At 46.2% G+C, this 138,584-nt stretch overlaps 1 protein-coding gene across 1 annotated transcript; it reads right to left on the bottom strand.

The window, feature by feature from the left end:
- Nucleotides 1-42,725: 42,725 nt before the first annotated feature.
- Nucleotides 42,726-137,127, bottom strand: RNF19B (ring finger protein 19B). The gene is made up of 9 exons (XM_085648368.1): nt 136,300-137,127; nt 123,045-123,250; nt 110,585-110,729; nt 109,332-109,494; nt 108,612-108,726; nt 87,397-87,537; nt 73,330-73,537; nt 44,543-44,674; nt 42,726-43,872 (listed from the first exon to the last, which is right to left on the bottom strand). The coding sequence occupies exons 1-9, from the start codon at nt 136,743-136,745 to the stop codon at nt 43,467-43,469; spliced, it is 1,962 nt and encodes a 653-aa protein (XP_085504494.1). The 5' UTR covers nt 136,746-137,127; the 3' UTR covers nt 42,726-43,466.
- Nucleotides 137,128-138,584: the final 1,457 nt, after the last annotated feature.

The raw sequence follows: 138,584 nt of genomic DNA, 5'->3' as shown, positions 1-138,584 counted from the left end.
TTCTGTGAGGACCATAATGTCTAAGTCATTCTCCAAAATGAGATTGAATATATCAGTGGCATGTTTGCTAGCATATCTGCAATTAATGAGCCCACACTTCAACTTGTTAATAGAGTGGTTTAGTGCAATCTGTTCTAAATTGATATTTGTGAGGTTATCTCTATTTACGGATCTGTTGTTGAAAGTCGGTTTTCGGAGGGGATTGGTAACAATGGATTGAATAGTGCCACATTGCGACTTACTGTTGTCTGAGGCTCGGGCATATGATGTAAGGAGGTCGTCTATGTCTCTGTCTGATAGTTCAACGCTTGACCTGCTAGGCCACAATGGTGAGGGTAAACTACCCAGATTAGTGTTTTTGGGGTGTGTGGACTTGGATATGTGTTGACTAGGTTGGACGTTGATTTGGTTATAATGACTAGTGTTCTCGGTGTGAGCATTCGTGGGGATGCAATTTCTCATATGGAGACTGATTTGGTTCACGGTGTCATTGGTGGCTCTGTGTATGTTAAGAAGTTCTTTAGTGATAATAGATAGTTTATGCATTTCGTCTTTGAGATGGCATACACCAGTAGCTAACTCATTAAGTTGAGTGATCCAGATGGAACTGGGAAAGTAGGAAGTAGTTGGGGGTGTATGATCAGTTATGGAGGTTGTGGCAGTTTTCTGACCCCGGGGAGCAGATCAACTGTATTTTTAGGCAGATCGGTCCCCAAGGGTGGCAGAAAACCACTAGACACCAAGGATTGACATAGACATGTTGGGGAGCGGCCCCTTGGGTAAGGGTCGCTGCTTAATATATTAATACAGGTTATGTATGTTTTCCAGCATCTTTGGGACAGATCAGCCATTTTCTAGGCTGATCTGCCCCCAAGTGGGGTGGAAAACAACTAAGCAATTGGGGGGTGGAGAGAGAAAGAAACAGAGAGCGAGAAAGTGTGTGTGTGTATATGTATATATATATTCACAGAAAAAAACATAGGTTTCAGGCACGTTATAGTTAGGAATTAGCATTTAAAAAACCTCAGAAATTCACTGAAAAAAACATAGGTTTCAGGGGTGTTATAGTTAGCTGGACTCTTCACTTGTACAAAACCATTGAAATTCCCCCGTTATAGTTAGTTCAGCTAACTATAACTCGGGCGCCCGCAATGCACTGCTGATGACGTCACATATTACATCACTCATGACATGGTCAGTGACATCACTCATGACATCACTGATGACATCTCAAATGACATCACTGATGACATCACTCATGACATCATCCAGTGAATGTGTGTTTTTCTGAAAATTAAATGTTTTATATATGTATATCTCAAGGTCGATGGAAGAATAAATGGGTATATAAGTGTCTAAATGGATGATTTGTTTTTGAAAAATTGATTGTGTAACTGACTGATTAAGTGTATCATAGTGAATACATGGCTTAGTGAGTAATGTTTAAATATGTAAATATCTGTATCAGTCTCTCACTTTGTGTATAAGTGGCTGCATGGGTTGGTGAGTAGCTACATGGGTGTCTATATAGGTTATTAGTTGGTTTTTTGAGTATCAGTCTGAGTGTCTGCATGGTTCGGTGGGGGGTATTACGTAGTGCATAGGTGCATGAATGAGTGACTCACTGTTTGTATGTGTTGAACACAGCATGTGTGCAGGACTGTATGGGTGGATGAGTGTGTGTATGGGTGTGTTAGTGAGTGAATGACTGTCTCAATAGTGTCTTTATGAGTAACTACATATGTTTTAAACTAGTATATGTGACTATTGGTGTATATATGTGAGTATATGTGAGAGTGAGAGATTGAAAGAGTTCCTGTATGAATAAGTATGTGTTTCTATAAGTGATTGTTTAAAAGACTAAGTATGTGTAAGTTTCCGTAGAAGTAAGTATGGTGGTGTGTGTATAACTGTATATGCAAGTAAATGTATGTTTGATTCTTTATTAGCATGAGTGACTATGTGTGTGAGTAACTCTATGGATGAGTGGCATTGTGTAACAGGATGTATAGGTGTATGAGTACATATGATGAGTGAGTACATGTATGAGTGACTGTATAGGACTGTTGGTGAATGAGTGGATGTGTATGTGGATCTTAGAATTACTGAAGAGGTTGTTGTAACTGGTATTGGTATGTCCATTGTTTTGAAAATTTTAGTCTCTATTTTTGAATGTGTGTATCAAAGGTTATATTAGGGTGAGAGGAGGTCTGCCACTCTATCACAAGGATGATGTCATCAGTGATGTCATCAGTGATGTCATTTGAGATGTCATCAGTGATGTCATGAGTGATGTCACTCATGACATGAGCTTTGTCGCTATTTGAAAACTCAGAAAATATGTCCTTATTTTACCCTTTTAGAGCACTAACCATAATTTTGCTGCCAATAAGACCCTCTCATATATGTAATTTCTAAAGGAAATGCTCTAGGTATTACAGTTTTGATTACATCAAGATGATGTCTCTCTCTCTCTGTCAGTACATTAATTGAGATACAGAGAATATCATGACAGCTGTATGATTATCTGGATTCTGTATTTTGTACTTTATGTCTCTATTCTGCGGTTTCTTTGAAGTTGCATCTTCTCATTAAACTGCCATTGTATTCTGCCTCCAATTCCATGTCTCATATGTCTGTTTTCTTCATTTTTGGAGCAAGCGTTCCTAGGCACCCCGGCTCAAATTAAGGTGCCCCTTTTGTCCCTGACTCACTCTCCTGCTCAGTTCTGTGGTGGCTCCCGGGGATCTGGGGACCGCCCCTAGCTTCCTTGACCCGTAATAGATCTTGCCTCCAACAGCCTCTCTTGCAAGTCCTGTATTGTTGGTTTGTTGCCCCTGCCCCCCTTTCCACTGCCCCCCATAGTCTGTTGTGCTTCCACGGCCCTTCCTGCCTGCTCAGTGTGGTTAAATTGTTGCCTTTGCACCCTCCTACCTGCCTTCAATTTTCAGAGTCCGTGCCCCTGTCCTCTGCCTCTCAACAGTATCCTAATGAACAACTAGATTGCTAACATTCTATATTTATTACAAAAGTGTGGAACGCCTGACATCATCTTGATGTAATCAAAACTGTAATACCTAGAGCATTTCCTTTAGAAATTACATATATGAGAGGGTCTTATTGGCAGCAAAATTATGGTTAGTGCTCTAAAAGGGTAAAATAAGGACATATTTTCTGAGTTTTCAAATAGCGACAAAGCACTTTTAAATTATTTGTTATCTTTATGTTTTTTTATCCAGTTGACCACTTGATTAAATGTTGCACTTAGGGGAGATGATGTGGTGTTACTTCCAGAACTGCAGACTTTGCAACTGGGGAACCAGGTTGAAGTTTCTGCTTCAGCTCGACATTCTGTGATTCTGGTCAAATCACTTAGTCTCCCCATGTCTACAACCAAAATGAATGTGTTCTTGTGTGATGTAACCAATGCTCATGTAAAGCACTCCAATACCTGACAAGTCTGCACTATATAACACTGCAAAAACACAAAATAATAAGTGTTTTGCACACTTCTGTCATTGGGCTATATTTGGGCTACATCTGGGTGATTTTGGGCTACATTTGGGCTCTTTTGTCTCCGGTGGCCATCTTGGGAGATTTATTTGTTATGAAGTTTCCTAATTTCCTCATGTACTGCAGTCTCCTCAGTAGGAAATGCTTTCAGTTTTTTACTTTGATTCCATCATGAAGGTATTCAGATATGTCACACATTTGCCATAAATTCTGAATGTTAGCACTCTAGTTGCTCATTAGATCATTGTAGTAAAACTACTGCACCATGGAAGTCTGCTCCTGGTATTAAAAGTGCATGTTTCAGTCTGCATGTCAGAATTTTTTTAATGAAATAGAAGAGGATTTGAGAAGTCACTCAAAATGTGCCCTCATTTTCTTTCTTCAGCATTAATCATAATTTCTATGGCAAAATGAACCTCCTCATTGTGTTCCTTTTTAAATTAAATGTTTTAAGTGTTACCAGTTTATTCTAATCAAGATGGCTTCAGGTGTGCCATACTTTTGTCATAATGAAGACAGTAAGCGCTCTAGTTGTTTTTAAGAACATTCTGGGACATTCTGTCATTGGGCTATACTTGGGCTACATCTGGGTGATATTTGGGCTACATTTGGGCTCTTTTGTCTCTGGTGGCCATCTTGGGAGACTTATTTGTTATGAAGTTTCCTAATTTCCTCATTTACTGCAGTCTCCTCAGTAGGAAATACTTTCAGTTTTATACTTTGATTCCATCAAGAAGGCATTCAGATGTGTCACACATTTGCCATAAATTCAGAATGTTAGCACTCTTTTTGCTCATTAGATCACTGTAGTAAAGCTACTGCTCACCAGGGAAAACTGCTGCTGGTATTGAAAGTGCATGTTTCAGTCTGCATGTCAGAATTTTTTAATGAAATAGAAGAGGATTTGAGAAGTCACTCAAAATGTGCCCTAATTTTTCTTTCTGCAGCACTAATCATACTTTTTATTGAAAAATGAACCCCCTCATTGTGTTCCTTTTTAAATTAAATGTTTTAAGAGTTACCACTTTAATCCAAGCAAGATGGCTTCAGGTGTGCCATACGTTTATCATAAGTAGGACTGTTAGCGCTCTAGTAGTTCTTTGGAACACTCTGGGAAGCTGCAGTAGAACACAAAGGAATCAACTGACAGTCTCTGCCCTTGTTGGATGTACATGTTTTACTGAGAATGTCAGACTTCATTCTCACATGACTGAGAAAGATAATGTGAATTTACAGAAAATAAGCTCTCAGTTTAGCCTATAGATCACCTTCCAAACCTCTGTGGTAAAAGCATGAGAAAATATTTTTCTCTCAATCATGATATCCCAGCAGAAGGCTTTTTCACATGGTGAAATCACCTTAGAACATACCACAATTCCTAAAATGAGTATGGTACCATCAACAAATGATTTATAATGTAACTAAAGTCTTAAAACCTTCTATTAACTGCAATGCTTTTTAATGAGGTGCTATCATGTATATTGGTCCCAAGATGGCTGCCAACACTTCTTGGATGAAGTGCTGACAGCCAATCTGATCTCAGGATGAGATGTGTGGTTAGGCTCCGCCCACATATATATATGCTTTTAAATGCTATTTTCTCAGGATCTACTGAACAGATTTACACCAAACCTACAAAAGGCACTTCCTTGACCTGAGGACTACCTCTCTGCCAAATTTCAAGTAATTCTGTTCAGCCGTTCGGGCTGTAGCTGTGTCTAAAGGTCCTATGGAAAAATGCATGGGAAAAACGCGTTTTGGGACCCCCCTTTTATCTCAGCCCCCGCTTGACGAATCCCCCCGAGACTTTCAGGGTAGGAGCGGAGCGGAGCGCCCCACCTATTTTGAAAAATTTGCGAGGATTCGTCAACCGGCGCCAAAGTTATTCAAAATAGAATGTTGCGGATTTCCTATGGAAACGTGGTCCTAACTATAACTATCTACTGGCGACCGCCAGTAGATAATATGTATATATATATTTTTTTTTTTCCAAACAAATGCCCGTGAGCTCCGAGAAGGCACTCGACAGTTTGCTCACCATCCAGTGTTCCCAATCAGATCACCTCGACCTTCCGGTAAGAATTCAATAGCCTGACGCATTTCGAGACATGACCCCTCTTCCTCAAAGGCTTGGCTTCTTTCACATATGGAGCAATGACGACTCTCTTTGAATCAATTGTTGGGCGTGCTTTGATTTGCTGATGGCCCCCAGTGGGCTGCGCTGAGTGCGCTTACATCTGTGGTGCACGCTGGGACATGTGGTCCTGCAGAGAAAACACAAATAATTCCCCTTAGTGGGTTCAATGAGCCATAATTTTATTAAAAGCAATTTAAATGTCCTTAGTAGGAACCAGACTGTCAGGGCAAGACAATCTTCATTTACGGCTCACTGTGCTGCATAGTGGCTCGGATACAGTTCCAACCGCAGTCCCTCTTGATTTAGAGATGGTGCACTCCTCCATGGCAGGGCCGCCGTGTCCATATTTCTTCAAAAAATGCCTGTGAGCTCCGATGAGGCACTCAACAGCTTGCCCACCATCCAGTGTTCCCAATCAGATCGCCTCAACCTTCCCGTAAGAATTCAATAACCTGACGCGTTTCGAGGCATGACGCCTCTTCCTCAAAGGCTTGGCTTTTTTCACATATCGCGCAATGACGCCTCTCATTAAATCAATTGTTGGGCATGCTTTGATTCGCTGATGGCCCCTAGTGGGCTGCGCTGAGTGTGCTTACATCTGTGGTGCTCGCTGGGACATGTGGTCCTGCAGAGAAAACATAAATAATAACCCTTAGTGTGTTCAATGCTCCATAATTTTATTAAAATCAATTTAAATGTCCTTAGTAGGAACCAGACTGTAATGGCAGCACAATCTTCATTTACGGCTCAAAGAAACGTTTCTCTGCATTTAAAGTCCTACGAAGGAAAAGACATGCATTTTAATATTAATTACCGACAAGAGCCCACTTAGGGGAAACTTTTGCTCATCATGGAACTACTTGTCCTACCATGCCACTAAACTGCACTATGCAAAGCCTATTAAGGCAAACAAATGATGATGCATGCCGAAATAAACATAAAAGAGAGCCTTTCCTGTGGTAATTTTTGCAAGCCTATGAGGAAGATGCTTTCTGCATCGAAACGTGCCAGGCTACAAACTTTCTTTTTTGTTGTGCACAGGAGAGTTAAGAATGAAAGCCGGATGGCTGGATTGCCGCCGAGTGCCCTCCCGAAGCTCCAGGGTATTTATTTGAACAAAATTATCCACACGGCGGTCCGGTCGTGGGTAGGTGCACCATCTCAAGTAAAGGCAACAGAGAGGCTGTGATGGGAAACCATTCCTTGACTGCGCAGCGCAGCGATCCGAAAAACAAAGAAACTTTTCTCTGCATTCAAAGTCCTACAAAGGAAAAGAATGCATTTTAATATTAATTACTGACAGGAGCCCACTTTGGGGAAACTTTTGCTCGTCATGGAACTACTTGTCCCAGCATGCCACTAAACTGCACCATGCAAAGCCTATTAAGGAAAACAAATGATGATGCATGTGGAAATAAACATAAAAGAGAGCCTTTCCTGTGGTAATTTTTGCAAGCCTATGAGGAAGATGCTTTCTGCATCGAAACGCGTCAGGCTATAAACTTTCTTTTTTGTTGTGCAGAGGAGAGTTAAGAATGAAAGCCGGATGGCTGGATTGCTGCTGAGTGCCCTCCCAAAGCAGGCATTTGTTTGAAATATATGTATATATACGTTTGGCTGAGTGTACTGGCTTTTGGCAAGCAGTGTGTGGACTAGAGTGTGGCTAGTATTTTGGCTGATGGCTTTTGACTGGAGATTTTGCTGCCGGTGTGTGTGGACTGGTGTAGGAAGCTGGCTCTGTATATACTATACCAAAGTGAGGTATAGTGTGCACAGAGTCCAGTGGAGCCCCAAAGGTAGGCAGAGGTAAAGTTGGATAGAACTTTACTCTCTATTTGCGGTAGTGTGGTCAAGCAGTAAGGCAGTATCAGAGGACAGTATTAAGCATTTGTTGTACACACTCAGTCAGCAAATGAATTCACACACTCAAAGACTGAACTTCAGACCAATTGTTTTTGTATAAAAATATTCTTTTAGTTATTTTATTTTCTAGAACCAAGCACAGGTAAGCAATAAATACTTTACAGTAGTAATGCAATTGAAATACAGTTTGAATGATACTTGTATATGCACTTTGGTTTGATTTACAGTATGGATACAGATAAATGCAATACTTTGTAAATACAGTACATAGACTTGAATGTGCTTTTTAGTAAAATAGCAGGTAAGTAACTTTTGAGATTCGGATTACACAGAGTAGTATACCTAGATATTACTCTGGGACATTTCCTGAAAACAGGTAAGTAAAATCGTTTTTGTTAGATTATACAATTTTAAAGAATCTCTTTAGTTTCTCAAACTCCACACTTTTCACAGAAAAACAGTCAATGTTATCCCATGGAGGAAAATAGTGTTATAGGTTTTGAGGTAAGTATTTGGTAGTGGAAGCTGAGGTTCTGGGGGTAGACTCAGGGGTCCCCCAGGGTCAAGGATGCACTCTAGTGACACCCTCAGCAGCACTAGGCGGCCGGGTGCAGAGTGCTCAGGCCCAATGTTATCCAATGGGGGATAGGGGCCTTCGGTTGGCAGCTGCTGACTAGCAAGCCACTTGGCTGTGGGAGGAAAGCTCCTGGACTTTAACTCAGGGCAAATGGGGAAACAAAGTAGCACAAAAGGTGCACCCTCAGCGGCACTAGGGCGACCTGGTGCAGGGTGCTGTTTCGACGTCGGACGCCCTGTTGTTTTCAATGGAGAACCTTCGGTTTGGAGAGACCCTGCAGGCTTGGGGACGAAGGTCGTCTGGGTGCGACCACCACTTCGAGAGGTAAGTTGGGAAGTTAGGGGTTGGTTAGGCACTGTCGGTTTGGGCACACAAGGCCGTGGTGCGTCGTAGGGCAGGGGTGCCTTTTGGGGTCGGATCTTCTCACCAGCTCGAGTTCGCGGTTGGGGGGCCTTCTGGATTTAGGCTGCAGGCATCGGCTGGAGACTTGATGCAGGTCAGGGGTCGCCGAGTCTTGGATCAGGATCGCCGGGGTGACCCCCTCGTAGTGTTTGCCCACTCGAGCTCAGGCCGTGGACGGCAGGAGCAGAGTAGGGCTGATTTGCAGTGTCCGGCCAGAGGTTGCAGGTGAACAAATCAAGTGTTCACGGGAGACAAAGTCTTTGTAGTTGAAGGCAGGCAGGTCCTCCAGGGTTTTTAAGGTTGCCGGCTGCAGGACACACCAGGATTTCACAGGAGCAGGTTTGAGGGGGAGACAGGCCGGTAGGGCTGGGGCCAAGTCAGTTGGCGTCTTCCTGTTGTTAGCTGCTGCACGGCTGTTCATTACTTCTTCTTCGTCTTGTTGCAGGTTCTTGTCTGAGGAAGCAAGATTCAGGGGGTGCCCCAAAATACTAGATTTAGGGGTGTTACAGGTAGGTAAAAGGCAGGGACCAATGGGTCCCTTCCCTGGGGGTGCATACACCCCCTATTATGCTACCCTCCAGTGGGAGGGGGGCAAGAGCCTGTCCCTGATTGGCTGAGTCCCCCCATCTTCAAGATGGCGTGGACTGAGAGTTGTGCTTCACCTCGCTTCCCACACCTGAGGGGAGGAGTTGGCGGAGGTGGGCACACCTCTCTTCCTCACTTGTTTTTCCCACCGGTGCTCCTTCCCAAAGTGGGGGTCAAAACCAATGGGGATCAGTTGCTGAGAGCTTCCCCTTCATGAACCCTGCCCATCCTGGGTGAGGAGGCTTGGCACCTCGTCCCAGGATGTGCATTGCTTCAGGCCCCAGGGAGCAGCAGGCTCTTGACCGAGAGGTCCAGGAACATGTCTGGTGGAGGCAGCTGAAAGAAGCCACTCAGCCTGGACACTAGTGAGGGGCTAGTTTTCAGGGGGCATCTCTAAGATGCCATCTGTGTGCATTTTTCTATTAAATCCCACACTGGCATTAGTGTGGGTTTAATGTGCTGAGAAGTTTGATACCAAACTTCTCAGTTTTCAGTGTAGCTATTATGGTACTGTGGAGTTCGTAATGACGAACTCCCAGCACCATATATTCTTAATTGCAGCACTGCACTTACAATGTCGAAGAATGGACTTAGACACTGTAGGGGTACAGGGCTCAGGCACCGGTACCCTCACAACTGGTATAGGACACCCAGCTAGAGGGGTGACTGACCTATGCCAGGGCAGTGGGTTGTAGGCATGGCACACAGAGATGTGCCATGTTGACTCTTCACTTTGTTCTGCACCAAAACATGCAGCCTGCAAGGGCTGTGTGTGAGTGTAATGGTACAGGGCCTCTAAGGGTGGCACAATAAGTGCTACAGCCCTTAGAGGTCTTCCCTGGTCACAGTGCCCTGGGTACCTATGGTACCATTTACCAGGAGCTGACCTGTGGCTAGAGATGCCAATTGGGTTAGTTTGGGGGAAAGAACACAGGACCTGGGAACCTGATTGGCAGGGACTCAGGGCACATGAAGTCAAAATGCATCAGTAGTCTGGCAAAAAAGTGGGGGGTTACTGCAACAGAAACCCACTTTCCTACAACTGGCTTCTGACTGGCGATATGTATGGCTGGAGTTTGGATGGTGGTGTGTGTGAACTGATATTTAGCTGAGGTATGGGTCACTTTCCTCTAGGGTGTCAACTTATTACCTTTGCTTAGTGCCCCCCTTGGGGGCAGATTGGAAGATGGTGATGCTGATCTGCCCCAGGGGCAAACTTCATAGTATTTTATAATGTTAACTGTTTTTTTCTTATCATTTGTATTTTTGATCTTATTGTTGTAGTTCTCTTTTTTTCTAATGTAAAGCTTTTGATTTCCATGGAAATTACTCCTGCTTGCGGTTTCAGCACTGATAGACCTGCATGCTGTGTAGTTGCATGTTTGGTAAGAAAACATTTTTGCAATATTTACTTCAAGTGAGTGTCATTGCCCTGCTTGAATGCATTTTTAATGGTTATAATATTTGTAGCATATTTACCTCAGGATTTTTTTACTTCAAATTCAAGTTTGGATTTGTTCAAGATCTAGATTGCGTAATCTTGTGTGCAATTTTTATATTTTTTCTAGTGCAATATTGTTTGTAGTTGCTGTGTCTATGCAGAGTAGGTGCAGTTAATTCTCAGCGTAGCCGTCTATGGCAAGAGACAGGTTTTTTTTTTATAGTATCAAGTTCATTGTGTTTTTTCAGGATCATTATGTCAATAGCTATATTTAGCAAACACAAGGAGATGATGGATGGAGAGCTGAATCTTTTCAGACACACACGCCCAGTCACAGATCTGGGTTGAATCCATTATCGTTCTTTAGATCACTTCGGCACCTCAGTTCAGACCAAGCTATATGCAAATCAGTCTTGACCCTGTGCCTTATGGGAACAGTCCAGTCCAAACTGCCAAGCCAGGTCTTCCCTGAACCGGAAACAAGCATCCTGGGACCGGTTTACTCTTTGATACAGCTGAGTTTGTTGCGTTATAATTTGACAGTGTTGTTTAGTGCTATCTTGTTTGTTGTGTTAGTTTCATAAGCAAGAATTATGGCTGTACAACCAGCAGGTTGTAGGTTTGCTTTTTGAGTATACCTCTGAACATGGCCTAGAGACTGACTGCATCCGAGTCAGAGGACCAAGTTGCAGATTCTGGAAGTACATTTTCTGTTTGAGGGGAATAATCTGATGATGAATCCACTATTAGTGCAGGTGAAGTGCCTCTTTTAGAGGACAGTTATAACCTAGGGTGAGCTGAACTGCAGCCACAGCCTGGAAGGCTTCCCATCGGAAGTGCTGAACCCTGTTTTGCCTGCCTTTAGTGTCGTGTCAGGGTGTAGAGTCAATACAGAGAACTTTTTGCCCATAAATTTCTTTCCGCTGTTTATTGACTGTTTTGGATGATATTGTGGAGAAGACTAATTTGTATGAAGAATAGTTTTGAGGGACAACAGTGCCACACCCAAGACCCACTCTAGAGCCACCCAGTGGACTCCCACAAATCTCCATGAGATTAAGCAGTTCTGGGGTTTATCTTTACTGATGGAATTGCTAAGGAAGCCATCATTGTCTTTATATTGGTCTACTAGTCCCTTGATAGCAACTGCTATATTTCCAGCAACTATGAGTCAAGATTGATATTTGCTTCCGCAGCGGAAGCTGCATTTTATGCATACAGCGTTGGCACAAGATCACCTTTTGATTGTCCGTCCCTTCAAGATTTGGCCTGTCCTTTATTATACAGTAGATAGTTTCTCAGAGAACTATGTTCCAGTGAAAGATATATTTATGGATGAGTCTCTGGTCTTGTGCAAGAGGCATTTGGTTTTCAGACAATACATTCCTAACAAGACAGCACGTTATGGTATTAAGCTGAATATGCTGTACAACAGTGGGACTGTATAAACATATAATTTCAGGGAGTACAGTGGTAGAGATTCTTCAGTTGACCACCCTTAGTTGTCCTTCCATTTTTGGAGGCAGTGAATAAATTGTGTGGGAACATGCCAGAGCAATTTTTCACAAACGTCACCATTTATTCCTGGATAATTCCTATACATGTGTGCAATTATTTAAAGAATTGTTTAGAGTGGGCACTGTGGCATGTGGCACAATACACTTTAACCATAAAGGTCACCTTAAAGAGCTTGTGCAAAAAAAAAAAACTTTTAAAAGGGACAGAGCAGTGCTTTGTGTAGTAATGAACTGCTTGCTGTGAAATTTTCAGACAGAAGATATGTCCACATACTGAAAACTATTTCTGATGAAAGTACTGCGCCTGTGACTGTTTGGGGTCAGTTTGCAAAAGTGCGCAAAACAGTGTGCATTCCAGATTACAACAATCACATGGGAGGTGTAGATAAAAAAAAAATGTTTAAAAAAGATCAAAGGTTGGAAGCTTACAATGCAGCTCAAACGACCTATATCTAGTACAAGACGTTGTAGCATCCTTCAATACTTCTGTTTTCAAAGATTGTTCTCCACAATCCAGGCTGACCTTTGTACAGTTTCAGCAATCTAGAATAGGCAGCCATGTTGCAGTTGAGCAGGCAAGTGTTCCTAGAATTGGAGTGGTAGAGGATGTGGCTATATTGAAAGATTGCCACTTTCCTAAATACATTCCTTTAACACCCAACAAAGACTTTCCTTGTCAGAGATGTAGAGCCTGTGCCCTAAGAGAAGTACGAAAGGAGAGTTGTATGTACTGCCAGAGTGTCCTAATCCTGGCCTGTGTACCCACATATTTTACATTGTACCATACACAACTAATGTATTTGGAGCAACCAGGACAGTAAAAGGGTATCGGCTGTAGTCTGTGGTGCTATATATTTTCTGTTTTAGATGGCTGGGTGGCAGTAGGTTGATGTGCTTAGTTACACCGGTTGTGTATGCAGTCATAGTTTGTATTTCCTATTCTACCAATAGGTTGGTTCTTTCTAGTCTTTTATTATTTGTTTTCTCCTCCATCTGTGGTGTGTTGTAATCTGTTCATTGTGGGAGTATTTTAGAAATGAAAGCTTCATGTGTTAAGCTTCATTGGTGGGTGGGTGTGTAATGACCAGCAGCAAATCATTACACACACAGTCACTGAAACGCCAGACCATACATGCTGCCAAGCGTTGTGATTGCTATCTGAACTGGCCAGTGGCTGGCAGGGTGTGTGTAGCTGGCAGGATAAGGTGAACTGGCGCTTGGTTGGTGGTGTGGGTGTAGTGACTTGCTGCTGTTCACTACACACACTGACAGCCAAACACCAGTCCACACACTCCAGAGCTGCCAGGCAATGTAATTGCTGTGTCAGTGCTGTGGAGTTATGAAAGTGATGGACCCTTGAATGGTGCGGTTTGTAATCCGCTGGGCCCACAGCTGGCAGTTTGAATGGTTGTGTGTTTGTAAAGCATGAAAGGTGTGTGATAGGCCTATAAAGCGGTAGGTGCCTTTTCATGGCTTTACAACTCACGAGCTGGGAGCCACTGGTTCAGTATTAAATAATTATGTTACCAGTGATTTCCACATTTTGATTTTTGTAAAATCTTTTGGAATAAAAACGTACATGCACTTTTCACTCACCCTCGTGCCAAATCCACCCAGTATTGGGGTAAACTTGAGTAGTAGATGGTGGTGCAGTGATATGTCTTTTCTTTGTTTGCCAGGGTGTACATTGTTTCTGGGGGAAATCTATCAGCCCCAGATATTTTCATAAACTAGACACTGGGGGATCTCCAGGGTGGTGTATCCTGCGTGGATCCTACAAGTTGTTCTTACCCAAACGCCCTTGCCATCCTATAAACACACCTTTTCTTCATATTTCTGTAACTCAAAGTACTGAATTCTGCAGAGAGCTGCAAATTTCCTGCCACCACGTCTTGATTAAAGACGCACCAAGATGCAGCATACTCCCGCCCTGCCTTCACTTGCACACTGGGATAACTCACTTTCGCCTCCTTTCAATTCGGCTCCTGATTTTCTATACTGTTCTCACTTTCTGATTTGGTACGGCTTTGGTACTAGCATTATATAATAGGAGCCAGCAGCGGCGGCGCACAGGCTGCCATTTGTTTTGGGTCAGGTTTCATTTCTAGACCTTGCCGCTTTCATTAGAAGGCACGTCCCCTCTACCCCACCTCCATAAAAGTGCGCTTTCATTTTCTCTAAAACACAAAGGAACAGAAACGAAATCAATTACGGTGATATCTTACTTTTCAGCAGAATCGTCAGCACAGTCTAATGAGCGGGCCTTGGCCAACAAGCCTACCCTGGAAGGCAACAAGCAGCTGCTACAGTAGTTAAGCTCCTTAAAGACCACTCATGTCTTGGGGAGGAAGGGAACGATACTTGTGGGGTTTCAGTAAATATCTAAATTGTGATGCTTAACCATTTGTTGACCGGATGATCATGCTTCTGGTTAAAAAAAAAAAAAAAAAAACAGAAGAACGTTAGCAATCAGTTTTTTACCATAACTGTTGTGGAGAAAAACCCAAACATCTACAGCAGGTAGGCACAGAGTAACTATACAGAGTGCATCTTTTCGCTCCCCCACCTCAGAAATCTGCAAGCACTTCTCCTTTCATTCCTTTTTATTTTTTGCATTATGTAGCACGAATGAAGGTATCAAAGCACTTTACATAAGTACTAGTTCCATTACAGAAATCTGCCCGGTGGGTGATAATGTGCTGCATGGCTAAACACTTATAAGGTCCCAAAGGCAAGAACTATTGGCTATGCCAATGCTTGTTTAAATTCGGGGCAGGGTTTTAGGCCTCAGGGGAGGGAGGGGAAGGTGTAGTTTAAAGGCCGGGCAGGTACTAGGCCTAAGGGCGGGTGGGAAGAGAAAGAGTAGTGCTGACCTTACCGAACATATCCCCTAACCATTCATGTCTTTACAACGAAAATGCATGGCAAAGATGCATTTGTGGTTCGGGCCGCATGGTAGATGCACACGAGGTTTAGCCATGCGTGCCTTTGTCATACAACTGTAGATTGCATTGTGCAGCTCCGCACCAACATCGTTTCGCTCCGGAAGTGACAAGCATATACACACCACCCAGGCAGGCTTTTGTCAGTTGCTTTCAAAGGCTAGTCTGTGTCCTCAGACACAGAGCCCATTGTCTGACTGGCTTGACCAATGTGCCGATATCTAGTATGCACATTTTATAGATGGAAATTAGTCCATTCTACAAAATGGAGAGGTGGAGGGCTGTGAGAAATCTGTAGTTAGAGTATCCACCAGAAAGGGTGTTACCGAAGGTAAGTAACATGTTCTTCTGATGGATACTTCTAACCAGAACTTCCACCTTGTGAATAGATGCCAGAGCAGTACCTTCTGAAGACTGAGGGTCTGTGAAATGGCCGATACCAAAAAGTCAGGCAGTACTCAAAGGGCAAAATACCCATCCCGACAAACATGACTGTTACATAGTGATTCGTGTGGGTGTCCTGATGGCCCAGTAGCAGCCTGACTGATAGAGGGTAGGCACCCCATGTGCTGGCACAGCAGTAGCAGCCTTGGTGCAATTGAAACAAGCCTATAATCCTTCAGGTGGCTGCTTCAAAGCTAGTTCGTAGCAGATTTTAATGCAAAGGACTATCCACATAGAGGTGGTTCTTTTCGCACTTCATTACTCTGCTTTGCCACTGAGAAACCCACAAACAATTGATTGTCCACTCAATAGCCCCAGGTACGATGAATGTAGAAACAGAGGGCTTTCTTAGGATCCAAGTTGGAGAGTCAGTCTCCTCTTTTGAGAAGTGAGGTTGGGCAAAGAAAGTTGGTAAAGTGAAAGCCTAACTCCCGCATTTAAAAAAAAAAAAGTTACCACTTTTGGTAGGAATGCAGCTTGAGCTCTCAGCACCCGTTTGTTTGGAATTTGTTTGTGTGCAAGGCAGCTGGACTGAGCCACTCGTGACAAGATGATGTTATTTTGACCAGTAAGACTCTTTTCAGGGTCAAGAGGTGTAGTGGACAACTTTTCACTGTCTCAAATGGGGGCACTATAGAAAAGGGAGAATCAAATTGAAATCCTACTGCAGAATGACAAAGTGCTAAGGCAGAAGCTTATGTGGTAAACCTTTAAGAAACCTCATCACAACAGGTGATTTAAATGAAGAAAGCCGATCTGGCAACCAAAAAAAAAAAAGAAAAAAAGAGCTAACGGTTCTTAAACAGCGTCCACCATAAAGGCTTGCTGGGCCCACGACAAAAACAACCTAGTTTGTAGCATGTCAATCTGACAGATGCCATACCAAGCCACAAACTAGTCCCAGTGGTTAGCATAAACCAATTTTGTAGATGGGTACCTGACTGCAAGAATAGCATTGACAACCTCCGGAGGAATATTACTGAGACTAGCTTCTGCCCCTTGATCTCCAAGCATGGAGGTGCATGTTGCGGAGGCCCGGGTCCAGAACCCTACCCTTTTGCTGAGACAGTAGATCCTACTAAAGCTTTTTGGAGGACTGATGCTCATGCCCAGAAACTCTAGATACTACACCCTTGTGATGCAAGTCAGAGCCACTAGGATGACTTGGGTAGTCTTATCTTCTTCAGAACTTGATCCAAGACTGGAGTAGAGCTGCAGAAGCAATTTAGGAGTCTGAGCTTCACTCTTGAATGAAGTGAAATGGTTATAAATAAAATGTATTTAATACAAATAAAAAAAAACACACCCAGGATGGCTCAAAGTAACAAATGTCTGCGGAGTCAGGTGTGACATGGACACATTGATATTGAATATGTAAATAAGTGTCTTGCAGGTCCAATGATATCAATTCAGTCTCCAGGGTAGACAAAACCAGGGCCACAGTGAGCAGCTTTAATTTATCCTTCCATAGAAAGACATTGTGTCTCCGTCCGTCTTCAGCACAAGGAAGTAGTAGAACTCATGTCCAGTCCTTACTTCCAAGGCTACAACACATTCTACAGCTCCTTTGGGTAAAAGAGCATGTACTTCCTTGTGCAAAATAACCAATTGTTCCTCTATCAGCCACGCTTATGGGTGTGGAAGCTGCAGCGGGTTAGGAATATGAAAGGGCATAGTCCATGGGGCAATTTGGGGGATCCATATGTCCAAAGCAATGCCTCTCCACCCTTGGAGGAATTGTTTGATCCTACCTCCAATAGGGTGGGATTATGTTGAAAAGGACACACTAAAGTGGTTTTGCAATTGTGATAGCTGGGGGACGGAGATGTAAGTTGTCCCTAATGCCCAGGATATAGTCTTTGGGAGCCTCAGCCACTAAGTGTATGAAGCAGGGTTTCTGTTGGAGTAACCCCCTCACTTTTTGCCGGACTACTGATGAACTTTGACTGTATGTGCCCTGGGTCCCTGCCAATCAGGTTCCTAGGGCCTGTGTTCTTTCCCAAAACTGTACCTTGTACCCCCAGTTGGCATCTCTGGCCACATCAGTCCCTTGTAAAAGGTACCATGGGTACCAAGGGCACTGCGGCCAGGGAAGGCCTCTACGGCACCCTTAGATGCCCTGTACCTTTACACATTGCCATTGCAGACTGCGTGTTTTGGTGCAGAACAAAGTGAAGTCGACATGGTACACATCCCTGTGTGCCTTGCCTATAATCCACTGCCCTGGCATAGGTCAGCCACCCCTCTAGCTGGGTGCACTTTACCAGTGGTGAGGGTACAGATGCATAAGCCCTGTACCCCTACAGTGTCTACACCAATTCTTAGACATTGTAAGTGCAGTAATGCCATTAAGAGTATATGGTGCTGGGAGTTTGTCATTACGAACTCCACAGCACCATTATGCCTTTATTGAAAACTGGCCAGTTTGGTATCAAACTTCTCGGCACATTAAACCCCCACTGATGCCAGTGTGGGATTTAATGAAAAATGCACTCAAAAGGCATCTTAGAGATGCACCCTGAAAAATGAACAGCCTCTGGTGGGTTCCCTGAGTGGTACACACCATCCTGCCACCACAAGACACGTTTCGGGACCCCTGGGGTGGGAGCCTTCCCTCCTAGAGCCCAGAAACAAAGGCTTTCCAGAGCAAAGGTGTTCACACCTCTCCCAGGTCAGGAAGAGCCATCTGTGGCAGGGGAGCTTCAAAGGCCTTGCCGCCCATGTAATGCGACCCCAGCCTCTTCTGCTATCAGGAGCAGGCACCCCCTTCCTATCTCCCCTCCTTTTCAGCAGGAAGACAGGTGGAAAAATTAGCCACCCCAGAAGATGTGCCCACCTCTGCCAACCGCACCCCTCAGTTGGGGAGGCGAGGTGAAGCCCACTCTTCAGTGCCCACCATCTTGCAGATGGCAAGCACCCCCCAATCAGAATTCGGGCTTGTGTCCACTCCCCCACGTGGAGTGAGCATACAAAATGTGTAGTCACCCTAAGGTCAGTAGCCCATTGGCTACTGACCTCAAGACACCTAAAACGCCCCCTAAATGGAATATGCTACTTACCAGTATGCATCTGTTCTTGGCATGTAGAGCTGCAGATCTATACACTGTGCATAGATCGCCATCTGGTGTTGGGCCCGGATGTTTGCAGTTTGTTTTTCTTCTTGGACAATGTTTGGAAGTCACAAGTTCGGTGACTCCTCCTTCGGTCCGTACTGCGTATGGGCTTCGGCTCCATCCTCAGATTGTTTTTCGCCAGCAGGGAAAAGATGGAGAGCAGTGATAATAGTAAAGAAACCTATGTGTGTTGTATCTAAATAAGATAGAATGGAAGAATGGAACGGATACAGGTAGCCGGGTGGGCGTGTATAGATCTGCAGCTCTACATGCCAAGAACAGATGCATACTGGTAAGTAGCATATTCCGTTCGAGGCATATGAGCTGCAGATTATACACTTTGCATAGATTATAAAGCAGTACTCAACCCTAGCGGCGACCACCGGTATCCGTTGCAGTGGTTTGAAACAGTGTCTTTAGTACAGCCTGGCCCACACTAGCTTGTTGTTTGGCTTGCACATCTACACAGTAATGTTTTGTGAAGGTGTGCGGTGTTGACCATGTGGCTGCTTTGCAGATGTCATCTAAGGGTATGTTCCCTAGAAACGCCATAGAAGCCCCTATCTTTCTCGTAGAGTGGGCTTTAGGTGGAACAGATAATGTTCTTTTTGCTTTGTGATAGCAAATTTGTATGCACTTTACAATCCACCTAGCTATACCTGATTTTGAGATGGGGTTGCCTTTATGTGGTGGAGAGAACGAGACAAACAGCTGTTTAATCTTTCTAAAAGATTGCGTTCTTTGTATATAGTAAAGTAAAGCCCTTTTAACATCAAGTGTATGTAGAGCCCTTTCCGCAACAGATTGAGGTTGCGAGAAAAAAACCGGTAATTCCACCGATTGATTGAGATGGAAGGGGTAAATGACCTTGGGCAGGAATTTTGGATTTGTGCAAAGTATCACCTTATTGTGATGCATCTGTAGAAAAGGTTCTTGTGTAGTGAACGCTTGTATTTCACTAACCCTTCTAAGGGAAGTGATAGCTACGAAGAAAGCTGTTTTCCAAGTAAGGAACTGTAGTTCACATTTATGCATTGGTTCGAAAGGCGGTCCCATCAGCCTTGTAAGAACTACGTTTAGATTCCACACGGGTGAAGGTGGTGCTCTGGGTGGAATTACTCTTTTAAGGCCTTCCATGAAAGCTTTGATAGCAGGCACTCTGAAAAGTGATAAATGCTGTCTGTTTTGCAGGTAAGCAGCAATTGCTGCTAGGTGTAAACGGATGGATGTGTATGCCAGGTTACACCTTTGTAGATGGAGTAGGTAACATATGATGTGCTGTATGGATACATCTAAAGGGTTGATTGTATTGTTCCGGCAGTAAACAACAAATCTTTTCCACTTTGCGGCATAGCATGCTCGAGTGGTAGGACGTCTGGCTTCCCTGATAATGTTCATGCAATCAGGGGGAAGGTTAAGGTATCCAAATTCTAAGATTTCAGGAGCCAGATCGCAAGGTTGAGCTGAGCTGGGTCCGGGTGCCTGATTTCTCCATGGGTCTGGGTTAGGAGGCATGGGGACAGGTGTAGTTTTTGGTGTGGTACCACTGAGAGCTGTAGTAGTGTGGTGTACCACGGCTGCCTGGCCCATGTTGGAGCTACCAGAATGAGTGTGAGGGAGTGCTGTTGTAGCTTCCTTACCACTAATGGAATTAGCGGGAGAAGTGGAAAGGCGTATGCAAATTTGCCTGACCAGTTCATCCATATCGCATTGCCTTTGGACAATGGGTGTGGGTATCTGGCGGCGAAGCTTGGGCATTTTTTGTTTTCGTGGGTGGCTAAGAGGTCCATCTGAGGATGCCCCCACTTGTGAAAGAATGGGTGAAGAACTTGTGGGTGCAGTTCCCATTCGTACATTTGCTGCGTTTGTCTGCTGAGCAGATCTGCCATGGTGTTTTGTATCCCTGGGACGTGTTGTGCCAGGAGAAAGACTTTTTGCGGGATTGCCCATCTCCAGATGCTCTGTGCTAACCGAGAGAGCTGTGGAGAGTGTGTCCCCCCCCCCCCCCTGTTTTTGAATGTAGTACATTGCAGTCATATTGTCTGTGCGAATGAGGACTGCTTTGGCTGAGACTTGTTTCTGAAATGATTTCAGGGCTAGAAAGATCGCCAATAAATCCAGATGGTTTATGTGGAGTAACTTTTGTTGTGGCGTCCATATACCTTGCACTGTGAGGTGTAATCGATGCGCTCCCCAGCCGGAGAGCGATGCGTCCGTTGTTAGAATTACCTGAGGAACCGGGTCCAGGAACGGTCGCCCTTTGGAAAGGTTTGTGGTGTTCCACCACTGCAGAGAGCGATGGGTGCGACCGTCCAACACCATATCCCTCAGTTGCCCCTGGGCCTGGTTCCACTGGCGTGCTAGGCACTCTTGGAGTGGACGCATGTGGAGTCTTGCATGAGGCCCTATGAAGATGCAAGATGCCATCATCCCTATTAGCTTCATAAACACTCTTGCTGGGAGAGAGTGCTGAAGAATGAATCTTTGGCGCAAGGCTTGTATGCTTGCGATTCTGGCTGAATTGGGATAGGCTATAGCTTTTGAGGGGTCTATAGTGGCACCGAGGTATTGCTTTGTATGAGACGGTATCAGCTGGGACTTTTGGTGGTTCACCGTGAAGCCTAGCTGGTGAAGCAGTTGGATGGTAGTGTTTGTATGTTGCACACATTGGTTGTAGGACGTGGCTTTTATTAGCCAGTCGTCCAAGTAAGGGAAGACGTGAATGTGTTGTCTTCTGAGGTGTGCCGCCACTACTGCTTGGCATTTGGTGAACACTCTTGGCGCGGTTGTGACCCCGAAGGGGAGAACCTTGAACTGATAATGTTGGCCGTCCACTACAAATCTGAGGTACTTTCTGTGAGAAGGGCGTATTGGAATATGAAAGTATGCGTCTTTCAAGTCCAGTGTGGTGAGAAAGTGGTTCTGGCAGAGGAGTGGGAGAACTTGTTGGAGAGTTACCATGTGAAAATGGTCTGAATGTATGTAAACATTTAGAGGCCGGAGGTCTAGAATGGGCCGTAGAGTCTCGTCTCTTTTTGGTATCAGAAAGTACAGAGTAGACCCCTAAATTTTGTTGATTGATGGGGACCTGCTCTATAGCTTGTTTTTGCAGAAGGGAGATTACCTCTTGTTTCAGCAGTGTGGTATGTTCTTGTAACATTGTAAGGTGCCTGGGTGGAATATTTGGGGGGGTGGATGTTAGTTCGAGACAGTACCCTGACCGAATAATTTGGGTCACCCATTTGTCGGATGTTATGGTCTCCCAGGTTTGAAAGAAGTCTTGTAGTCTGCCCCCGACTGGAGTGGAATGGTCTGGGGGGAGCGGGGGAAGTCATTGTGTGGGCGGTGTGGCAGAACGGGCGGTGTTGGTTTTGCCCCTGCCTTTATTATGGTTTCCTCTATATCCACCTCTTTGATAGCCCTTTGTGAAGGTAGTCTGAGGAGGGGACTTGTAGGACGTAGAGGCGTTATCGGCAGAGTAACCCCTGCCAGTGCCTCGAAAGGAGGAGCGGCAAAAGGAGCGTCGAGGAGTGTGGGATTGTAATGCTCCCATAGACTTCGCCATATCTGTATCCTTCATTTTTTCCAGGGCATTGTCTACTTTTGGGCCAAATAAGTGTTGTTGGTCAAAAGGGTGGTTCAATATAGATGCTTGGACCTCCGGCTTAAAGCCTGAGATTCTGAGCCAGGCGTGGCGGCGAAGCAGAACACTGGTGTTTATAGCCCTGGAAGCTGTGTCTGCTGCGTCAAGTGCACATTTAATAGAGGTGTTAGTAATGATCTTTCCCTCTTGTATTAATTTATGAGCCCTATTTTTATATTTTTCTGGGAGATGTTGCATGATAGTCTCCAGCTCATCATAGTGCGCTCTGTCGTACCGTGCCAGCAGCACTTGCGTGTTGGCGATGCGCCACATATTGGCAGCTTGCGAGGCAGTGCGTTTGCCTGACGCATCTAGGAGCTTGGACTCCTTATCGGATGGTGGAGCCTCACCCGATGACTGAGAATTGGACCGCTTCCTAGCTGTGGATACCACTAATGAGTCTAAGGGCGCAGGTCCTTTAATATAGGCAGGATCTGTGGAGGCTGCCTTATATTTTCTCTCTATTCTGGGGTTTAAGACCCTAGCCCTGACTGGGTCTTTGAAAACCTCTGCCGCATGTTTGGTCACCCCTTTAAGCATGGGTAATATGGCAGTAGATTTATCTGCGATGTCAAAAGTGTCAAGTAGGAAGTCTTCCTCAACTGGATCACTGTGTAACTCCACCCCATGATAATGTGCCGCCCGTTGTAACAAGTGGTGGAACCCCAGGGAGTCCTCTGGTGGAGATGGCCTGGATGGATAAAGATCATCCTGAGGCACATCTGGGACGTATGGATTATGATAATCCTCCCATGGGTCTGGTGTTCCCGGAGGGGTGGGGTCCTGTGGGGCATCTGTTGGATCATAGTATGGATCCCCTTGGTCATCAGGGTCTGGAGACGGGGTTGGAGAGCGATGAGGCAAGGGTGGAGATGGGGGAGGCGGAGATGGGGGAGGTGGAGGCGGTGGGGAGGGTACTCTGAAAGGGGATGTGGCAGAGTCCTTCCGTTTTGGCGGTGGAGGAGGAGCTGGCTTGTCTAAATGTCTTTTCTTTGAAGACAAAGTCAAATGTCCAGTCTTTGAATCCTTTGTTAAAGTCTTTTGTCGAGGATCTGGCGTGAATAGCTCCTCCGGCACCGATTGATCTGTCGGTGCCGACGGCTTCTTTGGTTTATCTGTGCCATGCTTTTTCGGGGCCTCCGATTTTTTGTTCGGTGCCGAGGCAGGCTTCGGCATGGGAGCGTCGGTGCAGAGGGATTTATGTTTGGTCGGCACCGAGAGGCCAGGTTTCGACACCGATGGCTTCGGAACGGAGCTTGGTGTGGTTTTCTTCGGTGCCGAAGGGTGTTTTTCGGCGCCGCTAGTAGGCTGGCTCGAGCCCGAGCCGCCGGGAGACTTATGATGCCTCTTCACCGGGCCCGAAGGTGGGGTGATGGAAGCGGTATGTTTGGTTTTGCCTAGGCCCGGAGGCGAAGGTGTAACCGGAGTCTCTTTCGGTATGGGCGCGGGAGTGGGAGGGGGTAGAGTACTCACGACCCTCTGCGCCGGTGTGATCTCCTCCACGTCGGAGTCGTCGGCCTCGGAAGCGCTGACGAGGTCGTCTTCTGTTCGGTGTGCTGCTGTCCCGAAGCTCCGATGTCTTCTCCGAAGATGTCAGGTGGAGCTGAGGTCGAGGAGTGCACCATGGTGCGTCGAGCTCGTCGATCCCGAATAGTCTTTTTCGATCGAAAAGACTTGCAGGCGGGGCAGTCTCGGGCCTCGTGTTCGGGAGAGAGGCAGAGGTTGCACACCTGATGTAGATCAGTGTGGGGAAATTTAGACCCACATTTAGGGCACTTCTTAAAGGGAGTCCTTTCCATCGGCCGAGACCGGAGTCGAGATAGGCCCGAAGGCCGCTGCCGATGCCTGGAATCGAGGAAGTGCCGAAGAGAGAGATAAAGAAGATGATTTTGTCTGAAGAATCGCGATGGACGACGATTTTTCGTCGAAGGTCGAACTGGAGAAGTTCGAAGCCGGAGCACGAAGTATTACATCCGAGCCCGATGGCGGAAAAAAACAATCTGAGGATGGAGCCGAAGCCCATGAGCAGTACGGACCGAAGGAGGAGTCACCGAACTCGTGACTTCCAAACATTGTCCAAGAAGAAAAACAAACTGCAAACATCCAGGCCCAACACCAGATGGCTATCTATGCACAGTGTATAATCTGCAGCTCATATGCCTCGAACACAGTATTTAGGGGACAGCCCTGAACCAAGAAGACAGATTCCCACAACCTACAAAGAAGGACAAAAGAAGACACCCAGCAGAGGAGACAGCAGAGAACTGACTTGACCCCAGGCCTACCAGCCTGTCTGCAGTTTCCAGAGATCCTGCGCCAGAAGTCGCGCTTTCCTGCAGTCAGCAACTTCCACAATCCTGGGAGAACTGACTGCCTTCAATAAAGGCCGGATCCCCTGTGAACAGCAGCTCTGTTCAACAGAAACAGCCAAGAAAGACTGCAAGCCTGCTGAGGACAAAGAAACCAGATGCCTGGAACCACCACTGCGCCCGAAGCCTACTGCCAGAGTCAGAGTGGCCCACCAGTCCAAGCGAGGTCCCCCAGCGCTCCAGAGTCCAAGTCCACCGTGGGTTGACCCCTCCAGGATTCCCCAATGTATCCTACAGCCTCTGCATGGAGACCCCCTCACTCCCCACCCCCTCAACTGAGTGGCCCGGTAAGGTGAAATCCGACCTCAAATGACACCCCTGCATCCAGCCGCACTTTGCCTGGGAGAAAAGAACCTGAGGTGTACCTACATACCAGAGCCTTCCAACTTACCTGCCCAGCTGTTGGTTCCTCCCGGAAGTCTTCCTGGACCGTGCCTGCAGCTAAAAACCAAAACCAAGAACCCCCATTGAAAACAGGGCACCCAATGCAAAAAACAGCACCCAGCCGCCCCTGCGGGTGCACTTTGAGTGCTAAACTGGATCTCCCCCGCCCCCCTTTACCCTGAGGCTAACACCAGGAGCTTTGCTCCCACAACCCAGAAGCCTGCTCGTAAGCAGCCACCAACCGGAGGCCCCTTATCCCCTATTGGATAACATTGGGCCTCAGTACTCTGCACCCGGCCGCCCTCGTGTTCTAACCCCAGAAACTCAACCCAAAACGCCGAGTACTTACCTGGTAACCGATAACTTAATTTCTCTCCATAGGAATACATTGCCTGTTTTTCTCTGAAAAATGTTTTAAGTGTGGCGTTGATTTGTATGGAAACCTAAAAAATTAAAACTGCAACACTGATTTCACTTACCTTTTCTCTAGGAAATGTACCAGTGTGATATCTAGGCATATCACACAGAGTAGAAAAAGTAACTTACAAAAGTGATCTAGAAAGTAACTGAAAAGTAATCTGTACATTAATTTCAATACCTTGACTTACCTGCATTTCAAACAACTGCATTTGAACTTGCATTCACTTGTAAACCCAGCATAATATTTTGCAAAGCATTTATTTCACTTACCTGTGCCAGGCACGGCTTGGTTCTAGAAATCCATTAACTTAATATTTTCCTACACACAAAATTGGTCCGAGTTCAGTCTGAGTGTGTGACATTTGCTGACTGAGTGTGTACAACAAATGCTTAACACTACACTCGGCTAAAACCTTACTGCTCGCCCACACTACCACAAATAGAGTAAGGTACTATCTACTTTTATTTACCTCTGCCTACCTTTGGGGTTCCACTGGACTCTGTACATCCTATACCAAAATGAAGTATAGTGTGCACAGAGCCAGCTTCCTACACTTAGTGGCTGAGAAGGTCTTTGTGTAAATGGCAAGTTCAGGTGCTGAAGATATTGGATGCCCCTGGTATAACCAGAAGGACTAAACCATTGGGGAAATTGCCAAGTAGGGGCAAACAGTCCCAGTGAATGTTCTATGGCACCGACTTTCCTTAAAGCGTTCCAGGACAGAGTACGCTTTCGTCCCTAAGAGGTGAGAGCCATCTAAGTGCAGGTTTACTAATGGTACCTGGATATCCCCGGAAAAGCCCTTAAACCTCAGCCAGGAGGCACACCAAAGCACCATGCTTGTGCCCATTGCCCGGCTCAAGCAATCTGTTCTGTCTCGGGCAAAGAGGATAACCATTTTTGCTGCATCCCGGCCGACCAGTTTGGGCTAAAGACGCCTGCAGGACTTTTGAACTGCGGGCAGGTCTTCATGCACTATATCCCATAAAGCATGGTTATAGCATCCCAGGAGGCAACTTGCAGTTGCCAAAAGCCTTCATACATTTGGAACCGCAGTCAGGATTGCTTGCAGGAAAGGCGTTGGTCTTCCACCAGACTCTCCAGCATCTAGTGTCTGACAACCTACCTATTCACTGGCAGTCCAGAGCTTAGTTTTGCCCAAGAGGGTATCTGGAAGGGTTTGGTTTGTTAAGTAGGCACCTGGCCAGGATGAAGAACCTCTATGAGGACATTAGTTTTGGCACACATGGTAGGGAGCTGTAGGTCAAGACCCTGCGCAGACGGTTGCATAACCGTGGCAACAAACACTTTCTTCTAGGACCTGGAGGAAATACAAGTCTATTGTCTGGGGAGGTGTCCAGAACACTGGCATCCTGTAAGGTCTGCATACCAATTGCCATCATACTCTGGGACAAATTTGTTCTCATCATAAGTGTTGTCAGAATCAGAACCAAAGAGCAGATGTGAAGAATGAGCACTGTGCGTGGTAAAAGCAATGTATTGGAGTCAGGAGAGAGATAGCTGTAGGCTGCTCTCCAGTGGGATAAGAACACTGCCTCATTTGAGGTTCGACTGGGCTAACTCGAATTTTGACCACCAGAATCGAAGCTAGAGAAACACACATAGGGAGTGGCACTGAAGCTGGTGCAGCATCTGTAGCAGATTCAAGAGGCACAGACAGCACTGTATCAGCCAATGGGACCCCCAACTGGAGGCCTCTGTTGATGCTTGGGACCCAAAAGCGAGCCAGAGAGACCTGAAAGCATGCCATAAATGGGCAGCAAGGCCACCCTAAAGGCCTCCATTTGCTGTGATGATGCCAATGGATGAAGAAATTTGGGCTGTATCGGGATTAAATCAGAATCAGCTCTTGAGAAGTAAAATAGAGTGGCACATTTAAGCACCTTCTCTGGAGTTCGAGAATATGGGAAGGGACCGATTCCCATTTGGACTCGTGTTTTTTCAACTTGCATATTGCTCGAGTTCAGGGGCGTGGCCTAACTGCGGAACATGGCGTACGTGTGAGCCCAGAGCCCCGCATCAGCCAGTCATTTTCACTGAAAAGGTTTGAGCCTGGGACGATTCGGAAAGCCACGAGAAGTTCCTTGGCTCCGGTGAGGTGCCAGCAAACTGCAGGAGTGTGCTTTTGCTCGCAGTGATCTCTGGTGCCAGTGAAGTCAAGGCATACTCTCGAGACCCGGATGGGGAGGAGGCTGAGAAGCGAATCGACCACTACACCCCGCTGACTGAGAGAACCCCAGAGCCGCGGAACAGTGATCTGGCCTGCGGTGTGGTAGCTGTTAGAAAGTGGCTCTGTATATACTGTTCCTTAATAGGTACAGGGTGTACACAGTCCCCCAGGGTTTGACAGAGGTTAAAGTTAGGTATAACCTTACTCTCTAAAGTGGTAGCTTGGTCGAGCAGTAAGGCAGTACCAGAGGACAGTGTAAAGCATTTGTTGTACACACTCAGTCAGCAAATGGTTTCACACACTCAATAACTGAACTCTAGGCCAATGGTTTATATATAAAAAATATATGCTTGTTTTATTTTAGAACCAACACTTGGAGTCAAAATATACTTTCTCAACAGTAGATGTTTCATATAAATACTTTTGCAATATGCAATAGACTTTAGTAAACAGTTACAAGTGGTTGCAGCAGGCAACTCTATTTTTAAACACAACAATACATTGAGCTCAATGATATTCAAGTTATTTGCAACAGATTACTTTCTAGATTACTTTTGGAATTCCAGGACTGGATCCTAGATTCAGTCCTGGGTCAGTTCTCAGAATCAAGTGATGAAAGTCGACTTAAGTACTGTAATGATTTTTAACTAATATTTAGCTATTTTAAAAGTTGACACTTAGAAAATATTTCAGAGAAAACAGTCAATGATTCCCTATGGAAGAAAATGCAGGTTATAGGTACAGTATGTTCTCGTTACTTTTGTAATCCAGTACTGGGTGCCTAGACTCAGTACTGGGACCTTTATCCAAAACAGGTAAGCAATTACGTTTTCAGATATTATACGATTTTTGAAGAATATTTAAAGATTGCAGAAATCGACACTTAGAAGAAATTTCACAGAAAAACAGTCAATGATTTCCTATGGAAGAAAATGGAGTTAAGGGTAAGTACAGTTGTAGAGATTTTTCACAGTCAGTGCTGGGCACCAAGATCCAGCACTGGGAGCTCCCAAAGAACAGGTGAGTAAATTAGTTTGTCACTCGGCTGATTTTTGGTGAATATTTGAAAATTCCACACTTAGAAGAAATTTCAGGAAAAAGCCAGTCAATGTTACCCTATGAGGAAAATAGAGTTTGCGGTTTAAGGGTAAGTACTCGACTGGCAGAGTTGAGGTTCTGGGCACAGACTCAGGGGTCTCCCAGGGTCAGGTAAGTACAGTTGGTTCACCCTCAGCGGCTCTAGAGTGGCCGGGTGCAGAGAGAGTTTAGGCCCAATGTTATCCTATGAGGGATAGGGGGCCTTGTTTGGTGGCTGCTGACTGGCAAGCCACGCGACTGTGGGAGCTGGGCTCCTGGTCACTTACTCAGGGCAAGTGGGGAAGTAGGAAGGAGTAGAGTTTTCACTGCCAGGGCCACTCGGGCGGCTGGGTGCAGAGTGCTTTTGAGCCTTCGGGCGCTCAATGGATTTCAATGGGAAATCTCCGGTTAGGAAAAAGACTGCAAGCTCGGGGACGAGGATTCTTCAGGTGCCACCACCACTTCGAGAGGTAAGTTGGGTAGTTGGAGGATAGGTAGGTACCCCGGGATTGGGCACAGGGGGCCGTGGGGCGCCGCGTGCAGGGGTGCCTTTAGGTGTCGGGAAATCTTACCCTCTGTTGATCGCGGTTTGGGGGGCACCTGGTTCTGAGGCTGCAGGCTTCTTCAGGAATGTCGAGGGAGGTCCTTGGGTGCCGGACTCGGGGTCACAGTCGCAGTGGGGTCGTCCTCAGGGTCTTTGTTCACTCCGGCACTGGCCAGGCTCGGCTGGTGCAGAGTGTGCTGGGTTCGCGTTCCGGGCTGCTGCCAGGGGTTAGAGATAGGTTTCGAGTAGAGCCTCTACTCATGGGAATCCCAGGGGCTTAGAGCCAAAAGGTAGCCAGGTCCTCCGGGGTTGGTGAGGTTGCTAGCCACAAGAGATGCCGGGCTGGAGCAGGAGCAGGTTCGAGGGTCGACAGGCCGGTAGGGCTGGGGCCAAAGCAGTTGGTGTCTTCCTCTTTTCAGCAGCTGCAAGGCAGGTCTTCTTTCTTCTTGCTCTTCGTAGTTTGGAATCTGGAATCTGGGGAGGGAAGGTTTAGGGTGCCCCTAAATACTAGATTTAGGGGCGTTACGGTAGGAGAAGGGCAGGGACCAATGGGTTCCCGTCCTGGGGTGGGTACACCCCCTATCCTGCCTCTCCCCTGTGGGAGGGGGGCAGTAGCCTATTCCGGATAGGGTAGGACTCCCCATCTTCAAGATGGCGAGAGCCCGGAGATGTGCTTCACCTCGCCTTCCCCACCTGAGGGGTGGGGTTGGCAGGCTGGCACATCCCCGGTCCTTATTTGGGGTTTCCGGCCAAAGCTTCCAGCCAGAGTGGGGGGTTGCAGGGGCCTGGGGAAACTCACAGAAGCGGCATGCCTTTGAAGCTTCCCCCTGCCCATCCTGGGGGAGGAGATTTAGCACCTCGCCCAGGATGTGCATTGTTGCTGGACCAGGAGCTCTCCTACCCAGGGGTCCAGCAACATGTCTGCTGGGTGGCAGCCTAGGCAGCCTCAGAGCAGACGTGGATTTGTAGGTTAGGTTCGAGGGGGCACCTCTAAGATGCCCTCTGGGGTGCTGGGTACATTAAATCCCACACTGGCATCAGTGTGGGTTTAATGTGCTGAGAAGTTTGATACCAAACTTCCCAGTCTTTAGTGTTGCCATTATGGTGCTGTGGAGCTCGTGTTTGACGAGCTCCCAGCACCATGTACTCTTTAAATGGCAGCACTGCACTTACAGGGCTCAGGAATGGACCTGGGCACTGTAGGGGCACAGGGCTCTTGCTCCTGTGCCCACACCATTGGCATAAGGCACCCAGCTGGAGGGGTGACTGATGTATGCCATGGCAGTGTATGTGATGGGCATGGCACACAGGGATGTGTGCCATGTCGACTTTGTTTTTGTCTTGCACCCAAACACTCAGCCTGCAAAGGCAGTGTGTGTGTGTGTAAGGGTACAGGGCCTCTAAGAGTGGCACAAGGAGTGCTGCAGCTCTTAGAGGCCTGCCTGGGTCACAAAGCCCTGGGTACTTAGGGTACCATTTACCAGGGGCTGACATGTGGCCAAGGTTTGCCAATTTGGGTTTGGTTTGTTTTAGGGAAGGAACATAGGCCCTGGGCACCTGATTGGTAGGAGTCCAGGGCACACTCAGTCAAAGTACATTCAGCAATTCAGCAAAAAGTGGGGGCATACCATGCAAGAAAGATGGCACTTTCTCACAGTAGCCCGCTGCTCGTGTAGCGTGAGGGGGGACCTGGGACACCGGTGGAGACCCTGGATCCTGAATGGGTCTGAGGATCCATGTGAGCAGTGGTGACGGGTGCGCCTGCCCGGCCTGAGAGACGGAGAGAGGGGCTGTAAGGGGCACCCTGTGAGGGGAAAGCGGCAGTTCCAGTGGAAGATTGGGAAGACGCGTAGGGCCAGCTGCTGCTGGTGAGACTGAGACGGAGGGTGCGGCCTGTAGGAAAGTAGGATCTGCTTCTTATGGTTACCCCCACTTTTTGCTTGATGTTGCACTGTTTTTGACTAGTCTGACTGGGATCCTGCTAATCAGGACCCCAGTCTATCTGCTTTATGTACCCAGAGCATAGGTACCCCAGAGGCCTCCTATGGGCTGAAGCATGTATTATGCCACCCATGAGAGGCCTTGCAAAATGGAACTTCAGGTCTGCTACTGCAACCTGTGTAAGTTGGTGCTTGCACCACTTACTTTAGATATTTTAGGTTTAGATATAGGTTTACTATATCTATAGGTCACTACACTTACCACTTGTTAGTCACCCCTATAGCAGGCCTTAATCCGGAAGGCAGGGTGCTGGGTTTTACGTGAGTGGGTGCCCGTGCATGAGTAGAGCCCCTCTGCAGCCTTCGGGGACCATTATCCCGGGTTGTCTGCGACTCAGCCAGACATATAGGTAGAGGTGCATTATAACCTCGTGGTAAATGCCATCTCGAAAACGGCTGCATAGAAACATATCGGGTTAGGTATCAAACACCTTGAAATCATACCTCCACACCAGTAACCGAGTATATGATTCCACCCTTCTGAAGTGAGCTTTGTGGGGTCACTGGTCTATCCGGTGCCATCCGCCTCAACCCAGTCAACACAAAAGGGATGCAGCCGACCAGAGACATTTCTGCCCTCCTGCAGCTGAGTCAAGCTCAAGCAGAGGAAGGCAGCACAATAGGCATCCTGTCACAGCGAGGTCTGACCTCCTCCCAGACAGGATTTAGTGTATTGGGGCTGGGTGGGCGCACTCCGAGAGTGCCTGAAAGTCTGCACCTGGGGCACATTTGGTGTCCCTGTGCATAGTTCAGCTCAAACCAGTTCTAGGAGCCGTTGGCTCCTGCTCTGGCGCGAAACTGACCAAAGGACATGGGTGTGACCACCCCTCTGTCCGGACCCATTCCTAGGAGGGTTCCCCGAATCTGTTTAACGCTCTCCTGTGGGTACAAAAGAGCTAACCTGACCGTACCTCTTTAGATTTTACGTGGACAAGATTCTACAAGAGGAAACGACTGACCTTCGACCGTCTGGACACTCTGGACTTCGACTGGGCCAGACTTAGTTTCCCTCTCCGTCCAAAGCTTTGTCTGTACCCTTGCTCCATACAGGCTCCATGCAGGACCTGTGGAACACTAAGGACAACTGAAAAATCTCCCTTGGGGTGAAGAAGTCACTTCTCTGCATTTGCAGATACCACCTCAACGCAACTGACCGATCTGCTGCTCTGGAGAACCTGCGGACTCTGAAGACTCCAGCAACACAGGAGGTGTGTTTCGAAGGTCCCTGAGGTCAATCTGCCTTCTCAGCAAGTTTGAGGCCAGTATCTCTCGTGGGGACTGCATAACCCGAACCCCTATGCACTGCGTCTATTTGCAAGTGCATATGCTGGTTGGCGATTAACGAGCTTATGCATTGGACTCCGTGTAGTCCTGACCCAGAGTAGTATTTCCACCAAATAACTCTGGCCTCCTCGCACCAAGTGCTCCGTGGGCTGATACTTTGTGATCTCGCTCGAGGTACCCTCACGGCTCCTGGTCATTCAGCCTGCGAGGCCTCCAGAGGGTCAAATTGAATCCTGTTGGGCTTTCCTGGTTGCTCCAGACGTGCCATGACTCCCCATTGCTTGGTGAATCTCCTGGACCTTTCTGGTTCACACTGTAAACTGCTTGACCTTCCTGCGTGGGTTGCTTTTGCCAAGGCTTGTTGGTGTTCCAGTCAGACACCGACCTCTAAGCACTCTACATCCTTCGTGGGACAGCTCACATCTGGCTCCTGGTCGGCGTCAACGTCTCCTGACTGCAGAGTCAAGCATCCCTTCTTCGCACCTGAAGCACCCGACATCGGTAGGCATTCGTCTTCCGAGCCCCTGGTAACTCTGAAGTGACCCAGACACTGTCCCCTCTGCTTTCAGGTTGCTTTCTTCCAGAATCCCAGCTGGGATTCCATCGGACCCTTTTCACCTTCACGGCAGCAGTACTTCTTCACAGCCCTCCATTGAGAATGACGGCAGTTTCCGGCACCACTCCAGACCTATGCACCTGGCTCCTCTGGAATAGGTAACTCAGGTACCACGGGATCCACGGGTGGGGTGGCTCTCAAACCTCTTAAGTTCCAAAGGGTTTCCTCGAAGTCCTCCTGTAAAATTGCAACCACAACTCCCCCATAGAATCGTACGGAGCACGCGGTCGTGTTAGCACACTGCACCCGTCCTCCATGGAGTTTCCATCTACTCACTTTGGGTGGTTCCGTGGGGTCCCGATTCTATGTGCTCCAGACCGGGTCTCGAACCAAGTTGTAATCGTTTTACCACTATTTTAGTATATGGTTTGGTCTCCCCCCTGGTGCCCACTGTGTATTGTGCTACTTACAAATGTTCCTATTGATCTCGTATTGTGTACTTTGTGTCCTATCCTCGGGTAGAGGATTCTGGAGAGTGTTAAATTAATAAATACATATTTTTATTTAACTACTGTGTGGTTCTCCTTTAATTTAATTGATTCAGGAGGTGATATTCTGGTAAAACAAGCTGCTTTACAGTCCTTTAAGATTAAGCCTGCTCTCCACAGCTACCATTAGGATAGCTTCCTAAAGGTTATCTTTGACCTCTAATTAGTGGACAGCATATACCAGGCCAACTTCTCACATGGCCTACTGGGTGTGACGCGCCAGGCTGGGCAGCAGAGAGCAGAGTGGAGAAAACCTGTCGAGCCCTGACAGGCAATATCCAAGGTGAGGAGGAGCCTGGCAGAAGGGTGCATTTGGGGCCCTGTGGTGGAGATGGAGGCAGCGTGGCACTGAGAGACCGGATGTCGGGCTTGGAGTGCCCAAGTTAGTCAGAGGAGGGCAGGCCTGGCCCTGGAAAGGAAGAACAATCATTACCCCAGTGATGCCCCTCCGCTGGCTGGCTGGCCTCCTGAGGCTTGTTCAGCCCTCCACAGCTGGTGTGGAGAAGGTGCGGAGGCCTGGACTTCTCGATGGACCTGGACGATGAGTAAAGGGGACGGAGGCCCAGGCTCCACGGTGGGCCGGAACTATGTGAAGTGTGAGCGCCACAAGCTGAGAGTTGGCCAGATGGATGGCCCATGGTGCAGCTTCCCTTGAGGGTCAAGGTGTGCCTGAGGCGCGACGATCGCGCTCTGTCTTAGCTGGAGGAGGGGCGACATACACTGCAAACAGATACCTGAAGGAACGCTGTGCAGAGTGGGAGACTAGAGGCATATGGGAAGAAGCTAGGTATCTGGGGGAATTCTACACGAGACCCCTGAACTGCAGAGACACCAGACGGGAAGACGAGTGCCACCATGGGCAAGACTAGTGCAAAGTCAGTAGGTGCTCTGTTGCTGCAAGAGGGGACACTGGAGCCCAAAATACCGAGCAGGTTATCTCAGCTGCCAGTGGACCCAGTGCAGCAGCAGTTGGCCAAAATCTTGGGAGGCCATAGCGTATACTAAAGCCACACTGCACCAAGACATTAGAATGGTCTTGGTGGGCCTGGGGCTCCTTCGGGCCGAGCACTACAAGTTATCTGAAAGGGTGAAGACAGTGGAGCTGCCAATTGTGGACCTAATCCCAGCACAGGCGACGCTGTCAAACCAGGTGTTGGACCTCTCGTCCAGGGTGGACACACTCGAGCGAAGAGTGGAGGACGCAGAGGGCCGCAATAGAAGAAACAATATCCGCGTGGTGGGTCTGCCGGGGAACAGGAAGATGGAGACATGATCGGCTACCTTTAAACATGGCTTAAAAATGGTAGTCGCACCGGAGGGGCCGTCCACATACTACACATTGGAAAAAGCGCATCGGGTCCCGGGTAGACCTCCGGCCCCGGGCCACCCCCTGATGACAAGGCTGTTGCACTACAAAGACAGATCTGCTCCTGCGGCAAGCACGCACAGATGGCCCTTTTTTGGTGAACAATTGCAAGGTCTCCATCTTTCCAGATTATACATTGGAGGGTCAAAGAAAGAGGGCGACATATTTAGAGGTGAAGAAAGCTTTGCATGACAAGGGGCTTCAGTATTAGTTGATGTTCACGGTCTGCTTCTGTATCCTATTGGATGGTCAATCCCACTTTTGCGAAGACCTAAAAATGGCATGGGATTGGATAGAGACATACAAATCTGGTAAACCGAGGGGTGGTGAAAGACCATCCCAGTGGCAAGCCGGCGGAGACAATAGAAAAAGGTCCAGGAGAAGACACCAGCGAGAAAAACTGAAGAAGCCCAGCCCGTCACAGAGAGCAGCAGCATTGTGAGCAGTGGTCAAGTCGGTGCAAAGTGCTGGGACACCTTTGGAGGTTGGCTCAGGCTCGGCTAAAGGAACTGAGGTCTCAGAGTCCGAGACCTCTTGAGCCAGTAGTTTGGTGCTGCCAACAGTAACCCCTGGGACTGCAGATAACATCATATGATCAATACCTGAAAAGTTGATGGTGCACAGCGGGACAAGAGGAGTTCTACTACATTTGAACTTTTTGGGCGGCTGGCCTGGCTAAGACTGTGTGCTCTGGGCTGATGCAGCAGGGCGAAATGCCCTGTTTGCTGTACTGGCTGACTCCCCCTACCCCCCCCCCAGACGGATGGGTACCACAATGTTTCCCGCCCTACATTCTACATTGGTAGTCAGTGACTTTGGCATGGTTTGGTTAGCCAACAGTTGTAAATTTGGGGAAGTTGTGTTTTGCGTTTGTGTTTTCTACACTAAATAGGAGTGGTCAGCAAGACATGTAGGTTGCTTGGGGAGTGGTGTGGGGAACTGTTTTATTTCATGCCATCATAGACCATGGTGGCTGCTCCAGGGACGATTCAATTCCTCACCTGAATGTCAGGGGTCAATGAATAAAAGATGTGTATAGTTACCCGATGAGGAGGGGGGTACAAATTGCTTTAATACAAGAAACACAGCATATAAGGGAGGGAAATTAAGAAATTGCATAGACAACGGAGAGTATAAATATATGCAACAAGCTATTCAGCCTTTGCTAGAGAGGTCCTGATATGGATACGGCTAGGGATCCCCATGGATGTCACCAGTGCCAAGATTGACGGAGTGGTGAGATATGTTACTTTCTGGGAAACTGTGTGACAGGGACATCACCATTAGCAGTATCTATGCCCCAAACCATGACCAGTTAACTTTCTTGCGTGAACTCTCGGCCCTATTAACAGAACAGATGGCGGGAGCTGCAATAATAGGGGGAGATTGTAATGGTTTGAAGGATGTAGGGTTGGATCACTCACACCCCCGCCACATGACAAGTCAGCGGGGTTCCAGGAATTGAGTAACCACTGGAGAATGGTTGATTATTGGAGGCTACAACATGACACAGATAGGGATACTCCTTTTCCCCCTCCATCAGTTACATACCAGGATAGATGCATTCCTCTGCTCTGCAGACATTGTCTCACACACTGACAGGCATACCTTTTTGGACTATAGTCCATTGCTGCGGCTCAATCGACCCCCAAGTGTTCGACCCCCAATTCCTATGAGGAGGTACAGACCTGAGATAATAGAAGACGGCCCATTTAAGGAGTCATTGGGCTCCTGTATCAAAACTTATATCGCTATAAATGCACTCTGCCTTCACGGAATTATTGGAATGGGAAGCTTTTAAAGTGGTTGTACGTGGACACTGTCTGAGTCAGCCAGAGGGGGGTGCGTAGAGTCTTATGCAGGAAGCTAGATGAGCTTGAGAAACTACTACATACACTTCACAACATTCAGGGGATGGATGCGAATGAGTCGGCGGCTCTTAGATGCCAGATCCCTGCACAATGAGGTATTGGAACGCTTACGAAAATTAGATTATAATAATGACCTGACTAGAGTACATGACGAAGAAGGTAAATCGGGCAGATTACTTACTAGATTGATCAAGCCAGAAACGAGAAGTTCACACATCACACAGATCAGTAATACGGCGGGCCCCATCTTGCATGAGCCTGATGAGGTTAATACTCTCTTCTGGGAATATTACGAAAGGTTATATATTGCCCCAACCCGACCCTCCCAAGTTGCAGTTAGGGAATTTCTGATGCCCTTGCAACTAACAACCCTAGACAGGGTAGACTGGGAAGCATTGGGAGGGCCGGTGATGCTGGCAGAGACAAGCGATGCCATCAATGGCCAAAGGGAAGACACCAGGCCGAGACAGCCTCCCAGCTCAGTTTTATTCTACCGTTGCCTCTAAACTGGCACCCCGATTACAAGCCCTGTATGCTAAATCACTAAGTCTAGGAAGGCTCCCGGACTCCACACAAAGCGCCATAGAGGTCCCACTCCCCAAGTCAACTACCCCAGGGACCCAAGTAGAAGACTATAGACAGTTAACCATGCTCAACATGGATTTTAAAATCTTGAGCAAAGAGCTGGCACTGAGACTGCTCTCACATATGCTGACACAGGTTCATACAGATCAGAATGGGTTCATCCCTGCACGAAACACCTCATACAACCAGAGAATCTACTCACTTCTCTATCACCTTGAGAACCAAGCACATGAGCAGGCAACGATACGGTCAATAGACCTTGAAAAGGCTTTCGATAGCTGGAACTATTTATTTGAATCCATGGAGAGAACGTGACTGGGAGAGGGCTGGATTAAGTGGGTTAAAATATTATAAGACTGCCCAACTGCGAGCGTCATAACAGGTGGAACAGTTTCGGCCCAATATGGAATCTTCTGTGGTACGAGATAGGGTTGCCCGTTGTCCCCCGTATTGTTTGCATTGACGATGGAACCACTGCTGCTCTGTTTCGCCAGGGGGGTGGGAGGGGCTGGAATGGGATCAGTATGGTGCGGACAGCAACACATTATCTCCCTATATGCAGATGGTCTCCTAGTCTATTTGAGTGAGGCAGTGGCCAGATCGGCTACAGATCTGGGTCACTTGGATAGATTTGCCAACCTGACAGGACTGCGGGTTAGCAGAACTCAGACCTATCTCTTCCAGGTGCCATTGACGAGACCACCGGCGTTCCTGGAGGACATTAATTGGACACAAACCACATTTAAATAGTTGGGAATACATATCTATCACTCGGACTGATATGAGTGAGGGCAACCTGGATAGAGCACTCCGATCGCTCAGATCCTGTTGAGTATTCTGGAGCTCTCTGAAACGGACAGTAATAGCACGTATATAATTGACTTAAGTGGTTGTTGCCCAGGCAGCTATATTACTTAGTGAATTTACCGCTGGTGATACCCAGAAGCTGGTTCACCCCCCCCCCCTCCCCCACCACCACCCCTGGACTCGCTACTGCGAGACTTAATTTGAGGTGAAGGCCGTCAAGAGAGTCTTGCCGACTATACTGCGGCGGCCACATTGGAGGTTTGGGGGTACCAAACTTTAAATTGTATTACCTAGCCTCCCAGATTCAACAGCTGGCCCAGTGGCTGGAGGGATCCAACATAAAGGGAACGTTTGTGAGTAAGCCAAGATGACATTCTACCCTTCTACTGGCTAAGGTATTAGACCATAAGGTGGTGACCCCATACAGACTGACGCTGCAAACCACAGCTTTACACTGCTGGAAGAGCAGTGTAGACCGGCTGCCTGCGGCCCCCAGGTATTCGCCCCGGCTCTTTGGTAGGCCATCCGCATGGAACCCCACACCAGATATTTGCCACTGAGCAACTGACTGAGTGGCCCTCAGGACTGTGGGAGACTGCTACCAAGAAAAGACGCGGATCATTTTTTGTGGAACTAGTGGAGCAATATGGTTTGCCAGTGTGCCAATTCTTGCAATATGAACCCCTGATTTGTACATTCAGGGAATTGTGGGGCAGTGGCAGGGAGGAGCCGGACTCGCACCCTCTGCTGCAAGCATTGCTCTCCCTGGGGGCGCTAAACATCAGATAAAGTGGTTCTATACGACCCTAGTAGAGGCATCGTTGCCACCATTACTGAAGACCAGAGAAAGGTGGGAACAGGCCCTATATAGACAACTGATTGGTAATGGGAGAAAGTCCTGGCCTCCCCCAAGTCAATATCCCGCGACAGAAGACTGAAATGCATCCAGGTCAACTATATACACATCTTACTCCACACAGGCTCAGGAAAATTCAAAGGGGGAGATGAGTGCGTGCCAGAGGTGCGACCAACAAGATGTAGAATTCATTCTTATGGTGTGGAACTGCCCACCACTGAATCCCTTTTGCTCTGAGGTAGTGCAATTGAAAGGGAGACACTCGCAACTGGAGGTGTGCCTGTTGGGGCTGTTCCCCCAGCCCCCAAAGTGGAAAGTGGGAAATACATCTATAGACCTAGCTATGGTGCTGGCCAAAAGACGGGTGGAAATGGCCTGGAAGTCCAAAAACGGAGTACAGAGAGTTGGAAGCAAGACCTTACGAGCTGTGCTGAAGCAGAGGAAAGAGCACTTTCCAAGGAGTGAGTGGGGTGCGCAGGTGCCCCAGAGCAGTGGAGGGAACTGGTGAGGACTTGTGAGGGCCTAGTACTAGGAATCGGGAAAAAGTGACAGAGCTGAAATCGCAAGGATCCCATCCAGAACACGAGACCCCTGAGGGGAAAATAAACAATTAACACAGCCAACAAACTCAAACTAAGAGGAGATGCACAATAATTTAATAAGCATGAGTTAGGGCTCCACCCGGCTGCCGTTGGTAGACCTAGAAACAACACCTCACCTAGCGCGGACCTTGCACACCCACCTGCACACCCAAATAAATATACCAGCAATAAGATCCTTACAAGCGGAGATAAGTTAAGATGCAGTTATGAAGTTAAAAAGTTCTCCGTTAAGTTTATGACTGATTCCCTCATAATATTAGGGATGTAAGACTAAAGCTACGGGGTAGACAAAGTATGCAACTGCGAGCCCGGTCGAAATGGAGGACAGCAATCCCTGTTGCAACAGACAAAATGTATAACTATGAAAGAAACGCAGAAACGTTTATAATGTTGACTGTAAAGCATTGAATACCTAAGTATCACCAGCATAGCTGTATTATGATGTCAAAATTGATCTATATTCATCCTGCAGTGCAATGATTTTATTTGGGGAAATGCCAACAAACAAATGTTTATAAAAAAAAACATACTGCTGGAGTTCGAAATCCCGAAATTTTTTTTTTTTTAAAAAACCACTCACAAGACAAGAGGAGTTTGGCAAAACAGGAACGGTTTCGTTTAAACATTACAGCCGGAAGTATAGTTACAGGCATGAGGTCCTAGGACTGCTTGACTACATATTTGTGAGTGGAGGTTGATGTGGCGTTCACAAAAGGTGATTCTATTAATAAGGACGAGATTTCATTTTCATTGATTACCATATCAAGACTGTCTGCCACAAGAATCTGCTGTGCGAAGAAAACCTTTCTTTCGACTTTGACCAGTCGCGATGCGGAGCCTTTCGATGTTTGGCACTGTAGAGTTTTACCTTACGGTCCTGTATGGCCTTTGGAGTCATCTCAGCGCAATTGTGGCAGGCCCTGAAGTCGTACTGACACTAGGCATCCCAAGTATACTTGGGGGGTGGGGGGAGGGTGGGAGGGATGGATGGGTACAAGTGTGACTCACTACAAGATTAAACCCTGTTCTTTTGGGAGGTGTTTTATTTCCTTTTCACACTAGTACAAAGACGAAATTTGGAAAAAAAGACTTGTTAAAAATGAGGGGAGTAGAGTGCCGGATCTACATCTGTAGGCACAGAAAGAAATAAGTCAGTGTGATGGGCGACACTTTAATTGAGGCCCCACTCATCATTTCGGGAGTGAAACTACATTGGTGATACCAGCTTCCAGCATGCTGCAGTACTGGTTTTCAGGATCTTATATGACTCTTGTGCAGGGGGTCGGTGGGTGGCGGCATTATTCACAAGGTGAGAAATCGGGGGTTAGAACTATCCATCAAAAAGGGGACTGTTGATTATGAAACTTGTTAACATTGTGTTCTTGCACACCAAGCAGGTCATTGTAGCAAAATGGGGCACGGCACTGCCAGCACAAGTGGCATCACTGTCTATGGACATTCTTGGGAATGGAAAAAAAAGGTAATCAAGCATTTCATCAGAGGTACAGAAGAATCCTTCTCGAAAAGCTGTTCCTCATGGCTGGACAATTTTGCTAATAATGGCATGCAAGTAACTTGCCCAAGAACACAGCATTGCAAATCCTACATATGACAGAAGACTTGAGCCATATATACTAGGTAGCAACCCCCTTTGAGACGAGCAACTAAACAAACTTCGCCTTCCTGTGAACATAATGCTGCAGCAGTTGGTGTAGTGCAGGGGAACAAAGCGTGTGTGGGGTAAAGGTGCAGGTTTACTGTCCATTTTTAGGTCTCGCCTGACCCAGCGCATGCGCTTGTCTGGCGAGACTTATTGAGAGGGCTCCAAAAAGTGCTACCAGGCCAGCCTGGAGCTACAGTGCATGTGCGCGGGCGCAGCGCTTTACCGAGATTACTTTCACTTTAGTGGCTGCACGGCCGCTTTGATGTTTGATCGTGATCGCGGCCGCACGGCCGCTTTGCATAGCCAATAGGTCTCGCTTTTGGGACCTTATAAGTATTTAGTTATGCAACTGTTGCATGGCTAAACACTTATAAGGTCCCAAAGGCGAGACCTATTGGCTATGCCAATGCTTGTTTTCTTGGAAGTCTCAATTTTGATAGGGACCAAAAAAAAAAACAACTTGAACACTTAAATAGCTTCAATTGAACAGCAATCTTAAGGCTATACCAGTTCTTAATAACTGGAACACATCAGATGACTGCTTAAAACTCTTGTATGCGAGGCAACCCTAGAACATTTTAGTGAGACATACTAGACGCCCAACAGCCTTATAAGGCACTTGTGCACTGTACAAAAGCATGTAATAACACATGTACTCCACACCACATTGCACCAACTATTACTACATCTCACACACAAAAGGTACAACCACCTCATGATACTACACCATATCTACCATCAAATAAACCCATTCCACACCTCACAGCATAGCAATTACTTTGCTGCATTAGATGATACTTAAAGTGGGCGAGCATCTTGCGTATTCAGGCTTTGGCAAAATGATCATAGCCCTAAATCTTTACCATGACATTTCCTTGTTTCCACCACTCCCAAGATTAACTGAAATACCTACATCAGCCAATGTAGCCCTCCAGTAATGAGACAATGAAATGCATTTTCAAAGGAGGGTTCTTTCATAGCCTTTGCCATTCAACGTTAACATGTTAGGACCCCTAGATCTAGCACTACTTACCATCTACATCACCTCTCAGTTTGGGAGACACCTAGCCACTATGACCTCTAGTGGTTCAGAAGAAAACATGACCACATGTCGAGAGGCAAAGCTTACATGTCCAACATGGTGCTTCCCACTATGCAAGGCTGCAAAAGCCGATGGTAACAATTTTCTTTCCGAAAGAACTGAAAACGTGGTTAGCAGTATGTGTTCAGAAATCACACACCTGTAGGTATTGTGTGTTGATTATCGGAGAACCCGTGACCAAGAATAATACTCACAGAGGCTACTTTACCATTTAAGCTCAATACTATAGCCCCACAAGCCCCCCCCCCCCCCAAAAGAAACGGAACGTCTGAGTTAGCTAGAAACTCACTTTACATCTTAATGACACATTGGGCTCCACATATTCAGACAATAAAATCTTTATTGAAATGTGCCCTCAATATGGTTTTCATACACACAATTTACACATGTATGTACATAACACAAACATATGTACACTCATACATACACTGTACACACATATACACTGTACCCAGACAACCCTACATAGAGGTTGCTCCTGCCAATCACTGAACTAACAAGGCTGTGCGTGCCCAGATTCTGCAGGTATTAGGCAGGGTAGAAAGTCCACCTCCATTGAGCAAGCGATTTCAGAAGTGGGTAAAAATCACAGCAGCCCACCGAATCAGGCAAAAGGATAAAGGATAAGAATACCCCAGAGCTACAATTGTAATTTTGTCTCATTGGCAATTTAGCACGATTACATAATCATTTACATTCAAGGGAGAGACTGCCCCTCCCGGTTCACTAACAATTACATGTGCCCAGCCCCTTAGAGGCTACCCTCAGTGGCCCCATACCCCCGCACACAATAGCTGCCCAAGCTGTATTTAGTCATGGAGCACCATTTTAGTTTGTGTCACTCCAAGTAGTGGAATGGCCAAGCTTCCGAATGCCAATCTGTCCAGCTGGGGTAGTGTCAGCTCCTCCCATTATTCAAGGGAGGATTAGCAAAAACAGGACCATCTTGAACTGTTGAAGCAATGAACTTAGATTTCGGAACGTATTAAAGAAATTAGGGAAAAAAACTGAGAAATAAGTGTTCGATAAGTGTGCTTCATTGTACAGACAAGTGTATACCATGCTATACTTCGATTTCCACTTGCTCGAGGCCGACCACCACCTCCTCGCACAAGTCCTCCCCCTGGAGTTCCATGTCTCCAGCTGTTGGCGGCCGAGGCTCAGGCCCTTTTTGAATATATGGGGAGTCACACTCATCCATTGTGAGGTCTGGCACATCTTCAGACTGTGTGTCTGAGCTTTCCAGGTCACTGCGTAAGCTTTCTGGCTGAGCTAGGGTAATGTTGCATGTTTGGCTGACTACACAATCCAGTCCACCATAGCTGGAGAATATGTGATGGTGCTCCTCCTCCTTCTCGCTCATCTGGGGGTGAGTGTGCAAAGAGTCTTCTGTGCTACTACCACTAACCAGAGGATAATGGCTAGGCTTGGCCTCGATGTCCACTTGAATCTCCATGTTATTGCAATCCCTGCAACAAAAATATTGTATAAATTCAGCACAGACAAGTGGCAAAACACAAGGCTGGAGGAAGTACATGCATGAATGCAGCAAACAGAGAATGCAAAACTTTATAGGTTCTTCGTAGCATATGCATATAAGGCGATCAAGGCATAGGAATGAACAGGTCAGCAGCACTTCCATAAAAACAGTCTATAGACACAATAGCTTACAACCAAAGCTCTGCTGAAAGGTCAGAAGCCACTGCCCAATTACAATTAAAGCAAGGTTCATGCTATCTAGCAATTCTACCCCACCTATCAAGCTATACTAGCCACTGGGCTCCCATGTCCTGCAGACACTGCTAGGTCCCCATGAAGCCTGTCCCTCAATATGTTCCAAAAATGCCCCGTGCATAAATGTTGCTATTCATGTTACCACTGGTCTTGCCTACAGATCTGCTGCAGTCTCTTTACCAGGTTCAACCAGTCTACCGCAGCTCACTACAACATTCCCTTATTTCACCAACCCGTATACCAGCTCATGCCAACCATGCCTTGCACCAATGCAGGCTGTTTCCCCAGTTATTCTGTCTCATCTCTTGATTTTGTGACCTATGACACAAAGTTAAACTAGCGCCCTACTGCACGCCTGCCCCATGTGAAGCATTGCAAACCCTCTAGCTACCAGCCCACACTCACCTGTCCTGCGGGTTGTAGGAGCTAATGATGGAGCCTGCCATCGCACGTGTGCTGGCGCTGTCACTCACAGCACCAAGGCTGACTGAATCCTTGTGAAAAGTCTCTTTTTGCACATCAGCCTGGACTTCTAACCTGTAATGAAGATGAAGGTACAAACATTAAATCGGGTGAATCCTGTAATGGTCACTCTCTTTTGCAATTGGTGACTAACACTAGAAACAGTTTGCAAGAGAGACACGGAAAAGGGGTTTTGGAGGGCCAGCAGTAAAAGAATAGGCCTGGAGAGACAGTAGGAGCAGAGAGAGAGACTGAGACAGAGAGAAGACCGAGTGGGGGGGGGGAAGGGGAAGGGGAGAGCAGGGCAGTGAGACAGACATGTGTCGCGGTAGCAAGACAGACTTGTGGAGAAGAGGGGGCAAAACAGTGGCTATTCTGCACCACTTCAAAGGCTGAAGGAACACATTTAGAAATGCAGATGGTGAAGCATGGAGGCAGCCAGATGTGCAGTTACCATGCTGCACTAGGAAGGAACAATGGATCACTACACAGTAGCAGCTGCTGGAGACCGTTGGCCTTAAAGGAAGATTAAATGTTTTGGCATTTGCTGGCATGCTGTTACAATGGGTCAGCTTAGCCCTGGAACCGAAAGAGAATTACATTGAAGTAACCTACAAAGACGCCAGCAAGGGTCCAACATCTAACTGAAGCAGCACCCATAGTACATCTGCTGTAGATCTGGGACATATATGTATTGTCAAAAGAAATACAGGAAAAGACTGAAGGTGGTGACTAATCTGCAGGAGATGCAGTATTCACAAGAAATATTGTTACCAAAAGTTACTTTGTTTTTAAGGATACTTCTTACTGCAAAATAATCATCTTATAAAGGAGTCCCAAAGGAATACCGCTCCACCCACAGGTGGGATGGATTAGTGCCAGCCAACCATGAAAGTCGTGAATAGGAGCCCTGTGGAAATAACAGTCACTACGTGCCTTAGGTAGGTGTGTAATGCTTTGCAAAAGCCTGCAGAGATGAAGTAGGGGCTGCCTGACAAATCTCATTCCCCAACATTCCCTGGGTAAGAGCAGTAAAAGTTGCCATGGCCTTCATGGAGTGTGCTCGAATACCTGTGGGAAGGGAGGGAGGAATGAATGAATGAGGTCTTTTATATCTAAGTTAATGGTAACCCAGCAGGAAATGGTGCACTTGGTCACTGCTTTGTCTTTCATGTCTCCGGTAACGGCCATAGAGAGCAGATAGTCCGCTTTGTTCCTTCTTGTAGGTTGAACATAGTGAGGGAAAGTCTGCTGCATTCAACCCTTCCTCCTCCTGGGTAGGATCAAAAGGAGGAAAAAACGATGAAAGTGACAGACTGACCCAGTGTAAGACACACACACTTATAGTTAGGATCTAGTTTCCATAGGAAGAGTTTTTCCTTAATTTGTCAATTACTGTAGTGCAGTTTGACGAATGCAAACAAAATGTTCAAAACTAATAGGATGTACACGTCAGCTGCTGTCTTGAAAGTTGCGGGGGGAGAAAGGATTGGGGGCCCAAAACATTCCCCCCCTCCCCCCCTCCCCCTATGTTAAATTGCATAGGACCTTTAGACATGGCTACAGCCCATACTGCAGAAGAGAATTAGACAAAATTTGGCAGGTAGGTAGATGTGGTTCAGGGAATTGCCTTTTTGTTAATTGGTGTAAATCTGTTCAGTAGATTTAGAGATATTAACAGAAATCCATATTTGTATATATAGGGACACTAAGGATTCACGACCTCACAATCTAGTGCAGAGATCTGATTGGCAGGCATAGCTTCTAACTAGGAAGTGTTGGCAGCCATCTTAATAAAAAAAAATAAAAAAACGCTGGCTATTGCGCTTCTTTACTAATCATATCCCAGTTAATAAAGGGGCTAGGATTACAGATAAACGTGGGGGGAGGCCTGTACGTCCTCCATCACTGTCCCGGGGAAATGTAATATGTGAGGTCATAAGCAGTGCATTGCAGGGGCATAAGTTATAGTTCGCTCAGGAACTCTAACTACTGAATTTTACTGGTTTTGCACAAGTGAAATCTGAGCATAACTAGAACGTCCCTGTAACCTTTGATGTATCAGACTGACTGGGCATGTAATTCGCTAAGCCTATGGACAAAAGCGATAGCCACTAAGCATATGGTCTTCAGAGTGAGCAATTGTGCATCTGCTGGAAGTTGGAGGCCAAAAGAAAGGTTAACACCAAATTTAAATCCCACAGAGGATGCGGGAGGAAACAAGCACAACAGATCTTTCAGAAATAGCAACACTAAGAGTGACTTTAACAAAGGTTTGACCAGGAAGATACATAAAGGCAGACAGAGCAGCCAAATAACTTTCAACATTGCAACGGCTAAACACCCCTCTACATCATCTGCCCAAGACGAGTGTCCCAGCCCATCATGGTTGCATCTGTAACAATGGGGGATCTGCGACTGTAGGCAAGACGCATCAACAGACTGATGAGATACCTCCTCCAATGAAAGTCAGGGAGGACAAAATCTCTAGGCAAGCTGACAGACTCTTTTCAGTAACTCTTGGCGTGGTAATGGGACCAGGACCGAACCATGGACTTACAGCAGTATGGTCAAAAAGTCGTCTTATGGTTAATGATTTAAAGTTTCACCTTACGGTTTCATATAATATTTGGGCTCAACACGCAGTCACTGCAGATGTTGGAGTTGCAACTCAACCCCTAGAGACAACAGGCTCACCTGTTGGGGATCGGTAGCAAACATTTGCTTAGGACAGTCCGTACAGGGCTTAAACCCTGTCTTTTTAGGGGTCGACATCCTTTGCACACTGTAAAAAAACTTGGTGAATTATCAAGGTAAAGTGTCTCTGAGAGACAAAAGAGATGGCTCTGGATCTACGTAAAGTGACGTGGAAAGAAATGGAACGAAAGTCAATGCGTGCAGCCTATATAGGCTCCACACGACATTACCGGAGTGGAACTGCTTTTGTGCATAGTCGCTTGCCACCACCTACCGGTGCTCAGAGGATTCAGCTGAAGAGTTTCCAGTCTGATGCTTGGGAAATATTCAAAAGGTGAGCAAATTGCAGCTGGAAGTCTCTATCAGAAAATTATGGCAATAGTGTTGGTAGTAATGATGTTGATGATATAATGGTGGTACAAGTTAGGTGATCTAGTATCTGGAGTGAAACCTAATTTCAGCCAAATTATCAAATGGATAATGTTACTTACCCAGTAAGCATCTGTTCTTGGCATGTAGAGCTGTAGATTCACATGATTTGCATACTCCTGCCATCTAGTGTTGGTCCGAATGTTTAGAAGTTGTTTTTCTTCGAATAAATCTTTCCAGTCACGAGGTAAGGGGACTCCTCCTTTCGTAACACGCATGGGCATGGACTCCATTGTTCGATTGTTTCACCAAAAAGGGTGAGAATGGAGTAAGTGAGTGTAGAATAGAGATATCCAGGAGTATGTATATAAAGTGAGAACTACAACAGCTAAAAGTGACTGGGGAGGCGGGTGGGCACATGTGAATCTACAGCTCTACATGCCAAGAACAGATGCTTACTGGGTAAGTAACATTATCCGTTTGAGGCATGTGTGCTGTAGATCACATGCTTTGCACAAACTATAAAGCAGTATGCTCCCAAAGCGGTGGATAACTAGTTGCTGTTGCAGTCATTTGAAACGGTGTTTAGAGTATGGCCCGGCCTACATTAGCCTGCTGCCTTGCTAACACATCTACAAAATAGTGTTTGGTGAATGTGTGCGGTGTAGACCATGTTGCTGCCTTACATATGTCGGCTAGGGGAATATTTCCCAAGAAGGCCATAGTAGCCCCTATTTTGCGAGTGGAATGTGCTCTAGGGAGTTAAAGTTCCTTGCTTTCGCATAGCATGTTTGCATACATTTGACAATCCATCTAGAAATGCATGTTTTAGATATGGAATTTCCTTTTGTGTGGTGGTGCAAAAGCAACAAAGAGTTGATTTGTTTTGCAAAAGTCCTTTGATCTTTGTATATACTAAAGAAAAGATGGAGTAGTTTCTTTTCTGTAACTCCAGTTCTGTAGTAGGGGTATCTCTGTTATAGTCATAATCTAGTGAATAGTCCCGCCCATGTGCGTGGACCCCGGAGCAATACAAAATAATCTCTTAAGTTGTCAAGCCATGCAGGCCTGCATCTACACTTGAGAGAGAATTTCAAAGACAGATAATGCAGCCTATATCCACAGGCTACACTGTCCAGTACTTCAACTAGAAAAAATTCCACCAACAAACACCAACAGCACTGCCCGCCCAGCTTTTTCCACAGAGAAAAACCTGCCTCTTACAGCAAAAGCCTCTGGAATGATAGAGAGGAAGGAATGGACAGACAAGCCCCATAGGCTGCCATTATGTGGCTCAGAACAGGATACTGTGCCTTTAAGAAAACTTTCCAGAACTTTTCCAGTATCCCAGAATGCACAGCAGGTCCCTTTTACTTTCAGTTCTTTTTTCCGGCTCCTGCTAGCAGGACCCTGGAGCATTGAGCTCTCCCTTTTCAAGGGTTTATTGGTGATTTTTGTCATTTTTCCAAGTGTTTTAGTGTTGGGGAACTTCCTTCTGGTGTTGTCAACATGCCTGGCTTGTTTGACGAGTGCCCAGAGTGCGATAGGAAGAAGGCTAAGTCAGACCCACACAGGGTGTGTATCATCTGCCTTCCCCAGTCCAATGTGCCGGAAAAGTGTGAGATCTGCCACTCGTTCTCAGCCAGGACCCTGAGAGAAAGAATGAAGATCAGGCTCAAAGTCCTGGAGGACAGAAGGCTGAAGGCACAAGGTGGGTCAGGAGGGGCTGATTCTGCCCATGCTGAGGCCTCTGGGGTGCTCCCCAGGGGTAGGAAGACCGGCAAACGCCCCCACTCTCCACCGCCAATGACGTCGACTAAGGCGTCGAGAGGGATGACTACGGTCTGTTCACCTTCTCCCCAGGGCTCTGGGGAGAAGCAACGTCGACGTTCAACTAAAGAAAAGGTCTTCCAATACCGAGGATGTGTAGAGCTCGTTCTGCCACTGAATCAGGTTGAGGAAAGAACACAGGCAACTCAATTGATTGATTGATGTGAAAGGCAGACACCACTTTAGGTAGGAACTTCGGGTTAGTACGTATAACTACTTTGTCTCTGTGAAGTTGAAAGAAGGGTTCTTCTAAGGTTAATGCCTAGTTCACCAACTCTTCTTAATGAAGTAATTGCGAGTAGGAAAGCAACTTTCCATGATAGAAATTGCAGTTGACACCTATGCATTGGCTCAAAGGGTGGTCTCATTAACTGTGCAATTACTTTGTTTAGATTCCACACGGGTGCTGGTGGAAGTCTGGGTGGCATTACTCTAGTTTATCCTTCCATAAAGGCTTTAATAACTGGTACTCTGAATAGAGACAAGTGTTGTCTATTTTGTAAGTACGCAGCTAGATGTAAGCAGATGGAATGTAGGTTAGTCCAGATTGCTGCAAGAGTAACGAATAGTTTACCTGTCGGTGTAGTTTTGCAGCTTGAAGATCTTTCTGGATTCACTATGCTGTGCATTATTCCGCGATCTTGTGGTTGGGTCCGGATTCGTAGTCTTTTCTTTGTTTTTTTTTTGTTTTTTGTAGCCCAGGTGGGCGGCGACGACCACCATTTGGTGCACCTTCCGTGACGTCGTCGTGCTTCCTGCGGAAGTCCCAACTTTGGGGCGTCATCTTCGGGTTCATTTTTCCCTTTTTTTTTTTTTTTTTTAAAACCCTAGGCGATTGCTTAATCCTTCTTGTCCATTTTTCTGTACGTTTTCATTTCTTTGATCTTTTCCATTTCACCCCCTCTTCCTCCAGCCTCATCTTCCTGGCGGAGGTGGGTGGGTTCGCTAGTGAATCCAGAAAGATCTTCAAGCTGCAAAACTACACCGACAGGTAAGAAACTATTCGTTTTGCAGCGTGAATCTTTCTGGATTCACTATGCTGTGCATAGACTTTGTAGCGGTTTTCCTAATTTTGTGGTGGCTGGGTGGAAGATGAGCGTTGGTCGTTGAAAATGTGTTGAAGCACCTTCTGTCCGACCTGTGCTTCCTTATTCATCTGAATGTCCACGCAGTAGTGTTTCGTGAACGTGTGCACAGATGCCCAAGTTGCCGCGAGACAAATGTCCTGGATGGGCGTGTTCGCCAGGAAGGCAACGGTGGCCCCCTTCTTCCTTGTGGAGTGAGCCTGGGGCCCCTCCGCTAGCTCCTGTCCAGCCTGTTTGTGGCAGAATTGAATAGTGAGGGCAATCCACCTAGCGATGGTGCCCTTAGTCACTGGCCTACCCATGAAGCTAGTAGCAAAGGACACAAACAGCTGCTTCGACTTCCTGAGTTCCTTGGTTCTCTCAATGTAGTGCATCACCGCTCTTCTGGCATCGAGGGTGTGCAAGGCCTTTTCTGCGTTCGTAGTCGGGTTTTGGAAGAAACTTGGTATCTGAATACTCTGATTCATGTGGAACGCCGACACCACCTTGGGCATGAAGTGTGGGTCCGTCCTCAGGACTACCCTGTCTTTGTGAATCTGAATGTAGGGTTCTTGTAGCGTTAGCGCTTGAAGCTCGCTCACCCTGCGTAGTGAGGTTATGGCCACTAGAAAGGCCGTTTTCATCGTCAACATTTGCAGAGTGGCCTTGTGAATGGGTTCAAACGGCGCCTTCATGAGCTCTGTCAGAACCACGTTTAGATTTCATGCCGGCGGCGGCAACCTTTTCGGAGGGGCCATTCTTTTGGCTCCCTCCATGAATCTCTTCACCACCTGCGAGGTGAAGAAACTTCCACCCTTTTCACCTCTGGTGTAGGCAACGATCGCCGCTAGGTGTACCCTTAGGGAGCTCGAGCAGAGGTTACTCTTTAGAAGGTGTGTGAGGTACCTCAGCACTGTTGAGTCTCTTGTCATTCTGTTTTGCAGGCCTTTTTTCCTGCACCACACCGTGAATCTCTTCCATTTTGCGCTGTAGCATTTTCGTGTAGTTGGTTTCCTTGCCTCCCGTAGCACTCGCATAGTGCTCTGAGGCAATCTTAGGTGTGCGAACTCTAGGTCTTCAGGAGCCATGCCGCCAGGTTGAGGGTCTCTGGCTCTGGGTGCAGGACCTCTCCGTTTTGCATTGAGAGCAGGTCTTTTCTCCTCTCGAACCTGTACGGATTGCCTTGTGCCATTTCTTGAATTTGTGAGAACCATGTCTGCCTCGCCCACTGCGGAGCCACTAGGATCAGAGTCATGTTGCTGGTTCTGCACTTGTCGAGCACTCTGTGCAACAGGGGTATCGGTGGAAAGGCATAGGCAAATGTCCTCGACCAGCTTATCCATAGGGCATTTCCCTGGGATTGCTGATCTGGTTGCCTGGACGCGAAGCTGTGGCATTTTGGCGTGTTGCAAATAGGTCTATTGTGGGAGTTCCCCATCTCTGGAAAAGCTTCTCCGTTTCCTGGCCATTGAGCTCCCACTCGTGCGATGCCGAGGTCTGCCTGCTTAGCCAGTCTGCCTCCACATTGTCCTTCCTCGGTAGGTGAATTGCTAGTAGATCTATCCTGAGAGGTATGGCCCATCTCCAAATCTCCTGAGCCAGAGAGGAGAGAGGGAACGACTGTGTCCCCCCCCTGTTTGTTGATGTAGAACATTGCCGTGGTGTTGTCTGTTTGAACCAACACCCTCTGGTTGTACAGGTGCCTCTGGAATGCCTTCAGGGCTAGCAGGATTGGCTTCAACTCGAGGTAATTGATATGGCGAACCGCATCTGCTGGAGCCCACAGACCCCTCACTCTGAGGTTGTCCATGTGCGCTCCCCATCCCTTTTGCGATGCGTCCGTGGTAATGGTCATTGTTGGGTTTGGTGGCGTCAGGCTTTTCCCTGCTGTCATGTTGTCTCTGTTCCACCAAGTTATCTCCTCCTGCACTGCGTGCGTAACAACCACTAGATCCTCCCAACTTCCGTTTGCTTGTGACCATTGCTGTTGTAGCCATTCCTGGAATGGTCTCATGTGCAGGCGTACATTCGGCACCAGCTGGATACACAACGCCATCATCCCCATCATCTTGCTCACTGACCTCACTGTCAGAGCTCGCCCCTTCTGGTAGAGCCGCGTCTCCTTCAGTAGGGCATCTGTCCTCCTGTCGCTGGGCACCACTGTACTGTTCAGGGAGTTGATTTTTGCCCCTAGGAAAATCTTCACCTGCTCTGGTTCCATCAACGACTTCCCCCAGTGAATCGAGAACCCCAGGTTCGTGAGAGTGTCTGTTACGCGTTTTGCGTGCCTCTCGCACTTTCCGCGAGAGTTTGCCTTGACCAGCCAGTCGTCTAAGTAGGGGTAGACGTGTATCCCCTGCCTTCGTAGGTGGGCCGCGACCGCCGACAGGCATTTTGTAAAAACCCTTGGCGCCGATTTTAATCCGAATGCCAGGGTTGTGAACTGGTAGTGTTCCTGGTCGATGTTGAACCTTAGAAGTCCCTTGTGTCTTCTGTTTATTGGGATGTGCAGGTAGGCATCCTTGAGGTCCATGGTGACCATGAAGTCTCCGTGTCTTATTTGGGGCAGAACCTCCTGCAGCGAAGTCATCTTGAACCTTTGCGTTCTGATGAACTGGTTTAGGTATCGCAGGTCCAGGATGGGTCTGAGGCTCCCGTCTACCTTCGGGACCACGAAGTAGTTTGAGTAGACCCCCTTGTTGCGTTCTCTGAACGGCACTGGCTCTATGGCTCTCTTTTCTAGAAGCTTCCGTGTTTCTTCTCTGAGTAGGGTCAGTTCTTGAGCCGATCTTTGCCTTCCCTTTGGCTTCCTGTTTGGCGGTTTCTTTTCCAAATCTACGCAGTATCCGTACTGCATGATGTTCAGTATCCACTTGTCTGTGGTTATACGCCGCCACTCGTGAAGGTAGAACCTCAGCCTTCCGCCTACTGGTGTTGTATGCTCGTAGGCTTTTGATCCTTCTCTCCCCCTCAATGTTACTGTTTCGCGCCTCACCCCTGGGGGCATGTCGAGGGTAGGCGTCCTCCTGCGTGCTGAGTCACTTTGATGAGGGCTGGTCCCCCCCCTCTCCTTCTCTGGCCACGTCCGTTCCCTCTCCCGCGAAAGGACTGGCCCAGAGGCTGGTACTGCCAGTTTTGCTTCTGTTGACCCTGTCCGTGACCTTCACCCTGCTGGAACGTCTGGTGCGACAGCCCCTGCTGGTTTCCTCCCTTACCGTAGGGTCTCCTTGAGGGGTTGCCTCGCCTCATTCCCCTCAGCTGAAGGGCCCCCATGGACCTCGCCGTTTCGTTTTCTTTTTTCAGCTGGGTGAGCTTCTCGTCAACTGTTGCTCCGAACAGTGTCTCTCCGTTGAAGGGGGTGCTAAGGATGTTGTTCTGCACCTCCGGTTTGAATCCCGAGATTCTTAACCATGCATGCCTTCTCTCGGTGACCCCTATGGCCATGAGTCTTGCTGAAGTCTCTGCCCCATCCAACGCCGTCTTTATGCAGGAGTTGGCGATGTTTTTGCCTTCATCTACTAGGTGTGAGGCTCTCTGGCGGTATTCTTCAGGGAGGTGCTTTACTAGCTCCCCCATCTCGTCCCAGTGCTGGTACTGGTGTCTATTGAGGAGAGCATTGGAATTCGCCATGCGCCAGTGCATAGCGGCGTTCCTCTCGACCTTTCTTCCTGTGAGGTCTATCCTCCTGCTCTCTTTATCAGGTGGTGGGCCCGAGGTTGCTGGTACGTTGGCCCTTCTCCTGGCCGTGGAAGCTATGATGGAGTCGGCGGTCACGCTACCTTTGATGTAAGGGGGGTCCAGGGAAGAGTGCTTATACTTCTTCTCAGTCCTGGGCGTGATCGACCGGCAGGTCGCTGGTTCCTTGAAGGCTTCTCTCCCCTGATTCATCACGCTTTGTAGCATGGGGAGGAACTGGCTCCTCGTCTGGATGGGGAGCAGGGTCTCGATGAGAAAATCGGCTTTCGGCTTCTCTTCGTCGAGTTTGACGCCGAAGGCTGTCGCTGCGCTCCTGACCACCATATTGTACACCCCGATGTCGTCGGGTGGCGAAGGCCTCGAAGGGTACGTGTCCACGGTCTCCTCCGGGTTTTCGGTGTCGAGATCCTGCCATTCGATCTCGTGGCTGGTAGATGGTGCCGAGCCATAGACCGACTGTTGGTCTTCTTCCTCGGCTTCCTCGTCATAATAGGTCTCATCTTCCTCTTCGAGATCCCTCATCAGTCCCTCGGTGTCGAATTCGTCCTCGACCTCGATGACGTCCGCCGATGAAACCGTTGGAATCTTGAATTCCTTCATCTTGGCGTCGAACTCCTTCCTTTGAAGGATGTTCTCCATTTCGGCCTCGAGCCGCCTCTTCTTTTTCTCCATCTCGGAGATGCTTTCGGCGTCGACCGCGGGTCTTTTCGTCGAAACCTGCGTCGACGTCGACCGCTCTTTCAGCGTCGATTGGCCCGTTTCCTGGGTTGTCTTCGAAGACCCTTGCTTTTCGGCGTCTTTCGGCACCAGGGAGTCCTTCTCTAAGGATCCGCTCGGCCTCTTGTCCATTGTTCCCCCTTTGGTCGTCGAAGTTTTCGGCGCCGGGGCTCCCTTCGTGGACTTAGACTCAGATTTTCGCGAGTCAACCTCGTGTTTGAGGTACTTTCTGTTTTGCACTCGACGATTCTCTTACCTAGTCTTCTTTTTTCTTGTCAGACTCTAAGACCGTGAAGTTTTCGGCTGTCTCGGCGACGTTGTCCTCGTCGTCCGTGGAGAGGCCCAGATCGTAGAGCGATGGGGCCTTACCCTTGCCATCCATGCTGGCGTTGGCTCTTCTCTGCCGATCTCTCACCCTGCGCGTCTTCGGCGCGAAGGCTGAGCAGGCGTTGCAGTCCTTACTCTGGTGTTCGACCGGTAGGCAGAGGTTGCAGACCGGATGCTGGTCCTTCTGCGCGAACTTGTGGTGGCAGTTTGGGCAGAACTTGAATGGCGTCTTGTCCATTGCGCTCAGGGCCTCTGAGTGCGCATTCTCCAAGGTCGAAGAAAAGGGCGCTGAACTTCCTTTCTTCGCGCTCCTGATGAAATATCTTCCTTTCCTGTGATATCTCCAATGTATTTGTCGACGAAACTCGCTTTTCTTTCTTCGGTTGTAACTCTGGAGCTTCTCGATGACGATCCAGACCCAACGGCGGAAAAAATAATCTGAAGATGGCGCCCCAAAGGTGGGACTTCCGCAGGAAGCACGACGACGTCACGGAAGGTGCACCAAATGGTGGTAGTCGCCGCCCACCTGGGCTACAAAAAAAAAAAAACAAAAAAAAAAAACAAAGAAAAGACTACGAATCCGGACCCAACCACAAGATCGCGGAATAATGCACAGCATAGTGAATCCAGAAAGATTCACGCTGCAAAACAGATTTTCTATATGGAAACATCTAATGGGTTGATATTCTTATTATTACAGTAAATAACAAATTGTTTCCATTTAGCCGCATAACAAGCTCTTGTAGTAGGTTTTCTGGCTTCTTTCAGGATATTCATACAGTTTGGTGGAAGATTTAAATAACCAAACTATAACTTCAGGAGCCTGATCACCAGGTTGAGTTGTTTGGGGTCTGGGAGCCTGATTTCTCCATGGCCCTGTGTGAGGAGGATGGAGGTGAGATGCAGCTTTTGTTGTGGAACTACTGAGCTCCAATAGGGTTGTGAACCAGGGTAGACGGGCCCAAGTGGGAGCTGTTAGGATTAGTGTGAGGGATGTTTGCCTGAGCTTCTGAACTACTAGTGGAATGAGTGGGAGAGGTGGAAAAGAGTAGGCAAATATCCCGGGCCAGTTCATCCATAGGGCACTGCCCTTGGATAGAGGGTGTGGGAAACTGGAGACGAAGTCTTGGCATTTCGCGTTTTCCGCCGTTTAAGGTAGGTCTATGTGAGGAAATCACCACTGTCGGCAATACGGTAGGAGAACCTGGGAATGGAGTTCCCACTCATGGATTTGCGGTCTCTGTCTGCTTAGGCGATCAGCAATCTAATTGTTCACTCTGGATAGGTTTTCTGCTAGGAGATGAATTGTGGTGTATTGCCCATTTCCAAATGCTCTAAGCTAGATGGAGAGAATGAGTCCCCCCCCGTCTTTTGTATGTAATACATTGCTGTCATGTTGTCTGTGTGAACTAGGACGGCTTTGCCTATTAGGTGAATTTTGAAGGCCTTGAGCACTAAGCCTGCTAGAAGTTCCAATTGGTTTATTTAGAGCGGTTACTGATGTGGACTCCACAAGCCTTGTATTGTGTGATATTGTAGGTGAGCACCACAACCAGTCATTGATGCGCCTGTTAGCATGGTCTGTGGAACTGGGTTGACAAAATGCCGCCCTTGGGACAGATTTTGTGGGTTCCACCACTGCAAAGAGCGATGGGTGCAGCCATCCTCCAACACTAGATCGGTTAGACGACCCTGCGATTGTTTCCACAAACTTGCTAAACATTGTTGAAGGGAACGCATGTGAAGCCTTACATGAGGTACAATTGCTGTGCAAGACACCATCATTCCTACCAGTTGCATGAAAACTCTGGCTGGTAATGAGTGGTTGATCTGAAACAGAGTGAGAAGAGATTGAATGTTGCGAATTCCGGCTGTATTGGGAGATGCTAGAACTTTGTTAGTAACTATACTGGCTCTCAGATAGGATTGAGTGTTTGAAGGTTGAAGATGAGATTTTAACACATTCACTGTAAACCCCTGCTAATGGAGCAGGTGAATTGTAGCTTGAGTGTGTTGGAGACACTTCTGGTAATAGTTGGCTTTAATGAGCCAATCGGCATGGATTTGCGGTCTTCTCAGATGGGCTGCGATTACTGCCAGGCATTTTGTAAATACTCTGGGAGCAGTATTGACTCCAAAGGGAAGTACTTTGAATTGGTAGTGTTGTCCCACTATCACAAACCTGAGATACAGGTGATAAGCGGGGTGAATTGGACTATAGAAATACGCATCCTTTAAGCCTAGAGTAGACAAAGTCGCTTTCTTGTAGAAGTGGGAGCACTTGCTGAAGAGCCACCATGTGGAACTGATCTGATAGTATGTACTGATTGAGTTCTCCGAGGTCTAGGATAGGGGGAGGTGATGAGTAAGTCACTGCTTACTGGGGGGTGGGGAGTTGTGGAGTGGAACCTCTGCCCTTACCGTTATTTCCTCTATATCCTCCCCTAAAGAAACATCTTGCAGAGGATGGAATATGCTACTTACCAGTATGCATCTGTTCTTGGCATGTAGAGCTGCAGGGCCTCACACTTAGGATAAGATCGCCATCTGGTGTTGGGCTCGGATGATTGCAGGTTGTTGTCGTCTTCGGAAGAAGCCTTTTGGTAACGAGATAGGTGACTTCTCCTCTGGACAACAGTGCACATGGGCATCCACTCCATCCTCAGATTGTTTTTTCGCCATGATGGGAAATGGAGTGTATAAGAATAAAGAGAAAGGATGTCCATGTGTAATGTCTAATTAAGACAATGCTGGAACAGATACAGGTCCCGGGGAGGTGGGTGGGCGTGTGTGGCTCTGCAGCTCTACATGCCAAGAACAGATGCATACTGGTAAGTAGCATATTCCGTTCGAGGAATATGAGCTACAGATCACACACTTAAGATAGACTATATAGCAGTGTCTCCCCTAGCGGTGGTCACCTGTATATGTTGCAGCAGTTTGGAAGAGTTTTTAGGACAGCTTGGCCTACGGAAGCCTGTTTGGATTGCACATCAACACAGTAATGTTTAGTGAAGGTGTGTGTGGTAGACCATGTGGCTGCTTTGCAAATATCTTCTAAGGGAATGTTCCCTAAGAATGCCATGGAAGCCTCTATTTTACGTGTGGAGTGCGCTCCAGGGGGAACTGTAAGAGTGCGTTTAGCTTTTTGGTAACATATTTGGATACATTTCCCTATCCACCTGGCTATACCCGATTTTGAAATGGTGTTGCCTTTATGTGGTGGAGGGAAAGCAACAAACAGTTGTTTGGTTTTGCGAAAAGGTTTGGTTCTGTCGATGTAATAAAGCAAGGCTCTTTTAACATCTAAGGTATGAAGGGCTCTCTCAGCTACTGAGTCTGGATTAGGGAAGAAGACTGGCAGCTCGACTGATTGGTTAAGATGGAAAGGGGAAATTACTTTTGGTAGGAATTTTGGGTTTGTCCTAAGAACCACTTTGTTACAATGTAGTTGTAGGAATGGTTCTTCAATAGTTAAGGCCTGTATCTCACTTACCCTTCGCAGGGATGTGATTGCAATAAGGAAAGCCACTTTCCATGTAAGGAATTGCAGTTCGCATTTATGCATAGGTTCAAATGGAGGGCCCATGAGCCTTGTTAGAACAATATTTAGATTCCACACTGGAGAAGGTGGTAATCTGGGAGGAATAATTCTTTTAAGACCTTCCATGAAGGCTCTGATGGCTGGTACCTTAAATAGTGACAAGTGTTGTCGATTTTGTAAGTAGGCTGCTAACGCTGCTAGGTGTAGACGTATGGAGGAATACGCTAGATTGCATCTTTGCAAGTGTAGTAAATAGCAAATAATGTTTTGGATGGAAGCATCCAGTGGACGTATATTATTGTTAGTGCAGTAAATGGCAAATCTTTTCCATTTTGCAGCATAACATTCCCTAGTAATAGGTCTTGTAGCTTCTTTTATGATATTCATATAGTCTGGTGGGAGATTGAGGTAACCGAACTCTAAGACTTCAGGAGCCAGATCGCCAAGTTCAGTTGCTGTGGATCTGGGTGTCTGATTTCTCCATGGTTCTGGGTTAATAAGGCCGGGGAAAGGCGTAGTTTTTGATGTGGAACTAGTGAGAGTTCCAGAAGTGTTGTGAACCAGTGTTGAAGTGCCCAAGTAGGAGCTACTAGAATCAGTTTTAGAGACTGTTGTTTGAGCTTGCGTACCACAAATGGAATGAGTGGGAGAGGCGAAAAAGCGTACGCAAATCTGCCTGACCAGATCCATATTGCATTGCCCTTCGACTGTGGGTGTGGAAACCTGGCGGCGAAGGTTGGGCATTTTGTGTTTTCGTTTGTGGCGAACAGGTCTATGTCTGGTTGGCCCCATTTTTGGAAGAATGGAAGTAGGACTTTGGGGTGTAATTCCCATTGGTGGATTTGTTGTGTCTGTCGACTTAAGAGATCGACAATCTGGTTGTGAACCCCTGGAAGGTGTTCCGCTAGCAGGTAGATGTTTTGGGGAATTGCCCATCTCCAAATGTTCTGTGCGAGTTGGGACAGTTGGAAAGAATGTGTCCCCCCCTGTTTTTGAATGTAATACATGGTCGTCATGTTGTCTGTGCGGATGAGGACAGTTTTGTTCCTTAGATGTACTTGAGAGATGCGTCGGTTGTCAGCACTATTTGTGGAAGAGGCTCTAAGAACGGTCGCCCTTTGGACAGGTTGATGGTGTTCCACCATTTCAGTGAGCGAAGTGAGCGACTGTCCACCAACACCAGATCGGTAAGTTGTCCGTGAGCCTGGTTCCACTGTTGTGCTAGACATTATTGCAAGGGACGCATTTGAAGTCGTGCGTGAGGCACAATGGAGATGCATGACGCCATCATGCCTAATAGTTGCATAAACACTCTTCCTGGAAGAGAGTGTTGAGTTTGAAATTTTAAGATGAGGTTTTGTATGTTGGCTATCCTGGCTGTGCTGGGATAAGCTATGGCCTTGGGAGTATTTATGGTGGCTCCCAGATATTGATGTATGTGGGAGGGTTGCAGTTGAGATTTGGGAAAGATGAAGGTAAATCCCAAGTTGTGTAAGGTTTGAATAGTGCGGTGAGTGTGGAGAACGCATTTGTCGAAAGTATTGGCTTTTATGAGCCAATCGTCGAGATACGGGAAGACATGGATTTGTTGTCTCCTGAGGTGCGCTGCCACTACTGCTAGGCATTTGGTGAATACCCTGGGTGCAGCTGTTACTCCGAATGGGAGGACCGTAAACTGATAGTGCTGTCTGTCTACCACAAATCTTAGGTACTTCCTGTGAGCAGGATGCATGGGGATGTGAAAGTATGCGTCCTTGAGGTCTAATGTGGCAAGGAAGTCGTCGTGTTGAAGTAGTGAGAGCACTTGTTGAAGAGTGATCATATGGAAGTGATCTGAGTGCATGCACTGATTTAGGAGTCTGAGGTCGAGTATGGGTCTTAGCGTCTCGTCCTTTTTGGGGATTAGGAAGTATAGAGAATATACTCCTGTACCCGATGTTGGAGTGGAACTGGTTCTATTGCGTGTTTTTGAAGCAAGGACCGAATTTCCTGTTTGAGGAGTGTAAGATGGTGTGGTGACATTGGACGGTGTTTGGGTCGCAAGTGGGGGGGGGGGGGGGTATTTGTGAGTTCGAGGCAGTAACCAAACTGGATAATTTGTCTTACCCACTTGTCTGTTGTAATGGAATTCCAGACAGGTAGGAACTGTTGGAGTCTTCCCCCGACCGGAGTGGAATGGTCTGGGGGAGTGGAGGCAAGTCACTGTTTAGTGGCTGGAGAGGTGCGGGTGTTGGTATTGCCCCGACCTCGGCCCTTGGTGTTGTTTCCTCTATATCCTCCTCTAAAATATCCTCTGTTGGGGGATGTTTGCGCGGAGGTTTTGAAAGTGGAAGAGGTGTCTGTCCCAACATTTTTGGAGGCTCCCCTATAGAAGGAGCGTCGAAAGGAGCCTCGTGGTTGTGGAGACTGTAATGCTACCATTGATTTAGCAGTCTTGTTATCTTTTTTCATCTTCTCAAGTGCAGTATCTACTGTGGGCCCAAATAGTTGCTCTTGGTTGAATGGTTGACCAAGTATTGTTGTTTGTACTTCCGGCTTAAAGCCTGAAATACGTAGCCATGCATGGCGTCTAAGAAGTATGCTTGTGTTGACCGCCCTAGAAGCAGTATCCGCGGCATCTAGTGCACATTTGATTGATGCGTTAGATATGAGTTTCCCCTCTTGGAGGAGGTCATTGGCCTGGGATTTGTACTGATCCGGTAGGTGTTGTAAAAGATCTAACTGATCATAATGAGCCCTATCATATCGGGCTAATAGGTCTTGTGTGTTGGCAATGCGCCAGTGGTTAGCAGCTTGTGCTGCAACTCTTTTGCCCGAGGCCTCTAAGAGCTTGGACTCTTTGTCTGGGGGCGGTGTTTCTCCTGTTGTTTGGGAGTTAGCCCACTTTCTTGCGTTTGAAAGTACTAAAGAGTCTAGAGGGAGCTGTGCTTTAATGTAAGCGGGATCTTGTGGGGCAGGTCTATATTTTTTTTTCAATTCGGGGGTTAAGAAGCCTAGCTCTGACAGGGTCTTTAAAAAGCTCTTTATGACTCCCTTAATCATGGGCAAGATTTGAACTGATTTTTGAGACTGTTCGAATGTGTCTAGAAGAAAGTCTTCTTCGGGTGTATCTGAATGCATGGTGACGCCATGAAAAAGTGCCGCCCTGTTTATCAGCTGCCCAAACCCTAGGTGGTCATCTGGAGGGTTTGGAGGGGTATGTAGTGGGATCAGGAATATCAGGTAAAGGGTAAGCCCAGTCATCTAAGGGTGCCGTATCCGGGAGTGTGAAAGGATCATTAAGGTCATCCGGATCACCCCCTCCCCCTAAGCCATCATCATCATCCTGTGGAGGTGGTGTATGTGGAGAAGGAGGTGGGGGCAGGGGGGGGGGGGGGGGGGTGAGAGGTGATATAGGAGAGGAAGGACGAATGGGTGAGGTGGCGGAGTCCTTCTTCTTTATGGGAGCTGGAGAAGGTGTGTCCAGCTTCCTTTTCTTGTATGGCACAGTGGTGACATGTCCAGTTTTTGGATTGATATAAATCCTTTTTTGCGTGGGATCAGGGTGAAAAAGTTCTTCATTGTCCGAAAGTGGCTTTGGTGCCGAGGTCTTGAGTCTACTATAACATGTGGTTTGCTCGAGCCCGAGCAGGCTTATATTTCTTCGGAGCCGAGCCCGAGGGCGGGGCTTCTGAAGACTGTTTTCGGTCGCGACTGGGGCCAGCTGGCGGAGTCTTGACCAATGCCTTTTTTTGGGGGGGGGAGGGGGGGGGGGGGTTGAGGTAGGGGCACTGGTACTCACTCGTTGCCCCGGAGTGATGAGGTCATCGGAATCGTCCGCTTCGGATATGATTTGGAGTTCTTCGGAATCTTCTTCCAGGACATCCTGAGCAAAGATGTCCTCTGGTTCTGGAGCTGGTCTGGCCATGATATGGCGTCGAGCTGGATTAGTTATGTTCCGGCGAGAGGCACAGGTTGCAGACCTCGTGGTGGTCAATGTGGGGGAACTTTGCTCCACATTGGGGGCATTTTTTAAAAGGTGTCCTTTCCATGAGCCGTGTCCAGAACCGGTCCGATTGAATTTCGACGTCGAGTTGTAAAGGTTTTTCGCTTCGAAAGCTGGATTTTCAGAAGTTTTCAGCCGGAGTGGAAAAGTTCATCCGAACACAATGGCGGAAAAAAACAATCCGAGGATGGAGTGGATGCCCATGCGCACGGTTGTCCAGAGGATGAGTCACCTATCTCGTGACCAAAAGGCTTCTTCCGAAGACAACAACAACCTGCAATCATCCGAGCCCAACACCAGATGGCGATCTTAACCTAATTGGGTGATCTGCAGCTCATATGCCTCGAACCGATTGTTTCCTTTGTACGAGGAAGTATTGGCGACCGAAGTGGTCTTTTTGGAGCCACCACAGTAAAAGGAGTGACGAAAAGAACCACAGTTAGGAGACCAACGCTCCCATAGATTTAGCTACCTCTGTATCTTTTTTCATTTTTTCTAATGCCTGATCTGCTTTAGGCCCAAAAAGGTGTTGTTTATCAAATGGAGTATTTAGAATAAACTGTTGCACTTCTAGTTTGAAACCAGAAATTCTAAAGCAACCATGTCTCCCAAGTAACACACTGGTATTAATTTATCTGGCTGCCGTGTCAGCCGCATCCAATTGATGTATTAGAGACGAGCTTCCCTTCCTGAACTAAATCTTGTGCTTTAGCCTTGTGTTCATCTGGGAGATATTGGAGCAGCTGCTCCATTTCGTCCCAGTGAGCTATGCATACCTTGCTAAAAGGGCTTTGTTGTTAGCAATACACCAATGATTTGCAGCCTGGGTAGCTACTCTCTTATCAGAAGCATCTAGTAGCTTAGATTCTTTGCCTGGAGGGGGGAGCGTCTCCAGAGGTTGGTGAATTAGCCCTTTTACCTCTGGCAAGTCAAAAGGCAATTGCCCTTTAATGTATATTGGATCAGATGGAGACGGATTGTACTTTTTGTCTATTGTAGGAGTGCAGTATCTAAAGTCGACGATGATTTTCTTTTTGCAGCATGACTACCCCTGGACTCCTCACCTCTCAGCGACGATCCCGCCGCTGGAGTCTTCGACGCCGAGCCTGACGCCGATGGGGAGCAAACAGGGACCAGCTGCCTCGACGTCGACCATTCTGATAAGCCGTAGAGTCTAATCCTCTCTCTCTCCTTTAAAGTCCTTTTGGAAAGGTCTTTACAATGATGACATGTAGCTGGAGAGTGAGAATCCGGCAGGCAGACAATACACACCTCATGTGTGTCTGAAGAGGCCTTCTTTTTTCCACAAGATGGACATGGAATAAATAAAGGCATATTTCTGACAAAAATTGCAGAAAATCAGTCAGAAAAATACAGGATACTAACTTCCTCCCAGATATTAATAAGAGGAAGTCCAAAAAATTACTATAATGCAAATAATACTGGACTAAAAAGTCAAAAAAGAAGAGAGCTCAATTCCAGGGTCCTGACTGAAGGAGCCGGAAAGAACTGACCTAACTGTCACCCCTGAGGCATGATGAGATATGGAAGCCAGGGCTGCCTTAAAGGCACGGTGCCAGTTTTTACCTATACAGGGCTTTTCAGTCTCTATGGTATTGTATTGCAATGCAGCCTGCAGGCTAGCAATGTGTTGTAGATCTGTGTTTCCCAGAGTTTTCTCTTTTTTGCTTTCTCATGAGTGTTTACCTCAAAAAAAAAAAAAAAAAAAAAAAAAAAAATATATAGGTGTTTTATTATACCTATATGTATTATTGGATGTGTATTTATACATTGCCTAGCCTTTTTTTTTTATAGGGGCTGCATTTGCTTGGAAAAAATGATACATGTTTATACATATACAGAGCTGTATATATGTATGTTTTTTACATATATAATTTTATTATTTCCGGGGTCCCCGCACATGGGCGGGAATATTCAGTGCTTATGACTTTGATGAGGATCCCCTGGAAGAGAACTGTTGTTGCAGCTTGCGTACCACTAATGGAATGAGCGGGAGAGGCGGAAAAGCGTACGCAAATCTGCCTGACCAATTCATCCATACCGCATTGCCTTTGGACAATGGGTGTGGATATCTGGCGGCGAAGCTTGGGCATTTTGTGTTATAATGTGTGGCAAAGAGATCTATCTCTGGCTGCCCCCACATTTGGAAGAACGGTTGGAGAACTTGTGGGTGAAGTTCCCACTCGTGAATCTGTTGTGTCTGTCGACTTAACAGATCTGCCATATGATTTTGAGTTCCTGGGAGATGTTGTGCGAATAGGAAAATGTTCTGAGGTATGGCCCATCTCCACATGCTCTGTGCTAGTTGAGAGAGCTGGAGCGAGTGCGGCCCCCCCTCCCCCCTGTTTTTGTAAATAGTACATTGCTGTCATATTGTCCGTACGGACTAAAACAGCTTTGCCTTATATCGGTTTTAATGCTAGAAAGATTGCCAGTAACTCCAAACGATTGATGTGGAGTAGCCATCACTGAGGTGTCCATGTACCCTGTATGGTGCGATGAAGTAGATGAGCTCCCCATCCGGTGAGCGATGAGTCTGCTGTTAGCACAATCTGTGGAACCGGCTGCATGAACGGTCGCCCTTTGGAAAGGTATCGGGTGTTCCACCACTGTAGAGAGCGATGTGTGCGGCCGTCCACCAACACCAGATCTGTCAGCTGACCTTGAGCTTGGTTCCACTGACGTGCTAAGCATTCCTGTAAAGGGAGCATCTGGAGTCTTGCATGAGGTACTATCAATATGCAAGAGGCCATCATCCCTATTAGTTGCATGAACACTCGAGCTGGAAGGGAGTGTTGCGGTTGGAATCTTGCTATAAGAGCTTGCATGCTTGGTATCCTGGCTGTACAGGGATATGCAAGGCTTTTTGAGGTGTCTATTGTTGCACCCAGATATTGTTGGATGTGGGATGGTTGGAGTTGAGACTTTGGGAGGTTTATGTTAAACCCCAAGTCGTGAAGTAGCTGTATTGTGGCGGGTGTGTGATTTACGCACTGGATATGTGACTTTGCTTTTATGAGCCAGCCGTCTAAATATGGGAAGACGTTAATCTGTTGTCTTAAGTGGGGTGCTACCACTGCCAGATATTTTGTGAAGACCCTGGGTGCCGTGGTGACCCCGAACGGGAGGACCTTGAACTGGTAATGCTGGCCGTCTACTACAAACCGAAGGTATTTCCTGTGAGCAGGGTGAATGGAAATGTAGAAGTAGGCGTCCTTGAGATCTAATGTGGCAAGGAAGTCGCCTTGTTTGAGTAACGGGAGGACCTATGGAAATGGTCTGATTGCATGTATAGGTTTAACCCCTTCTGTGCCCATGACGTGCTGGACACGTCATGGAGCACAGTCGCGCTGTGCCCATGACGTGTCCAGCACGTCATGAGGCATTCCCTGGGGAATCCCTCTGGTGCGGGCACCAGAGGGATTCCCTTTCATTCAAAATAGCCTCGGGAGCTGGGGAAGAGTTTCCCCAGCTCCCGAGGCCCCCCCCCCCACTTTCACTGTAATGACGATCGGCGCGCACGTCGCGCCGACGTCATTACAGTGAAAGTGAAACTGAAATGAGCCAAGAGGCTTTCTACGTGCTCAGGGGGCTATCTCAGCCCCCTGAGCACGTAGAAAGACGGGAGAGGTATCGTTGGAAAGGGGAGAATCTCCCCTTTCCAATGATACCCCTCCCCAGTGGATCCCTGCTTGGGGATCACCACAGGAGGGCGATTCCCAAGCAGGGATCCACCCACTAGACACCAGGGAGGGGGGAGCGGCCCCTTGGGCAAGGGCCTTTGCTCCCCCCAATTAATTTTGGCAACATTTAGTCTTTTTGCCCCCCCTGGGGGGGCAGATGGGGGTAGTAGCCCCCAATCTGCCCCCCCCCCGGGGGGGTTGGGGGGGGGGCAAAAAGCCCACTAGACACCAGTCTAAATGGGCCCATGCACCCACCCCACATTACTACAGTCATTCTGCCCCCCCCCCCCCCCTCCGGGGGGCATTGGCCCCTAATCTGCCCCTTCGGGGGGGGGGGCGGAAAGCCCACTAAAAACCAGGGATTAGTTTTTAGTTTTTCATTAAGGTGGGGGCTGCCCGCAACGGGCACACCAATGCCCCCACCCACCCGCCCGCCCCCATTACAGCCTTTCTGCCCCCCCTGAGGGGCAGATGGGGCACTGGCCCTAATCTGCCCCTTCGGTGGGATTGATTGGATTTTGAGTGCATTAAATTACAAATTGTTTCCATTTTGCTGCATAGCATGCTCTTGTGGTAGGGCGTCTAGCCTCTAATGATATTCATGCAGTCTGGCGGGAGATTAAGGTAGCCAAACTAGGATTTCAGGTGCCAGATCGCAAGGTTGAGTTGACGGGGATCTGGATGCCTTATCTCTTCATGGTTCTGAGTGAGAAGTTTGGGGGAGAGATATAACTTTTGATGAGGAACTACTGATCGTTCCAAAAGGGTTGTGAACCATGGTTGTCGAGCCCATGTGGGAGCAACTAGAATCATTGTGAGGGAATGTTGTTTGAGCTTCCGAACTAATGGAATTAGGGGGGAGAGGTGGAAAAGCGTAAGCAAATTTCCCTGACCAATTCATCCATAGGGCATTGCCTTTGGACAATGGGTGTGGATACCTGGAAGCAAAGTTTGGGCATTTTGGGTTGAGGTGTGTGGCGAACAGGTCTATTTCTGGGTAGCCCAACATTTGAAAGAATGGCAGGAGAACTTGAGAATGTAGTTCCCATTGGTGGATCTGCTGTCTTTGCTGACTGCAGATCTGCTCAATCTGATTGTTTACCCCTGGGAGATGTTCTGCAAGGAGATATATCTTTTAAGGTAAGGGCCATTTCCATATGCTTTGAGCTAGGTGTGAAAGCTGTAGAGTGTGTCCCTCCCTGTTTTTGTATGAAGTACATTGCTGTCATGTTGTCAGTACGAACTAGGAGATCTTTGCCTATTAGATGTAGTTGAAAAGCTTTCAATGCCCAAAAAATAGCTAACAGCCCCAGATGGTTTATGTAGAGTTGTTTTTGTCGTCAGGTCCATATATTCTAAATGGTGTGTTTTTGAAGATGCGCTCCCCAACCAGTGAGCGATGAGTCTGCTGTTAGCACTATCTGTGGAACCTGATCGATGAATGGCCGCGCATTGGAAAGGTTTTGAGTGTTCGGCCACTGCAGAGTGATGTGTGCGGCCGTCTACCAACAGATCGGTTAACTGACCTGGAGCCTGGTTCCACTGACATGCCAAGCATTCTTGTAGGGGACGCATTTGGAGTCTTGCGTAAGGAACGGGTAGAATGCAAGATGCCATCATTCCGATGAGTTTCATGAACACTCAGGCTGGTAATGAGTGTTGAAGCTGAAATTGTGAAATCAGGGTTTGCATGTTGCGTATCCTGACAGGGTTGTGGTATGCTATAGCCTTGCAAGTGTCTATTGTTGCTCCCAGGTATGCTTGCATGCTGGAAGGTTGGAGATGAGACTTGGTGAGGTTTACAGTGAATCCCAAGTCGTGGAGCAGCCGAATTGTTTTGCGAGTGTGTTGTATGCAGCTGTGTAGTGACTTGGCTTTTATTAGCCAGTCGTCCAAGTAAGGGAATACATGAATGTGTGGTCTTCAAGTGTGCTGCAACTACTGCCAAACATTTGGTGAACACTCTGGGTGCTGTAGTTACACCGAACGGAAGAACTTTGAATTGGTAGTGTTGTCCGTCTACCACGAACCTGAGATATTTCCTGTGAGCCAGGTGAATGGGAATATGGAAGTAGGAGTCCTTTAAATCTAGTGTAGAAAGGATGTCACCTTGTTGAAGCAGTGGGAGCACCTGTTGTAGTGTGACCATGTGGAATTGATGTAATTGAATATAGAGGTTTAGCTGTCTGGGGTCTAATATAGGCTTGAGAGAGCCGTCCTTGTTTGGAATCAAAAAGTAGAGGGGGTACACCCCATACCCTGATGGTGTAATAGTATGGTTCTATTGCACGTTTTTGTAACAGGGAGAGAACCTCTTGTTTTAAGAGTGTGAGATATTCTGGTGACATTGCACGCTCTTTTGGAAGGAGAGTTGGGGGGGGAGTGCATCTAAGGTCCAGGCAATAACCATACTGGATAATCTGTAATACCCAACTGTCTGTGGTGAAGGAATTCCAGACAGGTAGGAACTGTGAGAGACGTCCCGACAGGTGTTTAATGATCGTGGGTAGTAGATGGAAGTCATTGCTTATTGGCAGGGGAAGTGCAGGTGGAGTTACCTCTGCCTCTTCCCTTGTTATTTCCGCTGTAGCCTCCTCGAAAATAACCTCTGGAGGAGGTGGATTGGTTGGTTTTTTTTTTTTGAAGAGGAGGGAGGGAGTTACTGACAACACTTTTTGAGCCACCTCTATAAAAGGAGAAGCGAAAGGAACCCCTGCTGGAAGGTAACTTTAAGGCCCCCATGGATTTAGCAGTTGCAGTGTCCTTTTTCACCTTTTCAAGTGAAGTTTCGACTGTTGGCCCAAAAAGATGCTCTTTATCAAAGGGCTGATTGAGTATAAAGGATTGGACCTACTGCTTGAACCCAGAGAATCGAAGTGTGCCTGCGTAATAGTATGCTGGTGTTGATGGCACGAGATGCTGTATCTGCTGCCTCCAGTGCACATTTTTTGGAAGTATTGGTATAAGCTTCCCATATAAATGAGGTAGTTAGCCTTTGTCTTATATTCATCAGGCAAGTGTTGGATGAGTTTTTCTAACTCATCAAAATGAGCTCTGTCGTAGCATGCTAACAGGGCCTGAGCATTGGCGATTCGCCAATGATTAGCTGCCTGTGAGGCAACTCGTTTGCCTGATGCATCTTTTAATTTAGACTCCTTATCAGGAGGAGGGGCGTCGCCTGTAGTTTGAGAATTAGCTCTCTTACGGGAGTTAAATACGACGACAAGAGAGTCCAAAGGCCATTGTCCCCTAATATATGCAGGGTCTGTAGGAGTGGGCTTGTACTTTTTATCCACTCTCGGGGTCAGTATTCTGGCTCTGACTGGGTCCTTAAATACCTAGTCTACATGCTTTATAATGCCCTTGAGTATGGACACAGTATTAGCGGACATTTGTGAATGAGTGAATGTCTCCACAAGAAAATCCTCCTCTAGAGGGTCTAGGTGTAGCTCCACCCCGTGGTATTGAGGAGCCCTGTTAATAAGCTGTGCAAAGCCTAGAATGTCATCAGGTGGGGAGGGTCTTGAGGGGTACAGGTCTGGATCATTATTGTGATCTGGGTCCTTATTGTAATCTTCACATGGATCCATGTCATGTGGAATGTCTGGGTCTTGTGGTATTGTCCTGATCCTCGTCCTCATCCCAGTCCCCATAATTATCATCCTGAGGTTGAGGTGAAAATGTGGGTGGTGGCGAATTTGATGGTGTGGTTATCAAATGTGGGTTAGGTGGAGGAGGTATGTAAGGGGGAGGAGGGTTAGTACCCATGTCCTTCTTCAGAGGTTTAGGATAATCTTCAGAGAAATCCATCTTCCGTTTCTTTGGAAGAGTGGCTGTAAGGTTTACAGTATTGGGATCGATACAGAGTCTCGTCTGTTTTGGGTCCAAAACGGTCTTCGGATGGAAGAACCTTGGAAGGAGTATCTTTCTCCTTAGGAGTGGGTTTTGGAGGGGAAGCTTTATGAAGGTCCTTATACTCTGAATGTTCCGAGTACAAATGCTTACATTTGGTCTGTTAGAATCTAAATCTTTCGGAGCGCGATGTTTCGGCTGCGAACGTTTCGGGGCGGAGGGTATCGGCTCAGAGCTTTTAGGAGCCGAAGATTTCAGTGTGGATGATTCCGGCTCTGATGCAGGCTTTCGGCTCCGAGGTCTTCGGTGTCGAAGGTGTTTTCTGTGCCGGTGGTTTAGGGAGCGGCACATGTGGCGGCTTATGTTTCGGTGCCGAATGTGTTGTTTCAGTACCGGAATGGGGCCGGCTCGAGCCGGAAGGCTTGTCCTTATGTTTCTTAGCTGGGCCAAAGGGCGGGGCATTAGAAACTTGGTCTGTGTCGACCCGAGCCCGGGGGCGATGCCAGAGCCTTAGGTTTTTCGGGATGCGTGGTCACATGGAGATCTGTACTCGCGGTACGTTGACCCGGGGTGATGTTCAGGTCTTCCTCCATGTTGGAGTCGGCTTCAGAGACTGAGACCGGCTCTTCTTCCTTAACCTCTACTTCTGTACAGGGAACCTGTGAATCTTCACTGAAGATGTCCAGTACTTTGCATTTTGTGGCGTCGAGCCAGACGGTCACGAAGGGTCTTTGTCGATTGGAACGATCTACACGCTTCGCAGTCCTTTTCGTCGTGTTCCGGGGATAAGCACAGGTTGCAAACCTGGTGCAGGTCAGTGCGCGGGAACTTAGCTCGACACCCAGGGCATAGTTTAAATTGAGTCCGTTCCATCGACTGCTGGCGTGTAAGCATGGGTAGGCCCGACAGTCCGCCTCGAAGTTCCAGATCAACGGTTTTCACAAATTTACGATTTGCATCGAATAGGAAATTGCAATCGAAAGACAATACTGTTGAGGGTAGATGACTGTGTGTCAAAGTGGTTCGAAAAAGATACCGAACCGGAGTGCAGCAATACACATCCGAACCCGATGGCGGAGAAAAACAATCTAAGGATGGAGTCGATGCCCATGCGCACTATCACCAAAAGGAGGAGTCACCTATCTCGTGACTACAAAGACTTCTTCGAAGAAAAACTAAGTGTAAACATCCAAGCCCAACACCAGATGGTGATCTATGCTAAAACATATGATCTACAGCTCATATGCCCCAAACACATTTTTTCTGTGTTAGTTATGTGCTTCTTAAAATTGCCAAAAAAAAAAACCTTAGAACGGTCCATATCAGCTTATTTTCTGTGAGATTCTGGTGCATGCAATGGCATGCCAGAGGGCTTTGATTTATATTGAACGAGTTAATTTTGACTCTTAAGGTCTTTCCAATGTACAGAATGTTTGCAGGGTAACAATGCCATAAAATCCATTTGTTCAATTAGTTATTAAAGAAACTGTGGATTATGTTCTAATTTCTATATGAAATCCAGTCACCTCTGACTGTTTGGTAGACTGAACAGTTTCTACATTTATAATACCTTTGTACTGAATGTATATTAAGTTTTTATTTTCCTTTAATGCAAAGGGCATTTTTGGACTGAGCATTTGATGGTATTTAAAGGGTGCAAACTATTGGCACAATTTTCTCCTTTTTATTAGTGTGAGGAACTAGTGAGAGTTTAACCGGGTCTGATAATTTCCACTAGTCTGTCTCAGTGTATAACAGACTGGTTTCTTGATTTTCAGCTTTTTCTTTTCCAAAAGTCTCTTTCTAGAAAGTTTATCCTACTATGATGTCGGTATATTTAAAGTGGTCTTTCTCCGTGTTAAGTCTTTTGATTAACAAAAATAGACCGAAATGCAAGCTATATCTATATTATCTTGAATGGGCAATTTTACAACACAAGGTAGTGTTTTGTTGGGCCATCCTGTTCGTGGATCCAAATATCTTGCAGTGTATCCCTTACCTCCTGCTGTTGATGCCGGATTATTCGGTTATCTGATGCTCATTCATTCATGAAACTTATCTTGTGGAATTTCCTCTACTGAGAAGATGTCTACTTACTGATTCCAGATTTTAACATTATCTATAGACCTGTTGGATTACATTTTTTTTTTTTTTTTAAATAAAAAAATTATATACATCTATTATATATTGATTTAAAAAGGTTTTCTATTCAGCCATATAAAATGTGGATATTTCTGGGTTAAAGGAAATTCCCTCTGCTGCTCCTTTAATTTAAAAATAGTATTTATCTTCCAATTTGGGAGGGGGAAATCAGTGTCAGCATTTTCAACCATAGAATAAAAGATGTTGGAACTCTAGGTGTTCTGTTCCTCTTTTTCCAATCAACTCTAGCACTTTTCTCCTGTAGAACATGTCAACAGATGGGCTTTATATTCAAGGTGACTTGGACTTGTATTCGTTTGGTCCTCAAATGTGAGCACAAAGCTTTCTACCATTACTATATTTATAGTTTTTTTTCTTATATATTGTGATGAAAGGGACAAATTAAATTATATAAACATGTCAACATTTTTAGACTGGGACAAATATCGATCCACAACAAATCAAAGCAGCGGGTCGACTTCTTCCTAGTGATATCCACAGTATTCTCTAGGCCAATTGGAACCAAGCATGAAAGGCCCCCTTCCCTACCTCACAATATAAAAGACTTTATTGCCTCACTGAGCAGGGGCTTCATCGTAAAGTCAAATTGTAGCAATGGTGGAAAGAACCTCGTGGATCACAAAAGATGCATCAACGTGGGCTACTGTGTGCTACAAACAGGGGATTTCTAGTAGACAAAGGGTTAATTTGGAGGTGGGATTGTCTAAAGATGGCAAAGACTGCTAAACCCTTTCTTGTCCAGACTATGCTTACAGCTTGATCGTGAGATGGAGTTAACTTACTTGCTATATTTCCCTTTTCCACCAGCTAAGGCTCCCCCAGAAAGGGCACCTCCGGAGAGTGCAGCAAAGCTGGCCGTCTCAAGGTAGTTTCCATGCACCACACTCAGGCCATCCGTAGGGCTCCCACTAGCACTCAGCACGCTAGTCAGCCCCTCAATGCTGCTCTCACCAATGCTAGGGTTCTTCAGGGCACGCCAGGCATCTGCCACTGTAAGTAGAAAAGGGGACATTAGTCTACAGACTTATGGCAAACAAATGACACGCATGGCACTCATATTAAGACACGCAAGAAATACTTGGGAGGAACAACTTCACTAGTAATGGATAAGTTCCTCTTCATCTTAAGTACAATGAAAGCAGGTCACCAGTGCATTTGTTTAAGGTATCGAAAGAGCAGGATGTTCAGAGGAATGGCAGTATGTGAAGTGTATACGAGCATCAATTGAGAACAGATAAGGAGGCGTGAAAGAGTGGTCACTATAAGAGCTTGGCAGCTATCTGGCAACAGCATGCAGAGCTCCCTGGTGTGATGAGTCTTGGCTAACTCAGACACAAAATTTTCCCCTTAACCAAAGGCCACCTCCAGGGGAGAAAATCGGTTTAAACTTAGCAAGAACATCGAAGGGTAAACAGGATAGGCATGAAGCACACAATAGTTTTAATCTATCATTAGGCAACAGACTTTTTCAGCCAAGTCTTTCTTCCTCATGATTTTTTCCATTTTAAAGTTTAAACACGTGGTCCCTATAGAGAAGGGTTCGGAGACTAAAGTCTAGAATATTCCGTAAATGAAACCTCTATAAAATCAATGAGTTGCATTGGTTTTCGGCGTGAACAAGACTATACGGTTTTTAAAAGATGGAGGGCGTAACTAACCTGAAAATCTCCCTCATAGCAAATATGCCCTTTTGGCATTTGATGAAATAAACCACAACATTTTAAGGAACCAATTTCAGGTGTTTAGCTGGAATGGAAGGGGATGTTAAAAGAAGGAGTGCTTTTCTAATTATTTCACCTGAAGGAAACAATTCCCAATACAAGTAGTTACCATTGTTTTGCAGCACTAGCAAGTGAAGAAGGGTCTAGAAGGGACATTCTGGTGCAGTCAGCGGCCAACATGCTGAATGTGCGTGAATGAAAGGAATAATGAAGACCTGTCCTGGTGGTACCAAGGAGAACTCAAAACTGGTTCAGGAACTGGAGTCTAAATACAAGCCCTTCAGCAGCAATAGATCTGTGTACAAATATCCTTATTTGTTGCTGCGGAGGCTGTAAAAGATTCCTTAGGATGACTGTACTCCACAATTATCAATATCTGGGATGCACATTAAAACAAGCAGCTTTACCTGTGGGCCCTTAGAGAAGACAGACCCTAGTACTGCAGCCCTGGTATATCCCCAATAAAAAGGCATCTCCGTCCCACAGGGTGGCTCAGTGGGTTGAAAGTTGGTATCCTGGCAAGGCAGGCTCAGCCTTCTATCCATAAGAGGTCTATAGATTAAATACTATAATTTCTGCAACAGTAACATCTTTTCTTTGACCCACAATACACCAGGAAACAGACTTCATTTGTGATTGCATCCACCCTAAAAATCAAGGGTATGCATAGAGGTGCAGAGCATTAGGAAATCTGTCTACAAAAGTATTACCAAAACGTAGATGGAAACATTAAGCAATTTACAGGAGACATCTTCCAGTCTACTCTTATCTGGGGACACACGTAGGAAGCATATGAATCAACAACACTACTAGCTGCAAACTGTTAAACAACTATTTCTGTTTGCAGCTGTAGATCACATGCAGAGTACAGATTGAAAAACAGTATCCCGAACTAGAAAGCATTAGCTTTCAAGCAGAGGGCGAAGAAGTTTGGAACAAAGTTAAGTATAGTTTGTCCAACCTGTGATTCCTTCCAAGCTTGAATAGTCAAGCAAGGTGTGTGGTGACGGACGATAAATGAATGATAATAAAGATTTAAGGCAAACCTGCTTTTTGAAAATTGAGCAGATGGTAGATGTGCTGAGCAATGACCGCAAGAGTGTCAATTGTTTTGAGTAGTATAGTAAGGAATATGCTACTTACCAGTATGCATCTGTTCTTGGCATGTAGAGCTGCAGAGTTGTACACTTAGCATAGGTCGCCATCTGGTGTTGGGCCCGGATGTTTGCAGTTTGTTTTTCTTCTTGGACAGTCTTTGGAAGTCACGAGTTTGGTGACTCCTCCTTCGGTCCGTACTGCGCATGGGCTTCGGCTCCATCCTCAGATTGTTTTTCGCCAACAGGGAAATGATGGAGCGTAGTAATAACAGTGAGAAACCCATGTGTTGTATCTAAATAAGATGTACTGGAACGGATACAGGTAGCCGGGGAGGCGGGTGGGCGTGTACAACTCTGCAGCTCTACATGCCAAGAACAGATGCATACTGGTAAGTAGCATATTCCGTTCGAGGCATATGAGCTGCAGATTGTACACTTAGCATAGATTATATAGCAGTACCCAACCTTAGCGGCGACCACCGGTATCCGTTGCAGCTGTTTGAAAAAGTGCCTTTAGTACAGCCTGGCCCACCCTAGCTTGCTGCTTGGAATGCACATCTACGCAGTAGTGTTTTGTGAAGGTGTGCGGTGTAGACCATGTGGCTGCCTTGCAGATGTCATCTAAGGGTATATTCCCTAGAAAAGCCATAGAAGCCCCTAACTTTCTTGTAGAGTGGGCTTTAGGGGGAACAGATAATGTTCTCTTTGCCTTTTGATAGCAAATTTGTATGCATTTTACAATCCACCTAGCTATCCCTGATTTTGAAATGGGGTTGCCTTTATGTGGTGGAGAGAAGGAAACGAACAATTGTTTAGTCTTCCTGAAGGGTTGCGTTCTTTGTATGTAGTATAGTAACGCCCTTTTTACATCAAGTGTGTGTAAGGCCCTTTCTGCAACAGATTGGGGTTGCGAAAAGAAGACAGGTAATTCCACTGATTGATTGAGGTGGAAGGGGGAAATGACTTTGGGCAGAAACTTCGGATTTGTGCGAAGTATGACCTTGCTGTGATGCATTTGTATGTAGGGTTCCTGTATGGTGAACGCTTGTATTTCACCAACCCTTCTAAGTGAAGTGATAGCTACAAGGAAAGCTGTTTTCCAGGTGAGAAACTGTAGCTCACATTTGTGCATTGGTTCGAAGGGCGGACCCATTAGTCGTGTAAGAACTAAATTTAGATTCCATACAGGGGAAGGTGGTGCCCTGGGAGGAATTACTCGTTTAAGGCCTTCCATGAAGGCTTTAATAGCGGGCACTCTGAAGAGTGACAAATGCTGTCTGTTTTGTAGATAAGCAGTGATCGCTGCTAGGTGTAGGCGTATGGATGAATATGCCAGGTTACACCTGTGAAGATGGAGCAGATAGCATATGATGTGCTGTATGGATGCATCTAGGGGGTTGATTGTATTGTTACGGCAGTAAATTACAAATCTTTTCCACTTTGCGGCATAGCATGCTCTAGTGGTAGGACGTCTGGCTTCCATGATGATGTTCATGCAATCAGGGGGAAGGTTAAGGTATCCGAATTCTAAGATTTCAGGAGCCAGATCGCCAGGTTGAGCTGAGCTGGGTCCGGGTGCCTGATTTCTCCATGGTTCTGGGTTAGGAGGCATGGGGATAGATGCAGTTTTTGATGTGGTACCACTGATAGTTGTAGTAGCGTGGTGTACCACGGCTGCCTGGCCCACGTTGGAGCTACCAGAATGAGTGTGAGGGAGTGCTGTTGTAGCTTCCTGACCACTAATGGAATTAGTGGGAGAGGTGGAAAGGCGTATGCAAATCTGCCTGACCAGTTCATCCATATCGCATTGCCCTTGGACAATGGGTGTGGGTATCTGGCGGCGAAGCTTGGGCATTTTTTGTTTTCGTGGGTGGCGAAGGTCTATTTGAGGATGCCCCCACTGTTTGAAGAATGGGTGAAGAACTTGTGGATGCAGTTCCCATTCGTGTAGTTGTTGCGTTTGTCTGCTGAGCAGATCTGCTATGGTGTTTTGTACTCCTGGAACGTGCTGTGCCAGGAGAAAGATGTTTTGGGGAATTGCCCATCTCCATATGCTCTGGGCTAAGCGGGAGAGCTGGGGAGAGTGTGTCCCCCCCTGTTTTTGTATATAATACATCGCAGTCATGTTGTCTGTGCGAATGAGGACTGCTTTGCCCGAAATTTGTTTTTGGAAAGATTTTAGGGCTAGAAAGATCGCCAAGAGCTCCAGATGGTTGATGTGGAGCGATTTTTGCTGTGGCGTCCATAGACCTTGCATTGTGAGGTGTAGGAGGTGCGCTCCCCAGCCGGAGAGCGATGCGTCCGCTGTTAGAATCACCTGAGGAACCGGGTCCAGGAACGGCCGTCCTTTGGAAAGGTTTGTGGTGTTCCACCACTGCAGAGAGTGATGTGTGCGGCCGTCCACCAACACCAGATCCGTCAGCTGACCCTGGGCCTGGTTCCACTGTTGTGCTAGGCACTCTTGAAGTGGACGCATGTGGAGTCTTGCATGGGGCACTATAAATATGCAAGACGCCATCATTCCTATGAGCTTCATGAACACTCTTGCTGGAAGAGGGTGTTGGGGAAGGAATGTTTTGCATAAGGCTTGAATGCTTGTGATTCTGGCTGAGTTTGGATAGGCAATACCTTTGGAGGTGTCTATAGTGGCCCCGAGATATTGCTTTGTGTGAGATGGTATGAGGTGGGACTTTTGGTAGTTCACCGTGAAGCCTAGCTGGTGGAGCAGTTGGATGGTGCTGTTTGTATGTTGCACACATTGGTGGTAGGACGTGGCTTTTATCAGCCAGTCGTCTAAGTAAGGGAAGACGTGAATGTGTTGACGTCTGAGGTGTGCTGCTACTACTGCTAGGCATTTGGTAAACACTCGTGGTGCAGTGGTGACCCCGAAGGGGAGAACCGTGAATTGGTAATGTTGCCCGTCCACCACGAACCTGAGGTATTTCCTGTGAGAGGGGTGTATTGGAATGTGAAAGTATGCGTCTTTCAGATCCAAGGTTGTGAGAAAGTCTCCCTGGCAGAGGAGTGGGAGGACTTGTTGTAGAGTGACCATGTGAAAATGGTCTGAATGTATGTAGGCATTTAGAGGCCGGAGGTCCAGAATGGGTCTGAGGGTCTCGTCTTTCTTTGGTATTAAGAAATATAGAGAGTAGACCCCTAGCTTTCGTTGATTGACGGGGACCTGCTCTATAGCGTGTTTTTGCAGGAGTGAGAGTACCTCTTGTTTGAGCAGTGTGGAATGTTCTTGAGACATTGGACGGTGCCTTGGTCTGATATTGGGTGGGGTAGATGTTAGCTCTAGACAGTACCCTGACCGAATGATTTGGGTCACCCATTTGTCCGATGTTATGGACTCCCATACGTGGATAAAGTTTTGTAGTCTGCCCCCGACCGGAGTGGAATGGTCTGGGGGGAGCGGAGGGGAGTCATTGTGCGGGGGGGGGTGGCAGAACGGGTGTTGTTGGTTTTGCCCCTGCCCTTATTGTTGTTACCCCTGTAACCACCTCTCTGATTGCCCTTTGAAAAGGTATTTTGAGGAGGGGACTTGTAGGAGGTAGAGGCGTTATCGGTGGAGGAGCCTCTGCCTGTGCCACGAAAGGACGAGCGTCGAAAGGAACGTTTGGAGGCTTGTGTTTGGAGTGCCCCCATAGACTTTGCTGTGTCTGTGTCTTTCTTCATCTTTTCGAGCGCTTCGTCTACCTTTGGCCCAAAGAGTGTTTCCTGGTCAAAGGGGTGATTGAGTATGGATACCTGGACTTCAGGTTTGAACCCTGAGATCCTGAGCCAGGCGTGGCGGCGAAGCAGGACACTGGTATTTATGGCCCTAGAAGCAGTGTCGGCTGCATCGAGGGCACACTTAATGGAGGTGTTTGTGATTAGTTTACCCTCCTGTATAAGGTCATGAGCCTTGTGCTTGTATTTTTCTGGAAGGTGCTGCATAAGAGCCTCTAGTTCGTCATAGTGTGCTCTATCATATCGCGCAAGCAGTGCTTGTGTGTTTGCAATGCGCCACATGTTTGCAGCTTGGGAGGCGGTGCGTTTACCAGACGCGTCCAGAAGTTTAGATTCTTTGTCTGGCGGTGGGGCATCTCCTGAGGATTGGGAGTTAGCCCGCTTTCTAGCTGTGGAGACAACTAGGGAATCTAGGGGAGCAGGGCCCTTGATGTAAGCAGGGTCTGTGGGTGCCGCCTTGTACTTCTTCTCTATTCTAGGGTTCAGTACTCTGGCTCTGACAGGGTCTTTGAACACCTCTGTAGCGTGCTTGGTGACACCCTTAAGCATGGGTAAAATGGAAGTAGATTTGTCTTGTATATCAAATGTATCCAGTAGGAAGTCTTCTTCTACTGGTTCACTGTGCATGTCCACCCCATGGTAGTGTGCTGCTCTCTGCACTAAATGATGAAACCCTAAGGAGTCCTCTGGAGGAGACGGCCTTGATGGGTATAGGTCGTCCTGAGGTACATTGGGTATATCAGGGTTATTGTAATCCTCCCATGGATCTGGGGTCCCTGGTGGAGTGGGATCCATTGGGGCGTCCGCCGGGTAATTGTCCGGATCCCCATCATCCGGATCTGGGGATGGGGCCGGATCGTAGTGAGGTAAAGGTGGCGGAGACCTGTGAGGTGGAGGCGGTGGAGGAGGTGGAGGGGGTAGGGGAGGCGGTGGTGGGGAGGGCACTCTGAGGGGAGAAGTAGCAGAGTCCTTCCTTTTGGGTGGAGGAGGAGGAGCCGGAGCATCAAGGCGTCTTTTCTTGGTAGTTAAAGTCAAAAGCCCAGTCTTTGGATCTTTGGACAAAGTCTTTTGTAAAGGGTCTGGTGTAAACAGAGCCAATGGTGTCGAGTCGTCTGTCGGCACCGGTGATTTCGGAACCGGGGGTTTCGATGGTCTGTGTGCGCGATGCTTTTTTGAGGTCTCCGGGTGTTTCGGCGTCGAATGATGTTTCGGCGCCGGAGCGTCGGTGCCGACAGATTTGTGTTTGGTCGGCACCGAGTGTCCAGGCTTCGGCACCGGTGGTTTCGGAGTCGAGCTGGATTTTGCAGTCTTCGGTGCCGGATGCTGTTTTTCGGCACCGGGTGTCGGCTGGCTCGATCCCGAGCTGCCATGAGACTTTGGGGGCTTCGACACCGGGCCCGAAGGTGGGGTGATCGAAGTTTTGGTTTTGCCCAGGCCGGCAGGCGAGGGATAACCTGAGTCTCTTTGGTTTTCGGCGCGGGGGTGGGAGGGGGCATAGTACTCGCGGCCCGCTGCGCTGGTGTAACGTCCTCCACGTCGGAGTCGTCGGCCTCGGAAGCGCTGACGACGTCTTCCTCCTGCTCGGTGTGTGTTTGCCCCGAAGCTTCGGCGTCGTCTCCGAAGATGTCCGGTGGAGCTGCAGAGGATGAGTGCGCCATGGTGCGTCGAGCTCTTCGATCTCGGATGGTCTTCTTCGATCGAAAAGACTTGCAGGCGGGGCAGTCTCTAGCCTCGTGTTCCGGAGAGAGGCAAAGGTTACACACCTGATGGAGGTCGGTGTGGGGAAATTTAGACCCACATTTTGGGCACTTTTTGAACGGAGTCCTTTCCATCGGCCGGGACCGGAGTCGCGGAGGGCCCGAAGGCCGGTGTCGATGTACGGGATGGAGAAAGTGCCGCTTCGAGAGATGAAGAAACTGAAAGAATCGAGGATTTTCCGTCGAGGCTGGAACCGTAGAAGTTCGAAGCCGGAGCACGAAGTATCACATCCGAGCCCGATGGCGGAAAAAAACAATCTGAGGATGGAGCCGAAGCCCATGCGCAGTACGGACCGAAGGAGGAGTCACCAAACTCGTGACTTCCAAAGACTGTCCAAGAAGAAAAACAAACTGCAAACATCCGGGCCCAACACCAGATGGCGACCTATGCTAAGTGTACAATCTGCAGCTCATATGCCTCGAACATTACTTTCCATTTAGTAGCACAACATGCATTTCCTAGATTCCTCAAGAATGTGCTTACGTTTTTTAGGCTGGCTGCAGATACCCAAATACTAGAACCATAGGAACCCTACTGCTGAACTGAGTAAATGGGGGTTGGAATGCAGCAGATGAACTTGGTGTGGATTGAGTAAGTTTGGACACAAGTACAGTTTCTTTGTGGACAAATTGATATTTCTAATAGAAGAGTACCATTGTTGGCAGGCCCATGCTGGTGTGATAAGAATATGTCATTAGTGGCCACTGCATTTTATGTACCACTAAGAGGATTCTTGGAAGTGGTGGAAAAACAAATACCCCAGAAATATTTCCTTAGAGGGCGTTTCCTAGACACTGTAGGTATGGGCATCCGGATGTGAAGTTTTGACATTTTGTACTTGTGAGTGGCAGACATATCAACTGCTTGGGCTTCACCATTAGGGAACATACTTGTTAAGAGCTTGGGGTCTGATCTTGTGAGTTGCTTGATAACTTTGGCTAAGGAGACAGGCAAAGTTGTTGACTACCCCTGGTGTGTGTACAGCCAAAAGGTATAAAGGTGATGGCGGAGTGACCAATGCCACATTGCCTGAGCCATATCAGCTAGCTTGTATGGATATGTGCCGTTTCTTTTTTTAAATGTAATACATGGTTGTCATGTTGTGACTTAGTAGCACCTAGTTGTGAATTTTGGTTTGGAACACTTGCAGAGCAAATTGAACTGCCATGAACTCAACAATGTATAAGAGGTGCTCCTGGCGGGACCACTGACCCTGAATGGCAAGGTTGTTCATATGGGCTACCTTGCTTTGCATCCCTGGTGACGGTCAACAGTAGTAGGGGTACATAAATTATTGGCCCAGTTTCAAGTTTACTTTGTTCTACCATTGCAGTTTGTGGTAATTACTCCACCACTGGATCCCGCCAGTCCCTTGTGACCATTGGCTGGTAAGACATGACTGGAACAGATACACGCACAAGTGGGTATTTGGGTGATGAGTGCATGATGGTATAATTCCTGGCAGTTTTATGATCATTCCCGAAAGGAAAGACTTTGAATTAGGCATGAACTCCAATTACCACAAACCTTACTGGCAATGTGCTGGAGCTATATGAATGAGGAAGGAGTCACCCTTAAGGTTGAGGGTCGCAATGTAGGCAAGTTGGCACAGAAGTGGAAGGAAATCTGCTATGGTTGTCATTCTAAATCAGTTAGATGTGATTTAGCAAGTGCTCATAGATCTAGTATGGGACAAAACGTACTCCCCCTTTACGATGAGGAAATACAGAGGGTACACCCCTTGTGCTTGCTGCATAGTGAAGCACTGCTTCTATTGCGTCCGAGAAGCAAAGCCTTTACCTATTCCAAAAAGTATGGAATGTTCCTTGTTCAGGCAATAACTATGGGGAATGGTGGACAGGACCAACTGATGTAAAGTTACGCTCTGGTGTTGCAACTGCCCCTCCAAATCCTCCCATTGAGGCTCCTCAAAGAACTAAATGGACTGGTGAATTTGTGATACACCACTACATTGTCGCCCTGACTGCTGCCAGTTTCCTTGCTGTGTCAATTTACTTTCCCTATTAGTGGTGGGTATCTTGTGTCCCACAAGAATGCTCTTTCTGTTGAACAAGTTACTTACCTTTGGTAACGCATTATCACGTAGAGACAATATTTAGCTGCAGATTCCTTACCTGTGAATTCCCCAGGCGTAATGCTGGATCTGGAAACTTTTGCATGAACAGTACCCCTGCGAGCGGACAGGCATTTCCCCAAAATGTCCATCCTACACTCTTCCTTATCCTGAAGAGTGGTAATCGGGGTAGCAGGATTTTTTTAATCTTTGTACATGACAGTCTGGCTTGGGGTGACCAATGAGAAGATGAGACAAGATGGAGTCCTCAGGAGACTCATACTTGTTCTCAATACGGGGCAACACTGGTAGTATGGACACTGGTGTCTTCATTATTATGATGCCTTCCTGCCATATATAATCTAGAATTGGTATGGAGCGTACCAACTGGTGTGTGTCTTCTTTGAAAACATTCGGTCTTTTTGACCGCAATAGGTAGATGAAACCTGTTAGCTGCCCTCTGCATTAAATTATGAAATCCTACAAAGTCCTCCAGAGGAGAATCTGATGGGAGATGAGAAGGGAGTTGGCATAACAATCATCCGAAAGATCAGGAACAGAGATTTGATCCGGCAACTCACCTTACTCTATCCTGGTCCGAAGGAGGCATCTGGTACTCCAGGGTCGGTTGGCTCGGGGTCCAGAAGATTCACAGGTGTTTTTGGCAGTTGAGCGGCTGGCGTACCTGAAGGATCTGTCTGAGGTATCGGCCTGTTTGGCTGATTCTGTTGTGGCGGGAACCTCTGCCGATACTCTGCCAACATAGCCTGCAAATCCTGACTCAGTGATGGTGGTAGATGGGCCATGTCCCTGGGGCGCGGCTTTCGCTGAAAACCATATGAATGATAACTGTGATGCAGATCCATATACTCCTGCTGGTAATATTGCGTCTCATCAGGATAGTCCTCATCCTCTGGACACTTTACGTGGAGCTCAGATGGGCTGTGAGCCACCCCATAAAGACCCTTATAGTTATCTTCTGCATAGCCCTCAAGAAGATGTGACAGAAGTAAGGGCGAAACCCAACTAAAATCTTGCCTGGGTGGCCGTAGGAAAGTCTTAGTTACTCTGATGACTTGAGTAATCCTAGTCGACGGCGACAGTGCAAAAACTACAGGAAATGAAAATTCCGTCGCCGACTGGGTCGTCGTCAGAAGAAAAGCCATTGTTGTTGAAGGAACACTCGTTGACGAGTCAGTCATCAAGTTCTTCGCCAACGGTATTTTCGTTGACTGTCTTAGACGATGGAGTCCTCTTCGTTGAACCGGAGACTGTAGGAGACAGTATTGGATCATAGATTGCAGTAGTCGTCGACGAATCGTCGATGTGAATGCTGAATGTCTTCAACAAGTGAGGAAGCGGCATCGACAATGAGAGTTTTCTTACTCACAGGATCTGACAAAGAGAATCTAGGCCGATCTCCTTCCTTCTTGGCATAGAAGGCACAGAACGCCGGCTCATAGGGGTGTTTAGCCAACTTCTCTTTTTATGAAGCCTTGGGAGTCCTGGGAAGGCTTGTGATGTTTTCTACCTTCACCCGAGGAGCTGTCCTTCGATCTGGTCCTCTTATGGGATGTAGAAGCTCAATCTTCTTCCTCATCAGAAGAAGGCAACAGATGTTTAGTGGTTTGAAGCCACAACAACCTTCCCTCTCTGTCGTTGAGGGTTTTATTTGAGAAGGTGCAGAAGATCTTACATTCTCTCACCTCATGCATTGGATAAAAGCAGTAAATACACTCCTTGTGTGGATCACCCACAGGGACTCTTTTCTTGCCACAGGTTTCACATGGGCGGAAAAAGGCCTTTTTTGTCTGACATGAGGCAAAGATTGAGAAAGTTGAAGAAAAACTTAGTTGCACTCGGAGACCCTTCCACACGTGCCGTGAAAATCTGAGAGAACCTGCCTCTGCTGAGTGTTCTAAAGGGTGCTGACAGCGGATTGGCAAGGTCCCGACTACAAACACTTTTCAGTTTAAGATGCTTAGTAAACATTCTCAGTGACTTAGTAAACATTCTCAGTGACTCAAGATAAATCTCCCTGGTTCCTACTGTTCCCGCAAAAACCACAAAACTGTGGCTGATGTGGCACAGACGCAAACAGGTACCTGAGCCATTAAAAAAAAAATATAAAACACATATGGAAAGGCAGCAGGGGCCTACACGGACATTTCTGTAATATATATATTAAAAAATAATAAAAATAATTTAAAAAGCCGCATGTCTAAGAGAGAAACTTGAATAACAAAAAATCTCAAGTTCTAAAAGCTGAAAAGGAGGTCAGATGCCAAAGGGTGGCAGTTGTGGCAATAAAGGTACTACTTCCATCGCAAGGGTCTCTATTACTCTACCTTGGTAAGCCACATGCACCTAAAGTTTTAGTCAAACGCCAGGGTAGATTGTAAAATACAAACAAGTCTACAGGCTAAAAATAACCCCAGCAGATGTGCTTGATCTGGGATAACTGTTGCTCTCCAGCTTTTCAATCATATGTGGGAAGAATGTAGGGTAGTTAAGATTGTAGTTCCCGACAGCATGTATGGATATATATTCACTGAAAAAACCATAGGTTTCACACATGTTACAGTTAGCGGAAATTTTACTGATAAAAAACCAATGAAATTCCCCCGTTATAGTTAGTGCAGGCAACTATAACTCACGCGACCGCAATCCTCTGCTGATGCTAATACTGTATTTAGACACTTATTTGCCCATGTCTTCTTCCATACATTTTTAGCTATACATATATTACAAATATTTTTTTTTCATAAAGACACATATGTCATCAGCAGAAGATTGCGGTCGCGTGAGTTATAGTTGCCTGCACTAACTATAACGGGGGAATTTCATTGGTTTTTTATCAGTAAAATTTCCGCTAACTATAACATGTGTGAAACCCATGGTTTTTTCAGTGAATTTGCAAGGTTTTTTAAATGCTAATTCCTAACTATAACGTGTGTGAAACCTATGGTTTTTTCAGTGAATTTGTACGGTTTTTTAAATGCTAAGTTACTTTACGCCATTCGTGGCGTGCGCGCCCACTTAACGCAGTTAGTTCCGTGCGTGCACGGTGCGCTTCGCGCACCGTGCGCGCACAGTGAGCACGCGGTGCGCTTCGTGCACCGCGCGCCCACTTTACGCAGTTAGTGCCGTGCACGCACGGTGCCCACGTTACGCTAGATGGGCCATGTACGCACGATGCGCTTCGCGCACCGTGCGCACATGGAGGACATATGATGCACTTCGTTTTGAAAGGTAATATTTTAATTTTTTGTATATTTTATAAGCCATGCACAAATGGTGCCCTTCGGGCACCATTTGCACACGGGGTGGAAAGAGTGTGGATAATTTTTTTTTATTATTATTTTTTTTAAAAATATTTTAGTTTCTCAGGTGTAATAAGCCATGCACAATTGGTGCCCTTCAGGCACCAATTGCACACGGGGTGGAGAGAGTGTGGCTAATTTATTTATTTTTTAAAAAATTTTTACCGTACGCGTACGGTAAGCGTAATCGGCGAAATTACCGAAAAAATTAAAATTCCGTTTTTGGCCTTGGGGACTCCCTCAACATGGCTATGTGTGTGGGAGCTGTCTAAACAGCCCTTTACATGTTTTTGGGCTATATATTTTAAAAATCACTCTCAGTGCGAGAGAGAAAATGGCGGCCGCCGCTTCCTGGTTTCGGCCGATTCGAATGTTTACTAAGATCTAAGAGCCAATCAGAAACGCGCTCGCGCACGCCACCGTACGCGTACGGTAAGCGTACCGTAAGCGCACCGTAAGCTGGCTCAGATATATATATATTGATTTAAAGGCTATTTTCTCAGAATCTACTGAACAGATTTACACCAAACCTACAAAAGGCACTTCCTTGACCTGAGGACTACCTCTCTGCCAAATTTCTAGTAATTCTGTTCAGCCGTTCGGGCTGTAGCCCTGTCTAAAGGTCCTATGGAAAAATGCATGGGAAAAACGTGTTTTGGGACCCCCGCTTTTATCTCAGCCCCCGCTTGACGAATCCCCCCGAGACTTTCAGGGTAGGAGCGGAGCGTAGCGCCCCACCTATTTTGAAAAATTCGCGAGGATTCGTCGACCGGCGCCAAAGTTATTCAAAATAGAATGTTGCGGATTTCCTATGGAAACGTGGTCCTAACTATAACTACCTACTGGCGACCGCCAGTAGGTAATATATATATATATATATATATATATATATATATATATATATATATATATAAATTCTTCACTGTGCAGTGTAGTGTGGGCATTTTGGTCCAACTTTGACACGTGGTCTGGGAATCTGCAACTGCCTTCAGTCTTTTAGGTAAGAAGGCTTATAGATGAAAGACCTCAAACTGAATGACATCCATGGCATGCACAAGGTAAATGAACAGCTAATGAAGGCCACACTAGATTGGGACTTAAGCCAGTCGTATTTGTTAGGGATGTACAGAGAAATTTGTAGTACCTGTGATAGGCCCATCCTCTTCATCAAACTCTATCTTCACTCCTTTACCATTAGCTGTACTGACGCCGCATCCTCCTCCGCGGCACAGTGATACCGGTACCACACCATATACATATGCCAGCATGATGGGCACCCCGATCCCTGCAATGGAAGAAACCATCAAATATGAATCTCAAAGTAGTTAAAAATAGCAGAAAGCTAGGTCTAGCAAAGCACATCAACAAAAACACAGGGCACATAAGAGTGAGGTGGAGGAGAACATGCAAATGGAGTCAACACTGGCAAGGTAAGAAATAGAGAAAGAGGCAGTTGCAAAGAACATTGGGAAATCAATAGAGTCTGGAGTACAGTGCTGATAAAGCGATCGATCTCATAACAGAGATATGGAAGGAGCCGAAAAAAGGAGCGAAAATGGGTAAACCGAGCTGCCCCATTGGGGGGGGGGGGGCACATTATACTTTTCTAAGCCAAAAAGTATTGCATTATTCACAGCAGCAAATTAATATTTTGACAACATTCCCAGTTTGAGAATGTTGTGTATTAGTTTTTGATTTATGCACCAGAACAAGCTGCAGCTCAGACAATGCTTCCGGAACCCAGACTTCAGAAAGCACTCTGTGCAGACTTCATCTTTGATATGAAGCACCCAACTGTCAGGCAAAAGAATGAGCTGCTCAGGAGCAAAGGCTGACTGGAAAGGAAAGCCAGAAGAAGTATGAGCGAACACAATAAGATTAAACATAAACCCCTATAGACAGTAGGTACCAAAACCCAAACGTGATGCACTGTAGTGTTTTACATTATCAATACAGTTCATAAAGAGCTGGAGGAAAGGAATGCAAGTCAAGTTTGACTACTCAAATTTAGAAAACTCAATTTAAATTTGAAACCCATCAACAGAAATACTAAGAGGAACCCTCGTGCTTCACCAGCCCAAAAATGGACCCAGGATAGAAAAAAGTGACGTTAGACAGTGAGATCTCAGAAACTGCAAAGAACAGATAGATGGCTACAACTGTTCTCAATACAGGGCAGCGGCTGTAGCGAGCAGGACACATCTCTAAGGCTTGGGGTGAAGAGGAACAACTTACATGACCCTTTAGGGCTGGATGGGGGAAATAGACACCCTTTGATAACGCAATTTGGAAGGGTGCAGTCTCACCACAGAGGTCATCATGGAAGGAGCTTCTGTTGCTCCTGTACTTCTGGTGCTCCTTGGTCACTTCCTCTGATTTTATCACCTAGAAACTCATTCCTCCCTCAAGCGTTTGTCAGTTGTAGTTACTCTGTTGTGAAGCCTGCACCTTTCCTAGCAGGTGGCCAGAACCCCTTCATACTTGTGGGCAGGTCATAGAAGCAAATTTGCTCCAGGCACCCGGTTTGTTCTCAGCTCTAAGGAAAGGATGTCACTGGTCTTATCAGGACTGGTGTTAATCTTCCGAACTGGTAATGGGATCTGGAAACTCAGAAAGGGGTGCTCTTACGTGCCATTAAGTGGTGCTGTGCAAGTTGACACAAACTTAGTTAAGCGCCAATTTCTTTTGTAGGCTTGTCCGTGCCTTCAGACCAGGAGCTCATCTGCAAAACTAGGAGGGGCAGTGTGCAGACTCCTTAACTTGAACCTTTTTAGATGGAAAAAGTAGACCACTTCACAGAAAGTGAAGGTGGGAGGGTGGTGAGGAATATGAAGTTAGATGGAGTATCCACCAGAAAGGGTACTACGAAGCCAAATAACTTGTTGTTCTGATGGATAGTTCTAACCACAGATTTCTCACCTTATGAAAAGATGCCAAAGGAGTGCCTTCCAAAGCTGTAGAAGGGCTCAAAGTCCTGCAGGACTGACCGGACAAAATGGCTATTATGATAGACGTGAATGTGAAGGCAATAGTGCTTCGGGAATGTGTGCACTAATGCAAAGTAGCAGCAGATATCCAGAACAGGCACTGAATTGGCCAAAACAGTGGTAACAACCTTGACTCAGGTAGAATGAGCAGATTCATTTTTGCACCGAGTTGCCTTTCTTTTTGCTCCAGAGACTCCCATAAAGACCTGATCATCCATCAGACGATCTCTGGTAAGATCAATGTTCTCAGTGCTCTTTTAGGATCTGTCTGCAGGAAAGTGGATTATTATGTGGTGTGGTTGTGAGACCTCACCAGGTAATGTCACAGTCTCCATCACGTCCAGTTAGGTTCCTTAAGAAAATCCATACCTCAGTCCTGGGTAGCTGCGGCACAGAGCAGTCAGGCTTAGTCGAATGAAAAAGTGTTAAGAAGAACCAAAACTGTTAAGAACATAACAAAAGTCTGACATCACTTTATAAACGAGCATTTGCAATGCAATAGGTCTCACATTTACAAGAGTTTGAGCTATTGGCATTGTAAATTTTGCTGCCAATAGCTTAAACTCTCGAAATGGGAGACCTATTGCCTTGCAAACGCAATTAGTGGAAAAGCACTCCATGTCGCACTTATACGTTAATGTCAGTCACACTCCTTTCTTTAGACGAGCCAAGTCTAAAGCAAGGGGCGTGGCACCATTAAAGTGAAAGCGCTGTAGGGGGCGCTTTTACAAAAAAAAAAAATCATCCGTTTGTCAAGTTGATAAACAAATGCTTTTTTTTTTTATAAAAGTGACCCTTTCTGCGTTTTTACTTTAATGGCAGCCTTGCGTCTTTTAGACGCAGCTCACCTAAAGAATGGGGCGTGATCAACATATGTGAAAGTGCCGAATGCGGCACTTGTAAACAAAAAAAGTGAAATGGGGGGGGGGGGTTTGGGGGGGAAGAGGGGGGTGAGAGAAGAGAACACGAGACTGCATCGGGCTGCAAACACACTAAAGGCATAACCACCACTGCATCAGTATGGCATACCCTGCTATGAAGAAAATACAAAGGGTTGGTGAAAGAGTGGGTCCTGCCTGCAACACCAGGGGGAGAAAAACATTTAACCAAATGGTGCTTGGATGCTGTAATTAAAGCCTACTGAGTAACAACACATGTAACAGGGGATGTCCTGATGAGGTTACAAAATGAGACATGGCGGCACTAAGGAGGAACTACTAAGCCTATTGACCAGTGAAAAGCTACAGTTTCCAAAGGACAATGACACAGGCCAATACAGGCTGAGAGTGAGCGGAGCTTCAAGTCCATGCTTGAATGCAGCACATGCCACGCAGAGCAGCGCATGCGCTGCCCAGGAACGGCCTAAAAATAGCATACTTTATCATAAATTAGACACCAAAATGACATCTATTTAGAGGAACCGGAGATATGATATTTCAAAGTTAAGTAAAGTACTTTAAGCTATTGGATGCAATAAATCGTTGCAAGCAGTGAGTAACCAACAGTCTAAAAGATCGGTTAGTCTCTTCTGAGACTAGCCACAGTGGGCTGAAGCCAGTCACAGGGACAACTTGGGTCCAAGGGGCACAACTTACTGGTCGCATTTAGAAGTCTATGAGGGGGGTTGGATGGGGAGTTAGCTCTACACACAGTGGCTATTGAAGCTCAATGTTAGGTAATGGAATCACTGGCATTGCTTTTATGAAAACTGCAATTTTGTGTTTGCACTCCAGCGGAAAAATAACATGCATCTCTTTTTAACACTAAGTACCCTGACTCATGAGCTACTAAAAGATGCAAATGTTTTTTTTTTTTTTTTTGGGAAAACAATAAATTAGTCCCTACATGCAGGAACCTAGTCCCCAGACTCGCTACTTCATTAATTGAGCCCCTTCCCCCCCCCGTAACTGGGCATTTTAAATGTCACAATTGTGCCGCATGCCAAACGACAAGTGACACAAAATCTATCACCATTAACGACTTGATACACTACCAGAAGAGCTTCTCCAATTGTAGCAATTATCATCTATTGTCTCAAATACCCTTGTGATATATTCTATTTCGAAAAAACCATACAACCAGTGAAGACACGCATTCTACACCACAAAGCTAGACTGAGGTGTGAAATACAGGGAGCGTCACTGGTACAACATTACCAACAGCAGGGACACGGTGAAAAGGACATTCAAAGGTCAGTATTGATGGTAGCACAAAAAACTACAAATAAGGTGAATTTCCAGGCTACTCTGGATAGAGTTGAAGCTAGAATGATCGAAAAGTACGAGACAGCTACTAAAGGTTTAAATACATGCGATTAAATTTGGGCCCCGTTATAGTCCATTAGGTCTTGTCCATTTGAATTTTGTACCGCATTGTACAAAGCTTTTTGAAATATGCTAGTAAAGAATTGATTTTCCAGCCTTTTTTCCATTACTCTGTATGTTCTATTGTTTGTTTTGAACGGTTTGATTTTCCAAGCATAGCAATGTAGGTTTCACTAATATTTATGGGATTACTCCAGCGTTTTTGGTGGCTAGTTGGTAGCCTGGTGACAGGTCTTTACACTTTGAGATATGGCCATTTACTTTTTTCGGTGATACACATCAGTATATTGCAATACGCATAAATGCATTCACCTTTGTAGTTTGTTATGGAGTCTCTAGGTGCATTGCCACGCCCCCAACATGGGTCGTTTAGCCCTTCCCCTCCAGGCACTGGAGCGTTTGTCATTTCCTGAATAGGTCCCAGTGCCGCCAGTTCTACCGCACATTGGCTTTAGACGCAAGGACACTATGCCTTTAAAGAGGCGGGCCGGGCCGGACTACGATTTCACACGACTCGGTCGCTGGACTCGAAGTTCCGAGTGCACATCTTCCGGACCACTGCCTGGAGTTGCCGCTAAGTTCCCTGCGTTCGAGTAAGTGCCAGCGGGAGACAGGTTGTCCCACAACAGGGACGGCATTTAATTGTGGTCCACTTCTCTTTTATGTATTTAGGAACCCAGCTTCTTGGGTTCTTTGGCATGGCGATGGCTATTACAGTTTTTGGTTTTTTGCCTGAACCAGTAATCATATGGACACGGAAGTGCGGCATGATTGTTTTGAAGGCCTGCGAAGCGTGTGCCCTTGGAGGAAGGGACTCACCACTGACTTGAGGTAACTTGCTTGCTTTTTTTCTGGACCCTTCAGTACTTTTAGGATCGTGCCCTTTGTTATTAACATGGTTATTTCTTCCTTTATGGTCCGATTAGTTTGTTTGGAGACATTTATTGCGGCCAGTTTCACAGATGTTCTTTTCCACCCAGCTCGCCGTTTGCCCAGTTTCAGTGACCGCGCACATTATTGCAAGTACGAGATTTTCTCCTTATAGAGACTTCGAGCACTCTACTATTCTGCACCTGCTCTCAACCGGACTTAGTCTTGTACATAGGAATTTCTGCACCGGGCAATAAGTATGACAGTAGTTGCACACTGGTGGTGGCTTTATTTTCCTCTTAGTCCACCAAGTCGCTGTTTTTAGTATGAGGTTCTGTTTTTACACGTTTTATTTCCATGTGTTTTTTATTCAAGTGCTTGTACGGTCACTTGCACGGGAGATCGGGCGCATTGGGTCTGCAATGTAGAGTATTTGATGCATTTACTTCAGTATATTTTGTAGGCGTTCTTTTTGCCCATGTCCCGATGAGACCCGACATAGTGGGCCGAAACACGTCGACTTCATAAATTGGAGGAGTCTGACTGATTAAAAGTCCGATGCAAGACACCCGGATACACACTTTTGGGGCATGTGTAGAGGTTGAAAGTAATCCTCCCATGTGTGTTCAGGACTATCTCCTATTCGGGTTGCGCATACATTTACGCAACAGTCCTTCGATTGTATGGGTAGAAAGGAATTTGGAAATACTGATGATTATGTTCTTGTTGTTTGTTTGATGTGTTTTATGTATGTTCCAGAAAATATAAAGTTTCGATTTGAAAGTCAACTTGGGGTAGATTTGTGGGTGCTCAATCAAATAAGTACGTCTGGGGACTACGTCCCCACATGTAGGGACTCATTGTTTTCCCTACAAAAAAACATTTAAATCTTTTCTCACACATCATTTGTGTTTGTTCTCTTATGTTTTTGTCCAGATGTGTTGGTGGGGATAGGGCAATCCCCTGTGGTTTATCTGTATATCATGAGTGACTAAGGTCTAGGGGTGGATAATTAATATTAGGAAAGAATGATTTGACCTGGAAAAAAGGGTTTATTTTGGCATCTTGAGCTGACCGGGCTGCAATGGCAGGCTTGAAGTCACAATTTCATCTAGTTCACAGTAGTGGAGGCACGTTTAAGAGTTACAATCCATTTGTCGGAAGGGTGACAGCTCGGGGAAGAATCACCTACATGAGACTTCTCGCTTTGCCCATCACTGATTTGAACTCAACTTGGGCCCGGCAGGACAATTCAGTGGCTTGCCGACTCTGCAACTACCACCGTGAATCCTGGCTCCACCTGTTGTGCTGCTGCCCAAAGTTAGTCAGTGAGAGGTTGCTTGACCTACAAAGTTGCAGGGAAGTTTCAGACCTGTGCTTCTCCGCTAAAACATCTCAAATTGCGGCCCGACTAGGGAAATTCACAGACGCAATCTGAGCCGCACTGAAACTGAAAACTGAGTCATAACAGCATTCAGTCGGCCATCAAGCAAGAGAGACTAAGATAAAACTTTACCACAAGTCCAATGTACAACACCTTACTGCTAGACAGGACAATATTTCTAGTAATAGTCCTTTTTACTATATTTAATCTTTTTAAACGTCTTTTCATTCTTAGCTAACTGTGTGAGATTTTAAACAAGCCTTCGTTTCATTGATAGAATATTGTAACCATTTTAATTAATTGAACAATAAAGACTCATTCAACGACAGCTTGTCCAGCATGAAAAAGTGTCACTGAATTGAAGAAAAGCAGATTGGTTCCTCATCACCAGTCAGTCTGGAAGAAAGGGCATATGATTCGGCTGGAAAGAGAGGACCTGAAGCTCACTCACAAGTGATGAGCTGATGGTATCACAACCAGAAAGACTGTTTTCAAGGTCAAGAGACGCAATGGACAACTGTGTTTTGGCTCAAAAGGGTACACATTAGGAAAGCGAAAACCAAACTTAAGGCCCATCATGGCCTCACACAATGTTTTTGCAGAAAGTTTTAATGAATCTCCTCATAGCTCGCGATTTGAACATGGACGACTGGTCTGTCAAACGGAAACATGACGAATGGGCAGACAAGTACCACTGACAGTGCCCACCACATCAAACAGTACGGTATGCAACATGTCTGGCAAGTGCTGCACCAAGCAAAAAACTTTTCCCGGCACCTGGCATTCACAGATTTCGAGCAAAAATGTTGGTGTAATGACTGTGCGGCAATAGTACTGCGTCAGGAGTGGGGTACGACCTCAGTAGAACTGGAGAGGGATGTGGCTCGAAATCAGACACAGGTTGCGTGTCCTTTTGTAACGCCAGTAGCAATGGTACTGGCATTGAAGAGACAAGCACAGATTTGGTGCAGGAACCAGAGTCCGCACCAACACCAATGCAGACCCCAAAGCAGGTTCAAGGCGCACAGATGGCGCTGAAGACCGATTTACCAATGTTAATCTGGGTAGAACCCCCTGTAGTTCCTTGGGTCCTAGCAGCATGCCAGAGGGCGTAGGAAGTGTGTCACAGATGCGCAGCATGGCCCTTTAAAGGCTTGGATCTGTAGCAATGGCAGGCTCAGGCAGTCAGAGTGCCTTCTATTGACTGGATGGGACATTTCCAGATTTGTGAAGGATGGGTAGGTCAGTGGACCACCTACTGCTTTTTAGGTCTCGCCTGAGCCAGCACGCATGCGCTGATCTGAGAGTCAGTTAGTTAGGGCTTTTAAATTCCACACACACTTTTTAAATATCTCCCTATTGGCCTTTGCATGAGTCTTTCTAAGAAAGACAGCACACAATTGGCCCATGGCGGTGCATGTCCCACCTTCTCTGGTCCCTGGCCTAGGTTCCTCGGGAGAGTGCAGCAGCACCATCTGGTTCCAATTATCGCGCCACGGTCGCGTTAATTGGAAACAGATGGGCAAACATGGCGCTTTCACTTTCGCCATCACCTGGCATGCGCGGCCACACTTGTTACCGTTTTGTTTCCTGGGCATTTGCTTGAAATATTGTTGTTGTTAGACCGGGAAGACAACCAGTGTCTTTTTTTTATATATTCTTGATAAACTATCGATATATTTTTTATTGGCCAGGCCAATGTTATTGGATGACATTTTAATAAAAGAAACCTAAAACTATCTGAATTTATCTGTGTTTGCTTTAAATTGATACAATGACTATTTGTGTGGGGAATGTACATCTGTCTTACTGTAAAACGATTATATATATATATATATATCTATATCACGCACAAAGCGTGGTTTGTGGGGATGTCTCAGTGCTTATTTTATTGAAGGCATTCCGCGGCTGTACCCCACTAACGCGCGGTGATCCGTCTGCATGTCCTGAGAGTGAGAGGCGTGCATCATCACTTGAGAGGTAAAATGATGGTCTTCTTTTTTCCACAAGTGAGTTGTGCACAAACTTCCCCTCGTGCACCAACAGGGAACTTTCTGCGAGTGAAAATGATGGTGAACCGACTTTTTGCAATGGTAAACAGCATGATTTTTAAAGATGCTGTGATTGTATAGCATTGTGGCTTCCTGATTCTCTCACATTCGTTGTTGGTAACGCGCGGGGTGATAAGGCCAGAACTGTCACTTTGGTGCTGTGGAACCAGGTTCCAATCTCTGCGTTGGTCTCAACATTCTGTGATTCTGGGCAAATCACCCAATCTTTTACCTAAAAAAAACCACGAATCGGACTGTGTGTAATGTAACCGGTGTGCAAGTAACAACCTCCAATACATTCTGATCTAATTTGTGCTATATAAAACTGCATACAAATGTAGTTTATTCTCAGCTATATCTACAAATGCATGACATTTGTATGCATGAGCAATAAGAGTGCTTATTTCATGTCAGTGAAATAAATATGGCGCCATAAATCACATTTTTGGAAATATACGAATAAAACACAACTTACTTTTTCATTACAAGGCGAAGACCCAAGTAAATGTTACTTATTACCCCCCAAACTCAATGATGTTAATACATTCTAGGTCACAATGAATGCATATGCAGTGTGTAGAATTACATATGCAATAGGTTCTGGTGTTAAGTACATCAAACCTGGGGTTCTATTGGAATTCTCAAGGGGATATTATCAAGCCCCTTATCGCCGCTTTAGCGGCAGTTTTCTGCCGCTAAAGCGGCAATAAGGTTATCGCCGTTCTTGATAATATGGCTCATCGTTTTTGGGACAATTTATAGAGTATCATTTCTAAAACCCTTACAATTCATGTTCAGTTATAGTCACTGCTATGACCTAGAATATAACCGTGCCGCAAGGAGTTAATACATTCACATTTTAAACTGCCGCAAATATAGTAATTCCAAGACAAAAGAGGGTGGAGTAAAGACACAAAAAACAAAAAAAAAAAAAACACCACACACAGAAAGTGCTGCTGTTCCTCGCCTAGTCTCGTGCCAAGCGTGAGATGTACTCACAGGACCAGGTGGGACACCGCGTGTCATAAAATGCGACGGCAAAGTCAAAACTACTGGAGGAAAAGACTAAAATAAGAGCGACAGGCAGGCCTGACCTACCCATTCGTGAAACAGCCAGAGTCATCTGCCGCCCAACATCCCCTGACACCAAGTCGGGGCAGCCCAAAGGGCATGTTGGAGGAAGGAGTCTGTCACAAACCGCACCATAGGGCAAACTAACGAGAAACAGCGTGAACGGGGACAGGTTGTGTAATTCCATGTGTTTACAGGTGTTTGAGATCCGGGAAAAATTTCCTCATTGTTTTTTGTATCATGTTCACGGTATTTCGTCGTCATAGTGACGTCAGAAGAGCGCGGCCAAGCCTGCCACTCTCTAATCGGACTGTCGCAGCACTTTATTTTCAAACTCTCTTCAAACAGGCAACCTCACTTGACACTCTCTGATTAAACTCTCACATTAGACTCTGATCGGCTTGTCGCGACATTTTGTTTGAGCCCTCTCACCACTTTATTAGATTGTCTCTAATCAGACTGTCTAAGCACTTTTTCTACACACACTCTTTGATGGGACTCTGGCAGCATTATCTGATGAGACTCTCGCATGAATAGATTATCATGACTTTCTCTGGTCAGTCTCTCTCCAATCAGACACTTGCAGCACTCTTTAGTATTCTCTAATCAGACTCCCTCAGCACTCCGTCACCAGCTCTTTCTGATCAGACTCTCGCAGCACCCTCATCAGACACGCTCTGAGCAGGTTCTTGCTGCACTCTTACCAGACTATCTAATCAGTTTCTGAGCACTCACCCACCCGACTCCTTCTGAGCGCACTCTCACAGCTCTCCGATCAGACTCACAGCACTCCTCAGATTTCTCTTGTTGGACTCTCGCAACACTGAGTCTGCTAGACTCTCGCAGCACTCTTTTCAAACTGTCCCAGCACTTACATCAGTTTTTGTCACGTCGAAGTTTCACACCACTGGGTCTGATCAGACTGTGGCGGCCTCCCTGGCCAGGATACGGCCACCCTCCTCCCACAGAGACTGAACTCAGAAGACTTCTTGGGGTCCCTCTGCAGAGAAGGGCGCAGCACACCGAGAGAGTTGTGTGGAAGAGAAAAGAGTGGGCGTGTTTGGGAGTGCCACAAACTCAGCTGAGGCTAGACGGCAGAACAAGAGATTGGGAAAGAGTCAGAGAAAATAGTAGGTGGAAAGAAAGGGCTGATGAGAAACTTGTGAGTGATAGAGGAGGGTGAAGTGGAAATTAAAGCAGGTGCAAAGAGGAACGAATAATGCGAAGTTTGTGATTCAAGTTTTTCCATTTGATAACAGAAAATGAATATGCTACTTACCAGTATGCATCTGTTCTTGGCATGTAGGGCTGCTGACATTCATATCTGTGTATAGATCGCCGCCTAGTGTTGGGTCCGGATGTTTGCACGTTGTTGTCCTGGAAGAGTCTTCGAAGTATCACGAGATAGGTGACTCCTCCCCTGGACCACAGTGCGCATGGGCATCCTCTCCATCCTTAGATTGTTTTTCGCCATTGTGGCAGTGATGGAGTAGATACAGTAAGTGATGACCATGCTATACAGTAATTCTGAGAGCTGCAGCTGCTACAGGCGCCGGGGTGGAGGGTGGGCGATATGAATGTCAGCAGCCCTACATGCCAAGAACAGATGCATACTGGTAAGTAGCATATTCAGTTCGAGGCATGTGGGCTGCTGAATTCATATCTGTGCATAGAATACATAGCAGTACCTCCTAGTAGCGGCGGCTACCCGTGCCAGCTGCAGCAGTCTGAAAAAGAGTTTTGAGAACAGCCTGTCCTACAGCTGCCTGCTGTTTTGAGTGTACATCTACACAGTAGTGTTTGGTAAATGTATGTATAGTGGACCATGTGGCTGCTCTACATATTTCCTGTAAAGGAATGTTTCCCAGGAAAGCCATGGACGCCCCTAACTTTCGTGTTGAGTGGGCTCGTGGGGGAATCGTTAATGTGCGTTTAGCTTTGAGATAGCAAATTTGAAAACATTTAACGATCCATCTGGCTATACCTGCTTTGGAGATGGCGTTGCCTTTGTGTTGTGGAGAAAAGGCAACGAAAAGTTGTTTTGTCTTCCTAAAGTCCTTAGTTCTGTCTATATAGTACATGAGGGCCCTCTTTACATCTAGTGTATGGAGCATTCTCTCTGCGACATTTTGTGGATTTTGAAAGAAAACAGGCAGTTCAATAGTTTGATTTATGTGGAACTGCGATTTCACTTTGGGCATGAATTTGGGGTTGGTACGTAGTACAACCCTGTTTGCGTGAACCTGTATGAATGGCTCTTGAATGGTTAGTGCCTGGAGTTCACTAACTCTTCTTAAGGAAGTGATTGCCACTAGAAAAGCTACTTTCCAGGTGAGGAATTGAATCTCACATGAATGGAGAGGTTCGAAAGGTGGACCCATTGGTCTGGTGAGGACCAAATTGAGGTTCCACACCGGTGCTGGTGGGTGTCTTGGGGGAATTACTCGTTTGAGTCCCTCCAGGAAGGCTTTGATGGCAGGCACTCTGAATAAAGAGAGGTGCTGCCCGTTTTGAAGATAGGCTGCTATCGCGGTTAAATGGATACGTATTGAATTGTATGCCAGATTGCATCGGTATAAGTGTAAGAGGTAACAGATGAGGTTTTGAATGGATGCGTCTAGCGGGTGAATGTTATTGTTGTTGCAGTAAATGACAAACCTCTTCCATTTAGCCGCATAGCAGGCTCTGGTAGTGGGTCTCCTGGCCTCCTTGATGATATCCATACAGTCAGGTGGCAGGTTTAGGTAGCCAAACTCTAAGACTTCAGGAGCCAGATTGCCGGGTTCAGCTGTTGCGGATCTGGGTGCTGAATCTCGCCATGGTTCTGCGTTAAAAGTGTGGGTTTGATCCGCAGCCTTTGATGCGGCACCACGGAAAGTTCTAGAAAGGTGGTGTACCATGGTTGGCGCGCCCATGTGGGAGCAACTAGGATGAGTGTCAGTGAGTGTTGTCGCAGTTTGCGTGCCACTAGCGGTATCAATGGCGCTGGGGGAAAAGCGTACGCAAATCTACCGGACCAGTTCATCCATATCGCATTGCCCTGTGACTGTGGATGTGGGAACCTGGCGGCAAAGCTTTGGCATTTTGCGTTTTAGTTTGTGGCGAATAGGTCTATCTCTGGATGACCCCACTGTTGGAAGTATGGTTAGAGGACTGACGGAAGTAGCTCCCACTCGTGCATCTGGTGTCTGTGTCTGCTGAGCAGATCCGCCATCTGGTTGTCCTTGCCGGGGAGGTGTTCCGCCATGAGGAATATGTTCCTCTGAATGGCCCACTTCCACATGCTCTGAGCCAGATGAGACAACTGTGGAGAGTGTTCCTCCCTGCTTCTGTATGTAGTACATGGCAGTCATGTTGTCCGTCCGGATCAACACGACTTTGTTGCACAAGTGTACTTTGAATGCCTTCATGGCTAGGAAGATTGCCATCAGTTCCAGAACGTTGATGTGCATCTTCTTTTGTTGTGTCGTCCATAGTCCCTGCACTGTGTAAGTGAGTACGTGAGCTGCCCAACCCTGGAGAGAGGCGTCCGCTGTCAGTATTATTTGTGGAACAGGCTCGTGGAACGGTCGGCCCTTGCAAAGGTTTTGTGGATTCCACCAATGCAGAGAGTTGTATGCCCGACCGCTCACCAACACTAGGTCTTTTAGTTGCCCGTGAGCCAGATTCCATTGACGTGCAAGCACTCCTGAAGCGGGCGCATGTGTAGTCTTGCGTGCAGGACTATGAAAATGCAGGATGCCATCATACCTATCAACTGCATGAACACTCGCGCAGGAAGGGAGTGTTGAGGTTTGAACTTTGAGATCAGCAATTGCATGCTGTTGATCCACACTAAATTTGGCTGAGCTGTGGCTGCTAGAGTGTTTATGGTCGCGTCCAGGTACTGTCGTACGTGTGCGGGTTGGAGATGTGATTTGGGGTAATTTAGTGAGAATCCCAGACTGTGAAGAAGGTGAATGGTGAGGGACATGTGGCTGGCACATTACTGGGCTGACTTTGCCTGAACAAGCCAGTCGTCCAGGTAAGGGTAGACGTGAATGTGTTGTCTCCGTAGATGTGCAGCCACCGTAGCTAGGCACTTGGTGAAAACCCTTGGTGCTGTTGTTACTCCGAAGGGAAGAACTTTGAATTGATAGTGATGGTCCTGAATAGTGAACCTGAGATATTTCCTGTGTGATGGGTGTATGGGTATGTGGAAATACGCATCTTTTAGGTCTAGTGTGGCTAGGAAGTCTCCCTGACTGAGCAGCGGGAGAACCTGCTGTAGGGTGAGCATATGGAAATGCTCGGAGAGAATGTAGTGGTTGAGGGGGGGGGGGGGGGGGTCGCAGGTCTAGTATAGGTCTGAGCGACCCGTCCTTTTTTGGGATTAAGAAGTACAGAGTACACCCCTGTCCCCTGCTGGTCGATGGGCAAGACCTCTATTGCACCTTTTTGCAGCATACTTAGCACTTCCTGCTGCAATAATGCCAAGTGCTCTACGGACATAGGACGGTGCTTTGGCGGTATGTTGGGTGGAGTGGATGTTAATTCGAGACAGTAACCGTGTTGGATAATGTCCCTGACCCACCTGTCTGTGGTGATGGTTTTCCACGTGGACAGGAACCGCTGGAGTCTCCCCCCGACAGGTGTTCTGAGGTCGGGGGGGGGGGGGGGGGGGGGGGGGGGGGGGGAAGCGAGAGGGCGTCACTGTTTGTTTTTGGGTGAGGACCTGGTGTTACCGTAACCACGTCCTCTGCCCTTGGTGCTGGAGCCACGATATCCACCTCTGTTGGTTTTATCGTAGGTACTCTGTGTGTTCCCTTTAGTGTATTGCTGCTGTGACCCCTGACCTCTAGCTGCTCCTCTATTCCCGGGGCGACGAAAGGAGCCACTGCGAAACTGCTGCGTCTGCAGAGCCCCCATTGATTTGGCAGTGTCAGTGTCTCTTTATTTTTTCGAGGGTAGTGTTTCAGGGCCGAATAAGTAGTTGGGGTTGACTGGTTGATTTAAGATGTTGTTCTGAATCTCCGGCTTGAAGCCTGAGATTCTCAACCATGCGTGTCGTCTCAACATGACGCTTGTGTTGATCGCCCTCGCCGCTGTGTCGGCAGCATCCAGGGCGCACTTGATGGATGCATTGGTAAGGAGTTGTCCCTCTCTGATGAGGACCTCCGCTGCCTCTTTATATTCATCTGGCAAATGTTGGAGTAGTGATTCTAGTGTGTCGTAGTGGGAACGATCATAACGGGCCAGGAGTGCCTGTGTGTTGGCAATGCGCCAGATGTTTGCTGCTTGCGCTGCAATGCTTTTGCCTGATGTCTCCAGCACTTTGGACTCCTTGTCTGGGGGAGGAGCATCACCTGTTGTCTGCGAATGGGCTCGTTTGCGAGCGTTAGCAACTACCATGGAGTCCAAAGGTAACTGACCCCTAATGTACATAGGGTCTCCGGGTGCAGGCTTGTATTGTTTTTCAATCCTGGGGTTTAGCACCCGTGCCCTGGTTGTTTCCTTAAAAATGTCTTTTGCAGGTTTGAGAACTCCTTTCAACATGGGCAGAGTTTTTACGGTTCTTTCGGAAGAGGCGAAAGTGTCCACCAAGAAGTCTTCTTCGACAGTGTCAGAATGGAGTTGTACTCCATGATTGGCAGCAGCCCGTTCTATGAGGGCATTGAAGGCATCAGTGTCCTCTGTGGGAGAGGTCTTTGTGCTGTAAAGCTGCATGTCATGGGTATCTGGTGCGGTACCCTGGTCTGTAGGGTCATCCCATGCCAGATCTGGGTATTGCAGATGCTCATCGGGATCGACATCCCCAGGGTGGGTGGTATCATCCCCCATATAGTCCTGTACTGCGTCGGTCTCTGAAGGCGTAGGAGAAAAGGACTGGGGGTCCTGATGGGAGGGTTGTAAGCGTTCATGAAGCACTGGCTCCGACCCTGCTGGCAATTTGTGCTTGAGAGGGATTCTGTAGGAGTCCAATCCCCTCTCTGGCGTGATTTTCCGCTTGCGGAGCATCAGTCTAACAGTGTTTGCGTCGATGAATTGTGGCTGTGAAGGCTCAAAATCTGTGTGTCCAGGAGACGGGGACTGTGTCTGTCGGACACGTGTCCGGATCTCGAACATCTTCGGCGCCGTGGACGTCGGCAAGCCAAACGTGATGTTGGTCGGCGCCGAGGGTGTTTTTGGAGCCTTGTGCGTGTCGGGGCCCGACGTGGATCGGAGGGCTGCCCGTTCCCTGATGCGTTGCAACGATGCCGCGACCTGTTGCACGGAGAACGCCGAAGGCTCTTTGGAACCGGTCGGCACCTTGGAGGTAGGCGTCGACTGCTTTGGAGCCATGGGGTCATCGATCCGAAGAGAGGTGTCGACGACTTGGCGGGCGTCGCTGTCTTCGACGTCGACGCAGATGGCGCGGCCATTTTGACGTTGGTGGTCGTGGCCGACGGCTTCGGTGCCAGAGGCCGAGGCGCTTTGTGGGGACCGAGGGCCTTTTTCTTCGGGTCGGCACCGATATCCGCTGCAGTGAGCTCGGCGCCGAAATCCCTTTTACTGCGTTCGGGGCCGATGGCCTTTGCTGGCGTCGAAGGAGTGGAGGGCTTCGAGGCCTTCGAGCCGATTACAGCCAGTTTCACTTTTGGTTTCGGTGGAACTGGAGCGACGATTGGTTTCGGTTTCGTTGAAGGGAATCCAGTCGTTTTCGGTAATAATGGCTCGTGCGGAATGTTCAAGGCCGGGCCTGAAGGCGGGGCCGAAGAACTTTGAGATTGATCTCGGGTAAGGCCCGGAGGCGATCCCTCGACCTGAGCCTTATGATGACGCATTTTGTCAGCCTCCGTATCGACGGGTGGGCCCAGCTCCTAGCTAGAGCTATCTTCTTCGGCCCCAAAGGCCTCATCGTAGTCTCCTACCTCGTCGATGACTTCTTCCCTTTGAAAAAGCACCCCATCGTCGTCTTCCGATCGGGAGTCGTGTTCGGAAGCGGGGCTGGAGACTACTTCTTCCACGCTCTCGGCGTCCTCGTCTTTGGTGCTGAAGATGTTGGCCGGGGCAGGCGCCGATTACTGCGCTTCTAATCTCGCCGCCCGTCGATTCCGGAGAGTCTTCTTCGATCGGAATCGGGTACAGGCCATACATTTCGACTCATCGTGATCCGGTGTGAGACATTTGTTGCATACCGGGTGGACGTCAATGTGAGGGTATTTTGCGTGGCATAAAGGACACCGTTTGAATGGAGTCCTCGATTCCATCGTCGATGGAAGTTCGATGTTGGGACCAAACGGATCCGAAAAGCTGGAAAAAGGTTCTAAAGCACTAAAGAAATTAGTAGATACCGAACGGGAACAGTACCGACGATAACTAAAGGCCTTTTGGCCTTAGTCTGAATTTTCCTAACTTGAGCTAAGATAAGCACATCCGAACCCAATGGCGGAAAAAAACAATCTAAGGATGGAGAGGATGCCCATGCGCACTGTGGTCCAGGGGAGGAGTCACCTATCTCGTGATACTTCGAAGACTCTTCCAGGACAACAACGTGCAAACATCCGGACCCAACACTAGGCGGCGATCTCTGCACAGATATGAATTCAGCAGCCCACATGCCTCGAACCAATCGTGCTACGTCACGAAAAACACAGATTAATTTAGGGTCAAAATCCGACGGGAGAGGCGAAGACCACGCCAATAATAACAAAGAAAAACAGTGAGGGGCACTTTAGAAACCCATCACCCGAGAAGTTTAATTGGGATTAAAAAAAACAAAGACAAAGTGGCGCAGGAACTTAAAAAAAAAAATAGAAAAATAAGCATTGGCGAAGTCAAAGACCCTCTCTTGTTTGAAGTGCGTGTTTGTTCTCATGGTGGTGTGTTGTGGTCTTTGGAAGTACCGACTGAAAACACACATGCAGACATTCTTATGGATTCAGAGAATACACAAACACACGTGTGTATACACACACACACAGACAACCAACCAACCCCCCCCCCCCCCCCCCCTGCCACAGACACACACACGTTGATACATAAATGTACTCGTGTAGTGGTTGATATTGAAAACATGCTATTAATAGCATTCTGGGGTTGTAGCTCACACTACAATTGATTAAATATGCTGCAAGCAAAGAGTGTAAAGAAATTATCCACAAGTGCTACCGTTATTAGATGTGCTATTGCTGAGGTGAGTAGAGACGATTACCAGAAGTGGTTTTTTTTTTTTTTTTTTAAATCGCAGCATTTCCCTGCTGCTTGTTGCCAGCCCCGTTTTAATGCAATGATCATGGACTTATTTGTTTGTGGTATTTACGTAGTAGGACATTTACCACAATGTTACTATACAGGGTGTATAAGAATGTTTTCAATAACGCACTGTACTTGTTACTTTATAGAATTCTGTAAACTAATAAATATATTGTGAGACGCCCGAGTTGCAGCTCCTTTTAGTGTTTTCACGAGAAAGTGGTACCATCAGAGTGCTACCTCGATTGTTAAAGAGAAACAGAAATAACCACTAGACTTTAAAGTAAATAATTAAATAAAGACAACGTTCCTTGTGCCACAGTGCAGATTCAGTAGATTGCAGGCTTCTTTAAAGTTACATCCTGTACATCTGCTACTTATGGCACCTGAAAGTGAGCAGGAGGGCATTACAATAAACATTTTGGCAACTCGCTCTTGGAATTAAATATGAAAGGGCCATATTAGGAAGGCTTAAGTGCAGTCAATAGGACGTTAGATATATTTGCACGTCAGTTCATGTTGCATTTGTGATGGTAAGAATGTGCCAAAAGTAAAAGAGTGCCCTGTTTAAATACCTGTGCTTACATATTGTTTATGGTAATCAGGAGTAGAGACAGCATTACCTGTAAAGCTTTTAAATGCTGTTTAATATGTTTGCAGATATGGTTTAGGCATCACACAATGGGTCCGGATTTCCATCATTTCACATCAGCCGAAGGATGTATGACAAGCAAAACCTAAAAGAGCCTGTTACGGGCTGGGCTGCATTAGCAGAATTAGGGTGTACCCTTGAAAAAGTGTGTTCTGATAAGGAGTTAGAAGATAAGGTTTTCGTTGTAAGTGGCAAACTAAAAGCCATTTACAAAAAGACATTGCATTATGGAAACTTTGGAAAAAGTACCAGTAGTTTCATTGCATCCATAAGAAAGTTTGTCTGTGTGCACATCTTGCTTAGTGATCAAAATAATCTATAAATTCAACAAGATGTAACCAGGACTCCAAATTTAAAAAAAATTATCAGTATGCCCTCTGCTCTAGGGTTGTCTGTAACATAGGATGGGTGCAGGGCTTGGCCACAGGTCAGACCCTTTGGCCAACCCAAATTGTTCATGGGAAAAAGGCTGTGGACACTAAGGGTTGGATGGAAAATGGGTTGACAACAGGCCCTGCAGCCAACCTTCACTGCACTAGGGAATTGAACCTATGGATCGTTTCGAAACTCAGATAAGGAAATTAGAGAAATTATCCAAAGCTGAAATGACAAAGTAGTTTGAGTCTACATCACTGCAAAAATATTTGCACATTGATCACATATAAAGGAGACTTCAAATTGTTCTCATGTTGAGCTATGAGATCTCTAATCCCGCTATGCAGGAGGAATGGGAAGAGAATGAAACCACAGCTTCAGCCCAGATGTTGCGTATCCTCATGAAAGGTGTTATATGTGATAAAAAACTATCAGTATCAAATTACAAAGTTAAGGAATGAACTTAGCAAACAGTGATATGATGCAATCTAAAAGCTTGAGAATGAGGTGATAGTTGCATTAATGAATGAAGAGGAAATGAGCGAGGAAATGAGCAAGAAAATGAAGACAAAATATCTGAATAACAAACGTGATTATGAACTAGGAAAAGTCTATACCTTTCCACGTAAATTTAACTCCCTACATAAGGAGAGAAATATGGAACAAAATAGTCTAAGCCAGGAATCAGTGACGACAGATGTGAGCTCTGGGCTGAGACAGATCCTGAAGAAGGATGTTCAACTAGTGTGACAAAAAAGAGACCTGGTACTTTTTTTTTTTTTTAAGAAGACTTTCGTTTTCTGGGCAAGGGAAGAACTCATATCAAACAAGCATTGGCATAGCCAACAGGTCTCGCCTTTGGGACCTTATAAGTCTTTAGCCATGAAACAGTTGATGTTGTTGCACCAAGGATGTTGTGCTCTATAACTTCACATAAGGTCCCAAAGGCGAGACATATTGGCTATGCCAATGCTTGTTAAGCTTGACATAGGTCCCTCCACTTAAGAGTAAAATTACAGCACAAGAACCTATAGCCAATTTTAGCTCACATCCTTCCCAGTCATTCACCAAACACAAACCAGGATAACTCTTCGCACCCATGACACTTTCGGCACTTCCCTACAAAAGACCTCCGGCAAAGAGCCATCTTGTGGGGCCAGTGGGGCTTTGCAGCACCGGCCCGAAAAAAAGGAGCACGCCCGATGAAGAAGCATGCCACCTAATGGTGGGTGAGGGCACCTGCTCCTAAAAAGCAATTGCTTTGGGTGACCCCCTCCTCCCCCCCCCCCCCCCAAATCGGTAGTGAGGAATTACTACTTAGGAGGAGTTTACGGTTTATCATTGGGACAGTCCCCCGACAGAAATTATGGGGAGGGTCCTACTTGAAGTCTTATAGTGTGTCTTTGAGGACCGTTGCCATTCTGGAATCATTATCAAAGGATTCTACGGTGCGTTTTTGTTTGGATGCAGCTACGGTCGTCAAATGCTTCGATGCCGAGGCTCCCTTTGGAGGTCTGGAGTCTGAGTTTCGAGGTCGACGACTCTTACCTGCTTTGAAGTCTTCTTCTCGACCTCCACGACCAAAACATCTGTCCTCGTCGCCCTCTGGCCCTTCGATGACGTTATCTTCCTCCTCACTGGAGAGGCCCAGGTCTCGCAGCGAAGGCGGTGGTCCTTGGCCTTGCATGTTGTAGTTGCCTCTCTCTCACCCTCAACGTCTTCGGGGTGACAACGGAGCAGGCATTACAGTCATCGTTCTGATGATCCAGCGGCAGACACAGGTTGCAGACTGTTAGCTGATCCTTCTGTGCGTACTTGTGGTGACAGTTCTTGCAAAACTTGAACGGTGTCTTGTCCATTACCGCGCACAGGGAGCCCCCTACATGCTATTCTCCGATCGTCGAGATCAAGTGATGAGTCGGAAGACAACAGTAACTCAACATCACAGCTACTGATACACACCGAACATGAAATTCCCCCAAAGTAGAGGGAGCCTCAATGTGCAACAGCTGGTCAGTGAGGCTCTAGGTGCTAAAAAGAAGCCTCTCCGTATCCTCCTCTGGTGCCAATAATGGGTCACAGTGGGTCCCCACAGATAAAAAAAAAAAATAGCATTGCTAAAAAAACAACATTAAGTGGTATACAAAACAACTCACCCGATACAAGATGGTGGCCATTATTCGATAAAAAGGTCTGGGATACCAGTAGAGCTTGATTTGCCCCAATGTGCCAGGTACGCACTATAGAGCTGGATTTCAGGCAGGGTGAATCGCAGATTACCCCAAAAAAGTATAGCAGTGTACTGTTTTGTAATGATTTTCAGCTGTATATAGCAGAGACATGTTCTAGGTGAAGCTTGGGCCCAAATTGAAGAAAAGGATGCACTCATGCCCCAAATCCCTCTAATTCAAATATTAGAAAATGCGCTTACCCACACTGACAGCAGCTATGACGGGGGATGCAATGACAGAGAGGGTCACTCCTCCAGTGATAGCAAGGTTTCTCTTGTGCTTCGAGATTTTCTTTCCTTCATAACGACCATGAATCTAAACATTATAAATAATAATAAAAAAAAAAAAATGTTTTAAAGGAGGTGGGAGAGAGGAAAGACCAGTGGAAAAATAAGTCACCAAAATCATTCTACAGAAAGAATGTGTACATTGGATGGACAAAAAGTGACCACATCTATTGAGCATTTCTTTATAAGCCTTAGATGAGCAACTTCACCCTACCCCCCACACCTTGCCGGCTTTACCTCAACAAGAACTCCAACAGAACCGTTCTTAATGCTTTTACACTTGCCCAACCCCAGCACCCTTCTTTATACCTATCCTCATTTTTTGTTTCGAGTTTTTAATTGATCTAATTCTTTCCACTGTCAAAACATTTTTAATGAAGTAAATCATCCCACTGCCTCCCCCGTCTTTAGACATCCATCGCTTTAACAAGCTGCTGATCACATTGTCACTTCTCTAATATCAGGCCTAAATGGAAATGCCGTTTTCAGAAAGGGAGCATGAACCTAAAGGACGTCCTTACCATAGCAACAAACCAAACATGTGATATCCGATTTCCCTGGATATCACGTAAGTGCAAATCTACACCATCTTTCATTCCACTGCTCCACTTCTATAAATCCCCAGCAACTCACCTTCCTGCCCACGTAGACTGGAATCCCAATTACCATGGCTGGAATAGCAATGCCAGCTATAAGAGAGATGCCCACTGGGGCACCAATTAGTGTTCCCAGTTGCCAGAGGATTTTCTTCTTACGGCTCCACGGCTTCTTGCCCCAAAAAGTGCAACCGGATGGACTGTAGTGAGACAAGACAGCAAAGAGCAAAACATAAGTACAGCAACCAATTATGTATTAAAACACCACCAATCTAGAGCAACACATCCGTTTTGTCTACGCGGCTGCAGGGGGAAGGTAATTTTATTCACACAATATGGGAATGCCCCATAATCAAAGAATACTGGAAGCGGGTGATGAGGACATTGTCACAGTCGAAGGGAGTGTAATTAGGGCCAGAACCTAGACGCTGTCTGCTGAATGTATGGGAACCCAATGACCTCACTCGTCAGGCTCAGAGTTGGGCTACGCTGGGTATAATGATAGCTAAACGAAACATAGCCCAAAAATGGGGAGGCGGGGGAGTCTCCATCGCTGGTCGCATGGGGAAGGGACATGGCCGCGGCCATGCTAGCTGAACGATCGGTGTTCATCAGGCGGGGTGCCCTCTTAAATGGGGTAAAGTATGGGGGGCATGGAATAAATTCAGGAGGCATATGCGATCCACCACCAGAGCAGGAAGATGAAACCTCAGACACAGACTGACAGGAGAGACCACGGGGAGGACGTATGGGGCGGTGATACCAGAGATGTAAAGTTGCAGAGAGGCGATTTCAAGGGGCTGATTGTGACATCGTGTGATGTATTGTTCTATGCTGAGAGAAAATTGTATACACAAATGCTATTTTGTACTGCTGTAAAGAAAATAAAAATCTTTCCAAAAAAATAAATAAATAAAACCACCAATCTGGAACAAGCGTATTAAATTAGGGAACTTACACACGTCAAGTCGAAAGTCAACAATATACACGGAAGAGCAAATTTTGCAAAAACGTTTTGTTAAAGACAAAAACAAGATTTTCTATGACCAAATAACAGAATATTCTATTCTTTGGTGGGACAGAGTTCATGAGATATAATTACCCTTACACACTGCTCACCCACCTGCTAGGGTACGAACCCTTCAACACTATCTCAAAAGAACAAACATCTACTAGCACTTCACCCAATATAAGACCATCCCTGCCCCTCATGACAAAGACAAATGGATGCACATGCTAGTATCAACCATAGTGTAGAGTTTAATCTTTCAACACCATCTAGCCAATCACCTGAGGTAATGCAGATCCGAAATCTCCTTCATACACAGCCAGCAAAACTCACAGCCACACACGGCACAGGTCATGTGATTGCAACTGCCATCATTCATCTTAATAATGTAAGCACTGCATCGGGGGCACGGCTTGATGTCATCACCTGCATGAAAAAAAAACAGCTCAACAAGCGGTAGAGAGAAGACAGCACCTCAGAACATTAATTAAACAAGTCTACACTGGGGCAAGTCATGCGGTAGAAGTTGCCCATGATACCACAATGCAACTACACTAGTGCTAAAAAGGTGCAACCACTGTCACAGAATTTCAAATATGAAAACCAAAACTAACCACACTGCTTCTGTAAAATCAGAATAAAACTTTTCCCAAAAATAGATTACAAAAAATAAATAAAGTGATGACAGTGAAGATGAGATTCAAGAGGATGTGTACAATCCGATCGTCAATATCCCTCATCATAGGTTATTCTCTAGCCTGGGTTACTTCCTTATGTCTGCTTCCGATATGTCATGGGTGCCCAGTGCTCAAACTGTGAGATGAACGTGGCTGCATTATGATAAGTTCAGACTAGCTTGGAAAGAACAAAATCAGTTACATATCTGTAATTATGGTTTTGCAGCATGAAAACTTTTAGAGTAACATGCTTTGCACAATTTCGCCTTCTAGTGGTTGGGTCCGTATGTGTTCTTGGTTTCCTAAACTGTTCTTAGTCTACGAATGGGTGTCGACTTAAGTTGAGTCCTTGTACGACATCGACCAGAATTGAACATGCGACTGATCACCATCTTACATTATTCACCTCCTCTGCACGAGCCGCCTTTAATGGGGAGGTGGAAGGATCGCATGCGACTTGTAGAATTTCGAGGAGCAGAACCATAATTCTAAGTAAGTGGTTTCTTTTGCAGTATGAAGTCTTTGCTATATTCAGATGCTTTGCACAGAATGCGTAACGGTATTACACAGAGGTTTATTGAAAAGTGAGTGGAAGCAAAAATCTCCAAGTACTGCTTGCCTCAATGCAACCTGTGTTACTGTACGTCTCTGCAATGATGTCTTGTGAAGGTATGTTATAGGGACCATGTGGCAGCTCTGCATAATTTCCAGGCTAAAACACTGGCCATAAACTTCTAGTAACTGCTTTCTTTCTGGTTAAGTTGGCCTTTGGTTTGGTAAGCAAATGCTTGCTAGCAAGTGAATAGCACATTTGAATGGTTAGTACAATCCATCCAACCACAGTATTCTTTGTTACAGGGATACCTAGTGTGTGCACTAAGAGTTGCACAAAGAATTGCTGTGTTTTTCTGATGTCCTGTGTGACTTGTGTGTAATACAGGACAGCTCTCCGGACACAGGATGGCTAGTGGAAACAAGTATTTGCAATGCAATAGGTCTCGCATTTTCAAAACCATGACCTACTGATATTGTAAATGACAATGCCTTTTATTTGTGTCTAAAAAACCTGCAATAATAAAAGGCATTGTCAAAAAAATCCAATAGCTCACAATTTCGCAACTGCAAGACCTATTGCACTGCAAATGCTTGTTTATCCTGCTTCTGTCCCCCAGATCCTCTGGGTCTCATGTCCATCGTGGACCTCTATTGGGTCCTGTTCTCGCCCTTCAGGGGAGATACATTGCAAGGGATCCTTTCTATGGGGGGGTAAATCAAGGAACGACATGTTTCTGTGCCCCGATCACCCTGGACAAGCTCACATTGCCCGGTAATCTAGCTGGAAAATGGTTAGGTTAAGATAGAAGAAAAAGTATCAACATTTTCTATAAATGTTGTGCTACATAGTTCTCTTTAAGACGCGCGAGTATGCACACGCTTTGTTTCCGAGCTCGTTGTGCCAAAGGGACTCGAATCACTGAGCTATAACAAGTCCGAGAGGCTTCCGGGATTGCCTCTGTCGTCGTTCGGTGGGCGTTGCCTGTAGTGGATGTGTCTTTGAGTGGGGCCAGGAATGAGCTGCACAAAGTTAATGCCCCTTTTAATGGTTCGGGAGCGCAAAAATGGTCCAAGGTAATGCAGGTGGAGCAATGAATATTTTTTATCCATGCCGTCCTATTAAAACGAATCAACTTCTAGTGAGTCTACATTAGTCGCCTCTCTCTCCGATACACCTCTAGTTACATAAGCCAACATTCGCAGGGTCTCGTCACTCTCCTAGACCTGCTCTTAAGAGTCAAATCCATTTTTTCCCGAAATCCTAATCTGGGGTAACATGCATTACTGGTAAACACTCAAAAACAGATATTAAAAATGGAAGAACAGTACTTTACAATTGTACTTGAAAATGAAAACACATTTAGAGGACACTGTGCCAAGTTATCTTTTCTAGAAAAGTTTAAGTATGTGCTTACGCAGAGAATTCCATTTACTTTAAAAGTTAATTCACTGAACTTCTTTTGAAAACGCATTTATCACGTACTGTTAGACTTCGTCTCTTTTTGAGCGTATGTGTACTCTAGGTAGCAACTAAGTGCACATAGCCCTCTTGTGGATTATGTGCGATGTTCAGTTTAGATCGGAATGTGCAAATGTGACCCTAAATATCTAAATTGATAATGGGCAAAAATAATGCAGACACACTAAGCAAGAGATCAGATGTGTGTCCTTCCGTACAACGTATCTTTTTGCTGTCGCATTTTGAAAAACAATTCGTATGACAATGTAGTTTAGATATTGAAACCATTTTAAAAATCATTCTTCCCAAAGCAATTTACGTCTGAGGAATGCAAGGCTGCACTTACTCTAAGTAAGCATTCCAAATGATGCAGAACCACAATAAACAAAATGTAAACACCATAAACGCGAATACTGAACACGTAAGGGTTAAGTATTTTAATATTGAAATATTTTGTTCAAAACACAAGGGCCTGGCATATTTTCTGGATGGCGGATTTGCGCCCTGCCTTGGCGATAGAGGAAAATATACTGCAAGGGCAGAAAGTAAATTCAACATTCGAACTACACATCATGTACATTTTTAGTACATTTGAAGATCAGAGATATTTCTTCTGGTATACTTAAAGTTTATAGTTATCCAGTCCGATAGCTGAGTGTCTACCAACCACAAGAGTAGTGGTGGAATCCTCTGACTGATCCTGTGGCGCCGGTGTTGGATGGTGGTATTGAGGCCACTGGTGATAATACACCCTCAAAGTGGAACCCTACAGTTCATGCCCTGATATCTAGTGCTGTCTATGGAAGTGTTTCTCAACAGGCGACACTTCAACAAACATAAGAACCCGACTGTGGCGTTGGTCAATCGTCAATGTAGATGGTCCCAAAAACAGACGCCAAAAGGAAAGTCCAAACACACAGTAGCCACAGAGATACAAAATGTGCACTGGACATGGAGAGCTTAAAAGGGACAGAATGTCTAGGAGTGAAGAGCATCATCCAGGCGTGCTTCGGCTTAAGAGCGAGTTTCATTCCTGTCGTTGCACTGATGCTGAAACAAACCTAGCTGGAGGCACTCACCCCGGGACAAGGTTGTTGGAAAGTGACAGAGCCTTTCATTTAGTCTCGGTCCTCTGCCTGCTTGTAAAACTCCTCACCTTACATGCTATGGATACAAGGACCTAGCTTCTCTTTGGAGCCGCGCTTGGTATGCAGTGCGCCGGGTTTCCAGTGACTTACGCTTGCATTCCTCTGTATGGGATGCGGGTGATGAAAGGTTAGCCACATGTAAACAAAGGTGCACGGTCACGATGAAACTGAAAGCACAGCTAACTAGCACGTAACAATAACAACAAGCGGCTGACATTGCCAAAGCCCAGTGAAAGAAAATCGTGCTCACCCACCAGATAAAGCCCACCGTGTAATCTTCGAGAGTACACGATCAAGTCCGGATGGGCCATCCAAAAAGGAGACAGTGGGGGTAACCAAGAAGCCCAATTGCCAATCGGAGGCCAGCATTTAACATAAATGATGACGCCAGCCAATCAAAATGATGGGCGTGGCTACAAGTCCACTGCAGAAATTCTCGATCACAATCAGCCTCACAGAGCGAGGAGCACATGCGCGCTCCAGCGCTAGGCGAGAACTAGAAAAGGCTAGCAACCTGATGGCTTGATTCACATGGAAAGGTGAAACGACACTAGGTAAGAAATGTGGGTGTTCTCATCACCAATACATCTTTATGTATGATTCTAGTACTATGCCTGCTGTAACTTGCTTACAGTTAGTGAATTGCTAGCCAATAAGAACAAAGGACCACATATACGAAGCCTTTTTGTGGTCACAAACAGGCCGATTCTGCAAATCGACCAGTTTGTACATTTGAAAATGCATTTTTGCTTTCACAAAGCCCCAATTGAGATTTGGTAACCTATTGCCGAATCGCAATTTGGGTTTGTGAATCGGAATTTGGAATGGGCGTGTTTAGGGTATCCCTTCCACATACTGATTCACACAGGTATGCATGTACAAATGATTTGCGACCTATGTCTTTCACAGTATTGATTTGCATGTCTATTTAGCTGGGCAGTCTAGTTAGTTCATGCCAGTGTGTTATAAGCAGCTCGCCCTCCTCTTCCTGTATGCAACGGCAGGAAAAAATAATCCTAGATGGCGGGCTCCCACATGGGCATAGTGGGTCGACGTCATACAATGGCTACACCCACTCAAACTAGGAGTTTAGGAAACCAATAACACTTCTGGACCCAACCACTACAAGGCAGAATTATGCAATTTCATGTTGCAAAAAAGAATTCCACTTTAGGGATGGGCCTGCAGAGTTGGCTTCACTGGTGTGAGAAAAGGTAAAACTGGTTGATGCCACTTCAAGACATGGAATGTCAAAAGTTAGGCTTTGAAACAAATAATGCTCAAAGAAGGCAGGATCTGCTGGAAGGCGTCTGAGAGGAGCAGCTAACAATGCAAACAGCGTGGAAGTCCAAGGAAGTCACAAGATGGGTTTGTGGACTGAAGGCCTCACTAGTAGGTGCCTGTTGTGTGGGGGGGGGGGGGGGGGGGGGGGGGTCGCCTTTGCTAATTACTCACAAAACGTATGTGCCTTGTGGAGAGAGACACATCAGGTGTTTTTCCCCCTAAAAAAAAAAAAACATGTATTGCGACCAAAGTGAGGAAGCAGTTAGTTGGTAGTCTCACAGTAGAAAAACGAACCATTGCCTTTGGGCAGCTCCCGCCAAGAAAGACCATGGGTTCCATTGGCCTACCATCTTAGTGATTTACACAGCTTTCGCAGGGTACACTTTCTTACATGTTGGTTTGACTCCTGTGGAACAGACAGCAACATGCCTGAAATAACAGATTCTTCAGTGACCATAGTCATCTAGAAAGCAGATGGCCTCTGGAGTATTGTGTTTCACACACAAACCTATTTTTTTCTTTTATTAACTCATAAGCCAAATATCAGTGGAGGTGCTCTAATCATTTGGGGTGGTTACAATGCTGATTGATCTATATCAAAAAGACTTTACGCCTGAGTAATCAGCCCACCGCCACATTTGGTGGCTTTACGATTCCTTAGCATTGGCACAGGAAACTACATGACTGGAGTTACAATGAAAAAATGATTTCAGCTCATGGGGTATGTTTTTGCAGAAGAATATCTTCATATTACTGCAATTTCAGGTATAAACAACTGTTATAGATCCGACACTCACTTTTATGTTGACTGAGAGCCGAGATACCCCTGTGGGTGTGATTAGCGAACAATGTTTCAAATTATTATTATTATATTGGCAGTAAAGTCTCGAGCAACATAGTTGCCACACTTAAAGTTATCTAGGATTGCATTATGGCCCAAGTAGGTCTTAACTGAGAAGTCCTTATTTGGTAATTCAAAAAGAATGTACAATATAATCGGAGTGTTCCACTCATGTTTGTAAGAAAGAAGCAGATCAAAGGCCCGTCTTAATACATTCTATTATTTTTTTAATTAGACTTTTGTTAATATCAGAAAAGGTCAGAATATCTTCTATATATTTCTTACAGAAATAGATATTCTGTATATATGGACCTGATTTTTTTTGGACATAGCTTCCAAGATATAGACGAACAAATTCTCAAATCTGGGAACTTCTATTCTCAAACCCACCGACAGATACATTGATCTAATTTCTTTATATAAGATTCTGTACCGTTAACAAATACACGTGTGTGACGCCTCTCACTTCATTAGTCTGAATGTGAATAACGATATCACTATGGGCCTCGGCCAACCAACTTCAGGTCATCCTGGACATCAATTCACTCTACACAAACACTGCAAGAAAAGAGAATTGCAGACACTGAGGAGACTGGAGGGTGGTCTACCCTTTAGACAATTCTTGAGGGGCCACTGGAATTGTAAGCTACAGATACAACGATGGCTTCTATAAAGAGATATATGTGCCAAACTACAAGCATGGCATACGGAAGTGGGAGAGGCACTACACCAGTTACGAGTCTGGAGCCAATGGACCACTGCTTGATTTATCACAGAATCACCTGCCTACCTGAAAACTAAAAGTGAATCATTTACAATCCACTAGATGGCCCCAATGAAGCAATAAACGTTGCAAAACATGAGTTAGTCTTTTTTTTAAATTAATATTTTGGGTTAAATAAATATCTTTATTGTGAAGAATAGATTGGGCCCCTTGCTTGTTTATGCAATAGTTTGAAACTACAGTCTATGAAAAGAGCTTGGTATTACCAAAGGAAGAACTGCAGATGCCCAAACGTTACCAATGCAACAAAAGAATCACTGTGTCTGCCCACACGATGATACAATTGTGAGAATTATTAAGAAGCACTGGGATATACCATGGGCTGTCAACCTTAAGCAGGGCCGGGCATTATTTTCTTACAAACATGGCAGCAACATTGAAGAGAAACTGGTGTATGCCAGTTATTTTCTCAACGAACCCTGCTCGATTAGGACCCAATAGGGCCTTTCTACCAACATGGGTGAATTCAAATGAAGTATCTGTGTTGCCTGTGACTTTACTGCCAAGCCAAATGCCTGCTCTTGTAAAACGTGAGAGCAGAATTCTTCACCCATCAGAAGCTGGTTTAATCTGCAATGGCCAGGCATTATATGAAATTATACAGAATAAGACAACACCGGAGCAGTTTCAAGGTCATCAATGACTCTTTATCCTTACATTATGTACAGAGTAATCATACTGAAAACGTCCATGATAACATTTGACGTTCGCCAGACAGCGTTTCAGATGGGTACGACCGAACACTTCTGATACTTACAGTTGCGACATGCACTTCATTGCCAATTGAAGTAAGGGGGCTCCATTCCGGAGTATACACCACTCGAAGACAGACTTCTCCTCGATCTAATGATTGACAAGGCAATATCCCTCACCTATAAAAAAAAAGCTACTTAGCAACACACACGACTGTCTGGGACCCTTGCCAAGTGCAAGTCGCAACTGTAAGTATCGGAAGTGTTCGGTCGTACCCATCTGAAACTCTGGAGAACGTCAAATGTTTTCATGTCCCCTTTAATCCAAACGTCCCCCAGAAGATCAATGCCTATGGTACTCCACCCATGGAAACCCCTTAGCCGCCTCACCTCTTTCAGAAAGTCGCCCACCCAAAGCGGTGTTAGCTCTGTCAGTCTGGCCGCCCAACCAGTCATTTTGGTCGCCGCCCACCACACCGTAACAACTGTCTGAGTATGTATCGGGAGGGACGGGATACTACTCCCCCCCCCCCATATAAAGGGCGGCCAAATAACCACCCGCTCCCATTGCAAAATCGATGAACCCGGTAGGCAGGCTCCTCAGTTGGCGAGAAGACCCATCCATTAATATTGACAAGCTGAGCAGCCCAGTAATATTTACGAACGTCCGGTATCGCCAGCCCCTCTTCGTAAACCTCCTTCTGCAATTTCTTTAGGGCAATCCTGGGGCAGCCCCCATCCCAAAGCAGCGTTCGTTGTTCTGATTCGACCGCGTGGAAGAAAGCTTCTTATTTGTAAGGCATAGAGGAGACGCGGGAGGGCCAACATTTTAAACAGAACCACCCTACCCATAAGGGAGACCGGTAAGCGCCGCCAATGGGCCACATCCCCTTTCAGCTTATCAACTGCAATGTATGTTAAGCTACATGAACCCCTCCTCCGTCCTAGTAATCCAAATGCCCAAGTATTTAAAAGAATCCCTGTTAACCAACTCTTTACAAGCAGATGTCAAAACTGGGGGTTCCCCTGCGAGTGTGTACACCAGGGATTTCACAGTTTATACAATAACCGGAGTATTGGCCGAATGACCGGATGATATGGATACGCCTATGGAGAGAATGTCTAGGTCAATGGGCATACAATAGAATGTCGTCGGCATAGAGGGAGATGCGTTCTTCCCATCCCCCTCCACGTCAATGCCTCTTACCAGCGGATCCCCTCTAATCCATGAAGCCAGTGGTTCAAGTGTGTGCACAAAGAGGACAGGAGAGAGCGGGCAGCCTTGTCTCATACCCCTATGCAGCCGAAAGACTAGACACCGTTCCATTAACCCCGACGCGCACCAGCGGGGCGGAGTAAAGCAGTTTAATCCAAGTACGGAAGCCCGGACCAAATCCAAGCTTGGCGAGTATAGCAACCAAATATGGCCACTCGATACTATCAAAAGCCATATGGGCATCTAATGAAAAGGAGTGCCGCCTGTTCATCCGGTCTCTGCTGCACCATATGCATTACCCCGTATAAACGACAGATTCAATCTGGTGTTTCTATGGGGCATGAATCTGGACTGGTCCGGCAGAATCAAAGACTGTATCACAGGAGATAGCCTGTTTGCAAGTGCTTTAGCCAAGACCTTAGCTTCAAAAGGTGAGGAGTGAAATAGGTCGATATGAACTACAGCAGTCATGTGGTTTACCCTTTTTAGGGATGACGACAATGGTAGCCGTCCCCAGGTCAGGTAGCAATTGACCCTCCGCCTCTCGGAACATATGGAGCATGAAGGATGCCAGGTGGCCTGCCACACACTTGTACAGCTCCACCAGGAAACCATTCGGGCCCGCCGCTTTCCCAGACTGAAGGTCCCGCATAGCACCCTCGATTTCTTCTACAGAGAAGTCCACGTCTACCGCCTCTCGGTCCTCCATGCTGAGCCTCGGTAGAGCTATGTCCCGTAGAAATTCCATGCAATCCACCGCCCTTCTATCGGTCAGAGTCTGATAAATCTCTTCATAGTACTGGACAAACACCTCTGCTATAGCTGCGCCTGTCCCCATCACCGTGCTGATAGATGTCCGTAGCTTGGAGACTCCGTTACGACCTCTATCCCTTTTCTCCAGCCATGCAATGAGTTTGTTGGCCTTATCGCCGAGGTCATATATGCCCCTTTGTGTGTCGCAATAGCGTGCATACGAGCCGAGTTTTCCTCTGGGTATCCGAGCTCTTTTTGCTTGAGCCAAAGTATGCGTAAACGTTCAGCAACGCCCCCCCCCCGTTCAATTCCCAACGCAGAGTCAAGAGCCGTAAGCGTCTGCTGCAGATTGTCACATTGCGTCCTCTTTTCTTTAAGTCTAGCCCCCGCAGTCGCTTGCACAAAGTCCCTGGCCGCCTTATAAGCCTCCCATAGTATACAGTCGGACAGTACGGATCCCAGGTTTTCAGTGAACTATTGCTCAGTACGTTCCCCAAATTGTTCCCTAAACTCCTGACCTTTAAATAAATATGGGTCTAAGCGCGTAGGTAAAGTCCAATCCCCAAGTGGGCCCCGCAGTAACACCTCCACCAGGGAATCGTCAGATATTCCCCGGGCCCTGTGACAGCTCGCCTGAAAAAGTCAGACGGATGTAGTATGAGTGAAGATGTAATCCAGACGTGACCCGCTGCCGTGCGCCGCGGAGATGAGTGTATGGTCTACCAGTGGGATTATGCAACCTCCACAGATCCACCAGCCCCAGAGCAGTCGCAAAAGTCTCCAACAGCCGCACCCCCCCCAGCCCTAGAGGAGCTCGCATCCCAGTCTAACTCAGGCTTCATCGATTCATTCATGTCCCCTCCTAGAACAAGAATACCCACAGGCATGCCCAGTAGTAATTTGCTAAGGTCCAGGAAGGTCGCCCCATGCATCCTCGGAGGGATATACACAGAGCATACATTGATAGCATGCCACTCCCACATCGTGCAAAATGCCATCCCAAAGGGTCACACCAGGTGCGAGATGCCACTAGGGGCGCAAAATTCTTGAGCAGTATCGCTGTCCCCCTAGAACCAGTTGTAAACCCCGCAAGTGCTACAAGCGTATACCCAAATCGGTTGAGCGCTAGGTAATTGTTCCCCTTTAGGTGCGTCTCCTTCAGGTCCGAGGAGTGTCGGTGGAGATATTGGAACACCATGGCCCTTTCAATTTTGTCCCCCAGACCATTCACATTGCACGATAACACCTTTAGTTTAGGAGTAAGCTGCAAGGCCATCTGATATGGGTATGTAGCAAAAGTCCCCCCATATTCAACCCTCCTTCGCCTCGCCTCCCCCACCCCCTGTGTGTCAACGTGGATCCCACTGTCGCAAGACCCAGGTCTCTTCGAATGGTAATGATATTCTGAAGCATATAAAACAAAACTATACAAAACCCCATGAGCTACCCCCCCCCCCCCCCCCCCCCCTGCATCGTAGGTCTAAACGACCCACATCCCCAACTAGCAGAGCGCCTGTCTCCCAATAAACACTCAAAAATGGAAGGAGCTGCCTAGGGTCGCCATCCTAAATCCCGCCAAGGCCGCTATCCGGCCCAAGTCCAATAATGTTCCATTGCAAAACAATACCATAGTTCACGGAGCCACCCCGCATAAGGAATACAAAGACCTATGAACTGAACATAGCTCCATACGTTAAGTGAAACAGCTGCAGGCTCCCCAGAGCCGAAGTCCACTACACAGATATCATTTTCCAGATAGTTTCTCTTGCCGATCCAGCCCCTCGGGTCCCCTGGAAGATCCGGATAGACGATGCCAAGTTCCTTTTCAAGCGTGTACTAGTGTTTCAAGTCTGAAGCAATACCTGCATTTGGACTAATTTCTTAAAGACATGCTCCCAATACATTTAGCTCTTATGATGACCTTTTAATCCCTCGTAGATAAAGATCAGCCTGGGAAAATTTAGTTTTAACTACGGGACAATGCATTCTAATCTTTATTGGTATCTCTCTGCTGTTGCTCTCAAACTCATTAAATTCCTTGCACACTAGTTCAAGTTTATACATCTTATCTGTGATCATATACTAGCACATTTCGATCAATGATACATGAAATGTAATATGTTATTGCTGTCAATACAACACTTCCATTCATGCAATAAGAGATACTAGGTTGCTGTGGGTAACATTTTTGCTCATACAACGAGGACATTTAACAAAAGGAATCCTTTTTGAACCACTGTATCCATATGCTTCATACTAACTAACCCAAGATGCATATTTGGTTACCTTTGTATTTTATTTAGTATCATGTCACACATACCGAGTGAGTATGTGGTTACTGCCATCCTTCCAAAAAACACAGGTGCACCTATACTATGGAAATCATGTTTTCAATAATGTCACGGAAATTTATAAGAGTAGAAACCTCTTCACTGTTTCTGATTTCAAGTATTTGTTCTTTCTAACTAGATATTAAGACTAGTAATTCCTAAAGAGACATGTGACTGGAAATGACATTAGAATGGGATAATACATCTGGAAGCAACCACCATCTCCTCTGAATGAGTCTTGACTACCAGCCACTAGATGCCATTAGAGTGTCAAGGAAATTGGGGTGGTCATGGCAAACCCTGTCCAACAAACGCATCTGCAGAGCAACCTGCGATATGATTTCATAGTTTAATACTCACTTTCCGGTCGTGGAATACTGATTGTATGAGTTCAGTATTCCAAATGGCAACCTACAAGTCACAGTAGATTTTAACAGCCAGCAGCAATCAGCTCACTTAGTCGCATCAATGTTTTTTGTTCTAGGCGTTTCTAATTACTCGCCAAAATAAGAGAGATTATATATATTATTTTTTGTTTTAATGGGGCATCCGAGTACTCACCAACATACTGGGAAATAAGATATTGTGCAAGAAGTTCTGCTCTTTTGTGCAATAAACCCTTTTCCACAGTTCCTTCATGGAGACCTTCGACAGCCTAATGTGGTAGTTTACACATGATGCCGATTCTGTACTTGGTCCAGGCTTATAGTCTAAAGCTGCTTCAAGCTATGAAGGTTAGTGCCTTGGCAAGGTAGGTCCTACGAACTGTTACATACTTGTTCATAGAAACTCTAAAATTTACTTGGCCAAAAAGGAAAAAAAACTGCCACCGCTTAACACGTAGCTTGGAATAAGTGTGCTCAGTACCCTTTCCATGTATACACACACGCTGAACAATTTTTCCATGTCAATTAGGAATCTTTCTATTCCCTAATTCCTGTGACAGGAAAAAATAAATAAATAAAAATCACACATAACAATTACCGTAATAGTATATCATACCTGATCCGGACTCCTGTCCGCAGCTAAGACCGGAGCTGTGCTTGCCCCGGACACGCAATGGCTGAGCCCTCTGCTGCCGCGCCATGTCACAGGTTTGGTTTGGGTGCCATACTTGTTTGCAGTGGTAGCAGAATTCGGTTTGGCATCCTTCTCTCTCGCATGTGAGCTTCGGACAGCTTGCGCAGCCATAAGCAATGACAGCATAACTAGACGAGAGAAGCAAATGATGAGATCGACCGAGTAATCATGGACTAGACAGAGGCTGGAATTAAAATAGGAGTGGAGGCTACAACTATTGTGGATAAAGTTTGGGGGAGAGGAAAGGGTGGGGGTGGGTCAATCACTTTAAAACTAGAAAAGGCTATGTCATACAGCAGAAATTAAATGTTTTTACCAGATGTCTACTTCATATTCACAGCCGAATTAAGGGGGGTGGGGGGGGAGGGGCAAGAGTCCCGACACATGCCCAGAGTGGCATTAACTAGAGACAAAAGGACCCAGCAAGAGTAACATCAGCTTTCTTACGAGAATTGGAGGCAGACAGAGTTAGAAGCATTTGGTATTGAGCAGTGGTGTAAAGTCTTAGCTACATACAAATAAGTAGGATAGCAAATCTAGCAGCAAATATAGACAAAGGAATTAACCCATGCAGACTGAATGTCTGTGAGTCACTTTGAACTCCAATATAAATTTGCAGCAAATGACCACATGGCTGCTATTAGTGCCAGGGGGCAAATAAGTGCACAAAGGACAAACATATCGCAGGCAGAAACTTAGGTTTGGTGGGTGCAGCCAAAGTCTGTCTTACTACCTTAAGAATAATTTTTCATGAGGATATAAAAAAAAGAAAAAAAACTGTGTTTGGGACACCCAAGCCTGCTCATGTGCCCCCTGCTTTCTAGGGCTGAACTCCTTGCCAAGATTCTTTTTAAAAATAGTTCTGTGGTCTACCAAGTCTTCCATGAGCACAATTAACATTCTCTGGACAGTAAAGCTAATATCTCAGGGCAGACTAACTTCATGAGTTACTCCACCTATAATCTACTGGAGGTATTAAATTCCACACCAAAAGACAATGCCACAAGCCACAACCCTTTGCAATTCTGATCAATCAGCATTGTGAATCATCTCTCAATACCTTTGGCTTAGGAGGAAACTAAAAAGCCCATTTTCTTCTAGGGCTACAATTCGGCATTAAAAATGGATGCAATACTGGTTTAGTATTAATGAAGTGAACTGATTATCCTCAAGAAGGGTCTTGTCTTTTTGTTTTGTTGTTAACGTATTACAAATATTTCTTGCAAAGCGCACATGTAAACCTGTCCGTGTCAAGAGCCAATAAATTTGTGCCAGAAAATAAGGTTGGAGAAAGGATCCACAGTTTTCTCCCAGGCTACAATCTGTAAATTTCCTGATCACAGGACAAAACTAAATTACGAAACACGGAGTCGTGGGGAGGAGGGTCTAGAGCAGAACAACCTCAGGCAACATGAACTGAAACTTCGAATTAACGACAGAGCATGGGAGGCCACATGAATTGAGTAGTGCACTGACCACTAGGACACAGTCCTCACACATGTGGCGCCCTGCATTAGTAACTGGAGTAACAATGGCAAGATTGGCCTGATGCCCAATCCATATACAATCAAGTTCAAAGCCTTTTGTATACCAACTTACAGATGCCCACGTTCAAAATATTTTTTATTTCATTCAGACATTTTGCTCTCAACACAAACAACAAGCGAAGCTATTTTCACTGCCCATGTGTCCAATAAGTCAGACGAAAAGAGACCCACCAGGTCAGTGTCCACCAACATCGATTTTTAGTTGAGCACACACTAGAGTATTATGTGCAACTCATTTAAAGCTGTACTAGCTATTCCCTATGCGAGAATATTGAACATAACAAATAAGCACTGCATAATCCATTCTCCCCACACCCCAATCTATACATTTGGGTTCTGAGCACTCTGGTGACCACATAGGAGACATGTTCCAGTGGCACCACACTAAAGGGTACCCCTTGCACGTATGAACCGGGTGGAGCAGGTAAAGCTCTTCATCTGATGAAGTGCAACTAACAAGACATACCAAAGACTGTTATAAAATTCCCTGAGTGCTTCTGGTAGTCATAACAGCAAAGACTAGGGAAGGCAACGCAGCAGTGAGTCATTTCTCGTGGGAGGTTTCAAGCAGATTCACCCACCGACAAACAGAATTACTTTCCATTAAAGCAACAAAATCTCACAGGTGCTGAAATGAGCGCCAAGGAAGGCAGAGGTGGTGCGACCATCCGTGCCGTCATCTTCCTACAGCTACGTGGGAAGTGAATGCCTGTTATTACCAAGTGCGAGCCTTAAGTCACAGAGCACAATTTCTACCAAGTTTCCCATACACAGAAGCCAGACGCAATGTCATTAAACCCAATCTGCAAATATACATTGAAGGTAAGCCCTCAAGTGAATGATGTGGAGAGCTACCTTTTTCACCACATAAAGGATCAGTGCTTAACATCTTACCTAAACAAAGGAAAAGATGCGCAAGACAGTTAAAATAGAAAGAGGCTAATATTTATCAATTTAACAGTTTTTAATAGTGCCTCTGGGCCATGTAGAGTATATTAGGGTGCTTTACAGAAACCATCACCGTAAAACAAGTTTGAAAGATAAGTACAGCATTCACTCAAGTCCAGACGGAAAAGATGTGTTAAGGTTGTTCACATAAGGCAGGTAGGTTGAGTTCTGATATCAAGTCGGAGAGTTCCACATTAAAGTCAGTCCTCGAAAAAGTGCTGCTGTTTATTTTCATTGGAGTCCTGTGGTTCAGAGAAATGTTCAGGCATGGGGGTTTAATTTGGTGAATGGCTCTGTAGATGAGACCACATACTTCAAATAGGACCCTTCTTTGAGTTTAATGTATGTAGATAACGAAACCGAGGAGGCATGTGGTTGAAATGTATTTTGTGACAGTGATCAATCACTTTAGCCGCAGAGTGTGTATGCTATTGCTCAGAAAGGGCAAGTACAGTGGAACTTCTGCTACAATAGCATTACAAAGCCCAGACTAACGAAAAGAAGAGCATGAGTTGTTTTCAAAAGATCTGGGGAGATATCAGTAGGTCCTATAAGTTACATACAAACAGAACTTTCCACTTTGCCAATGTCACACCACATGATTTTACGATATTTTACACAAGCTGTAGGTTTTTGGCACTACACAATTACATCATTGTAGCAGAATGAAGAGTGCTCAGGCGAGAAACATATCCAAGTGTTAATCTCACTGTCTACTATGACTGGGATGTTTAAGGTCAAAAATAGTCTACCGTCCAAACATTCTTTTTTTTTTTTCTTAACGAAAGTGAGTCAACAGAAAAGCCCTAAAAATGTAAATCAACAGCACACTGGCAAGACGTTAAACATAAATTATATTGGAAGAACAATCACTTCATACCAAGCATACACCTTTCTGCAAAAACAGGAAAAGAAGAAAAAAAAAAAATACCAGCAATGATCATTCAAACGTCAAAACTCTAGTGGTTAGAAGCAAATTAATATTTCTTGGAGGTAGAACCCCCAAAAGGAACCAGTCTATCTGCAACAATAACAGTCCAATCTGTCGAAACAAGTTCATAAATCAGCAAATGTTCCATTTTAAAAAGTAAACACCTCTTCTGAAATTAAGCCAAGCCTGAATGGGAGTTGCTTAAAGCATCTTATGGCTCCCATACTAGCAGGAGGGTTTCCAGACAAACTGAAACCTCATTTCACCACATGCTACACTACAATTTACTATCAACTTATGACTAACTGATGGTACTAGCCTAAACTCACTAAACCGTACAAAGATTGTGCTCGATTTACATTTGTATTCTTCTTCGAATACCGTTTTCCAGAAAAACCATGTGTTAATTACTCTAGTCTTAAAGAAGTTCCGGATAAGAAACTAAACATGCTGGCTGTATGTACAAGATGCTTTTAAATACAGCAAAGATGCTCTTTTAAAAAACCCGTTTGAATAGAAAATAAATTGATTTTTTTTACTGCTTCAACAGAACCAGCAGGCCACCAGTCACCCACTTCAGCTCTGTCAGTGCCCCACGGACTTTCGGTTTATGCTGCTGAAAGAGCATACAGTGAAAAGACTATGTGCCAGCTGATACGTTAAGAGCGTCTCACTCTGGGGCTCTGTTCAGTAATAATGTAGCTTTAAAGTAATGTCTGCCTCAATGAGTACTTAATAATGATGAAATACAAGTCAGATAAAACTACTTCCGCATTTCGGTAGCAACATTATCTAAGAACACAGAAGATCGTATGGCCTGTGGAATAAAGGGTTGTTTTTGTGCGACTTCCTTGTTTAAAGCACATAGTCATGGGCTCTCAATCACATGGATGATCAAACAAGGGACATGCAGCTGAAATGTGATAAAAAGTTCCACACAAATTTCACAAAAGAAAAACCACAAGGCTTGCGTACAGATCAAAGACAGTTTATATGCAGCCAAAAAGGATAGTGCTGATCTCAAGGCATACGTTTATTTGGCCTGTGTGTGCTATACAAGGTCCTAGCACTCCATGTCGCTGGGCTGAAGGCAACTCAAGATGCTGAAGTGCCACCACGAAGCCTGAACGTCAGTAAAAAGTGTCTGCCTGTCAGAGTCATGATCCCATGTGCCTCATATGAATGTGACCACGGTAATCTTCTCAAAACAAGATTTAGTCGTACTTCGTATTAAGCTGTGTGTGTCAGTACAAGTACTCACCATGCGGCCTCGCTGGACATTAATCAATATGAAAATGTGCAGAACAGAAGTTGCATGTCCACTTCTACACAAGCGTTCACAGCGCTCAGTTCCCTGGCACGCACATGCCAGTCCAAGGGCACACTCATGGGTTTGTCACCATTAATGTGAGATCCTGTTATACAGTCACTGAATTAGTATGTGCTCATACCAGATTCTGCCAAGGAGTCTCTAAAGGCATGCTGCACTGACACTGCAGGGTTGAAAGTCTTCACATGTTTGGGAAACTGTGTCACTCTCACCTGGTTTGACTATCTGTACGTCATCTTTTTTGCCTATATCCGAAAGTAGAACAACAGGCACTACTAGCAAACAAGTACTCAAAACGTACCCCCGCCCCCCCCTTCTGCTATGGCGATTTATAGATCAACGCAAACTACCTTTCTCACCCAAACCTGTGTTAGGTTACCAGTCCTGTCACGGAAAATCTGGTTGGTTCCCAATTTGGGGGGGGGGGGGGTCTTGCTTTAACTCAGCATGGGGCTGTACAAAAACTGTGATCCCACTGCAAGTATCATAATATCATAATTCTTGTTTGTGTGTGCAGAGTCTAAATGTTCCAGTTCCTGGGACTCTACCGCAGGACATATAGATTTTCTGGCGACTCTGCATTCCATAGCGCCCCAGTCAACTGGGTCCTGACCTTTTTTTGTTTTAGTGTATGGCATTAACCAGCAACAGGACTTTCGGAGATAGAGCGGTTTTAGTAGGATCTGACCCATATACCTTGACCAGTCTCTACCAGCCCTTACTCGCTCCCAGAAAGCCCATGACAAATCTCTTGTGTAATGGGCGGCTGACTGAACGCTGGATGAGTAGATCGCAGGGGAGTGAAACATCGATACAGCCACGAGGTCCTTCCAGTAAAGTTGGCGAGACCTGACCTTAAAAGCATGTGTGACCAAAACGTGTGCAAGCACCAAGTCAGCACTTTCATATATAATCAACGGTAAACATTGCATTAACAACCTTGTGCGATCCCACATTGGTCAGGCACATTGGTTTACTCCTCTAGCTAGTGTACAGTTGTATTTGGTCAGGTACCCATGATTACGGAACTTTAAGAGTTCGTTCTATGCATGCACACTCAATAGTTCAGGGGGGGGGGGGGGGGATGTAATTATTTGAAACGGTTGTTGGATCCTACACCTATATCCCAGTCCCAAAATTGATCAAACTCCACATTTTTCACATGTTACATTCCAGCTGATTTGACCAAACAACATTTACCCCTGGAGTTCATCACATTCCGTAATTACTAGGAGTGATACAGGGAGTCTTACTTATAAATTTGAACCCTGCTAAAGCATGGGTTTACACAGGGGTTGGAATTTTAAGGGCTACTCTCACTGAGGGCCTTAGAGTAAGCAAAACTGCTCGACTCCCCTATTGCTGGAGTGTTAAGTGACTAAATAGGCAATTCATCCTATCTCATCAACAACCAGTAGAAGTAGCCCATCAACACCAGCGGTAAAGTGACAGTACCCACACAAATGACTGGCCAAGGACCAAAAACAAGTTCCCTGTAGGCCCCACTATGAAGCCCAAGAGCATATATTTGCAGGTTAATTAAAGCTAAGTGAAGAAGGACACCGCCGAAGTTACTTCTTAACTGCATTTAACCTGCAAATAAATGCTTGCCCGTTTAACATTTTTTCCTGGATATTAGTGCTCAACAAATAAACAGAAGCTCGGGCTGCTGATCACAAGGGGGCCGTATGTAAAAGTCAAGAGGGCCGCAAGCAGCCCCGGGCCGTAGAGTATCACTGCCATAAACTTTCAACATGTGATACCTTAGTTAAGTGCGGTGTTTGTTTTTTGGTCTCTTCTCTACACACCAGAAGGTGCAAGGAACTTTCACTTTAAGTTCACAGGTTAACTGTCAAATGTGTAAACTGGAAAGAATAAGAGACTTGCAGAACTTTTTGTGCTAAGTGAGCGGTGCACAGTGAACACTGGGCTGTGCCCTGCAAATGGAGCTCCTGACTCACCTGAGGATGGCGTTGCAGAGGAGCCCTGGTGCTTTCCCTGCTGTTGGCTCGAGACTCTCCCAAACTGAGCAGAGGCTAGCAGACCAGCAGCGAATAGCGGAACAGACCTCGTTTCACCTGGTCTTGCCACCATTGGCCATCTTTGCTGCTTTGGGGTACTCCATATGGGATTTTTGGGCACCACCGATCTTGGGCTGTGGATTCCATTATTTAACCCTCCCACCTCCAATCCCAACGGCGTGTGCCCGGACATTCTTTGGATGAGGTGCTGAGCCCTGCAGCAGTCTGTATGTTTCTGCTTCCCCCGAGGGTTGTCTGCAAAAGCGTCCCTTAGTGTCAGAGAGCTGACAAGGGGGCAACATGCTGCACTGCGTGGTGCTGGACTGGTGACTGAATGTGTCCCTGAGAGAAAGTGTTGCTAGCACTAGGAGTGTGGAACTACTGCCGAGTTGTGACATCGAACCTTCAGAGATACGAGTTGGAACAATAGAACAGCAGCACAGAGAAGACCAACTTCAAATCCAAATTTTAAATACCCTAAATATGATTACACATTTTTTAACATTTTTACGCAGTAAGCATTTCAGCGTTTGAAGTCAATCGAAGTGGAAGATGGAAGTTAACAGGAAAGCTAATCGGCTTTCTCATCTATTATATAGAAGGCCTTGCCAGTGATCCCCACCTGTTGCCTACATTGTCTGCGAAATTGATCAGAAATTAGGAGTATACTAAATAATATACATTAGGTGTCTGAACCATTTACAATTACCATCAACCTAGCATAGGTAATACTAATAACTACAAACCAAAGGCTTCCAGCGGTTGAATTAGAGAAACATACTATGTAGAAACAAATGTAAGCCGTTAGGTAGTCTTACAAAAAGGCAAAGATCTAAAAAACACTGTAAGACCAAAAAGATCAGTACCCAAGAGAATAAGTATCAACTATAAAGTGTGTATGGTGCTTGTTTAACCTATACAGGGAGGGTGGGGGAGAAAGCGAGAGAGAGCGAGAGCGAGAGAACACAGTTAAAATGCCTACAAAAAGGAATCATCGATCTTGGGAGCTATTACAGGATTATAATATAGGTTGAGGTCTCCAAATAGCGATAACATTTTTAAATTATTCAAATCCCCCGCTACCCCAAAAATGATACCTTTTCCTATGCTTAAATTATTAATGTGGATTTTTGCCCCCTCAGCCTGGAGAGGCACATGAAAAAACAAAGTTAACAATTTGCAACCAATAAGAGTTATATTACATACCGTCTCACATGCAGCATTTTGCGGGCTGGGGAATCCGCTGCAATACCAAAACTTCATCCACCATATTTAACCAAGGTAACAATCGAACGCATCACAATTACTCACACATTGAGAAGACAATTGCACCTACAGAACAGAAACCATTTGCAAGGTCCAACCAACATAACCACCATCCAATAGGTACCCAAAATAACAGATGCCACGTATTAAAAAAAAAAAAAAAAAAATATAGCACCAGGATTCAACACTAGGGACCCGATTCTGATGCGGTTAGGAAAGCATTCCCATCTAGGGCCGGATTAAAATGCAGTTAGAAAGGCCTTCTAACTGCATTTGTTCTTTTCAAATCGGATCGGGAATGTGTCTTCCCGACCGAGGGCCTGATTACGATGCGGTTAAGAACATAGGCTCCCACAGAAGTCAATAGGAGTCCAACCAAATCGTATTTAGAAGCATCCGGGTGCATCAGTCGAACTCTCCCGATCCGAGTCGGTCGTAACCATTTCCAAACCGATTTGATCTGGAAGATTTCCTTACCGCATCAGAATCAGACCCAAAATTGTAAAAATAACTAACTAGAATGGAAGTACAAAAGAGTCTGGACGAAAAGACCCAAATAATCAAGATTGGTCATGGTGACCAGCAGCATTACAAGAAGAAAATGATTTATATCCTCATACGGCAGAATTATGACACTACTTGAAGCATACAAGAGATCAAATACAAAGCCAGACATCTACACAAAATCCACCAACTAAAAAAATGCTCCCAGAACATCACAGGATGGCTTAATCTACAGGAGCTGCACTATCGTTAATTTCAAAGTGTGGCATAGAAGGTCTTCAGGATTCTTGGAATATAGGTATAAGAGTTTTGAAAGTTTCAAATCATATAATGTTCCAGCACCAAGAAAGGATTCCAGATGGAGAACAGACGGGGGTGGGGCTTTGGTGGAACTAGCCTACACAAGCACAACGAGCCAACTAACACACAATATTTGTGACTTTCACTAGTAGAAATTACTCTGCATGGTAGATATAACAAACGTAGCACATTTTCTGTAGCATCCATGGCATTTCAGAGAACTGATGGTGCAATACCGACGGGAGATTTTAATTCAAATCTATTGCCCACGAACACAGATTAAACAGAACAGATGAAGACGATATCAACTAAAATATCACAGAAGAAATCGATCACAGCTCAAAGAGACCCTATTAGGTAAACAGTAATTTAAATTGACACAGAACCTAAGGCTAAACATAATAATGATATGCTGGAGGCTGATAACATTGCCTCAATAACTTCTATTGCAAAACGAGTAAAACAGTGCAGCCTTTAAAACTGTGTGCCAACTCGATATTCTTCAAACGATAACGACTTATACCTACAAGAGTGCCTAATCCTGCACACTAATTGTGGGTACAGATCCTATGTACAGTCAGCAGGACTGCCTTTACAAAATGTATCTTCGCACAAATATACAATCAAAACAAGGTCATGGCATGCAGACACTTGGCTAAATGTTCAAGTACAATAATCAGCTTGTACGCAGTTACACCAATGCAAAATCCTGATACTGGACTCCTGTGCAACAGTACACGTTCCTGCGGGCATCTGCTAGACCTGCATGAATCAGTACAAGATCGTACAACAGTCACTTGAACTGTACATGATGGTATTATTTCTTAACATGCACTCAAACACCCAGTACGTAATACGTGTTCTTTTGGTGCACAGTAACTGGGGCTGAGCCAGTCAGTGGAGGATCCTGCCATGCACAAGGCACCATCAACTTTCTTCTTCCAAGTACATACAGGAAGAGAAGAGTAAACTAAAACCCGTCTTTCACAGAATAGATTCCTTAATGCCCTAAGAACCACTGTTCCGTGTTCTTTTTAAAGACAACTGAAGTTAAAGGAGCCAGATATGATATGCTTCAAAGACAGCTTGCTGTCAGTGCAGGGGGGATTGGACTGAAAAAGGGGAGGGTGGTCACCCCTGCCATTCAATAGTAAAGGGCAGTAAGGTAAAAGTCTTAAAGAACAGTCAATTTGAAACAAAAAACTCAACTGACTATAGAACCTTGTGCCATAAAGACAGCCTACCTAAAGACGAATCACCAGGCCCATCAAATAGTGCGCTCCATTTTCAAAATTTAAATCACACTGCCCAAAAAAACTATAAAATGTTCTGGCCGATGTAATCCTAAACAGGTGGCTTTATCCAGGGACAGGCATCACAGCTAAGGACTTCAGGACACCAAAAGCATTGTGTATGGTGACAGCACCGGTTGACGCAAAAAAGGACTAAGTCTATCTAGGCCTAGGGACAAAAACCTAAAGTAAAAAAAAAAAAAAGTTTAAAACAGAATAGTATTAAGACGCGTCACCACCAATGGCTTTGCTAGCAGCAACACCCAAAAACATAAGACAACAATTCACATTTTACAGACACGCGCACACACCAGTTCATAATCCACCCTCCTGCGGGTGTGGTAGTCAGTGCACAGGCCCAGTGTTTGCAAGCATGTGACGCTCAGAATGGGCACTAAATGTCTACGGATGATAGGGTTGTGGGTAAAGGGATTCAGGAGTAATGGAAATGTGGTGCCCTGGTGGCATGCGACTGCGCTGAATGAGGGGGTGTTACAGTAAGACAAAAGTCCGAGAAAGGTGATCGGGAGCAGACGCGGATACTCAGATACACAGGCAGAGAATGTCCTCGTACTGGAAGATCAACCAGGGTCCCAAGTACCGAAGGAAGATAATTGTAGCCTACCACTGCGTGCTGAACAGACAGCAGGATAGGAATAGTCTGCCGGCTCGTGTACAGAAGATCGAACAAGTACCAGGATTGTTAATTATACTGGTGCAGTCACCAGTGCACAGGCCAAGAAGTGCCTTGTAGTACAAACTCACCGAACACGGAAAGGTTCCGTGTACAAGGAAGGGATTAAAAGGGAAAACGAAAGCACGCCAAGAACCGAGGGCGTCTTTTCGAAACCACAACTATGCATTCCCTGACGAAAACTTACCGTAAAAAAAAAATCACCCCACCTGCTCCGTCACGAGGAGATTGCTAGTAGCCGTCCGGTCAAAAACACGAACCACAACAACTTTTTATAATTCTGAGCAACAGAGCTGGTTGCGTCAGCAAAATGAAATGGGGCATTTCCCTTCTGACTTAATTATCTCTTCTTGAGAAGACGTTTTGTGGCTTCTCTTTCTCCATTCCGATGATTACACGCAGTGGGCGAAAGAAAGGCAATAAATATATCCTTAAAACACTGCCATTAGCAAGTAGACAATTATGACTGCAGGGGTGTAAATAAAGTCAGATATGAAACCCGAATCTGTAGGCCCTGTTCCAGGGTCCTTGCTTAGCTCCAGCACTATGAACTCATAGCCAATGTACCGTTTTGGAGTGAAAGCTGGTTCAAGCACAAATAAAGACTTATTAAAAGCACGTTCTACTTCGTGATTTCAAGTATACTTCGCACTTATTGAATTTGTATGGCAAGGGTCTAAAAAAATCATATTTTAACACACCTGGATTCTGCACCATTCTTAACGTAAAGGACTGACCATTACACCTAACGGATGCATCACCAGACTTATCAAAGGGTGCACTTTCCGTCTGAACCTTTTCATATCCACAAGAAGGGAGGCGCCACACTAACAAAAGAGGGCACTGACATGGAACAGGCAACAAGTTGTTAAACCACGTCGCCACTATTTCTCAGCGTAAAGAAATAAAAACGCAATTTAAGAGTCCATCAACATCGTCCCACAATATTCGGACAACTAATGCATTACAGCAGTTCACAGCCACCGGTTAACTGCAAAACCCTCATTGTATACGTGGTAAACGAATTCAAGCAAAGCCCAATGAGGGGGCATAACTGCATACCACGATCTGCAAATGAAATGGTTACCAGGAGTACTCTGGTTCCTAGGAAATACAGAGAAGCCATTAACATGTATTTGTGGGGCAGGGTGGAGACTGACTAGTATCTCTGACAAATGCACATCGGAGAATCTAATGTTAGCGGTTCGAAATACAGACCAGTTAACAGCAGATGATGTTCGGTGAAGCACAGGCACAGCCTTAACATGTGAGAGCGCTACCCGCCACTGCAACTATCATGGATAATTGAGAGGTGTAATCTAAAGAGATCAAAGATAGTACAACCCTGCATTCAAGCGAAGAACAAAATATAAGCGTAGGTGGAAACAACCAGAAAGTGTGCGAGTTCCGAGGGCGGGACATACCTAGAGCGCGGGTGGAATGGAAAAGGCTACTGACGTGTTGGGGTTGTCCCCTGATGTAGCAAGTGGTTAGTTTGGAGACAAATAAATGAGTAGAGGCAGTATGGGCTATGCAGCTCCAGCGCACATGTCCACAACTCCACCTCAAAAGTTCCTTCACACTGTTTGGAAAAAGATAGTGCCTAGGTGGCACAAAAAAAGCAAGCAAAGAATCGCTTTTCGTTCAACCAACGTTCACCCTGTGTGAGAAACAGTTTCAGGAGCTGGGGTCAATTGTACTAAGATTTTACAGAAAGTGAAAGACCTAAAGTTGAATTAAAAACAGTAAAAGGAGGGACGTTTCGAAGGCAATAATTGGGCACGTTGGCAGTAGCAAGCTGATGACGTAAACGTGCGATGATTTTACGTGCGCAGGGCGGGTTTCGAAGGCAGATAGGAAAAGGTAACTATGAGGTGTTGCTTGTCGCTGGACAGGGGTGTTGGAAGTACAACTGATCTCTGAGTTTAGATATCAAACAGAGGGGTGCGAACGAGGGGTAGCTGGCATGGTTTGAGAATAAACAGTAACCTACAAGTGTTTAGAAACAGAAAGAGACTGGGCATGGGAGGAGTCAGGTTCCCCCACACAGAGCCAGTTGAACGGACGTGGTCAGTACTAATTTCTGGGAACCTTGGACAGTCAGCAAAAAGAAAGATTCAAATGCAGTCTTATTTTGTAGATGTACCCGCACAGATCTTTCTCAACAACCCCAACCCAAGACAACCATTACAGGCGTGCCGTTGCCCTTTCCTTTCCCTTGGGTTTCACGTTCAGAGACTCGTCCTATATCCTCTATTCCTAATAATCAAAAGTCCACCAACAATAATGCGAGCCATGCCGACCTCCCCGTCACCTCCCTCTCTCGCACCTACTAGAATCTTACCCGCAGTCAGGCGCCGGGCACCACCTGCAGTCCGGGTCCTGAGCTAGGTGTCTGCGCAGCACGAAGGCCTCGTACTTTGCGAGTAGCGGAGGGTCTTGTAGGATGGCGCGGACGTGGTGAGGCTGCAGGCGCTCAGCGCACTCGGGGCAGCAGATGTCCACACGGCTCTCAGTGATCTCTATGCGCAGGTACTGCCGCAGGCAGGCCAGACACGAGCGATGCGGACAGGGCAGTAACGGAGGGCCCGGGGGCTGCGGTTCAAGGCACAGAGGACATTCAGCGGGGCTCTCTGGAGGCGGCGGTGGAGGCTGTGGCGGTGGGATTGGAGCGGGGATGACGGGTGGCTCACGCCGACGAACAAACACCCGTCGCAGGTCCAGCCTCCGCCGGCGCCGACGAAGCCCCCCCGAGGAAGGATCCTGGCATGACGGGGACTCGAGGGCCATGACTGGGCCCCTTCCCACAGTCAGGTTCGAATGCTGCACAATCTCACTATTGGCTTCCGGGGGGTTCTGCGGCTAACCACAGACTTCCTTCAGGCCTCCGGTCCCTTCCACTGATCAGCCGTGAACTCCCATATGGTATCCATCGACCTAGACTCCGGTATAGTCTCACTTCCGCCTTTGCGAAGTCGTTTTTCTCGCTAGAGGAACTCGCATCCCAGTTTGTGACTCTCACTTCCTGCTTTTAGTCCTTACTTCCGGTGAACTCACTCCCTTTCCCGAGTCCTTCTCACCCGGTCACTGGGGCTTTTAGAGCTGATCTCACTCTAAAAGCCTAACCCAATCGAGGCTCCGCCTCTGCCGCTCGAACGCAAGCGCAAAGACTGGGCGGACATCCGCCAACGCTCGGGGAGTCGCAACGACGTCACAAAAGTAAGATAAGGCGTCAAGCATGCGTGTCAGCCATGTTGGATCGGGAACCACCACATCAAATCAATAATGCTTTATGTGGCATAACCAAACTATACAAGTGTCGCCAAGGCTCGGAAGCTTACGGAACTCCATACGTGCCAACATTAGGAAACATGAAAGAGGGAGATTTTGGGGGAAATAAATAAACGCGGGAATGAAAAATTTCCTAGTTAGCATTGTTTTTAAAATAAAAATGTTATCCTCCTCCTGGAGGTTGAACCACTGGTTTTAGCAGTAGTGACCAGAAATAGGGTAGAGAAAGTGAAAGTGAAACAAGGTAAAGTGAGTTAAAATTGCTTCGCACTTCTTCCTAAACAAACTTTATTCGGAATAAGTGGTGGCAAGGTTAAAAACAAGTTGGTGCTTCTATAGAAATTTGACTGTTCTATAGCACCGTGAAGTTCATAGTGAAGGTCAAACGTTCGACATGTTCAGCCCCGTATTTTTGCCTTGGAGGGGTCGGAGGGCTTTCTTCAGGACCTACGTGAAAAAATATATTTATAGGGTCAGGAGTATTACAAGTACCCTGAACGGGTGGTTTTCTGACTCACCCTTCTTCTTGGTCTATAGAAGCACCAACTTGTTTTTAACCTTGCCACCACTTATTCTGAATAAAGTTTGTTTAGGAAGAAGAGCGAAGCAATTTTAACTCACTTTACCTTGTTTCACTTTCACTACCCTATTTCTGGTCACTACTGCTAAAACCAGTGGTCCAACCTCCAAGTGGAGGATAGCATTTTTATTTAAAAAAACAATGATGATGCTTTTACGTTCCTAAAAGCGGAAAATCAAGATATACCGCATTACACACCTGTACGTGATTGAGGGTTTTTAGTTGGTAACCATACCTGACCATGGGATTACAGGTACAAGTGATCTATTCAATTTTTGATTACTGATCTTGACTGGAAGCTGAATAGATCAAAGCTTCTTCCTCCCTCTATTGATTATACAGTACACATCTCATGAACCACAGGGGAGCAGTCTCCATGGTAACCATAGTCCAATAGTATAACAGTCCATAACATATAATTGTATGATGGCCGTTCCGTTTCCTCTTTCTTCACTGCTCGCCAGTTAAGTGACATTCCTAGCATTCTTCTTATCTGACGTTCTTTAATGTGTCTTGTGTAGTAGTTTTTGCTCTGTACTTATACTTTGCAACTTTGCTCATTGCACAGCAGGCTTTCGCCCGAGCGCTTTCTGCCACAGACGCGGACCTCCCGGTGTGCGCACGTGCGCTGTGAGGATTCTGTCAGGCGCACATAGCCCGAGTGAGGCAGCACCGTCGAGCGCTCTCGCCGGAATTCCACGCATGTTTAGGGATTAGGACTCTGAGCCTGTGGCCAGTCCTATCCCTAACCATCCCTC

The sequence above is a fragment of the Triturus cristatus genome, chromosome 3_2 (genome assembly GCF_964204655.1).
Source record: "Triturus cristatus chromosome 3_2, aTriCri1.1, whole genome shotgun sequence".
In the NCBI taxonomy this organism is placed as follows: Eukaryota; Metazoa; Chordata; class Amphibia; order Caudata; family Salamandridae; genus Triturus; species Triturus cristatus.
The sequence above is the reverse complement of the archived record's forward strand: the minus strand, read 5'-3'. Positions and strand labels throughout refer to the sequence as shown.

Excerpts from the sequence above, each read along its gene's own strand:
- RNF19B (XM_085648368.1), bottom strand. The coding sequence starts at position 136,745 with ATGGCCCTCGAGTCCCCGTCATGCCAGGATCCTTCCTCGGGGGGGCTT. Across the intron at positions 123,251-136,299 it reads TGCCCGGCGCCTGACTGCGG|TTATGCTGTCATTGCTTATG; the intron begins GTAAGATTCTAG and ends TCTCTCGTCTAG. Across the intron at positions 43,873-44,542 it reads TCCTACAACCCGCAGGACAG|GGATTGCAATAACATGGAGA; the intron begins GTGAGTGTGGGC and ends TTTTTGTTGCAG.